Source organism: Pezoporus flaviventris, unplaced genomic scaffold (genome assembly GCF_033815535.1).
Source record: "Pezoporus flaviventris isolate CSIRO_AGI_PZ_B2104156 unplaced genomic scaffold, CSIRO_AGI_Pfla_v1 ptg000002l, whole genome shotgun sequence".
NCBI classification, from domain to species: domain Eukaryota; kingdom Metazoa; phylum Chordata; class Aves; order Psittaciformes; family Psittacidae; genus Pezoporus; species Pezoporus flaviventris.
The window spans coordinates 52,640,603-52,784,781 of NW_026892550.1; the positions used below are offsets into that span (position 1 = coordinate 52,640,603).

General features: G+C 42.7%; 1 protein-coding gene across 2 annotated transcripts; it reads right to left on the reverse strand.

The window, feature by feature from the left end:
• Nucleotides 1–28,624: 28,624 nt before the first annotated feature.
• Nucleotides 28,625–106,508, reverse strand: ELOVL6 (ELOVL fatty acid elongase 6). 2 transcript variants are annotated; one of them, XM_061478614.1, is made up of 4 exons: nt 106,171–106,488; nt 54,507–54,638; nt 33,081–33,232; nt 28,625–31,096 (listed from the first exon to the last, which is right to left on the reverse strand). In XM_061478614.1, exons 1-4 carry the CDS (start codon nt 106,257–106,259, stop codon nt 30,672–30,674), a joined length of 798 nt encoding a protein of 265 aa, XP_061334598.1. In that variant the 5' UTR covers nt 106,260–106,488; the 3' UTR covers nt 28,625–30,671. The 2 variants fall into 2 exon arrangements, with proteins under 2 accessions (XP_061334598.1, XP_061334607.1); XM_061478623.1 differs by lacking the exons at nt 28,625–31,096; nt 33,081–33,232; nt 54,507–54,638 and adding an exon at nt 103,725–105,673 and having other exon boundaries at nt 106,171–106,508.
• Between the last annotated feature and the right edge of the window lie 37,671 nt (nt 106,509–144,179).

Sequence of the window (144,179 nt, forward strand, 5' to 3'; positions counted from 1 at the left end):
CTCAGGAGTATCTTCACCTGTAAACTGAGTATGGGGTACTGGAGCAACAAAACCTCATCCTGCCCTACTTGCTGAGCCTGGTTTGCCAATGGACCCCATGAGGGTACTTAGCAGCAAGCTGCTATCTAGTTTTGCCCAGCACACATAGCGCTGCTTTGCAGCCTGGGTAGGGACAGCTTCTGGTAAGTGGTTGTGCGTGGAAAACCTTGCTAGAAAAGGTGGTCTTTGGCTTGACATAATACCACAGGCGGCAGGGTGGGCTCAAGGAAGCTGGCCAGCATATGCAAGGTCATACCATCCATCTTCCTCCTGGCACTGGGTCCTGGGCCATGTGGGCAGGCACAGAGCTGGCCAGTGCAAGGCAGCAAGAGAATCCCAAACAGCTGGGATTAATTGGGTAATTTGTGCTTGTTTCTTTGAATATGTGAGGAGGTACAAAATGCCAATTAATATTATGAAGTTTCTAACAGCCTCTTTTAACTGGTGCTGTTTTATTTAGCATGCATTTATAAAGGGCTTCTGGCACAAGGGACTGTTATTTTTAACATCCAGAAATGAAAATTTTGGGGTACATGTCCAATGCTGTCTTGGAAAAATTATATTGATAACTTGCCTGATTAAAACAAGACCAAAATTAATGGAGCAGGGCTTACATTAATGAAACAGAGCCAGCTCACAGCCTTCACTCTCTGAGCCCTTTTGAGGTTTCTGTAAGAAACCTTTATACGGCACTAAATGTCTTTCAGTGACATTTCTTAAAGAAATAGTATCTCCATGTGTAATATTATTTGCCTATATTTATAGAGAAAACACTTTCATCTGAACTCTTAAGTGCTTTACTGATGTTAATGAATCCTGGCTGGAGAGAAGAATTATTTATATTTATGAACAGTGCACCTCAGGCATGGAGAGAGTGAGTTATTTTCGTAAGTGCAGAAAGGCACTAACATCCACCCACCCAACATGCTCCTCTTTGTGGCTGCATTGACTAAAGCTGTATGGCTTCTAAAATGTGCTCATGGCTCAACAACACCCTCATGGATCATTTCAGCAGTAACCCTCCTCTGTCATCTTTTTGTCCTCCCTGCTTTCACACCTAAGGTAAAAATTCCAAACACATTCAAAGATCTTGCTGCTTCTGCAGAGTTCATGGTGCATTTTCATTGCTTTCAGTGGTTTCTGGTTGGGCTGGAGCTTCCACAAATAGATACGGGAGAAAGAAAGTCACTTGTGAAACCCAGATTTATGACTAAACTGGGATCACTTCCCCGCTCCTAGGCCTCCTGATTGCCTTGCCAAACCTGTCGCCATCGCTCAATGGGACTAGCACACGTCCATATTGCTGGCATCCTGGTTTCTGTGTGATGGAAACCTAACTGTGTATTTCATCAGGAGAGAAAGGAGCTGTGGCAGCCTCCACCAGGTCCCTGCATGGATCATCAGGGCAGTATGACCCAGGGCAATGCAAGTGGCACACATGCCAGGGAGCACAAGCATAGTAAGAGTCATTCAGCAACAACCCACTCAATCTAAGTGTGGTCTTACAGGCCTCCAACTCTTTTTCATCTCCTTGAAGCATATCAAAGGAAGCTCAAGGGAGCTGATAAGGAAGTCATGGCAGGATCACAGTCTCCAGGTGACTTCAGCAAGGGAATTGTACAGGCTCTCTTCCAGCAGATGGTTTTCCATGAACCCAGTGAATCAGAATGGAAATTATTTGTAAACCACTGTTATTGAGAAGGTGTCTATTTCTTTTCTATATCCTGTACCTGGTTCCTGGGTTACCACTCTAGTTTCTGCTTCTGTAACACAGCCCAAGCATGAGAAACATTGCTCTGAGGCAATAGCTGGATGAATCACCATAAAGATAATGGCTTTTCAGGTGATTTTCCCATTGGCTTTACACTACAAACTGTTTCCTTCCTTGTTTTTCCTTTCATTTTTCCTAAGCAATAAGTATTCCTGGTATTGACAACTAGCATGTCAAAGTGCAAAAATTCAGGTTGCAGAACCAGGGAACTTACTTTTCCTTTGAAGTTGTAAAATAAGTAGTATTAAAACCCAGCCTGTACTGCTGCCAGACCCTGCCATTGAACAGAGATGTGAACTAATTCATGTCACTTTAAAACCTATGCAGTGTTCCTCCCAAAGCTCACATCAAATCTTTTGGGGAGGTGTTGGGAGAATTTGTGTTATATTCTCCCCAGACTATAAATTGAGAAGAAATTTGATGAAGTGCACAAATGGGATAGAAACTAGAGCTATTGTTTTTAATGTGGCACGTATGAAGGTGAAGAGATATAAAACTGATCTTATTTCTCTACAGAAATGTGTACCCAGAGAAAAAGAGGATTTGAGTGGTTTACTTTAGAAAGAAGTTCTTTTTGCCTACAGGAATATTTGAAGTTTCTTGTTCAAAACATTAAAAAAAAAGGGTTTGGGCACAGCTAGTTCTTAATCCCGTGGGCTAATAGAAAATAAATTGGCTAAAGCGAAAAAAGGTAATACATACCATATAAAATGGGGCTAGCCAGAAGTTACATATACTGAAGATTTTGGTAGATAACAATAATGCAGTGTTGGCAGAATGTTGGCGACTGATGAAAATGCTGGGCTCTAAATGGTGGACAAAGGCTTTTTTGGGAAAGCAGGACCCCACTGAACCACAAATTAGATAATCTGTCCATGGACCACCAGGAGTTAACTGTAACTCTGTTAAAACTAGCTGATTAGTCTGCCAAAGGGTTCAGTGTCTCTCGATGTCAGTGTGAGCATCTTGCAGAGAGGCTAGGAAGTGGGTCTCTAAACTCCTTTGGAGGCATATCATACATATGCTGGGTTTTGGGCATTTGTACTGAGTGCTAACATCCCCTTTCATTTTACCGAGTATACCCTTTAGATGTGAGGTTTTACACAAATTAAATTAGGATGTAACACAGTTGTTTGGTCTTCCATTCAAAAGTACATTTAAAGGAAAGAAGCTGTAGCATTTAAAAAAGGAGAGCAATGAGTCTATACCCAGAGGAGCTGTCACTTCAGATAAGTGCAAAGGCAAGTTCTGTAGCACGCTAACATGGAGAGCTGGTTTCTTTATGTGTTGGTTTTCCTCACTACTTGATATAATCAGGAATCCAGGAGCCGTTTAACCTGACCCAGTATAATAAAAGCAATACTGAATTATAATGCTGATAGATATTCAGGATCTAATATATATCTCCTAATATATGGGGAAACTGACTCCATTCTGAATTCAGTACATAACAGTAAGCACGGATCAGGTTATTTAGCATGTTCTAAAAACATATATATCCAGTAAAAACATATATGCTTGCATGACTGGGTTAATCTTTTCACCAGATTTATGAATCTGTTAACAAGCCTTCCTATTCTCTCTGAAGGAGGCTAATATAAGCACTGTAATGTAATCATGAAGATTTTGACCTTAGCACTATCAATGAGAAGCTTTGTTGCTGGCTGAGGCTGTATAGCCATATGCTTGAAAGTGGGTATTGTAAAAATATGTTTGCTATGAATTAATATTTGAATGAATTTTTTCACCTTGTTTTATAGCTGGTTTTGTCTGTTCTCTGGTAAAAAATTGTGTTGGGAAAATATCTGAGAAGAGTTAAATTCAAGCTCTAATGCAAAAGTATTCAGTGAAACAGAAATGTACGTAAGCTACACAATTATTTTTGCTCTCTCAGCAAAGGGCTGGAACCAGTCCCAAGTGTGACCAATAATAGCTGAGCAAGCTTTAGTCTGGAACATTAAGTATTTGTTTACTCAGTAGATAATTACACATGTTCTTATTGAAATAACTGGTAAATTAAATGCTTGCGTAGATGTTTGCAGGATGCTGTTTACAACTGAAACATTATAGAACAAAACAATCCTTTTGGCAGCAGTAAAACAAAAAATACATTTTGGGATATTACAAGCGGTCTCAAATATTCTGCAGATGGAAAGAGATCCTTACATCATGGGATGCATTATTTGCTGAGAATGAGCTGTTCCAGCTCCAGTTGTGGGTGAAAGAATTTAAACCAATCAAAAATTACACAAAGCCATAACTGTGAGGTTTAAAATTCAAGTAGGTGAAAGCTCAGAGTGAAAAAGAGCTATTTCCATGTGGCTGAATCGAGATAATGACGTGGGATGAGATCCCTTTGACACATCCTTAGTCCAAGCAAAAAATTGCTCAGAGGGAATGAAAGAGCCCAATTTGTACAGTGCATAGGGAGAAGGAGAAGACAAAAGGGTAAAGTTGGCAGCAAATGGTTTGGAGGTCAAGAAGATGAATTTTGAAAGTCTTGGTCATAACCTTGCGCTGATTTTTCTTTTGTCTTCTGTTTCAAGGAATTTAAAGAAGGAACTTAGGAAATACCATGTTAGCTAACACTGCTGACCAAGACTTGTGAAGGTTTTTTGGTCAAAAAGACCAGCTTTAAAAGTGTGCTTTGAAGTGGGTTTTACTGATTTGATTGATTTCCACCTGGGTTCTCAGATCAGCGGCAGGGAGAGACAACGACTACAACAGCAAAGTGGAAAACAGTGGATCTTCTTTTGTCTCAGAGAGGTAGGATGTTCATTTTTGGAGCAGAAAGCCTGGTAAGAGTGCTCTGTATTCATCTCTTTCAGTATACTGCTGTACCTGAGCTCTCACAGTCTCAGAGTATTAATCTTTGCAAAGGTCAGATAAAGCAGGATTATTCTCATTTTAGAGGTGGTGGAGTCAGGAAGAGAATGTAACTTTTTCCCACTGTGACAGAAGTATATCTGAGGCAAAGAGTTGAGTCTTATCTCACAGTTTGTCCATGTGGAACACATGTTCCAGAAAACGAGTCATTTGAGTGCTCAGATTCATGCACTGATTTACAATGGGTTTGCCAAAGGAAAGGGACATTATTTATTTTCATTGCTTTCCAGGTGTGATGGTTCACAGCAAATAGGTTGGGAAGCTGTATGAACTGCTCCTCCTCCAACTCTGTGGTGCTTTTCCATGAAACTGTGCCATCTCATCCACACTGATCAGCCTCTCCTCTCCACATCTTGATGCCCTTCTGCCATTTTTACCTGCACTGAAAATGTTGGTGAAAATTCTTCCTCTATTAAACTTTCCATGTGCAAAACTTTATTTGTAAGCCTTTCCTTGAGTACCTTGCCTCACATTCCTTTCATCTAAGTTCTCACAAAATTAAGGGGCTCCTTTCTTCTCAATCATACGTTTCAGATGCTTTTCGCTCTCATCTTTCAATGGTTTGTGGACCTTTCCTCTACAACTCTTGCCTTTGTCTATTGGGAATGCACCTTCTTTTGTCTTAGAGAGATGCCATCACACAACTCCAGCAAGCCATGTGTATACAGATTTATTGCAAACTCACCCGAGTCCCCATATTTATGTTAGTTACTGTCGTGTTTAGTCTCTATCAAGTCAGAGTGAGTGGCTGCATCACTGGCTCACTTACAAGCTTGTATTAAATGTCATTTTCAGCATGTGTTCTAAAACCCTGCATGGTGAAAATAATCTATTTTGTCAGTTTTGAAACATGAAACTCTTTTCACCAGCCATCAGGAAGAACCTCACATAGGTTGTATAAATGACTTTGTTGGGGGCAGGCTAGATGCTGAACTCATAGATTCATTAACTGCTTAAGCAGAAGTGCCTGACAGGAAAATTCACACTGACAAGGTAGCATAACTTGGTTTACCACAAAGTCAGGGGGCAACAGCATCCAGTTTTGTCCAGAAAGCACCCACAAGTCTTTCCCTTCTTGCGTGTTAAAAGCTAGCCCTGCTGTAGAAAGCAGCTCATTGAAAACAGCTGTATTAACTGGAGTACCTGGACAGGAGTCATCTCTGGGTGTGCAGCTTAGATGCTGGATGAGCTTCCTAGCAAAGAGAAGGGAAGCTTTCCTTGAGTCAAGGTCTAGCTGAAAGAAGGCAACCTGTAATGATGGAGCTCATATAAAGAGTCAGATAGACATGGAGACTATCAAATGTAGCTGGGGTTGTGTTTTGGTTTCAGAGGCTGTTGGGTGAAGGGGATGCATGCAACACTGAGCTAAATGAGAGCAAGGAGGTTAGAGTGCTACAGATTTATTTCTCAGTATCTCTCTCTGAACAGAGTAGATGATTCTTTAACCTCATGTTTAGGGAAATAATCACCTTTACTTTTATTCTAAGTCTTTTCTGATACTGAGTGATTTCAAGGTGGCAGAGCTGTATGCTCAATTCGCTGGAACACGGTTTTATTCTCCCAGCTTCTGACATCTCACTCAGTTTAGATGTTCCTTGGTATATGGGGGATCACCTTCACAAAGATGAAAGTTTTGTCATACAAAATGTCTCTTGGGGAATGGCATCTCCTCTACTAGATCAGAACCTCCTTGGCATGAGGCTGGCCATTGGGAAACATCCTGAAACACAGGAGTCCTCCAAAAATTGGGGAAAAGGCCTTCTGCTCACCTCATGTGTGGGATAGTTGAGGTATGTGTTCATCAAAGCATGCTGCATTTTAGATAACCTGCCCACTTCTGTGACTTGTATTTCACCAGTCAGGAAAAGGGCTCCCTATAGAAGGGGCAGCTGATAGAGAATTGCTTCATTTTTGGGGGGAAGTGGGAGCCATCTGGTATTTTTACGTATTCCATGTCTGGCTGGTCCAGCAGAGGGGGCTTTTACACAGAGGAGAGACAGGTTTGTGCGCGCTGTTCTTAACACCCAGGTGGCTGAAGGAAACAGCAGTCTGACCGGAATTCACCTACAGCACTTAGTGTGTAAACACAGTGATGGGGTTATTAGATGAAATTCGTGATGCAGAAGGCATTTGGCATTTCTTATTTGTGCCTGGACAAGTCATCCCAAGATGACTGATGCAGTGTTATGTCTGATAACAAAATGTTCCCTGTTGTCACTCTGTTTTCCCAACCACAGGATGTTTCAGTAACTGCTATAAAATATGCTCATGCTGAAATGTAACAGTAGGGATAAGATCTTGAAGGAAGTAATAATCTAAAAACCTCAAAAGGTTTTAGAATTAAATTCATGACTGTCTTTAATACAGAATAGCTTTATTTATTGATCTGAAATGTCTTGTTTGATTTTTAAAGTTAGCTTCCTACACGTGATAAATTGAAGCTCCATGAAATGAAAACTGGTCATTTGTGCAAGCAGGCCCTCCATGGATAACGAGCTTATGACCTTGTTTTTGACCACTAACCCCCGCTGTGGGTACATTACCTTCTTCAGATTTCATTTATACATCCCAAAATCATGTGCCAGACCTTCAAATAACCATACACATGCTTTACAACTCCTGCCCTAGTCACCCAGTCTGTGCAACGCCATAGGCAAGCTCTTCCTTGCTCACGAGTGGCCTTCAGAAATTCACCCATTGATAACTTATTTAAAAAAAAATGTAAGCTACTTTATTTCATGCAGAGGCAGATTTGAGTTATGACCAAAACATTAGGATCTTTTCAGATATTCCCAGCGTGATTGAAGGTTTGGTATAGATCATTTTAGGTGCAGAGTGAGAAATGACAGTTCAGCTAAGGTGGCACCTACTGTGGAGTGACCCTGGGTACTGAAATCCAGATGTGACTCCTTCTGTCTTTGAATGTCCCTGTACAATGTATATTTTAATCCGCTGCTGCTTGTGAGCCATTCATCTTCTAAGGTTGTTATATACTGCTGCACATACAGTGATAAGTGTTCTGGGCAGATTTATCTTAACATCTTAATTGTGTTAATTTTTTTGTATTTACTGGTACTTGTGATTGTTTTTCTTGTTGTAAATGCAGCCTTTTCAGGTTTGCAACCTGCAGGTTTCTTGGCACTGCCCCCTCAAATAGGGTATCGGGGGTAGGGGAAAAGAAGGAGAAAGGTGTGAGGCTTTCCTTAAAGCAGTGCTGAAAGTGCTGTAGGAAGACCATGGCTGCTGCAATGGAAAACCTGATAGGAAGATGAAATCTGTGTTTCAGAAAAACCTCCCCTCCCAACTGATTTTCATACTGATAATTTTTCCTGAACATTTCTGTGTGTTGTATTTATTATCAGTTTGGCAAAAAATTTAATCATGAAATTCATACACTGACAGAAAAATCCAAGAAGCTATCTGAGACTTTGGACCCAGGATTCTGCAAGGCAAGGGATTTATACAAGGGAATAAAGGTGAAATAGGTGAAAGTTGTGAGCTGCTTCCACAATGGATAAAGGATACCATTCTGAACTGAGATGGAATGTGCTTGGTTGGGAAAAACGCTTGAGTGATTTGAATTTTTTGGCACCCCCTTCTCCCTGTTAAGTGTTTGACTCCCTGTGACAGAGTGGAATCTATGTTTGTATTAATTATAGTAGAGCCACAAAGAATAACAAGTTAGCACAGCATAGTTTATTCAAGTAATCCAAATCTGACAGTGCTTCTCTTGGCTCGTTTTTTCTGATTCAGTTTTTTCTTCCTAGTCAGGCACGCCCAATAGCAAGTAGCAAAACCCCAAATCTTCCTATGTATGTAAATAAGTAAATGAGCTTATTAAACATGTTGTTTTCTTATAGCAAGTTCTCAGTCATGCATAAAGACTATGCATTATAATTTGATACTGGAACCTATTCTTCAGGTGTAATCCTGTGCTATCTAAATTGTGGTAGTGGTTTAATTATTTGTCTCCATGCTGAAACTCAGTAGATAAAAGGAAGATACAAGATACCCCATTATGTTAAGAAAAAAAACTAAAAAATTAAAAATTGGCACAAATTTTATATTTAACACAGAATACATTAACACTGGCTATTGAAAATCTATATAAATTCTGACACCATTGCTGGCCTGGAGTGACAACTGGAAAAATACCGGTTGCTTTTTAGAGTGTTACAGTTTTTCTATTATAATTTGTTATTGATTGCATATATGACATACAGATTGATTATGCTTTTAATACCATTTTGCCTAGTAGCTGCCTAAGGTTTCTTTTGGCCATTTTCTGCAAGTACAGTACATGGTTTTTGTCATATCTGATCCTCTGGAATAAAACTCATCAGTTCACTTTTAGAAAGTGAACTTTTGCAGCATTATTACCAAGCATACAGCTTGGTAATCATGAATTTTATGTTTCTTAGCAAATGCTTTGCACAGATTTAGCTTGGAAAAAAATGCCAGAAAAACCCATTGAGGGTTGCAATAAAAATCATAGAAAGAGCACAGGGCTGAAAGGTAATTCAACAGTTTGCCTGGTTATTTCTGCTTCAGGATAAGGCAAATTACCCTTATAATAATATTGTATTCTGTTATCACATCTTTCTAATATGTTCTTCAATGCTTCCAATGATGGAAACACCACACCACAGCCTAGGCCTGCAATACACTGCAGTGATTCTCTCCTCTTGTCATTACCCTATGCCTATCTTTGAAACAGTGTGTTCGATAAATCCTTCACCCATTCTGTGGATGCTTTGAAATGTAATAGATGAGCCTGAAAAGGTCAAATCACCCGTCTGCTTCAAAACAATACTTTCTGAATGACCTTCCTTAAAATGGCACTTTTGAGAAACCAGCATCACTGAAACTGTGGAGCTTTCTGTTTTATGAATAATCAGGACTATAACCAAGAAACATGATTTTCTTTAGGTAAATGAAAATGTGACTGTGAGTAGTGAAAAATATCCCCAAAAGAAAAGGTTTTGTACATCCTATGAAATGAAAATGACACTGCAGCTTGCATATATGTGCATGTCTATGTTTGAAAACAGGATTAGTTTCATATTCATTTCTAGAGAAGGAGATGTGGTTTTGACAATTTAGGAGAAGCTCCATGAGTGATATTTTGCAAAGTTTCAAATTGATTCAACAGCACAGAACAGCACAGAACAAGATGCCCCACTGTGCTCAAAACTATTCTATGATTCTATGATTTCAACTGAAAGACACTGTAATATATTAAAAACTATAAAACCATTGCTGCCTCTTCAAAATTTACACCTATCCCCAAATGTGTTTATAAAGAATTAAGGTAAAGGAAGGAGATCACTGGGAAAAAAAAAAATAATCAAATCTCAGCTGATACATAATGTGTTAATGATTGAGTTGCTATCTCTAATTTAGGAATAGTGGCAAACCACTGATCCTTTTCTGTTCTTTATCACAGTGAATAGTTTCTGGTTTTGGATAAATGGCAGTAACTTTGCCAAGATTTCCTATAAGCTGTTTTTGTGGTTTGATGCTCTAAGGGGAAAATTATACCAAAGCAGATTAACAAAATAGCTCAGCCTGTGTTATGGTTTGGTACACTGACAAAGGGGGAAGATATATTCAAAACATACCTGCTATATGACTACCATCAAAATTTGATAAAAAAACAGACTGCCTACTTTTGAGCAGTGGACAACTAAGGACCTGAGCACTTCACAGCAAAGCCCAACTAGCCCTGCAGATGAGATGATGCTTGTAAATACTAATTCAACAGAGGCAGGCATTAAGGAAACATCTTCAGCACCTCAACGTTCTCTGGGTAGAGTGTGCCTAGGGCAGAAAGACCCTGCTGACTAAAACACCATCAGCCTGGCACTGAGAACAAAGAGGCTGGAGGAGGAAGAACTTCAACTGCCAAATACTTGCTCAGAGCCTCACTGAGTTTGTGCTACTGTGTGCCGCTGCTGTGGACGTACTGCCTGGCTGGATTATAACCAAGGAGAAACCCCTGCTACCACTGTTTCAGATTACCTACTAAATTCCTGCACCGGTATGCTGCAATATCCCATTTGCTAGGGGTATTAGCAGGTTCATAGGTAGGCCTAGGAGCCAGATCTCTTCCTCTTCCTCACTCTTTTTCTCTGGATTAAAAATCGAAAGGTAAGCAATGATGGTTTATTCCTGAAAAAGGTTTTTGGGCCAGGGACAAACAAACCACATCTAATTTGCTGTGGTTTACGCACAGATATCATAGTTAGTGCTATGAACTTAATTCTAGTGATGCTCTTTGATCTTGCTCCATTTGCAAGATCTTTACAGTTTTACCTGGAACTGAGTGATGTCTTAGAATAAGGACTCTTTTATAATTTTTTAGCATTGTCATCTGAAGTTATTTTTGGATCAATATTATGGCTTTTTTTTTCTTTTTTTTTTTTTAATGTAGCTGCTGAAATTCCATGTCATAACCAAGCTATTAGAAAAGATATATTTGCTTCAATATACTTCTTGTCAGATTCATGGAAAATAAATACCTGCATCATAAGAAAGAAAAATAGTGGTTTCTATTCCCAAACAAGAGTGTCTTGTTGAGACCTCTGAGCATCCACTTCACTTTGAGTACGTATGTTCGTTCTTTCTTTGATCACTTCATTAAAGATGGAGAAATGATTGATTTGTTCTGGTCTTAGCAACTTTGCAAGCTGTGCAATACAAAGACTCCTCAGAAAGGAAAAAAAAGGAAAATGGGAAGGAAAGAAAATGCTGAAAGGTCTCCTGGCACTGTGAATTGAAGCAGAGAAATTTGATTATGACAGTTCTTTTAGTGGCAGTGCATAGACCTGCAGAAACCAAGTGTTTAACTTCTCAGGAGGCTGGTCTCTTGGCTGATGTATTGCCTAACAGCAACACATGCCATTCATAATACTCTGCAGACACATTACCATGCTTGTTCAGGTCCTTTCTGGTGAGGGAAGAATCTAAGATTACTCCTTTGATTTAGAAAAAAAAATTACTGAATTCCGCTAAAATTCCTTACATCACTGCATAACTGCCCATCTTTGCCAACAGCACAATGTATGGTCTCTTCTATATTGAGGGAAACAGCTATAAGGAAGCAACCTGCCTCCTTTCCTCTTAGGCAGAATGAAAAATCTTACAATCCATTAGCCTGGAATAGATGAGTTCTGAACAAAAGGATTAATGAATAGCACAATTTCACAGCATTTGAGTAAAGTTCCCATAATATCTCTGCAGTCTAATTTCTGCAAAGAGCTTCTCATTGTCATAACAATGACAATGAGTCTTGACAGGCTCAGAAAGTTGGGGCTGTTCAGCCTGGAAATGAGGAGGCTGCATGGAAACCTCATAGCAGCCTTCCGGTATCTGAAGGGGGCCTATAGGAATGCTGGGAAGGGACTCTTCATTAGGGATTGTAGTGACAGGACAAGGGACAATGGGTTAAAACTTAAACAGGGGAAGTCTAGATTGGATATAAGGAGGAAGTTCTTTACTGTAAGGGTGGTGAGGCACTGGAATGGGTTGCCCAGGGAAGTTGTGAACGCTCCATCCCTGGCAATGTTCAAGGCCAGGTTGGACAGAGACTTGGGTGAGATGGTTTAGTGTGAGGTGTCCCTGCCCATGGCAGGGGGTTGGATCTTGATGATCCTTTGGAAAGGTCCTTTCCAACCCTAACTATTCTATGATTCTACGATTCTACAATTCTCAAACACATGCATGATTGTTGTTGGTTTTGTGTGTTTTGGGGTTTTTCTTCCGCAGTAGGTTTGAAAACCAAAACAAACCCCAAGACAAAATCCCCTCCTCCTCTTTTGGGAAGCTATGCTAGCAGTTTCCCACAGCTTCAGAAGGAAAAATGGAAGAAGACAGGAGAGATGTAATATGGAAAAGGATGTGGAGTGCTGGGTACCAATTTGTAGTATTTGGTCACATCTTGTGAGATGAACTCCTGATCACTTGAAAGCCAAGTTCCAGTTAGAGCCTCTATTTGCTCTTCAAGCCACCCTTCTCCACATTTAGTCCACTCTCAGTGCATCTGTCTTCACGCTGGGTGAGCAGCTCTTAGAGGACAAGCCCCACTTCTATCATCACCATTCCTGAAGGGTTAGTCTGTCCCTTTGGGCTGTTGTCTTTCTGAGTAGCTCCTTACTCCATGGACAAAGTTTCATGAGACATTATTAACAGCACTGTGTAATATAAATCTATGAAATAATAGATGTTTTGCTTGAAAAAACTTTTAAGAGAACAAGTGACACAGAAGCATTTAATCCCCAGTGAAGAAACTGGTCTAAGAACCCTTTTGCTTCAATGTAGTTTTCTGCATTTTCTTAAGGGGATGCTGTCATCTCTGCTGATTTATGTTGGGTGAGTAGCTCCCCACAGACTTCTTGGCTGTCCTGTGTTGTTTATGTAGCATGAGGAAAAAAATTGTCAGCCTTGCCTTCTCTCTTTTGGCTCAGTAGCTGGCCCTCGCCATAGGGATCAAGTCTATTGCTTTGATGCTATCAGCCAGTTGCACTGACTTGCTAAACTTCCAACTTATGTGAGCACCTCCTACTCTGTTATACGCCCCCCAAATCACAAAACCACCACAAAGTGGGGCTGCTAGGTGTGATGAAGCAGGGCATCAGCAGAAGCGAGACAGCATGGTTGTTGGGCAGGGCTTTCCCAGAGGTGTGGGAAATGCTGCTGCTAGACCCTACTCTGCTTGATTCATATCAGACTTGGTAAGAAAAGGCATTACTCACCAATCAGACAAACACCTGGGCCACTAATTGAAGAGAGAGTGAGCAGAGCAGATTTTCTTCACATCTTCTGCATGCACAGCCCTCCCTTTAATATACAGCATACATTTAAAGGACCAGGAATGTGAACTATGGTCATTTACACAGGAAAACCAGGTCCACCAGGCCATTGAGTGAGCTGCCCCACTGCAAACTCTTTCTGGTGTTCCAAGTAGCACATGACAATCCAGCATGAAACAGCTATTTAATGTGTGTAAAGAAGGATGGAACTCAAAGTGCTTAGAGAAGCCATGGGGCAAGCGGCACTGAGCCAGCACTTACTCAGTTTCTGTTCTCTGGATTTGTCATGTTTAGTGCCTGGCACCTTGTCCTGCTGTGTGAGGATTTAGGGAGGAAAATCAGTTTAGTGAAACTTTTTTCCAGCAGAATTTCTGAGAACTCCATTGAGAAAAGTCTGTAGGCAGGAGGAGAAATATGACTTCTTTTTAATTTGAAGGCTGTAAATTTTTATTCAAGGGACTGACGTTTCACCAGCTAGTGAAGTGGGCTGATTAGCAAATTCAGGAGTCTTGCTTTCATTCATGCAAAAGAGAAACAGGGCAGCTGTCACTTTCCAGACCCCACATTGCTTTTAGTAGGGTCTCTGCACTCAGGTTGGTGCCCCATGGAGCATCCAAGTTACTGTTGAGATTAGTTTTGCGTTTCTCATTATTACACAGGACAACTATATCATTGCAGTATTACACACGGCTATGAAAGAGCAGGGCTACAGCCCAGCTTCTTCCAGCAATTGGCTGTGCCGGCTGGCTCCATGGCAGGCTGTGTTTCCAGTGCAGGGCTGTGGCTGTGCTGCCTGTGAGCATTTATGTCGGTAGAGAGACCCACAGCTTAGATGTGTGCCTCCCACCTTCCTTCTGAAGGGGGAGCCTTCAGGTTCCCAGGGCGACTTCCTCCATGACTGCTTGCTTAACCCTTATTTCAAGGGATAATAGGAAAGCGATGGGCTTTTACTTATGCAACGACACAGGTATACAGTTCAAGCACTGCCTGCTCCCAGCCCTTTGCAGCCTGCGTTTGCCCACTCTGAGCTGCCTGGCAGGCAATGTAAGGGAGGAATGCAGAACTGCAACATGCAGCATACATTCATTTTCATTTTTAATTTCCACAGCAAGATAAAACATGGATTCCTTCCCTTTTAAAAAGTCTTCTGCTCTCCTCTTAACGACTATATACCTGGATGATTAAAGAAAGCCACAAAGACATTCACTTTCTTCTGATGACACATGTGTTGTCATGTGTATTTGTTATTCACTCATGTGCAGTCACTTCCTAGCCCCCACCTGATTTCAGCTCTTTTGTCTAGAAAGGAAGAATTTTTTTGGATGGGCGGTTTTTCCCCTTCATTAGATTGACTGCTAGAGTTGTCAAACAGGTATTTTTCCTCTGGAAGTGATGCAGCTTTTAGCAGTCAAGTATTCTCTCGGTCATTTTCTCTTCCAGCTTTTGCCTGTTACCTAAACGTAGGCTTTCCTCACGGATTACAGAGGGCCATACTCTTTGGTGGAAGCATGCTCAGAATTACACCTCATCCACAGCCTCCACTGTACAGGCTCATTATAACCGTGATCCTGATGGAAACTTGCTTCCTCTGCTTTCTTCAGATTCTGACCAGAAAATCTAAAATAGACTTATGTGTGAAGGAAGGAAAAGGAATATATAAGAAAACACTCCTTGCTCCCTGATGAATATTTGTGTGTTTCCTTCCATCAGGGCTAACTTTCCACATGAATATCCCTTTACACACTTGAAAGCTCATACAAATGCAAACATAAGACAGTTCCTTTCCAGAGCCTGAGGAAGCATAGCTTCCTTGGTCCTGTAACTGAGTATCATGAGAGAGTATGAAATGACATCACGGCAGGCAAATTAAAGCCCTTTTGATACTTACTCCAGAGGCTTGTGCACTGGCTTGCTTGGCCTCCTTTTGCAGGCTGGTCTGCCCAAGCTATTAATTTCCCCCTGCAGTAGCAACCCTGGGCCTCCAGCTTCTCCAAAATAGCTACCTCAGGACCTTGGCTGGGCTCCCAAGCTGCAATAGCAGAACTCTAGGCACGCTGTGATTTTAGGATCGGAGCCCTCTACTTTTAGCCAAGAGTTTAGTAACAAAATTTATTCTTAGGAAGACAAAATACTGGCTGCCTAAACTGAAGGCTGCTTTTCCAGCCCACAGCAGTCCTCACTGCTATGAGCTCCCCAGCTGCTACTGCCCCTGCTCCTGCTCCTCTTTGCTCAGGGACTCAGTGACACAGGCTCTGCTTGCAGGCAAAGGATGGTTCCCTGGCAGGCCCTGCCTTGGTAGCAAGAAGCAAGACATTTCAAACAGCAAGACATGCATTCATGTTGACTTGCTTGTCCCTGTGCTGCTGGCAGGGAATGGGAGGCTGGCAGTGAGGTTTCACCTTTATGCTCTGGGGCAAAAGGAAGGGGATTCTGGGAAGGGCATGGTATTTCTCAGTTGGAAAGCATCTCAGAAAAAGAGTCTTGAAGGCCAACTTTTTCCATGCACCTTGTGTCTGAAGACCTTTGTCAACAGGTCTGTCACCCCGCTTGCTAGCTTCTCACTCAGTCATGCTCTCTTTTGGCAGGGGCATCCTAGCAGCTACCTGATGACTTCCTCCATGGGAATGAAGCTTGTCCCAAGCAGGAATTGAGATTGTTTTCCCTTCAATCTTAAACAAAAATATTTTTTTCAAAGTTTCCTTTAAATCCTGGTGCCAGAGGGATGGGAAGAGGAGTTAGCACAAGAACAAAACTAAGCTTCCCTTACGGTTCAAGCCCAGAAAGTTGAAAACCAAGCAGTTTAGGATACAAGTTTGTGATGAAAGCTCTGAAGTATTTTTTCCTGAAATGGCACATTCCAGAAAGTTTTAAGAGGGGAAAAAAGTGCTTTTAGGGTTCCCAGGTCCAGCTGTCAGGAGGAAGTTAAACACCTTCTCTTTCCCCAAAATACCATCTCTGGAGAGAAGGAACTTGTGAAGAGCAGCAGTCACTGATCAGCAGGTGCACTATAGATGTAGGACTGCAGACCACTGCAGAGACCACGCTCCCTTTTTTTGCTCAGCACGTGACTGTGCAGATGTGACAAATAAAGTGCCTTTGCCTTGCAAATCCAGAGTTTTGGAAGGACTGGAAGCAACAGAGAAAGGCAGGTCAGTAGAAAGCCTGCATGTGGACTGTGTGTCTGTGGGGATTTTGCAATGCAGAACAGATACTGGCAATACCAGTATGGTCTCACAAAGCAGGAGAGGTTCTTTGAGCATTTCTTGTGCATGCCATCTAGCCAGCCTGCAAATGGAGAGGTGTCCAGCTAAGTGAGGACAACTGTGACCAAGTGACATGTGAGTTAAGTAATGAGCAGCAAGAACCTTGTTAGAAGAGGGTTCATGCTTAGAGAGTCGGTCATACAAACCCTGTAATTATGTGCTACCCTCTAATTATGATATCAAGATTTTCACTGTGCCTTTGAAAACAAGTTGAAGCAGTGCTGATGCAAAAGTTACTTCAGAGTTTAGGATTCATAAATAACTCCTGTAGGTGAAATACCTTTTTTTAAAGGAAAGCATTGTCTCCCATTCTACCATTTACATGACCGATGTAGAGCTTAGCTTTAGACAAAAGATCAAAATGTATTCTTCTGGGCCTTTCTATACACTGGCTTTGGAAGATTTCCAGTTAATAATAATTATAACGGTACTCAGCTCAAGCTCCAGCTGTGGAAGACAAAGAAAAAACTGATGAGTCATTCTGCAATGAACATTGCTTTCTAAAGTTAAAAGTTTTGTAGTTTAACTTGACTTTGTTATTCTGTTCCTCCCTCTATAGTTATTATCTCCTTAAGGTATATATTACTTAACAGTATAAACAGTCTCTATGATTTCAAGGACTGTTTGTATTATTCTTGCACAATTCATGACTACTGCCATGGACGTCAGTAAGTACAGGGAAGTGTGACTTGGAATAGCTCAACCAAACAGCAAGCGGGATTGGAAGTTTCACGCTTGCAGCTCTTATAAAGAATTACGAAAGTTGGTAGATAAAATTATCTTACTTTTTGGAACCAGTGAAGAGCATCTAAATGGAGCATGCCAACACAAGGAATAGACAATGATGATGAAATAAAGAGGTAGCTTGTAAATACCCAAGTAGAACTTTGAAGGAAAGTTATTTGAGGGAAAAGGAAGCCTACAGAGGGTGGAAACAAGGACAGGTAGCCTGGGAAGCATATAGAGAAATAGTCAGAAAAGCCAGGGATCAGGTAAGGAAAGCTAAAGCCCTGATGGAACAAAATCTGGACAGGGACATTAAGAGCAACAAGCTTCTGTAGGTACAAAAAAAAAGGAAGGCTCAGGGAATTACAGGCCTCTCAGTCTCAGCTTGGTGCCCAGCAAGATCATGAAGCAGACCCTTCTGGAAAATACGCTAGGGCTCAGGGGAAACATTATTGCAGCCTTTCAGTAATTTAAGGGGGCCTATGAGAAACCTGGAGAGGGACTTTTTACAAGGACATGTAGTGACAGGACAAGGGGGAATGGCTTCAAGCTGAAAGAGGACAGATTTAGATTGGATAGATACTAGGAAGAAATTCCTCACTGTGAGGGGGTGAGGCACTGGAACAGGTTTCCCAGAGAAGTTGTGGATGTCGTATCCCTGAAATCGATCCATGCCAGGTTGGAAGGGTCTTGGAGCAGCCTGGTCTGGTGGAAGGTGTCGCTGCCCATGACAGGGGGGCTGGAACTAGATGATCTTTAAGGCTCCTTCCAACCCAAACCATTCTATGATTCTGTTATTCTATGAAATAAATAGTTACAAATCTGGAGACCCACAGAATTACAACCACTGCCTTACTCAGATGGTGTCTGTCTTACCTAGACAATTTCAGTAAAAACTGGAAAGTCTGAAAAGTTTAACCTGTCTAATTAACACTGATTGTGAGAGTAATGATAACTGGGCTTGATAGACATAAATGGGGCCATCAATGTTGAGAGCTCTTCAGTAATTGCATATGAGCCTAGTGTTACCAGGAGAAAGAAAGGAAAGACTAATCTAGTAACAAACATATTGTGGCTAACAGTAGGTTCACAGCTGACCAGCTACAAGCACTTAGATGTATTTCACCAAGCAGTGAGAGTCATTAAGCCACGGATATAATCCTGCATCCAGAATTCAATAAGTGAACTGGTTCAGTGCATTGCAATATCAGCATCACAGCTCTGTAGGCTACAGCACATGCAAAGCCTTTCCTCTTAGTACTTCCATGTCTGTGTTTTGTTTGGGGACATGCCTCAGATTCCCTTTTCTTACCTCCCCACAGCAGAGAGGATAAAAGTGTCCAGCCAGCCTGGGCCTTTGGCAGTCCTAGCACCTGCTTTGAAGATGCAGATGCCCTGTTTCAGAACCCCCAGTGGTGATGAAGTGACATGAGCAGCCTCTGTACCTGCATCTTCTAGGACACCTGAAGAGAGTTCAGGTGACACTTCTATTATTTCATTGGGCAACATATGGGAAAAGAACTCATTTCTTTTACATCACTTCCCATTTTCTAGACTTGCCAGTGTGTTATAGAGGAACTAGACTGGGAGGAGTTTTTGCTCAAATAGACACAAAGCCAGATGTAACCTGTGTGCTTCATTCCTCTTCAGCAGGGGATGACTCAGGAACTCAAGCTGTGTGTAGAACTACAGTGCATGAGAATTTACAGAGGAAGGTCTATAGAAATACAGTACAATATTCTACAGATAAAAAATTACCATACAGTATTTGACAGAAATACAGTATTTTGACAGAATCACAACACACTAGCAGGCACCTGGAGTGCATACCATACTATAGAATTAAGCTTATCAGTAGCAGTGAGGAACAGTTTACTTGATCAATAGCCTCGATTGTTTCTTTTAAACTGCCATTATTGTTAAACTTTAAAAAAGCAAAAGCAACAGCTTCAAATAACCAAGCTGTTGATGTCTGATGAACACAGTTCACTCTGCAGGCACCTGAGCGGTTCTAACTTTGGGTTTTTAACTACTGAGCCCTTTCCCACTGGGAGAGTGAATTCATGGAGGAGTGACAAGTGCATGCTGCATGCAGAGTTATATGAGCCCTTCTCTGAAGGCAGCATCAGGAACAAAACCATACTTTGTAAACTTACTGTACACTTTGGCTGCCATTTCTCAGCTCTTACAACACCGCAAGTTCAGTTTGCGTAGGATACTCTCAAGCAGTGAGCCGCCATTCAAAATGGAGGTTATATGTTCCTTTAAAAACCTCCTGGGGTTAAGAACAAACTCAGTTGTTACCTTTGAAGGAAACAGCTCCATGCCAGCAGTCCCTGGTGGGCAGCAGCCCTGGGCAGCTGGAGAGCCCAGCACAGGCACTGCTCAGCCTCCCCCGGCGGCTCTGGCTGTACCAGCACACAGCACTGGAGCTGCTGCAGCATGTGAAACAAGGACTGTTGGGGTAATGATGACACCTTGTTTGCTCTCTTCCAAATACCAGCAACTTGGGTTTTTTTTCTATTTTGCATCTGAAGTGGTTTATTTTTTTCAGCACTTACTGCTTTTATTTCCCAGAGGCAGACCCTCAAGCTGATTAGCATTGCTCTGCTGAGGGACATGGAAGGGAAAGGAGACTTTTTCTTGCCCAGTGTTTGACAGCTCCTTCACTAGCTCCTCCCTGTGATGCTGTATGATGCTAGGAGACAGACATGTCTTTGTTTCTGAGGCTCTGATGCAGCATTTCCTTGCTGAGCTTTCTTTCTCTGAGCCATACCGTTTCATGAACGTGGCCTGGATCCCCTAACAGCACACAGGACCTGCCACCAGCATTCTTGCTGCTCTCCAGAACAGTACAGAGCTTGAACACAGCAGCCACCTCCTTCACTGCCACAAATGAATCACTTCTGCTCAAAGCCCTTTGAATGCCCTTTGCCTCTCTCACCAATGCACAGAGAGAAGTCACATCTTGAGGTTGCACAGCATGAGCAAGTAATACTTTCTCAAGGCAGTGCAAGAAGTGAGCAGCCTCTGGGTGCTAGAGTTGCCCACTTAAAACAGCAGGGATGAGTGAGTTAGCAAAGGAAGGCTGAAGCCGCTCTACAGCTGCAGGGAAGAAAGCAACCCAGTGCCAAGGCTGTGTGAGTCCTTCGTAGTTGTCTAACAAGGGATTTCTATTTGATCTGCTCACACTGAGCAAGCCAGGGGTTCCCAGCCTCTGTCTGCAAATCCATACAAGCTACCAATATTACACACCGCATGCAAGGATTCTGGCCAACTGCCAAATCTCATTTCTTGTGCTCTTCTTTTGTTCAAAGGAACAGGTTTTGCTTGATTTAATTCAAACGAGCCTAGGATCAGGGAGAGAAAATATCAGCACAAAGGTGTCTTCTTGAGGAGTCATATATTGCATAGCAGCAGATACTCTGGAAGTTTTTCCCCTGAGTGCAGTCATACTTAGAAATACTTAACTCACACAGTTTTTTTCTCCTGCCTCAGAAGATGTATTGCGCTGGATGGTTTTGTACTGACAAGGCTGGCTGCAGTAGCGGAAAGTGGGGTGGAAGCTCACAGAGGAGCTCAGCTTGAACCAAGACCTTAGACTGAGTCATTGTAGTTTTCCCAGTTTTCTTTTGAATGCCCATCAGCTAAAACCAGCAGGTGTTTCTGAGAAGCCAAGTTGCCTCCTTTTCTGTTTTAAATAAGCCCTGTGAAGAATAAGACTATCTGTGCTATCCTCAGCATCAGCAGCCACACACTCGAGTTGCATCTAACAGCTCCAGTCACTCTGCATGGGTAGGTCAAGGTCCTCTCCTGCCAACCTAAAAAATGCATGGAGTCAGCCCAGGGGCAGAATTCCCACCAACAGCACCCCTGGAGCACACCTCATGGTCAGTCCAATGGCCAAGAATGGCTAGGTCTTCTCCAGGCTCCCTGGGAGCAACTGAGTGCCCCACTATGGGGAGCTGCTGGCCACAGACAGGGGCAGAGACCCCCTGGGATGGGTATTTCTCACAGCTGGGGGGGCAGACCCAGCACATCTCCTGCAGACACACTCTCTCTAGCTTTTGTGTGTGGCTCCAGGTTCCATCCTTGCATCATGATGGTTGCCAGATGTGGGGCAGGTGAGGTGATGTTTACTTGGGGCTTGCAAAAGCTCTACCTGAAGAAACAATTTTATGAGTTATGCTTCAAGTGATGTAATGTCCTTCCAGCCTAAAACTCTTCAGGGATCAGTAGCTGTGAATTAAACTCTGAAATGGCACAGAGTTGCATTCATAAGATGCATAACCCTATTAAGTGATAACAGGCCTGAACTGCTTTTATGTCCCTATACCTAGCCTCTGTTACACAACAAAATAAATGTTCCCAAGCAAACAGCACTCCCCCAAACAGCTTTGACCTTACCTATTACAGATACCCTGAATGGCCATCAGCCTGCATGTGCTCTGTTTATCTTGTATAGATATAGCCATGTTAAAAGGAAAGCTTTAGTGAGAAAGCAGGAGAGGAGGACAGCAGAGTCTTTCTTAACTGTATTTAGCTGTCTGTCTAATGAATACTTGGAAAAAAGGATTTAAACGCCCTCAGCAGTTCCAGTGCCACCATTTGGGTGTAAGTAAGTGCCAGCATTGTACTGGCCTAATAAAAATACTGACCCAAAAAATCCTTTATGTGTGACCTTTAAAGGTTTTTTTTAGCAAAAATAAACTATCCTATATAACACATTCCAAAATTGATATTTTTTGTTACTGTTAGCTTTATTATAACTTCATCTGGTACTAGTTCTATGCTTAAATGAGTAAGATGTAAAATACACAAGAAGCCACGTGGCTCATTTTTAACAGGTAAAACTAAATTTGCACCAGCTGCAGCTGACACAGTTAAGTGCTGGTACTTCTCTAATAATTTTGCATGGAAACACAGTATTTCTACTAATGGTGAATTGTTGCATTAGCATCCCTAAGCATGATCTGAAAAGGTGACACCATGCTCTGAAATCTCATTCCTATTAGAGGTGCAAAATAAGACGTGGAGAAGCTTAGTGCAATTTTCTTCATCGTCTGCTCTATGGGTTGGTGCACTGGGTGCATTGCTGGGGCATGAAGAATTACAGTGAACTCAGTGGCAGAAAGGATTCAGGCAATGAACTGCAAATGTAATTTAGGGAACTGCAGCTGGCGATAGCTGGATGAGGACTGAAGCCAGTGCTCTTACAAATGGATGGAAAAGTCCTCCTTTGCAGCCAGCCCAGGGCAGCTCAGGAACAAGGACAAATCTGTTGACCAAAGCCATGGAGCTAAGCTTGGCATGGTCCTCGAAGCAGCAGGGCCTGGGGCTGTCTTTAGGCTCATTGTGTAGAGCAGGGAGGAAAGCTGAAGAGCAGTGTAGGTGAAAGGCAAGACAGAGCCCTTGCCCAGCAGAGTTCATCTGGCTTCACCTGTCTTCCCTGGATCAGTAATTAAGCAATGCAGCCTACTCCTTTTCTGTGAAAGACATAAGTAATTTCTTTTAAGCCTTCTCTGCTGAGCTGGTGATAGAGCAGCTGCAAGGGTTTGCTCCCTACCATGCCCTTAGGCCTCCAAAGGGCTAGAAGGTGGCAAATCCAGAGAAGGGATTTTGTGGGCACATCACTTTGAGTGAGCACAGAGGGCATGAAGCTGCTTGGAGAAGGATGGGCAAAGAATGTTTATTCAGCATTTTCACATTAAGTGATATGGCAAAGCCTGAAGAAACTCCTTGGCTAAGCCCAGCATTACTGTGAAATCTGTGTTTGCTTGCATGGACAGTCAGTTTTGTGAAACACTTCAGCTTTGTCTTTGAGGCAAACACTATGCATGAGGGGCAAAGTATAGCTGAAGGTAAGGCTGTGCTGTGCTCCATGACAAGCAGGCAGGAAAGCGGCAGCTACAGCCTCATGTCCCCTGCTCTGTGGCTGGGCTATTGCATGAGGTCAGCTTCTGTCATTCATGCCTGGCCATTCATCTGCTCTGGGCCAGAAAGCATTTCTTCTTGCCAGGACGGCAACTAACAGAGCACTGCTAGAGTCATGTGGTGAGATACCTGCCTGACCACACAGTGCTAAAGGACAAGCATGATGCAATTTCTTTTATTCCAATATCATCTTTCTGGGTAAGTGGCAGCCCACATTTGTTGGGATGTCACGATGACCAATTCTGGTGGGGACTTTCAGCACAGGGTCACTGCAAGTCATGGCATCTTGACAGAGGAAACTAGAAAGGAGAGCTCATTTCTGCTTGGGTGGAATGACCCTCCCTACCCACAGCCTTGACAAAGGTACTGGCAGAGTGTGTAGTACATCGACAAAAGCTGTACCCCTCTGTTTTCCACAGAACCTTAATGAAAGAAGGATTTACAGGCTTAATCTCTGCTCCTACCTCAAATACAGCTGTAACCCAACCTGGTCACAGGTAGCTGTCAGACGCATAGATAGGTAGGCAGTGGAGCCAAGAAAAAAAAAAACAGAAGTCTGAAAAAGTCCTATTTTTTCTCTCCCTAGTTATTGGTAAGAGTTCTTCCCAACAGCAGAGCTGCTGCCTACCTTGGAAATTCCCCTCTGCTTTGCTACATTGGCTCTTCCACACTCCCTCTGATAATACTGAAGATAATAGGCAGCACATCCCTGTCCACATGTCCAGTTCTCTCTTCTTGCTGCTTCACTTCCAGGCTGCTCTGTGGGCTAGTTCCCAAACCATTCCTCAGGTAGATCACCAGGGTCTCTCACAGCCCCATGCATGCCCATCCTGGGCTTCTCACTCTGCTTTACCCTCCTCCCTCTACCTCCAGCTCATGCTGCCTTTGCTCAGAAACCTGTTTCGGGGCTGGAAACCTTTCCATGGGGAAGGGGAGTGGTGGGGTTTCGGCTGGGATATGCTGCAGCCCAAATATTTACACTTTGGGTCCTGCCTCAGTTTTTGGTTAGTTCTGCGATAGATGTAAGTCACCTTATTGACTTGTGTATACAGGATAACAAAGCTTTTGTTTTCCTTTATAGACTGCTTTTGACTACAAAATATTAAGAGGAAAACAAGCCACAAAATGCTCTTGCTGTGCAGAGTGGGGTGGCTGTCCTGTGCCCACCATTCAGCATGGGTGCTTTCCTGCACAAGTTGCGCTGCAGGCAGGGGGATGGCTAAAAGTGGTGCTCAGGGAACAAAGGACAAATGACTGTTCAGAAAAAGGCTGGTGCAGAAGCGCTGAAAAGCAGACAGTGCCATCAGGAGGCATGTGACAGTGTTGGCTGGGCTCGCTGGCAAATGCTGCTGTGCTTGCACAGTCCCCCTGCTCAGAACATATCATGATAGATGGGGACTTAGTTTCTTATCAGAGATGCAGACATTAGGATTTCCTAGGTGTAGAAACAGGACATTCAAACACTGATTATCTGTATGTATCATACAGATGCATGTGTAAACATACATACCAAGCAAAAAACATATGTTTCTAAATGTGGTACACAAATGATAAACAGAGATTTGCCGGGAAGTGAAAGACACACTGTAGTCTCATAGCTGGAGAACCACTTCGCTTTTTCAACAGCTGGACTTGGTGTCAGTATAGAGAACAAAATGGATGTTACAGATTAGTAAAACACAGAGACAGGTTTTATTTTGAACCAAAAGTTAAAATTTTATTTTGGAATATCAACATACCCCAAAAAAATAAAAATAAAAACTTCCTTTTATGTAGTGAAATAGCCATTTGAAAATGGTAAAATAAAGATATTTCTCATACTATTCTCTCCTAGTTATTGTACACATATTTAAGGTTGCTTTTAATTCTGAATATAAATCTAGCTTGAGCTTTAAGGCTCCCAAAAGCCTCAAGCACGTAGTGGCTCTTTTGAGAAAGCAGGTAAGTCAATAAGAGCTGTTTTTTTTCCAGCAGACAGGCCTGCTTGAAGCTTTCCAGGACTGGACACAAGTGAGACTTCTCAGAAAGGTCACTCTTTCAAGGGAGTATTATTTTATACCCATTGGGGAATATGCTCTAACCCCACTTCATGCAGCATTTCATTGAGCTTTATGATGTGCTGGGAAGGGCCCTGGTTCCCCTCAGCTCTCGAGTTCTTGTGCAGATCTTATTTGTGTTGGTACACTTGGTTTAATTTCAGAAATCAAATCCTACCCTGTAGTATTTGCTCTGCTAGAAATTAAGTCTGTAACAAGGCACTGATCCTGCCTTTATGCCTGTAAGCAAAAGGTTTCTGTGCCCGCTCGTAGTTGCCCTGACTGCAACAGGACCTTTACGATAGCAGGATGAGGACTTGTCCTTTAGCTTGCTTCTCATAAAATACATGGAATGGAAAATATACTGAAATAAAACAGTAGAAACCAACCGACAATTCTGAGTTGTAAATCTTCCCTTTCAGAGGGCTCACCGATGCTAGGCTAGAAAATATGATTAAAGATCCCAGTCAGGGCCTGAGTGATGCCCCAAGTGGTTCATGTCACCACTAAATAAACAAGGGGATTTAGGTCTCGCATCACCCTCTGCAACTAGGCTGCAGCAGGCTGAAGCAAAGCTTGCTGAAGTCACTAGGCATCTCACCAACAATCTCGCTTTGAGCAGGCATTGGACCAAGTCCTGAACTTATGAATGGAATGGTCTGCAATTTGTTTTGATTTCTTCTTTGATCAAGGCCATTTTTATCATTTAAAGTATGTATTTATGATTTGTATATAAACAAATTATACTCCTGTTACTGGTTCTGAAATACAGGATAGACTACAACTACTAGAGATATTACTGCACTAATATATTGTATCTGGCACTGCTTACAAAGGCTGCTGTTTCACTTCTGCAGGAGGGACCCCTTCCTGCAAGCCGTACTCCACCAGCCAGCCTGTTCTGGGCACCTGCAACTGTGGAGCCCACCTTCCTCCTGCCTTGCCTTTCCTCATCTTGTGAAGGAGTGAGCGCTCAGCCTGGAAATACCTTCACCTAGGATTTGGAATGGGGCTTCTCCCTCCTTGCCTCTCCTGCAGCTTGTGCTCAATACTTTATTCCTACTACCCAGCCTGGCTTTTTCGAATGATTCCTCTTGCACACTTTGGCCCTTATCTTGTAAGTAAAAGCTTGTATTAGTTTACTGTGAGATTCTCATGAGAGGTCTCTTTTGGAGCCAGCTGCTCTTAGTTGAGTGTTATCAGTGAGCCCAGACATACATCATTTCTGACTCCAAGTTACAGAAGTTCTGTAAGCATAAGAGGTTTCCTTCTTGTCACAGGCACAATTTAAAGAGGCTCAGAATTACCCAAGTTTTTGTTCTTTCACTTAAATAGCTGAATATAGTTTCCTTGGAGTGTCCGCTACACAGCAGTAATGTTTAGGAAGAGCCAAATTCTGTTCACAGCTGCCTAAGTGTAAATCCATACCAACCGTTCTGGTTTTATTTCAGTACGCTGGATTAATGCATCAAAATATAAAAAACACTTTGACCCCGGCAGACTGACCTTATCACTAGTGTAACTCTTCTGACTTCAGTAGTGAATCCCATAACAGCATTTCCAGCATCTGTAATGGCTGTCACAAGTCCCATAATGCTTGGTAATTTACATAAAGTTTGAATTCCCCCATGTGTGTGAATGCAACAGAATTACAGTTTTATTTAAAATAATATAGGAAAAAAGGGGTTCTGGTAGTGGGCAGAAAAATTTGAAAGTGTGACCTCCAAGCAGGGGAAATAAATAGGACGCAATTAGCTCGTAGGTTGGAACAGCTGGGTTATTGTTGAGGTGTCATTACATTAGGGTTGACTGTCCCAGTATTTAAGTATGTGTGAGTGGGTTAAATGCAATGTCTAAATATCATGTGTGCACATTTCAGGAAGAAAAAAGAAGTGAGAAAAGCAGTGTAAGTTGATTTTTGTCTTATCTTCAAGTTCTTTAATGCCAGGTACCACTCCAGTGTAAAAGCTCAGAGTGCTATACTGGGGCTATAGGACCTGTGTAAATGCATGTGTGACACATCATCTGCTGAAGCAAATGGCAGTGTGACAGCCAATTTCCAGTGTGACAATAAATGTACCCTAATTTACCACTGTCCCTTGCGTGCTTGACCTTGCTGCCCCTTCCCTATACATATGCCTGCCTGCAGCCTAGTCACCTGCCAGGACATCCACTGAATTCAGTGCCTGCATGCCAGGGGTACACCTGCAATGCGTCTTGAGGAGGTCAATCCAGCTGGATTCTGTGCAGGAGCTGCAAAAAGGAAGGTGGCCATTGCCTGCCTGGCCCTGGCTGGTGGGGTGCTCGGCATGTGATGGAGCGGGCACTGGGAACCTCGCAATGGTGTCTGCAAGGGCTTTGGAAGGATGGGGTAAGAGTGGTGAAATCCCTGCTCTGCTGAAGTCAGTATCAGCATTGCCAGAATTGCCATCCAGCATGCACAGGTGTGTTTTTTCCTTTATGTAACTCAGGAAAAGAATGTACTAAATGTGGCAGGTTGTTTGCAACCCACCCTGTTTTCTGCCTGTGTTAAACTTGGGAGCAAGTGGTGTTGACTTGCTGTGGTGTTACTTCATATTGATAAAGTTTAGGGGGCTTTGAATCATTAGCCATAAGCTTCAAATTAGCCTGAGATGTGTTCGGTTCCTTCCTTCCTGCTTAGGTAAAGGCAGTCAGACACAGCGGCTCTGTTCACAGCAGAGCAAAATCTCCACTGACTTCACGGGGTCCAAAATTTCTGCTCCAGCTTCAGCTCCAGACGCCAGGACACTTCCAACCCCTCTTGCTTTATTTAAGAGACCTAAGACACACAGGACTGAGGGTCTAAATGGCACAATGGTGAGCTTCTACTAACACTTCTCATCTAATTGCAGTCAACTTTAATTTTGCCTTTTCCACTCTCAACTGGTCTTAAGCTGCTTCTTAGCCAGGGCAAAATTAAGCATGAGGAAAAAGGCTTATTCAGCATTATAATTATCTACTCCCAAGCTGTATAACAAAATGGTTTGCACATTTAAGGTTTTGTCTAATATTTCCACATATACAGTAGTCCTATTAATGAGTATCATAGCTTCATTACTGCATATCACATTTTGCTATTTGTTGTGTACCATAAAATAACGTCAGCACATCAATAACTTAAATAACACAAATGTAAACTCATCTTCTGCTTGTTACAGTTATGATTTTAGCCTGCAAAGGCTTTTTGATTTGTTAGACCATTCACATAACATGGAATGTAGCTTTATTTGTTTTTCTTTTGTATAGAATGAGACACCAAAAGCCCTTGTCATTTCTTAACAGGATACTAAAGCAGCTCTGTTTCATGAATGACAGCACAATTAAAGCTAAAAATCATAATAAAAAAAAAATCTTTGTACTGTACAATCTCAAATTAAAGCAAGAAAGATAATGACAATCTTTTGCATTAGCCAGGAAATGTGATTCTCTGCCACTGGGCTTTTTTTTCTTGTTGAAAATTCACAGAATGTGTATATGGGTGTAGTTATAGGTGTGTGTATATTCTATGCAGAACAGCAGTCCCTATTTTGTTGATCTAGTTCTTCTAATTGTTTAGTTAAACTACCTAACTGATACAATTTAGAATACTACATTAACACATTTAACATCAAGTTTACATACTTGTGTCTTTGAAATACTAGGAACTTTTACACATTTTATTTGGCTTTTTAAGGACTGGAATCTCACAGATAATGCAATCTACTTGTCTTTGACAGAAAATATGGCTGTTCTCAACTAACTCTCTAAGGTTCAGAGTGAAATACATTTCTCTTTACATCTGTAGCCGACTTCAGAGAAGAAAGAGCATCTTCTAAAGTGGTCAGTCTGATGTTATAGTACAGATTCTACAGAGAGATGTACTTAACGAAGGCTAATTCTCTCTGGACTTTAGAGTTAAGCTGTTGCAGCAAAATTACTCTGTTTAGACTATTTTTTTCTCTACACAAATCTCAAGAAAACCCTATTCCAAGTATGTTTTGTAGTAGTATCTCCACATGACCAGAGGAGGGCACTTTGAACATCTTTGCACTGCCCAGGAGGCAGATGCAGAAGCACAGTGTTTCCCAATGTCGCACAGTCCTGACACCTCTTCCCACCCAGGCAGGTATCCTTGTGTCCACAAAAATACAGAATCCGTATTGTACCACGGGGCATTGTTCTGAAAACAGTGGGCAGATACATCACTCTCTTCCCGCTAACTAGGATTTCTTCTGATTTCCCTCATTTAATTCAGTGTTGCTGTGGGTTAAATGGAAATTAACAGGTAATTTCTAAAAATCACAAGGACAGTTGCCTCCCTCTCCTTCCTGAACATCCCTCTGCCATTAGCCCCTGGTAATTTAGCAAATATTGGTTGACTTAACCCTCTATGACTTATCCTGCTGTAAAAACTCCTTGCTTTTAAGTGAAAAATGCACTTGGAAAATGCACTCTCTGAGATACGTATTGCAACAGTGCATCTTTTCACATTAAACTCTTGTACTGCTCCTTTCTGCCTTCTGAGGGAGGCAACTCTGCATGCCAGATCTGCTCCCCTGGCAGAGTACATAGTGGAGAAATCAATCTCTTCTCTTTTCCATACATGACCACAGCGTGGATTTCAGCCACCTTCCATGCAGAAAACAACCTTTTGGGTTTCATTTTGGCTAAAGGTATCAACCCTATATGGAAAATATTTTAATTCTGCAATTGCGCTGTTATCACAGGCAGATTTGTTTTTCTTTTTGTAACCTCTCTGCTTTGCTTTGTTCAAGTTTAATGCTGAAAAAATATTAGAAAGGATTTAGAAACTTTCTTTTAAGTAAGTCTTTCCTCCACCCTGGGGAAACACAATGCTTATTTAATGTAACCTTTTTCCCCTCATTTCTTTTCTCTTCTTTCTTTTCTTCCCTTTTTTCTTTTTTTTTTTTTTTTTTTATTCTTCTTTCTTTTCTCCTTTCTTTTCTAGAGCAGGCAGGTACAAGAAGGAAGTTGTCTTTCACCAGCAGTCCTTTGAGATAGAGTAGAATTCAGTGAGTTCTCACCATGATAGGATCATAAACTTACTGGGTTAAACCAAGCTAACTTTCCCTAAGCTGCCAAGATTTAGCTGCACCATACATATATGTGTTTCCTTGTGCCATTTTCTTTTCTTATAATTTTGTTTTTCTTGATGACCCTGAGCTATGGCTTCTCGTTTCTACCACTAGTCAACCTTCCTTTCTTTTCTGGTTTTGCCAATATAGGCCTCAAAGAAAAAATGGCAGAAGAGCACAAAGTAGCTGAGGTACATGAGAGAGGACAAGATGATGTTCTGCACGTGGGAATGGCACTGGCCATGCTGCATCCAGAAGAAGACCAGGTAATTGATCACGCAACCGATCAACATCTGAGTGATCTGCGACAAGGTGATGAACATGGCAAACTTGCGTGAAACTCTGAAGCCAGCAGCCCGCAAGGCATAGTAAGAGTACATAACAGCGTGTACTCCATAGTTCATGGTCATGAACCAGCCACCGCCAGCCACCATGTCCTTGTAGGAATACCAAGAATAAAGTAACACAGTAATGTGATGGTACCAGTGTAAGAAGATGAGCTTCTGTTTCCTAAGAATAATGAATATTGTGTCACCTGTAACAAAACACAAAAAAAAAAGGAAAAAAAAAAAAAGGAAGGAAATGAGAAACATATCGAACAATCCTGTAATTACCGCAGGGCTCTCTTCCTTTTGCTGATGTTGGAGTACACACTATTTTGGAGCCACCACCTCACCTCCAGATCTGAGATTAGATCTGTCTGACCTCAGATCTGTCTTATCTGAGCGCTAGCTTGGCTCCTAATCTCTATGCAATCTTCAGAAAACCAAAATATACACATTTTCCTGTGTGGATAACCCATTTGAAAACTCTATAGGTTTACTTGGTAGCACTTTACTTGTAGCTTCATCGTCTGTTGAAGTCTGAGGTGAGGCAGGTGGATGTACTTGTATTGATTCTGACTGGGAGATTGTCCATCAGATAGTGTGACTAGAAGAGAAATGTAGCTCAACAGAAAGCAGCACAGCACCTGAAGTCCTCAGATTCAAATGCCTACCTGCAAACTGAACCTAGTTAAATGCAGTAGATCTTTTTGATCTACTATGCAAAAAGCTATTTCATATGCAATCTACAGTACCAAAAGGTATGTAATTACCAGAAAAAATGCTTCTAGAAAGAAATTTGGTTTACGTTGAAATGCACATCCTTTTCTGCAAAATCATGCTGCTGTTGTAGAAAAGTAAACTTTATTCTTCATTCCTGCTTTTTCCTTCCTTCTGGTTCTCATTATTGCACTGAGCATCTCAATTAGATATGCATATATATATATATATATATGCTACTTGTTTTCTACTGTTGTAGACACAGTGTTTCCAAAAAGTTCCCTGAGATCTGAATCTGGAAACTTATTTCTACGTATATCCGTCCAGGAAATCCATGTAATGAATTCTAGTGATGGGTGGAACCAAAACTGCACTGTCTGCACAAGGTCAGTAATAAGCTGTAATGCTACTGTTTACTTCATTAGCTGCAAGATGTTGACTCATGTTTTAATAAATAATCATATGTTCAATTTACTGGTGTTGTGCAGTTCTAGCTGATGTTTTCCAGTTTTAACAAGTAGATTTCTGTGGTTTTGCAGTAATTTCAACAGCATGAAACCAAGAGATTCTGACACAGCAAGGCAAATAGCGTCTTGTCTCTCTCCAGATTTTATGCTCATTTATTGCTGTCCTTGTAATTTGCTGAATCAAATTCTCTGCTGAAAGGTAAAGACTTATTTTTGCTGTACACCTGAACACAGTGAGTACTACAGCCCTTTGAGGTTTCATAAGGGCATCCTCCAAAGTGAAAGCTGGGGACCAGCTAAATTGATGGCTCCTCCTTCCCAAAACAATCCTTTCTGATGCTAATAAGCCATGAGATGAGAACATATGCAGACTTCCTATTAAGTTGGCTTTGGCATGTGTATCCTAAGTATTCTTAAAAAAAGAAAAAAGCTGGAGAGACAGGAGTTTATAAGAATCAAGACTGGAAAAGCTAGGGATATTAAAGGAAATTGGTTTCTATTTGGAGGGAGCAGACAGCCACAGCTTTCAGTGTTTAGGGAGGAAGCACATTACTGTTCATAATTGTACGCCTCCATGTGTGTTTAAGGATGAATGCTGCATAACGGAGGCAGAACCTAACTCAAAGCTTCTTCCTGACACAGGTGCTGTTGCCCACCCTTCACTTCTGGGGTTAGTGACTGCCAATTATGCTACTTGGATCTGCCTGCAAGTAGCTGAGGAAAAAGTACAGACCAAATTGCTCCTACCTCTTGACTGCCCTGTTACGTATAATCACTGTAATTTATTCCTTGGCTGGGAATAGGCTTTTTCAACTGCACATTGCTCTAACTTCAGTCAAGCTTAATCTCTAGAGACTAAAACACGCAGAGTTTGGGGCTGGTTTTGTTGGCTCAATTTTGCTAAGACTAAGACAAGATTTTGACAACACTGAGACCCTTCCTGTGCTTCCTGCACAGCCATTTCTGCTTTAAATAAGAATAGCGAGAGAAAGGGAGAGAGGGTACTTACCCAGTTCGGGTGCTTTGCTTAGCACAAATGCATATGCCCAGAATTTGCTGACAGGTCCAATGTAAAAACTCTGATCACACACTGACTGCTTCAGGCCTTTGGTCATCAAAATGTACAGCATATAAGCACCAGTTCGAACAGCACCGAATATACTTCAAAATGAAAAGAGAAAATGAAGAAAATTGAGTGGACATTTGAAATCTACACACCATCACTTGAAATCATTATGAGAAAAAGGCTGAAATGTGCTGAAATAGTAAGTTTGAGAGAGCCTGATGCTGGAGCAACTCTGTTAGCTTCTAGGGAGTTATTCAGAGCTCAGATTTGTAAACTGGACTGCAGCTGTATTCCCTGGTGAAAGTCTGGAATGGTAATGTCAGTGTTTTTCATTTCATTACTACAGGAATGATCCTTCACTTTTCAGAGCGGTGGGAGACATCAACTTCAGCTGAAAACAGCATGCAGAGTTTTAATGCTGACAGCTGGGAGACTACAAGAAATGAGTTGATAAAGAGCTGTTATCAAGATAATCAGGACCAATTCCCTCTTCTGATTTCCTCAGCATTTTCTCTTGTCTTGCCTTGTGTTCTTTACACGCACAGGAGCTCTGAGCACAGACAAACCCAGGTAGGGTGCATAGATTTTGATGGTGGGTGTCAGTCAGGGCTGGTGTTTGGTGCATGTGCTACCTTCATCTCTTAACAGGTCACTGCTAACAGAGGAATTGACTAGCTGAATCGAGTTGTAAACAGCAGATTCACACACATCTCACCAAAGTGAGGTGTAAGGTAACAGTGTTCTGTAAATGAGAAACATCAAGAGATTTGCAATGGTATTAATTAGTGCAATCAAAGAGGAGATAGGTTCAGATAACAAAAGATATCCAGCTGATGTAAGGAACAAAGGCTTCTGTCTCAGCAGCTAGGAGCTCTGCAGAGGGAATTGCCTCACTGTTTTACAGCAAGGTCATGCTTGCCTATTGTCTACCATTGTCACTTGTTGGCCCTTCAGAATTTGATGAATACTGGGTGAAACAAGCAGCTTTCAGAAAAATGGAGCAAAGAAAGACCCAATCTCATTTGGGGTTGAGTATGTCTTATTTTATGCCTACATCATACATCCCTTTGCCACTACCCTGCTTGATCTTATCTCCCCTTTAACTTCTTTGTGGCCTTTTCCTACTCATGAATCCTCTGCTTCCTGCTCTGCCTTGGTGTCTTTTGTGACTATTACACAGCAGCAAGCAAATCAAGCCACCTAAAACTTATGTGTAGACACATATGGGCAATGCAAGCTACCACTTATGCAAAGTGTGTGAAATAAGGAACAGTTCATGGAAGTTACAGATTATCTGTTACTTGTCTTGTGAAGTCAGCATTCTTTTAAAAATGTGGTTTAGAATTATCAAGGCAGACTCAAAAAGTAAGTCTGTGGCAGTTCTCATGGCACTTGATCAGAGTTGATCGTGGTTTAAGTAAGCCTGCCAAGCATAAAAGCTGTTGATTTAAATTTATATATTTTTTTGCACAATGTAATTAGCTTTCCAAATCTGTGGCACTGATATACCCAGTCAAACCTGCCTGCTCCTAAGGAGCTATTACTTTGCTCTCTGCTGTCCACAGCACTCCTCAACCAAGTGGAGTACTGCATGGTGCTCTTAAGACTCTGTCAGACAGAGCTCAGATGGAGAGGTGTTACCAACCTGACTCCCACACCATTACATTTCAATGTCTGAGATTTCACTGTGCCATCAGGAAATTCAGACTACAGTGAGCACTTAAGAAGCTACCAGTATTATCTGCTACTTGTATCGTGATAGCTGCTTATGGTCTCTACTGCCAGATGAGTCCTCCTGTGCTATATTCAAATAAAAAAACATTCTGCTGTGGTATCAGAGTACTGAAGGAATTTAGCCAAGTCCAGCTTTCCCATTAGCACAGCCCAAAGCAATGCACATGTTCCCAGGCTTAGGCAAGATAGCTGTTGCAGTGTCTCAAGTTCATCCATGCCTGCATGCAAGAAAGTGCAGTATTCTCATCAAGTATGCAACCTGTAGTACATGCTCTCTGTGTAGGGTTGTTCACCCCCAGAGACGCTTTCTCAACATGCTTTTCTCATGTCTTTTGGAGATTGGTCCTTTTAACTCGGCAGAGAGTGCTGAAGCCAGCAGGAGGAGTTTTGAAATGAGGTGCAACTCCTTCTGTGTCTTCTCTCTAGTGTTTAACACATGCATTTGGTTTCTTTTTCTCAGGAGTTACATTTCTCATACCCAAGAAGAGAGGAGATCCTGACAGAGATGTGATCTGATCACTTCCTGAGGCAGTGAACTCCTCAAGCTAGTCAGGACAGGCTGCTGCTTGCTCCAGAGTTTGGGTGGTGGCAAAAACTGGGTGTAGGAAGATCACTCAGAATATCTAATGATACACTGGTTCCCCAATTAGCAAATAACTCCGACATTAAAGTGGGGGAAAAAAGGAAATTCTAAATTATGAAATCAAACAACTGCAAGAAATATAGCTTTCTCTGTACAGAAATTGTACTGCTTTTCTAAAATATCACTCGTTATTAAAGTTTTAAAACCAAAGAGAATTTTGTGCCATGAACAGAGATGAGAAGACTGCTTGTTTGAAAAACAGGCAAATGTTGACCTAACCATAAGTGACTGAGTATGGAAACTCAGGGATTTAATCCAGACTGATAACAGAGCAAAAGAGTATTTGCCCTGTGGGGATTACAGGGTTTCACTTTGCTGTCCTTGAGATTATACCAATGTTATTAATTCTTCCTGTCTTTCTGTTTAGCAGCTACTGCAGAGCTCTCCTTGGAGTGCACTCACACTCCCACACTTACTTTCTGTAATTACATAGGACGGTGGCTTCCTCTAGTTCCGTGACTCCAGAAGAAGTGACTCCAGCTATTGCTCTACATGGTGTGACTCAGAGTAATCCAAATTTTTTAATCAGTAAAAACCAAGTTTCAAATAATTCACAAGGGAAGGCTTCATAAGTAAGGGGGATGGCAAAATGATTCAATTACCTAAATAGATGCCATGAGCAGGTAGCTATTTATGAGATGCGCTGCATGCCAAAACACTACCTTGCCAACAAGCACACGCCATTGGAGACAGAAAAAGATCTAATGCATGCCTGCAAATGTTCCTTGGACCTGGACAGCCAGGACTGCTTTTTGTGCCTCTGCCACTAAATCTTGTTTGTTCTGTAAGGTAAGATCAACCAACAAATTTCTATCTTGCAAAGACATGATGTGCAGCAGTGATGACACTGCTTGCTCAGTATATCACTTCTGCTTCATTTTGTCCTTGCCCTGCTCTGTGCTGTAGCTTTTGTGAGCTATTGAAATGAACTGCTTACCAAAGCAGTCTGTCTGGTGGGAATCATTTGCAGTGATTTCAGAAATCAGGTAGCAGTAAATTACTGTACAATTACAGCCTTTTGCAACTACAGAGACTGATCAGAAATGAACTGTACCAGCTAATGCAGCTTTCTCATCTATTCAGACTCAAAATGCCCTACATTCTCCTCCCTTCAGGCAGTGACTTCTCTGGTAGATTAACAAATGCCCAATTGATATTTTACTACCCATAATATGGTCAAAATGTACCCATGAGTAAAATAAAAACTAATACTTTTCCCTCACAAATCTGTTTACAATTGAGGCTGTGGTAAGCTGACACTGGCTGGACACCAGGTGTCCACCAAAGCCACTCTATCACTCCCCTCCTCAACTGGACAGGGGCAAGGAAATACAACAACAGGCCTGTGGGTCAAGGTAAGGACAGGGACAATTACTGTCACGGGTGAAACAGACTCAACTTGAGGAGATTAGTTTGACTTATTATCAATCAAATCGGAGGATAATGAGAAATAAAAACTAAACCTTAAAACACCTTCCCCCAACCCCTCTCTTCTTCCCAGGCTTAACCTTACTCCCAAATTCTGTACCTCCTCCCCACCAGCAGCACAGGGGGACAGGACAGAGAATGGAGGTTGATGGTCACTCCATCACATGTTGTCTCTGCCACTCCTTCCTCCTCAGGGGAGGACTCCTCAGACTCTTCCCCTGTTCCAGCATGGGCTCCTCTCTCCACAGGGCCACAGGTCCTGCCAAGAGCCTGCTCCATCAGGGCCTTCCCACAGGGTCACAGCCTCCTTTGAGCATCCCCCTGCTCCTGTGTGGGATCTTCCACGGGCTGCAGGTGGGTACCTGCTCTACCATGGACCTCCATGTGCTGCAGGGGGACAATGCGTCACCATGGGCTGCACCATGGGCTGCATAGGAATCTCTGCTCGGGTGCCTTGATCACCTCCTGCCCTCCTTCCTCACTGATCTTGGTGTCTGCAGAGCTGCTTCTCCCACATGTTCTCACTCCTCTCTCTGGCTGCAGCTGTGCACAGCTTTTCCCCCCTTCTTAACTATGTTATCCCAGAGGCATTTACCACCATTGCTGATGGGCTTGGTCAGTGATGGGTCCATCTTGGAGCCAGCTGGCATTGGCTCTATCAGACATCAGGGAAGCTTCCAGCAGCTTCTCACAGAAGCCTTCCCTGTATCCCCACCGCTACCAGAACATTGCCAAGAAAAACTAACACAGAGGGCCTTAAAATTCATCCCATGCGTGGGTTAGGTGCAGCATTAAGGAGGGAAATTGATGGCTGGGGAGCTAGCTGATGGGAAGACAAAGCAGGTGTTAGTGGCCAAAGCCTATTAGAGCATTCTGTTTCCTCCATCCCACTTACCAGGAGGGACTGAGGCACTTCTTTCTCAAAAGCCTGACAGGGCAGCAGTTCAACCCCAGCTGCCACTGTAGCAGGCTCAGCTCCTTCTCACAGTAAGAAGGACAATGCCTGTTTTTGCTAGGGTGGTTTTCTGTGCAGACCCTTCACTGCACTTGTCTCCTGACACCTCTGGACATCCCAGCCCAGGACCAACACTGCAGAATTCACCAGGGAATGTGACTCCACACTAAAAAAAATAAAAAGTTCAGCACAGAACATAGCAACATTTCCTAAATTATTTTAGCGCTGTGATAATCACAGAGCCAAAATTCTCTGCTCTCATTTGTGTCTTAACAAAACAACTTCAACTAACCAAACACCCCATGAAAATTCTATCTGCAGAGCTAGGCAAAGATGGCATTGAAGGGGACAGAAGTCTTGACTAAGGTGAATGTCAAACATGTCAGCTACAAAGCTACATGTCGAAAGCGGAGTTACCTGGGCTCGAAAGCATGCCATCCTGCATACACAGCACCAGCAGAGAGCAGCAGGGAGCCCAGGGACAGCAAGACCCAGCTGCGCTGCACAAAATGAAGAGCTGGCAGGGACTTCAAGCAATGCCCTCCTTACCCAGACCCACATGCTGTTCAACACCCAGGCCCAACAGCCGGTCTCCGAGGTGTCAGACTATCCTCTGCCACGGGTGTGCTGGGCTAGCCAACAGTGGGCCAGCCGGGCACCCAGCCAGAGCTCCCACTGGGTCTGGGTCCAGCTCCCAGCCTGGGGCCTGGCTGGAGGTGAGAGGAAATCTCAATTCTGCCCCTACCTGCTTACATGGCAACTCACAGGAGTCCCAGCAGGTGAGTGTGTGCCCCGGGAGAGGTGGTGGAGAGCATGTGGTCCTCCTTGCCACACGGAACAGAGCAGCCAAGATCACCTTATACATGCAATCACAGCCCTCAGACTGCAGTCTGCTTGTACCATAACAGCAAGAAATAAATAGGAAGCAGGTTCTTTGGATGGGTTTTGTTGTGTTTTGGGGCTTTTTTTACAGAGGAACCAGTCTGAATTCAAGAGATGTTTAAAGGTCAGCAGGTGAAGAATGCAGAGCTTCTTACACCTTCCTTCGTGATAAATCAAACCACCTTCACCTTTCTGTTCTGTTGAGCAGCGCCCATATCAAGTTTTGCTTCTGCTGCTGAAGAGCTGGTTTCTTAACACAATAAAATGGCCTTTCTGTGCCCTTCTGATTTAAAACCTTTAAAAGTTCATAACAAAGCAATTTTGCAACACAATTGGTAGGTTTGCTTTCTAATTCTCTGGAAGTATTTATAGAGCTTTTCTTTACCTGATAAGGGTGAGCTTCTTTCAAATCACTCTTACCTTCTTCAGTCTCATGGAACATAGTCCCAGAGTACCAGTACATCAACGATATGCACCCAGAGGATGACACAGCAGGGACAGGGCTAGGTGACAGCTTTCTTAAGAAATTGATGGATTTTGCTGCTGGAAATTAAACTCTCTGTAGGAGATTTCTATCTGCCTCCTATAAAACCCCACTTCAGCCACTTTGGCTGACTCAAAAGACAGAAAGGCACCTCCAGAGGATGCAAGCATTGAGGGCCGCTTGCCTTGCAAACCAGCAAAGAGAATGTTTTTTCCCAGCTTAGTATAGAATTATTTTTTCCTAGATGATTTCAGATAAAGTTGGCAGACCAGCGTTGGGAACGTCCCCTTCCACTGAGGAAGAACATGAGGACAGGTCCTACCTAGCAGACAGGGGAGGAGTTCTGAGAACATGCATTTGTATGGCGACTGCATGCTATATACACAGCAGTATTATAAGAAGATATACATAAACTATTATCTGTATAGACAGGTGAAGTAGTCAGATCACAGCATGCTTGCTGCCTTGCTAATGCTGTGGTGATTATACTATCAAACCAGTGGGAAAGATGAAAGATTTAATGAATTGTTGGCCTGCTCCCAAACTAAAATCTGTGCTTATATTTTGTGGTGGCTTCAGGCCCCACAGCAGCAGAGTACTCTGGGAAATTGCTAACCTTTATGCCAAAAAGAGAAGACTGTCAAACAAAATTTTGTTAATAAGGAGATTTTATGGGAGTCTGCCCTCATAATCTGTAAAAAAAAAACAACAAACCCAATCATATGAAACTGGTAATTTCTTTTTAAAGTTGAGCCAAAATGAACGGGATTGTCCAGGTGAAAGTGGCCATCTGGGTGGTGTCAAATGAGGAAAGCATATTAGGGTATGGTTTGTGCTTACCAGAATTATGGACCAACAGCATACTGACTTTTATTGGTGCTTATTTAAAGCCTACTGAGTCAAAATCATTTTGTGGGTAGACATGCAGTGTGTTTCAAGGCTAGGAGAAGAATTAAAACCTCAAGAGTCTGCCTGACAGACACGACATTCATTCTTCCATGGGGAGCAGATTGGCAAGACCTTCTGTCACACACCAACCTTCCAGCATGTGGAAGCAAAGGGCAAGTGAGGAATACATTTCCTGGCTAATGAAGTACAAGGGCACATGCTCACAGAGTATCACAGAGAGCAAATGTGGATCCTGCGAGCAATTCGCAATTGCTTTGCTCTGCTTTCCAACACCCAAGCTGCTCTTGGGTGTCTGTGGACTGGCTAGATTTCTTAATTTATTGATTTATGTATTAATTGTTTAAATAAATCACCTCTTAACTCTTTTTGTGTTTTGTTTTTTTTTTGTTCCAGTGATGTGCACATTCACCCACATCTGGCCAGCTTTGCTGCGGAAGGGAGGAGCAGCACTACCTTCACTGGGCAATGTGCAATACGTGATGGTGCTATATTTAAAAAGTTGGGTTTTCCAGATGGATTAAATTCTCCAAAAGAGTAAAGGAATTAATTAAGCCTATGACAATTTTAATATACAGTTTCAATAAAAGATTGACAAACTACCTGTTATCTCAGATGTGCCTCTTGTCTTAGTTTGCCTTGACTGTATTCAAATGCAGTTCCATAAAACCATGGATCTTCTTGTATTTAAATAGGTGTAGAAACCATAAGGTTGCTTTAGGCTTATCTGTGATTGCAAAATCATAGTACTTTCACTGTACAGTGAGAAACCATGCATAAGAAACTGATCATTAAGTAGAAATGAAATGTGGGCAATGACTGAAAGAGATCATCTGGCTGTTGTTCAGTGACCTACATGGCATTAATGACTCTTATTTTGATCTCAAAGAGTTAATGAGAGCTGTGCCTAAATCAATGCAATATGACATGTCCTCTAATCTCACAGAAAAGCAGCCTAGAAAGGGATCTGGCACCATCATTCTAAATGGTCAATGTGACACAAAGACAGCCTATATGAAATACTCATAACTGATAACTGACCAGAAGAACCAGCTTTGTAAGTCTGCACCTGGTTATTAAAAATATTTTGTTAGGTTTGTGGAACTGAGGGTTTCATCGTCCAAAATAAATGAATCAGTCTCCTGGTTAGTGAAGCAACACAGTATTCATCTAAGTAAGTGATAAAAAAGTTCGAAAACGAATAGTAGTGACCATGGATTTGGTTTCTCTTAATTCTAAACGTAATGTTTCTGAGGTGTTTTACAAGCATTTAAAAGAGTGGACTTCTTAATAGTGAGTTACCTTGAAATCCTAGAGATGGTTCAAATTACAACTGATGAACTTAGCCCAACTCTTATTTTTCTAAGAAATGGCTAAGAAAATAATGTAATTATGTTGTTGTTTCATCATCTTTCAACATTTCTGAAGTGCTTTCAAGCAACATCAAGGTTAGTGATGGAGAGAAGACCCAATCCTGCAGAAAGACTGTTCTGATAAAACACTTGCAAAGCACTTCTCTATTTTACCTCCCACAACTGATCCAAGTACCTTCCCAGAAGACCCTGTCATCCAATCCACTTGTGATGAAAAGGGCATCTCCATTCTCTCTGCAGAGCAGACCTTCCTGTTGCCATACCAGAATTTTGGTCTTGTCTGCTTTCCAACAGCCAAGTGACACAGCAGCTCCAGCTTGGGCTGTCCCATAATTACCAACACCTCAACAATATTCAGGCCAGCAACTGCTTTAGGTCAGATGTCCCTGTGTGACAAACTGCTAAGTACAAAGCTATTCATAAGTTGGGGGTCTCTTTAAGTTCAGACCTAACTTCTTTCAGACTTCCTATGTCTGTGTTGGCATCTCCAAAACTCTTAGCATTGTATTCACCAACAGTGAATACACCAATAGTATGTTGACTACATACTGGATGTGTTCATCAAATAGTGAATATTCACCAACAGTGAATATTTCACAGTCCTTAATGGCCTTTACTCTTGTGACAGCCCAGTAAGGTGGCTAACAATAAGATCCATTTCAAAGACAGACAGGTGAGGCAAACTGAAATAAGTGTCCTGTCAAAAATCTGTGCCGGAGCCAGAATGAGAAATGATGTGCAACATCATGAGTTGCGATTCAGTGCCCTACCCATGCAGTCCATTTGAGGTAAGCAGAAAGAGATCTGACCTCACTGGGCATCAGTGAAAACAGTATTATTGAATTAACAATAAACACACTCCAGTAAGGACAAATTTTCTTCAGAGAGTCCTTCGACCTGCTATAGATTTTCTTTTCACTGTTGAAAGTTATTCTCTAAACTTTCAGGTCCCAAGCTCTCCATCTTAACTACCCAAGGTACGTCTACATCCTATATCCTTAAAGATAAATCATTTTTAGACATAAAAAGCTCTCAACATCACATTTTCATTGTCTGCACACCTGAGATTTTGGCAGCATGCTTTCAAGACCTAAAAATACAGTGATGCCCAGAGTTTACAAAGCTGTGCTGCCCTAGAAACACAAATAGCTGAAAACTTCCTGACCTAGCCAGAAGACCAGACGCACCTTACACAGACTCAGTCAAGACTACGCCTTTCCCTCTGTTTTCCCTTGACATATTAGGCAACTACCTCCCCCCAAAACCAGGGAGGATTTGGCCTGTCACAGCTGGACACAAGCCACAGAGAATGAGTTTCAGAATGAGTTTTAAGCGCACCCCTGCTTCTACCTCTCCCTCACTGTCCTTTCCCTTGAATTTGTGTAGGACCAGACCCCTGCAGCTGGCCTTGCCACAGGAGGAAATATTTGGATTCTTCTTCCTTAATAGGGAGAATTTTGCTGTTGTTCTAACTACTGCAGTTGTTTCGTATTAATGCTCCCTGCTGATCCACTTACTTGCACCAGTGAACTCCAGCAGAAAATCAGGTATGGATCAGAATCCACACTGGGGGTGCCTAACTCCTTGTAACATAGGCAGGTACAAAAACCATGGCTAGTGAGGTGGAAAATTCAATGCCAGTATTCTTTAAAACATCCTGTTTTTCTTCACTATTTCCCTCTGTTGATAGAACTACAAAAATGTAGGTTTTAATCCCATTCAGCAGCAGCAGATTCTGTAGGAAGTTCATCTTAAAAGGCTTCTATTTACCCTTTGTCTATGAAGGAAAGTCTGTGAAAGAAAAGCCTGAAGACATAACCAATGAGTCAACCACAGAGAAAAACAGAACACTGAACCATCACTGTAAAATGAAAAAATCTCATTATTTCAAAGTCAGTCTTGCAGAAGACTGCAGTGCTCACTTTTTGTGTGTTTGGGGCTTGAGACTATCATGCCATTACTGTGCACCTCAGCTGAACTCCTTTCTGCTCTATATTGTTTGCACTTTGCTGGGGGAAAAAAAAGTCACACTGGCAACCATTTTTTCCTCTAACAAAACTAACTTTGGGCACAGATGTGAAAACATGTTACCGATTCTCCTCTGATGCTGATGAACCACGGTAACTATTTACATGCTCATTCTGTCTATGGCAATTTTAGCGTAAATACAGATTTTAGTGTAGAACTGTAAAATCAGAGAAGGAGGTTTGTGCTACCGTATTTTGTCCCTTTGTAACTGTGTTTAGACAACCACGTGCTCATTTACCACAATTCAGTTGCTAACAGATAATCCAAAGCACAGTAACTCCCTTGTTCTTCAAGGCCTAGCCTATTGATAAAACCATTTGGGACCATTATTTATTTTCTTACAATGGGCAGAAGCAAGAAAAAAATATGAAAAACCCACCTTGGTCCCATGATACATCTTTTCCCTATGGTAACTGAACACCTTTAAAAGCACATTTTCAAAAATTAACAAAGTAGTTATTTAAGAGCATTTATTAATCTCATCCTTTAAAAACAACACAGAACTCTTCAGCCCATGTGTCTGAAAAGCCATAAGGTACCTGTATCCTTCATAATGACTGTGCTATTGTAATTAAGAGCACAATGTTCAGAAGTGTTTTAGATCAAAAGATGGTTTTAGCTTCCTAAACTCCCTAAAAGCTTGAAATGGCTAACACTGTAGTTCGCACCTGCAATCCTACTTCTCCAGCTGAGGGAATACATTGCTTGGTAATGTCCGTTTTCTTCAAGGAGCAGTATGCAATAACTGGTGGTGTGCACTCTCTTTGGCTCTTCCCTGCTTTGAGCTTCTTTGTCTATACTGAGTCATGTTTCTGCATGGGAGCTACTGCACGGCTCAGTCTACAGGCAGGCTGCTTGCCTCCACTTCCCCGCTGCCTGCCTGCCCAGTGATGCTGGTTTGGCTGGTTGCATGGCCATGCTGATTTAACTGGACTGGTGAATGACGCAACTACGACAGCCTCTCCTGTGCTTTTCTTTTTAATGACATGATTTCATTGCTCTCAATCACAGGAGGGAAAACAAAGACTGGGGAAGGCAGGAGTCCTTCCAGATAGCTTTAGAGCTACAGAGTTCAAAATGTGGCACCATACTCTGAGAAGCTACTCTGCTCTGGGAAGCCACTGAAAACGCATTTCAGATGCTGGATTGCATCTCTCTGCTGTATCTTGTTTACGATATGGTTCTTTTAGAGAGGGCCAGAAAATCCAAGGACTGACTCAAAAGCTTGGAAATACACTTAGGCTATAGTCAAGAATGCAGCAGGAACCGTATGAATGCTGTAGTAAGTACCATGCCTGTTATATATTCTCTCTACATAATCCACTGAATTACAGAATTGGGTGCCTCCAAAACATACTTCCACAAATAGTTACCATCTCTGCAAGGGCATTAAACCACCAAGAATTTAACAAGTAAGTCCCAACAGCAAAACATTTCTTCTAACATCTTGCTGCCCAGCTTCTCCTCAGCCTCTCCCCCTGCCCATCTTCTGAGTGGGAAGGAGAACACACAGGTCTTGCAGCTCACACACAAAGTCCTCCCTTGTTCTTCTTGAAGGTGATGGCGCCTCATTCAGGGAGGAGTCCAAGCCACAACATTGTTGAAAAAAAAGGGTAAGAAAAGTGGGAAATGAGGAATAACATATGTTTTCTTTTCAGTGTGGTGCTCACTCTAAAACCTGGTGGTCAGCAGTAGCAGAAGTGTTTGATAATGGGGAGCTCTAGCTCTCTGTGCCACTTGTCAGCAAAAGTTGCACTGATTTTCAGTTTTTATCACTCGTTTTGGCAGAAGACTTTACCTTGGATAAGTTCATTCTCACTTTGAGGTTTGGGTTCAGTCCTATCAAAATCCCAAAGCAAAATTTGACTGAATTCCCCTTCCATCTCTAAAAAAGACCCCCATCACTGAACCAAACACACAAGCCTTGCCTTTCAGACCTTCTACTGTATCTGATCCAGATGTCTTTTTAGTAGGCCTTTCAACACAAATCAAGTTTATTTTTTCTCCATTGGGACCAAAAACCTGAAGCCAGGCCAGCTCGGAGTGATTTTAAAATTGTACAAATATTTTACATGGCTCTAAGAAATAATATATCATTTGTGCAGGTTTATATATCCATAAGCATATGCATACACGGCTGGGCGGTTATTAGTTTCCCATGTGATAAATTCTGGAGAGGGAAATGAGATATTAAAGTGACAGCTCGCTCTGTGGCTTTCAAGTGAGAGCAGATACTGTGCTCCTTGCATGAGTCCTTTTTTTTAGTCCTCAGCAATAAATCATTCAATGTGGGGCCACTCCCTTCAGCCCTTCCCTCTTGTTGGCAGACTTCCTCGTCACAACTCACCTTGCTCCCAAAGCCACTTCTTTGTCCTTTTCATTGACAAAACTGGAAAGAAACCAGACTCAACTTATTTCCTTCCCTCTCCAGGGACCTCATTAAGCGTACCCAAACAGTGACATCTCTGCAGAGCTCTGGATCAATGGGCACTGTCATCTAGAGATTTTAATCACATTAACACCACAGCAGAATAAAATCCATCTGATTCTCCCTTGCTAAAGTGGTAAGCTCAACAATTCTGCCAATTGCTGCAACTACTACTCAGAAGGTTTATTTATATGTGTGGATAAAAACCAATCTAATCTACCACAGCTACTTACTGCCTTCCAGTCCCTCCTCATGGAGCCTGAATTCCCTCTCCAGGAAATGCAATTTGATCCCCCAGAGCTGCCTTCTTTCTGCTTGGGATTAGCTATATTCAGACAATCCAGAGGAGGAGAGTACAAAAATAATAAAGCAAAGCTCTGTGGTCCAGTGGAAGAACTTGCACTGCTTACAAAGCATAGCAGAAAAAAAAGTGCCAGGGCTACATTCGCCCAAGTGGTCTTTGCAACAGAGAAGAAGATAATTGGCGGAGGTAAAAAGGGTTATACTTGCAGAGAGTCCTACAGAGAGCACTCGGTGGCTAAACAAGGGCCACTGGGTTTTGGTAGAGATAAACAAGGAGCAGTGGTCAGGCTGAAGGGCAGCTGCACTCCATCATTACCCTAGGAACATGAGAATAGCATAAATTGCTTACAGGGACACCCATGTAACCATACACTGCTGAAAAACATGTCACTGTGTTCTTTCAATGAATAAAAAGTAATTTTTCAGCTCTACCTACGCCTCCCTGTGCTTCATCTGACTTCCAAAGAGAGAGTTACAAGCTAATCAATAGTAATTACCTATCATCCAGCTTAGCCCTCCTCAGTGTGCCATTACCTGATGCCGCTCCCTGATTATCTGACACATGGAGGGTGAGAACTTGCAGAAACAATATTTCTTGATGAAAGCTGTTACTTCTGAAGCTATAACTCACTCTTCCATCACTAAACAATAATTGGACCTTTGCTGCAGTGTAAGATCCTGGCACCCTGTGAAGGCTGTATACTCAAGTAAGATGTTTTTCTCCCATGAAACGGTTCCCAGTTCTTAGATATTTATTTCAGCAAGTTTGGACGTGGCTAAATTACTTAAAAGGATGGGAAAAAAATCAATTTTCAACTTCAGTCCTGTGTCTGGTGCAAAATCTCATGAGAATTAAGGAATCCATCTCAGGATTTCTAAAGTAGGCCATGCGGATTCATAAGAACAGTGTACCTCTTAAGCAATCCTTAATGAATGCTTCAGGGGCATTTGCACTTGTTCCTGTGTCATTACTGGAATTATTCTCAGTATCCAGCATTATCTCAGGAAAATTTTAGAACAACTGTAATTTATTGCAGTGATTTAAATGATAATCCAAAAAAAGAAGCACATCTATTTCTGTTGGATAAAGATACTTACAGGATCAAATGTATCAAGTTGGTATAGTAACTGTCATGTATAGAATTTAAATGTATGTATTCAGGAGTTTGAAATTATCCTAGGCAAACAAAGCCAAAAAGTAATAAAGTAAAAGATTTACCAGAGAATCAAGGCAACCGATGGCAATAGTCATCACTAAAGCTGTAAAGCAGGCAGATAACAAAGTAAGCAAAATCTAAGTTACAGGAAAAGGCTAGCATTTGACAGAATAAAGAAAGCTTAAAGAAGCTAAAAGTTATAATAAGTTGCTCAGATACACAAATTTAATGGCAATTACAGGCCTGGAGCCACTGATCTACCTTTTCACTTTGTCCTCACCAAGGCAGTAAGTACTCCTGCAAGTGCCTAGAGAAGTTCAGATCTCAGGGATTTGCCTACACTCAGTAAATAATAAATACGTATTTTATCTATTTAGCAACCCAGGGAAGATGCTGAATGGTAGAAGCATGAGGATGCATATTTGTTTAGAAAAAGTTAAACTTGTCACAAAATGGACACTCTGCTTGACACCCATGTGCAGCCCTGTATGTGAACACTGCTCTGTTAGGCAATGTTTGTTAACATGCTCGTCTGCAGGTGCAATGTTGGATTTGACTGGTCATGCAAGTTAACACCTCTCGGTGTTTTATTCCCACTGTCTCAAACAAGCACAAGCTGTTGCGGACTTACTCAGAAGAAAATACACGGAGATTTCTATTCCCCAGAGATTTCTGCATGGGGGAGAACCTTTTACCAGGCACATTAACCAAGTACCAAGGCTCAGTAAAATGCAGAAGTGCTGCCACAGCAGGACAGATGGGAGGTTTAATTTTTTTGGAATGAATTATCTACTTTCTCTCCAGTACAATTCCCTTCTTAAGCAACCAGACAGATGTTCCGTTTTCCTCAAATACACTTCTCAGTCTGCTCCCCATTTAAAATGGAGAGGGAAAGTCTCACTCTTGGGGGACTCTGCTCTGAGTACTACATTCATTCATGTTGCGTAGTGGTGGGTGAGGGCTCCTGATCTCATGAGAAAGATACAATTCAGACAAACTGACTTATCAACACTCATTGATTGTGAGTGTGAGGGCAAAACAAGCTCAACAGCTGCTTTCCAAAAAACATACTGCATTCACTTTGCTAAATTCAGTTTTCCAGCAATAAAGGCAAACAAGCAAGCAAGCAGAGAAAAATGTTTTTAAAGGAAAGAGGCCCATCTCAGCACTGAAAAAAAGAGATCCTATCCGGATCTCCTGTAGAGCAGCATTAGCCAGGCCTCACAGTGGATCCTTAGTTTACTTTTAAATAGGCCTGATTAGGTAAAAAGAGTAAAATCAGTTTACATTCAAAATTACTTTGATGGACACAACAGAGTCCACAGCAGTAGCAGCAGAGTAAATGAAGAGGTGAGATTTCACAATTGGACGGGCACAGCACTTTGTGGCATCAATTACAATTCCGGGAATAGAGGTATTTGTCATGGGATGATCTTCTTAGAATAAATAAAGCACATACTGGAGATACATCTTCTTTGCTGCTCTTGGTCTATATATTTTTATCACCCTTACACTGCTTTTTAATGCCAGCTAGCATTTGTTTTGTAAAGTATGAATACACCCAACATAGTACTGTTTGCATTTTCCTATTGGGATTACAGTACATCTTACAGAAAGTAGATTTTTCTTCTTAAACTGGTAAGACTCATCCAAGGGATTTTTGTCTTCTCAACAATCATTTTGAATGCCTACTGTTCACCCAACTTTCAACTCTTGCTCCAAACTGGTAATGAAAAGATCTTTCCAATATCTGTTATATAAGAAAATCATGTAAGTACATATGGACGAACATGGTAATATAGAGAAAAATTGTTAAGTTGGCATATATTAAGCATTTTACTAATTTGGATTCTGGGAAATGTTCTACTGAGGATATGCCTTAACACTTTACAAATTTAGGGACTATTTCACATGGAATACACTTGCTTTTAGATTTATAAGAGAAAATTATTAATTCACCTTAAATGCTGCTTATTAATTGTAATGTTATTTGGCAAATACCGTCCTTTTCAGTAATTAGTATTCTCTTCGAATCTACTGTCAGGACCTTTATAAAAGTTCAGAGTATTTCAGGATTTTCATGGGCTGCTCAGCAACATATGAAATTAAGTTGTGTTTTAATCTCCATGGCAAGTATATGTGAATGGCAGCTCTTGAGACAGACATAAATTTGAGGCATTTTTCATCAATTTTCCCACTTACAATCATGATAACTAGTATGCATTTCAGAGTCATACATCCAACCAATTGAAATCCTTTTTTTAAACTTATGTTTAGTCTTTTCTGTTCAGTTCAGCTTAGGACTGAGTGCCTCACATGAAGGTGTGCTTTGTACTGCCTTGTCAGGAATTGTCTGCGGAACAAGCACAAACCCTTCTATAAAATGCTGCTGTGCTTGCAGTATCAAATCAATCTCCTATCAGTCTCATAAAAGTAAAGTGAGTCACCTTCTTTCAGTGAGCCTGTTTGGTTTTGCATTTCAAATATAAGACCTGTTGGAATACTTTACTTTTGAGGCTCTGCTTAGCTTTGTGGCAGGCAGCTAGTGACCTTTTAGCTACATTTGATACCATTCCTATTACTCTGAGAGAAACTGTTTCCCAGGAAGACAGACATCTGGAAAGTCTGTATTGAGATAAACTGATTTCCTACACAGCATATTCAGCATAGCTGAATTTAGGTTAGAATCTATGTAATCTCAGGTGATAATAACAGCATTATGGCTGTGTGGTTTGGCTAGACAAAGAGAAATCCCTCCTCTGCTGCACCAGCCATAGTTTGGCTTAGCCTCTCTCTACAAATCATTGCATCACATTGGATGTTTTAGCGTCTTCAACTCCCCTATTGACATGACAGCTTTCCCTGGAGAAGACAACTTTTTGCTATTATTACTTAGTGCCTTGACCCTGAGACATCTGCTGGCAGCCTCTTAAGGATGGAGGGCAAGTGAAAACAGTGACACGCTGCTGTCTTGTATGAAGATGAGGTGATCAAATACATGTTTAAGCTCCTTGATAGTGATGATACCCATACAGAGACTCTACAGACTATAAAAGGAATTACAAAAATCCAGCTGAGATGTAATGAAAACATGAAGTAATGACTTTTTATCCTCCTGTGAGAATCCTGGTCTCAGCTTTGCTAATTCCTAGAGATGCCAGCATGACACTTTTGATACGCTCCCAGTAAAAAATTCAATGAATGACCCTAACGTTATGTTCAAAGTCGCATGAATATAAAAGCAGCAACTCAGATTCAATATGTTTTTGCAGATTTTTAACCCCCAGGAATTATTCAGGGCCAACTGTCTCTTTCATGTAGAGGTGAATCAGCAACAGTTTCCTTGGGGTCTTATGAGAATGAAAAATGAACTTTTATGTCAGCTTCGTAACAGCAGGTTTGCACTGACACAGAGCAGCAGAGAGCTGCTCCCTTGGGACCTCAGCAGATAACCAGGCTGGACAAAACCACTTAATTCAAGTGCAGAAAACAGAACAAAAGACTGAAAACATTTCAGGCAACAATAAGCTTTGAATGCTCGAAACAAGTCAACAAACTGCTAGGGAGAAAAGAACATCCAACCCAACAACCCAAGGAAAATATCCCAAACTAATTTCTCTGCCAAAGATTTCAGAAGATCATGTTTTCACGGTAGTTTCCAAGTGAAAAGAAAGATTTACTGTCATTGCTCCTACAGAAGTTTACACTGAGGAGTGGTAACCTTTTTCCAGAGACAAAATGTTCAAAACTTGTCAACGCTTCCAACAGGAAATAAAGCTGCTTTTCTGCCTCAGAAATCCTGCTGGCTGCTAGTGTTGACACAAAAGTCACTCCTGACCAAGATCCTGAATGCTCAACAAGCTCAGTAGGGTGGTGTAGTTGTTTTGTTTATTTATAAGTGTGGCAAGTTTCCTACTGTAGCTGCTACCACATTTAAATGATCTTGGCAAGAGCAAAGTGTAAAGGATACATTCTGAAGAGGGACCGTGTCATTGCCTGGCAGGCAATTTTCTTTGTTTTGTCTTTCTTTTAAACCCAAACCACATCTTTCCAGCCTCTGCAAAGTGTTACTATTTCTGACGATTTCTGAAGCAGGTATAATGGTAGGGAGATAAACAAGACTCCAGAAAAAAGCCTCACACTGACCTTGGGGCATAAAATTGAGAGCTCTCCATGCTGGCTTTTCTTCCTCAGCACAACCATTTAAGGGAGACCAATACACTTTGTGCAAGGTATTGTAAAAGTAATAGCATTTCAGCATCCCAGAAAGCCAAAGAGGAAGTCCTTTAAAAAGTTAAGGAACATTTTTCTGGATCCATAATAAGCCTACAGGCAGAACACTGCCATCTAAATCTACCTTCACCAACCTTAAGAGGAAGCAGAAACGTCCTTCAGGACAAGCATATGTAAATGAAACAGACAGTTATGCCAGGAGCCAGAAAAAAAAAAAGACTAAGTTACTTGGAATGTTTACAGCATTCAAAGTCTAGTGCAGCTTGCTCAGAGAATCAGTAAGGCTAGAAGTGACCGATGGCCCTAGAAAGGACACTGTGGTAAAATACCAGGAAATGAATGTTCTAAATAATACTTGTTATAAGAAGTCTTCACCTCAGGTTTTAATGAATATTCTGCATTTCCTCTGTTTTCTGGGCAAGAAGTCAAGAGGTTTTGTGTTTGGGTTGGTTTTGTACGGGATCACTAGATTATTTTTCCCTTCCCTACTTCACTTTGCTGCATACTACTCAGCACCTCAGAAGAGCAAAGCTTTCAAAGCATAGCCATGTAATTTTCATCATCAACTGGTCCCTGCTAGCAAATCCAGAAGTTTAAATGCTCAATGCTTCTGTGTACTCCAAACCTGTCATACTCTTGTTCATCCCTTCTTTCTCTACCCTGCTGCCTCATTTCCCAATGTGCAGAGGAAACAGTATGTTCCACAGTGCTTGAGGAACACTTGTCCCTGAATTGTGCTATTGGAGCTGATAGAGAAAGCAAACCCCGCAGTGGTGAACTCCTCTCAAACTGTGCCCTTCTGGCCACCGCTTCTTGTCTCCACAAATAGAGCTCACCTCAAATGCCTACACTGTGCGGCACAGCAAGAAGTGGTCTGTGTGGCAGGTTTAGTCTGGCAGCTTGTGGCTCCAAAAAACATGAGTCCACATGTTAGATTTCACCCAGCATCACTCAGCAGCTCATGCTGCCCATGCCTTAGCTATTTCATATGATGATGATGGGAAACTACAACTAGTAACTAATGAACACATCGATTTTGAAGTCCCTCTAGACAGCCATTTCACAATGTAGTGTGTATTCTTGCTAGGTTATGATTTCGGGAGGAACTTAATTAGAGAAATTGCTTACAAATCCAACATTGTGAATGTCAGCCACAGATCCATCTCAAAATAATGTGATTTTAAAACTCATCCTAGACACCTTCTGCAGAGGGCGGTTCTGAAATAATGCTTCTTCCTCTTGGAAGAATTAAACTACAATAGGTTTGTGTTAAATCAGCTATTTCTTAGCGTCTATATTCAGTAAGAAAGTGTTACTGGAATACACATTTTGGGATCCTGCTGGCTACAAATCACTTTACAAACTGATCCAGGAATGACATGCCATAATGACATGCCATCTAGAAACCAGTTCAACAGCTGCTAAAATTCAGCCATTTCTGGAACAAACGGCAACAATTGCTTACAGGATGCTAACAGCAAAACTGCATTAGACACACAGGCAGAAGTACAGCATCAAATGCAACCAGATGAAAATTATAAATCTTCAAAGCAGTTTCTGTCTGCACCAGGATGTATTTCTTTAAAGGTATTGATGACCTATTAAAATCAAGCCAACATACACTTCTGCTGTTAGCATGTCCCAGCTGGATGAGACAACTTAGAAATACAATTTATTTCCCGCTGCCAGAGTTTTAGAAAGTGTCAATGTGATAAACCAATTTTGGATGAAAAAAGGAAAAGCCACGAAAGAAAGCAAACTTCTCCATTCATGCTTAACTTTAATCTGTAGAAACTCAGCTCAAACTATTCCCATCCTGTGAAAAATTATGCCCCATTCACAGCTGTGCAGTAAGCAAACCTGTTTTATGCACTTTAGAACTAATATAATTGGCAATTGTTATATTGATATTTGAAAAAGATGCAGGTATCAGTGTTTGTTAATGGTTTGCAAACGGTTTCTATGCAGTTGAGTGAACTATAATTTATATTTCCAATGGGCACTGAAAAGAAAGATAATCCTCAGGTCTTCTGTGTACCGTTATTAGTAAATTGTACCACAAGTTCATGTGTTTTTAAGGGCTATTTTATGAGCATTTGTTCATTGCTCATTTATCTTCAGTCTCACTAAAAATTACCATATTAAGCAGATAAAGTGGAATTCAGTTTTACTCCTGACTTCAACAACTATCAAGAATCTGAACCTGACTTTCCCCATACTCGATGATAGGGTCAACACACAGCTAGAGATGTTCATCACTAAAAATTGCCTTTCGCCATGAAACCACCTTTCTGCTACATTCACAAGCTCTTTGTGATAGAATAACCAGAAGCCAGATTCTGAGTACAGTAGCCTAATTTACACGTCATCAAAGCAGTGACTTTAGGTTTACATCACTCTAATGGAGATTACAGTCTTGACTAAATATTCCATATATGCACCTATGTAAATGCAATAATAACTGGTAAGTGAAAAAAAGAGTAACATCTTAACATGCTTATTTTCCTTTGTAACTTTCATGGTAAATTTACTGCAATAATAAGTGCTTTTTCTTATGTCCTCACTTTATTGTCATCTTTGTTCTTCAAGAAGGTTATTGATTTCTCTCCTCTTCAAATGCTGTGTGATCTGGCAAGCCAGAGGGGATCATTTTAGTGATAGGAATAGATCAGGACATAACCCTGAACAGCAAAACTAAAGAAATGCTACTTCTGGGTGAGCTTGTTGTCACATTAGCAGTGCTGCTGTATGTGAAGAACCCCAAACCCTCATCACGGACTACTGTCAAAGGCAGTTGGTGTGAAGAAATGCCTACCTGAAGACGGCAAGGCTCAGGGACCAGAGCACTAATGGCTTCCTCAGTTCAAATTTTGCTCGTTTGTTCATTAGGTGCCGACCACCAAATATAAAGGCAGCATACAGAGCTGAAAATAGGAATGATTTCTTCCTGCAAAACAAAACCAAAAAACACCCGTCAAGTATTTAATTAGCATTAGATAGACAAGAGAGTTACATCTGGATATAACTGCCAAGGGCTTGTGGGTCTTCTTGAAAGGAAACTCTTTCAATGACCCTCCTGCAGCCCAGCTGAGGTTATTGTTAGTGTATGAACCTATATGCCTGCACACAGGGCAAGGTCCAAGTGCAGGCAAAACTGATGCTGGGGAAGCTCTGAAAAAAGACAAACAGTTTTGGCTCCCATTCTTCCCTGGTTTCTGAAGACTGAACTTCTGTGAGGAACATAACAGATATTGCAGAGCCGACACACTTCTGCAAGCACAACACAGCTGATACGTGAACCAGCTGATCACATTTTGCGGTTCATTTATCTTTTTCATATCAATTTCTGTTTCCTGCAGGATCCTTACTACCTGGAAATTTAATTTCCCATTGTTTCCTCCACGAAGGCACTTAACTGCACAACATGAAGAGCCCCATGAAAAGTGGAGAATCACAAGAAGTCAATAACCCCATTAAGCAGTGACGATGCTGGGTGGCACTGCCCTGCTGCACAAGCCCTGCCTGTGAGCACCAGTTCAGGAAACCCAGTGACTGTGCTGAAAGGCCAAGCATGGCTCTCTTAAGGAACTTCAATGATACTCTTAGAATTGCAAGTTTTATTTTTAAAACTGCCTGATAGCAGTCCAGCTCAGCAATAATCAGCAAACACTTGAACTCTGCTACTATAACTCATTGTAAAACAACCATTAAAAGTCAAAAATAGACTCAGATTAGGATTCCTTCCCACACAGCACAATAATACACTGACTAAGACCTAATGATCTACAACATTAATGGTGGCCTAACTGTATGGGTATACATTTAGGAATGGATTTTTCTCTAAAAAATCTATAATTATATTCACAAGTATCAGTGGACGATGGCTTTGCACCAAGAGATGCTGGTTCTTTTTGAACCCCCAAAAAGAAACATAAACACTCTCAATAAAGGTTTAACTATTTCATTAATATCCCAGACAAGGTGGCAGCAAGCCGCAAGATCTTATGTTCCTTATGACACTGGAACGCCAAGATGACGCAGCATCAGACCAACCTGTGATCAGGGCATGGCATGCTGCCCAGACTGCCTGTCAGGGCCGAGGTTCACTTGCATTGTATTCTGTATAGGATTTTCAGTTGGATGTTTCTACAAAAGTATGTTGCTTCGCCTCAAGATAAAGACAATGATGTGCTTGTGGTCCTGATAGTGCCAAGTAAGTGCCACCTCCAAGCTCTTCCATTATGATTAGCCAGCTGAGGGTAAGCCATGGTAAGGATTATGGACAGGACAGGATGGTCCTGAAGGCCAAGCAGTATGTGCAGTACAGTACAGCACAACACAGTGCATGCCTACACCTGTTCAAGGCAACCGGTGCATGAATCACAGGCTCCTCAGTGGACAAGGGTCCTCCCACGAGGTTCATGAAACCTAAGAAAAGATGTAAAAGCACATCTGATTGGAAGCATGAAGAAAGCACATGCAGCCTTCACTGGAAATAGTGACTTTATGTGAGTCTGAGAGCTAAGTAAAAGCAAAGTCCAAAGAGACAGAGGCATATCAGTATACATGCAGCAGCATGCCATTTTCTGTCTATTTAGAAACTCTTCTGTTTCTACTGACATGTTTATAGCTCTGTGTTGCAAAACATAGGTAACTGCATGAAAATCCGACTGCTCAGTGCTCTGCACTAAGAAATGAAGACCTAGTGCCTGTGGTCCCCTGGGTGACCTTTAGCATCCACGCTGGCTACAAGCCCCAGGGTAACTACCGAGTGAGTGCCCTCTCACCTTGTGCATTGAGATGGTCTAATTGCATGGCACTATTTATAACAACCATGTTTTGAAAATGATAAAGCATAGGCCCTTACTCATATCATAATAAAGAAAAAAACATTCATTTTCACCTCTATGTTCTTGATTTTCAGTCAGGGAAGGGGCAGAATTACCACATTTATCAAATCTGACTGAAGTTTAGCTTGGCTGGAAATCAGTAAATATTTGTTAACCAGTTTGGGTAGTGATGAAACAACTCAAACTTGCTCACACCAAGCTGCCTGTTAAGACAGGATTTATGGAATATGGGACAGGAACAAACTCTCAATGTGAAGTCGGACTGCCTTGCCACCTCCTTCCCTCTGCAGCCTCTTCAGCAGCAGCCTGCAGAGCAGCACACTGCCAACCCGGGCATGAGTGAAGGAGTGTGGTGGGCTGTACCACAGTCTGCAGTGCTGTCCTGGTTGCCCCAGGGCATCAGGAGAGACATCCACTCTGCATGTTCCTGCCCCTTCAGTCCCATGGAATCTGGGCTTACAGTGCTCAGTGCAGGCAGATGGCAATGCACACAACAAGGTATGGAGATACTCATACATGATATATACGTATGGCCATTCGAGCAAGGTCATGTGCAGGAACCCCAGAGGAGGGACCCTGCAGCCCCATGCCACAGGGTGGGTGCAAATCCCACACCTCACGGCACTGCAGTGGGAAACCCTCATGCCAGAGGCAGGGCAGGTCTGTGTTGCACTGGTCCATGAGTGGAGCTCCAAAGCAACCAAAAACACTGCAGGATGGTGCAGGGGAAAAGACTGCAACACAGTGCTGCCATGCAGCTGCCAACAGGATGTGAGTTGCGTAGGCTGGCACAGGAGGAGGTCAGGATTTAAGAACAGTAGCTAAAGGTTCTTTGTGGGAAGGCAGGCAGGTACGAAGCTGTTCAGTTCTGGATCAAATACAGCCAAGACTTCAAAGTAATGGTTTGACTTCAGTTCCAATTCAAGAAAAAAAGACCAGTCTGAATGAGTTAGCAGCTCAGGACTGTGCTCTGTTTGACTCCCTTCTTCCTGGGTAAGATACCCTACATCTTCCTGGGCAAGATACCCTTGCACCAAGTAACATTTTGTTTTGCTTCTTGTTATTGAAACTATTTCTCGTGAGTTCGGTCTATTGAGGTCAATAGTTCCATTATACTAATTAAAACAGATAGATTTTAGGTCAATTTTAACAGCTTTGTAATGAGTTCAGCAATATTTGCAATGATGATAAACGGTATTCCCTCAGCATACAGCTGTCTTGGTGGTGGCAGAGACAGGAAGATTTGACTGCACGCATGATGTGAACTGCAGAGAGCAGCTGTCAGCTGTTTCAGACAAGGAGGGACACAGTAGTATCATCTCCTATCAGAGGTAAGCACAATACTGAATTACTGAGTAGGCTGATTTTGAAATTATCACTCTGTTTTGACACTTGCTGACAACTTCCCATAACTTTCTGCATCCAAAAGACTTTGAATCTTCCCCTCTGCAGCATAATAATGGTTAAAAGAACTGGGTAGTCCAGGTGATGTAGTTACAAAGGGGTTGGAGAGCTATGGACTCTTAAGAAAATCTGTTTAACTGCATTAGACTGGTATTAACCAGCTTCTTACCAATGTTTTTACGATGGATTTTCCTGAAAGGTTCATGCCTACAGTCCGGTTTCTGGGCTGGTGATGCAAAGCAATGGCAATCTGACAGTATTCAGTTACATTTGATATGGTTTTAGCCAAAGGCAGCTAATACCCAATAAGCCTCTTTAAAGACAGAGTTTTGGAGTTGTTCTGAAGCACTGTAACTTTTCATTACTATTTTCTGAAGAGAAACTAAATAGAGCAGAATGATGACCAAAAAAAAAAAAATAACCTTGAAACTAAAAAAAAGAAGAAAAATCCCCCAAAGCAATTCAGTAGCAAGACTCGCATCCAGTAACTTCAATGTTAGCACATTCGTATGTTTGTCTTCAGTTCTGTTCTGCAGGATAACATGTAGACATAAAGACAGGGCTGCCAAATCCTCCACATTTTTTCTGGCATTTCTGTTTCTCACAGTTGTCTCCCACCTTCCTACATTTTCAGACTTCAGGAACTAAGTACTCTCTCTACTGAATACAACTCCATGTTTCCCTGTCAAAAGTTGCCAGCTCCTTCCCCCAAAAGGGAATTTTCTGGAGAACCTATAAATGCTCTGCTCTGGCTAGGGGTAACTACAGGAAATCAAGGCAAGAGTTTGGGCTACAGGATGAAGATATGAGGCAGATCTTCCAGGATGCTAGCACAGAGGTGGCTGTATCATGAGGCAATGGGACATGCAGAAGCTGCTGACATGATGAGAGAAACAGAAGAGAAAGGGTCAATGGTAAGGATGGAAGCCATTTAGAGTGGCTGGGGTCAAGAGGTGGATGTGAAGCTGGGACAGCATGGTAAAGGAGGCTCGTAGTCCCTTCACTGACGAAGCCCCTGGAGTAATGCTTCTTGCACCCATGTGCACACCAACAGGCTCAGGCTATCCACACTGAACACAAAGCTTTGGTCACTCTCCTGCAAAAATCCTGCAACAAGGGCAGGTAGTATTATCCCCTGGACCACAGCCTGTGGACTCTGCTTGTCCCTCTGCACTGTGTAAAGGCAGGTGATGTGTTTTATCAAGGATGGATGCAGGTTTGGGCACTCTCAGAACCTAAAATCCTTTACTAGATCTTCCTCATAGTAGAAGAGAGACAGGAAAGAAGAAAAGAAAATTGAGCAGAGGGAGGCAGAACCTGGGGCTGATAAAGGAACACAAAGGAAATCCACCGCACCAGGAACAAAGCTTCTCCTTGCTCATAGCCAGGGAGTCCTACCCAGGAAAGCCCTCTCAGGCACCAAGGAGTGACATGCAGAGATCAACCATCCAGCCTCAGGCAGGAAAACACAGCATAGAAAAGAATAGCAACAGTAAGCAGACAGCTAAGGAATAAGAAATCCTGACTCCCCCAGAAGTACGTTATTTATAAAATGCTTCAAGTGTAAGAATTACCACAGCATTCAAACTAAGGGGCCAAAGCCTCAGGGTGAGCCTCAGGTGCAGTAGCATGAGACATACCAGTGTCTCTGATGCAAAGTGAAAGAGCCTTGAATATTGCAGTGCTGCTGAAGGAGGTGGCTTCAGCCCAGACGCACTGTTGTAATTTTTTTTCCCTGAAAATAGAAGCCTGAGTCATTATTGTAGAGTTCTCTGATGTTAATGAGCAAACTGAAACAGAGATATGTGCTAATAAATGTAATATTTCCATAGGATTTTCTTTAATCACTAAGGAAAACCTCTGCAGAAATGCACAAAGGACAACCTTATCATGCATCTTTTAACTATCCTCTAACACGTAATACAGGATTATCCTCATAACAGCATTCGTTAGGGGAGTAGTAAAGTGAATCGGTGTTAGCCCCCTCTATTTAGGGGGCTATATCCCTATAGGGATTTTAAATGATTTTTTTTTTTCATCAAGATGCATTTACTTTGCACAGGCAGAGCTTGTTCTTAAGCTCATTACCACTTCTTCATATGCTGGAAAGGGAGCACAAGAGGCAAAAAAAAAAACCTAAACCACTGCAGTTGCCAGAGCAGAGTGCTTCTGGCAAGTAAACAGGCAATTTCAGGCTCCCAGTGTTTTCTTTTGGCCTTCTTCATGATCATTTTATTGACTTAAGAAAACAGACTTTACTGTGGGGAAAAAAAAAGAAAAAAGGATGGTCAGTAAGATGAAAGATAAGGGACTTTTCTTACCAGTTTCTCTCAGCTTTCAACAGAAAACAACAGCAACCACTTATGTTTATAATTAAAACTCCTAACCTGAGAGTCTAATTAAAGTGGGTTAACCTGACCAGTATAAATCACACAGCATACCCATGTCCATACCTTACAAGCAGTGACTGATAGCCTTGGCAAAGTTACTTTCTCTCTGGTGCTTATTTAAAAATCACATACTCTGCATGTATAAAAAAGGGTGTGAAAACGCTTCTCAGTCTCTCAGTGTTTCTATCTCTGAAATACTGTCAAAACAAACCTTTCTCTCACTCTTCCCAGATATAATTTTGACAGAACCAGCAAAAAGAGATCTAATGTGTGGCTACCCCAGATCTGCATATGAAAATATAACCTGCACTCCTAGCTTTGAGTTTCTGCAGCTGTTTCCTGTTGACCATACCAGCCTTAATAACAGAGAGAGGACATGCATAAAAGGAAGACCTGTCTGATACACACAAGCCAATGCAGCCTGATTTATTCCTACAGCTCAGTATCCTTTGACATTTATATTTAGAGCAGTAACGGCGACAGTCACACACACGGGTGACTCACTGATGATGGTCTTTGACGTAACAGGCTATCGGAGAATAAACAGAGATGTACCTCATACCAATCTGATCCCTTGATTTCTAAAGCCTGCCTCCCAAAAGACCATTTTGGTCTCCTCATGACAGGTACTGTTGGATATGTAGGTCTGTGCTCCCCACAAGGCACCCTGGAGAAGGAGGTCAGGGCCCTGAGGGCACATCTCAGGCAGGGACTGCTATTCCCCCACACCTGCCTTTTCTCTGGGGTCCTGTTCTCATCACCCAATTCATGTCGTTACTGACAGACAGTACCTGTATCTGTATCTGTCCAACTCCTTAACCCACAGAAAGTAAGGAAACACAGCACTGGGAGGCTGCCAGAGGGACTGCTGCAGGAACTGTCCCAGGCTCAACTTGGCCAAAAAGGATTTTCACATGTTCCTCATGCCCCGTAAGTGCTAATAGCAGAGCTGAGGCATAGACGCTCAGGCCCCCTGTTGCACAGGTCAAAGCAGGAAAGGTGAGAGCTATCAAGCCAGATAACTCTGAAGAGCAGAGAAACTGCAGGTGTTTATGGTGTATCATGAGGTCACAGACTGGTGTGGTCCAGCTGGAGGTCCGGCTGGAAACGGCCCCAGTTCCCAACCAGCCAACCTGCATGGGCATCTTTCCCAGGGAGCAAGGGGCTTTGCCCAATCAAGCCTCCCCCCACATCACATTTAATCACACCCAGGAGCAGGAAAGCACTCCCAGGGCATGCCATTGGCAGGGCAGGTAACAGCCCTAAAATTACAGAGAAGAGAAACAAGGGCACAGCAGTGTGGAGGCACTGGGGAAGATGGCTCATGTCCTGCACCTCCCTGAGGGTTGCATTTGTTCTGTTGAAATGTGTTTGCCAGTAGTTTGTCATACTCATGCTTGTAGAATATACATGTTACAGAGTACCAGCTATAAACTAAAATGTGTGCAGCTAGGGATGAAAACAGCAGCAGCGAATTTTGCTTGCTTGTGCCTTTGCAATGGGAAAATGGAAGAGAAGCTTAAGGGTGAGAAACGGAAGTTAAAATTTAGGGACAATTTATTTTTATTTGTTCTATTCCACATGGAAGTGGCAAACTCCATTCTGAAGTATATGAAGTCCTTTGCTCTTTCTAAGCCTCATATTGCCTTAACTGAACAAACCATAAACTCTTAAAAATCCGTAAGCTACAATTCCAAATATACACAATGTCACAAGAGAAAATTACCCCTCAAATGGAAAGGGCTTCCAAAAAGAAACCAAAACAACCCCCAAAACTTTGGGACTTGGAAACCAGCTTTGCCAAGATTTTGTTATCACTGAAGGCAAATTAGCTTCCTCTCTAGCTCTGCCCCAGATTTCCTCTACTTTTAAGTTATGTTTTGAATGGTGACCCAATCAGTGCAGATGGCAGCTGACGCTGTATTCATGGTGATGACAGCCATCTTCCAGTTTCCACCTCACACGAAGCCCAGTGGGCTGGATTGCTGGATTGCTGGGGTGAGCCCCACTGTACCCTTCTACCCAGCTAACACCATTCAGCCTGTGCCAAAGCCTGCATCGGCCCATCCTCAATGCCTCCACTCCTCCCCAGGGATGGGCCAGCATCTGACCTACTGTTACTGACACTGATCATAAGTAACAACCGTTTTTGCACAAGCCCCCCAAGATTTATGTCGCCAGAGCTAAGAACTGACGGTGGCCCCAGAAGAATCAAGGAGCATACTGGCAAAACAGTGACCATTGCTGTCCCTGTTAGCAGTCTTCATAGCAGGTCAGTGTAGTCAAAGAAACTCCTCCTGTACTGAAAGCCTCTGCTATGTCCATCTGTATCACTCTGACAACATACCTAGTTCTTAATACATAGACTTGATGACAAAGCAGGGTGTCTCAGTGTCCCCTTGGGCCCACCATGGGTTTCCCCAGGGTTTGCTGGGTCCTTCAGGCAGTCAGTAAAGAGACAGCAGAGAGCAGGGAAACTAATGTAGGTCATGGGCACTGCAGTTCTGATGAAAAGCTACAGTACTTTCACTTTTAATTCCATCAATGTAAATTTAAACCTCCGGCCTCCACAGTAAAGACCCGGAGCTAGTAAACACAACTGCAAGTGAACTTGGGCCTACTAACCTACATGTCTACCAGTTGAAATCACTCTGTATGCACATCTCACCTAAAAGTGGTTAATGAAGATGCTAGTGGAGGTATGTCATAAGAGACATAGCATGAAAATAACTAGATCTCCATAATGCCTTACTCATTTGATGCGCTTTATCTGATCAAATCAATCAATGGTTATGACATCTAATAAGTTTACACTTACAACAATGTAAGACCTTCAGATCTGGAAAGATCCCTGAAGCAACTCACATATGTTATTTATATAGACAAATGCTGCTTTTCTCACTGATCAGGGGACAGACATTTATTTAACAGGACACAACACACACTACAAGTAACACATCAATACAAAAACATTATTAAAGCTACCTTTGCCCCTGACTCTGCAGGAAAGCCTATGCTCCACAGTGATTATGATCAGCTCTCTCCACCTTTGCAAATGCAACTTGTAAATAGTCTTGGAAATAATGTTTGTTGGACCTAATAAAATATTTCAGTAGGAAAAAAGCAGTAATTCAAAATAAAACACAGAAAAAGCAGGGATTACAAGCAGTGTGTTGTTTTTCTACCTATCCACCCTAAAAGACATTCCAGTGGACGTTGCTCCCTTCCAGCCTTCTGCAATATAACCTCAGAAAATGATGGTGCTACAACTGCCAGCAGATTGCATAACACGAACAAAAACCATTCTGATTTTCCTGAGAGCATTCCCAGCCAAAAAAGACATGCAAGATTCTCCTGTGGAGGAGAGCGCAACCTTAGAAACAGGGCAGCCAAAAGTAATGTACAAATAAGCCTTTACGGCTAGGGTTTGGTGACCACCTTATGGAAAGGATCATATAACTCTCTCAGTACTGGAAAATATTAAATTATCCTAGAGGAAACCAAACTAAGGGCATGGATGATTGAAAAGCATAATGAATTAGAATATACATTTACATTTCTGCTCCCCATCTAAAAACCTAAAACAATATGGACACATCAGCGCAAGCCAGCTATGCCATTCTGTGGCCTAGATCTGATTAAAAGGGGATATCGGTCCCAGTGACATTGCAGTAATGGAACTCTGGAATAAAATGTCTTGCTTTCAAACCCTGTAAAGGCTCACATGCCCTGTGGAAGAGAAGGGGGCAAATGGAGCTCATAAAAAGTGGCATTTTGGTAGAGAAGCAAATGGAAAAATATTTTTCAGCACTGCATGAAAAAAATCAGGTCATCTTAAGAGCAACTGCCTGCTCTGACTGGTCCTGCCGTACTTTTTGATACATGATGTCAATGACTGCTTGATGTACCAAATAAAACCTTCAAGGACATCTGACCCGTGCCTAGTGCTGAGAGATCAAGTGACAAAGGATGCTAATGGAAACACTGCCACTAACCTGGACCTAGCTCCTGACTGATAGGAAACTAGCAAAATCCAGGAGAAAAATGGGGCAATTTGGCCATAATCTTTTCAACCCCCTCTCTAAAACAAAGAGCCCTGATAAACAGCCATTTCCCTTCTTAGTCACCTGGGAAGCAGGTCAGGACAAACACAAAGGTGTTTCAGCAAGTGCTCGAAACTTGCTACAGGGAGCAATTCAGAGTAGCTAGAAGGCAGGTTTACATGCTGCTACCTCCTCAGAACAATGCTTTGCAGCTTGCCCAACACGTCCACCAGCAGAGAAGCCACCTATGCATTAGCTCGCTACCTTATCATTAGCAAATGGCATTCCATGAACTAAACCTTGCCACTGCTTATGTAAGGGTTTCATGATTAAATGCTATTTCCATGAACTGAACCTCGCCACTACCTATGGAAGATTTTTATGCTTTCCACTCCCAGTGGAGGCTTCAGTCCTCAAACTAATCTGCTAATAAATTTCCCAGTACTTTCAATCCATCATGATTCCCATGTTATTGACCATGATCTATAGCTTCTTCATTAAATCCAGAATCACTTTACTTGAAATCAGTGAAGGAAGTACCTTTAAAACAGACTCTTTCAAAGATAAAGGAAGAGGAAAGCTGGCCTGGATCCAATTAAAATTATTTGAGGAGAGAACATAAAACACCATGAGAAATACTGCAAGTGATAAAACAGTAAAAGGAATTTTCCAATTACTGAGGTTTCAGGATCTGATGCAGACAAAATTTAGAAGGCAGAATGACATTCCTAAACCCGCAATGGAAATGAAGATGGGCCAGAGGAACATAAGCAAACAGTCTACGATCACCAGCACCCATTCCTCAACTAAATTTCACAGGCCAGCTGTTTTTTCGGTGTTTCCTGCAGACATCCCACTGGCAGCCCTGAAACAACTGGAATAAGCCAGCAGGAGTGGCACAATGCAGTACAAAGTACACGGCACTAATATAGCTTATCTCTATATCCTGTCAGCAGTATGTTTCTGACAGCTTGTTCAGGCTTTCCACCTCTGCCTACACCTTCACACTTGGCACGGGCACCCTTGTCTCTCTCTCGAGGTGGCAGGACCGGCCAGCTCTTCCAACTAAAGAGTATGGATCTCTCTTTTTGCTTTCAGCTGTGAGGGCTTGGCTGACTGCATCCTGCCCTTAGCCACCCCCTCACCTAATTAGATGGTATACTAAACTGCTTAGCAGTATTTCACTTTCCATCGTGGTATAAAGAGTACAGGTTACTAAAGGATTAGCAAGTATAGCATTAAAGTGTTATATATACACAGAGAGTTTTCTGTTCTAGCTCCTGCTAAATCTTGATCACAGGGAATCTGTTAAAAGATAGCAGATGCCAAAAGGCAAGAAACCACAGACAAACAAGGTGATGAATCTAGACTACAGTAGCAGTGGTTGCATACATGACAGCGTGAGAAAGAAACGGAGCATTACCAGGACTGAGCAGTAATTGACATTCAGCATTTCTGGACAGGCAGACAAATGGAGCAAAGCAAGGGAATAGGAATATGTTTTTAAACAAATCAAATACAACAGTAGTCTGAATTTAATGGCCATGGCTGTCAAGGGCCAAAAGGGAGGACCAGATTACTGCAAATGAATAGGAAAGCCTGTTAGCATGTCAGTGATACTGTTTCAGATATGTTTTTTTAAAACAAAAAATTGCCACCCATGAAAGTAGAGAAATTAAATAAATGTCTGACCTTTGTTTTTTCCCAAAGGTCACATAACCAAAATTTGTTTAAACATCTTCAAACATATCCCTTTTGCTATTCTTTTTCTTAATTGAATTTCCTACCACTGATTACCTCCATAACTTGTGGATTCTGCTCAACCTTCTCTCCATGGCAGGTTTGCTAAGTTATGGCTGGCCTATAAAGAGGCCTTTCATTTGCAAAGGGAATAGAGGAGTCCTTTGGCACCTGTGTGCAGGATCTGATGTGCAACAGAGAAGGGGAAGAAAGTGATCTTCCCAAAGATACCATTTTCCCTGAGAATGCCCTGAGGTGCTTCAGAGCTTTGCAGTGCTCCCACCACAGCTCATGCCTGCAGCTGAACTAAAGTAACGCCTAGGCACCAGTCACCCTTGCTCCCTGGCACCAGCCAGCCCCATCACACAACTCACACACACTGAGAATAGGCATCTCAAAGCCTTCTTGCTAAACCAGTGGGATTCGAGCACCTACCAGAGACTCCATGGGCTGGGCACTCCAGTTTCTGTGCATCAAGTACACATTAACAACAGCCTGCTTTTACAAGCCTCTATTCTTGGGAAAGGCAAATGCTATCTCTTTGAGGTTGGCAATGATCAACACAACTGCATATTTGCCACCCAGCTAACCTAAGTGCTCAGAGAAAAAGTTGCAACTCTGTGTATTCAACAAGTTTTTCCACTTTCATGATACCCTAGAGCAAACGGCAGTTGGCTACTGCTCACTGCTTTCAGTTTTGGTTGTTGGCTTTTTTTCCCTTTAGCTGTAGCGTGCTTTAAGATTCATGAATGTAAGCACACTATAAATACATATCAGAGAGTTTCACAATTACACTGCATCTGAACTGACATTTCACTCCGGCAAAAGGCAGCCAGTGCTGGAATTCAAAACGCCCAGGGGAAAACGTTTACTCATGTTTTAAGGATCTATGCCAGTGAATCCCCTCCTGCCCAATAGACAGGTTTTTTCTACTTTATTTTAATTTCTCTAGCTCACTGGGACTCTGTCCCACTGAAAACAAAAATATTTTGGAGACCTTGACCTGCAGCAACAATGACTGAAAACACAGACAAGTGCCCCTGTGTTTGCTTGCATCCCAGACACAGCACTGCTGTGTTGGGACCAACTCATACCTGCACTGCGAGTCAGCAGTAATGGTTCTGGGCACCACTTCTGTTTTGGTCCTCTGGGGCCCTGAGCTGCTCTCTTCACATGGTCAGCACAGTGCAGGGCTGCAATGGCTCACATGGAAATTTCCAGCACAACCCTCCATTTTGCTCCTTCTCACTAGCCTGAATCACTGAGGAGACTGCGTGTACAGAGGGACAAGCAGCAGAAAATGCCTCTGATGAAAAGTATTCGAGTCCTCTGTCTTTACCAAGAAGGCACAAAGTCCATGTTCAAAGTGCCTTTTGGTTCAGCAGTTTCAGCCTCGTCAGCAGCACAACATCCTGAGGGGAAGAGGCCCTTCTGAGCGGGCAGAGCCCAGTGTGCCGCTCCAATGCCCCAACCAGCAATCCCAGCAGAGCTCCTGCATCCCTCACCCAAGCACAGGCTAGCAAGCATGATAGGTTGGGCCAAGCAAAAACACATTCAGTTTTGTGATTCATTGCAAATTATTTGTTTTCAGCCTGCAGTTTGTTTCAGACCCTCTAGCTACCTAGTGTATCAGCAAAAAGAATCAGCATCTCCCTGCCTTAGACGTTCAGCAATCTCACATGATACTGATGACTTGTTCAAAGTTGTATCAAACCTGCAGTTGCAAAAGTTTGCTCTTTTGTGGGCTGAATTCTTATAAATACAGCTTTGAGCTTCTGTCCACACTTTGAAAAATGCTGGATCCGTGCTACAGCCACCACTCCACCCATCCCGCCGCACCCCTGGCAGCTTTTACCCTAAATAAAACAAGGGTGTTACGTGACTACAAACCAGATGATGAACCTCACCAGTCTTCAGTCACAAGAGTACCAGTCCTTATTACTTAAATCAGCTTGTGCTTCTTTCTTCTTCTGTCTGTGCATTTAAATATTGTGCTGATATAAACCAAACTCCCTGTAGGACTGTAGGATATTTTATCCATGTCTTAGATGTGCTCTTGTTTGCTTGGATGGTGGGAAGAATAAATACCACTTCTGCTTCCCACTCACACCTGTTAAATAATACCAGTACTACAGATAAAACCCAAATAATACTGTTAATACTAATACCAGTAACATGCTAAATGGATCTCTTAAATAATAATTAAATTAAACAGGCTCACTCACCGAACAGGTAAGCAAGAATGACGCCCCATGTAATTGAACCTTAACCCAACTGCACTGATACATTTGCATTCACAGAAAGACTGTAACCTTTGAGTAAAACTATATTCAAGTGATTTGGCTAAATTTGGTGCTCACAGCCTGTGCTAGACTGACACCTTTCTGAGAAGGTGCAAGAAAATGCATTGGTTCTATTAGACTTCCTAAATCCTGTGGATGATGACAGGAGGTGTTAATAAGCAAGAGTTTGAGAGCTCCTGGAAACCAAGAAAAAGCTGCCCATCTGAATTTAGTGGATGCAGCTACCCAACTAAGCAATGGATGAATGTTCTCAAGCAGCTGCTTCTCTTTCTCACTGTGGTATGCTGAGGCATTTTAAATAACCACAGAGTGGCTTAAACCATAGGGGTGGCATATTAAGCAACCTTCTGGCACATGTCCTACAGCCAAAATTAAATTGTGAAGTCCTGGTAAGAAACTAAATCAAACTAATAAATCTAAAAAGTGGCACAATACAGTCTTCATGTCCTGAGAGATGCTGGCATGGCTTATTCCTGCATACTAGTTCATTTTGGACAGCATGAACAGTCCTACAAAACTCCCCGCATGTGGGGCTCCCTAAATCCAACAGTACTAGGGCTCCTCCATACATCGAGAGAGCCTTCACTGTTTAGTTGGTTCCCCAGCAAAACTCATGAGCTCTCTAAACAGCCTCTCTGGGGGCACAATTTTAGACCAAAAGCTGTAGCTCTTTCCTCACGCATGTCAAAGCCGCGTGAGATGTTTCAGCACCTTCACGTCAGCAAGGGCAACTTCCTCCAGCACTGCCTGAATGCTCCAACCTCCGCTGCCTCTTAATGTGTCTGGGAAAAAAAAAAAGAAAAGGAAGTCTCTCTCCTTCCACCAAATGAAACATTTTACAAACCAGTAAATTGACTGGGGAAATATATGGCTCTGGTGGGTCTGAGGAAGAGGATGGCAGCAAGAATGCTGGGATATTAAAGTCCCTGAAGCCAGCTGCCAGTAATGGGCACTGACCACTGCTCCCAGGACTGCAAGTGTATGTCACATGAAATAAGCCCGTACCTTACGCTTAAGTTTCTAAACCGTTGTTTTCATGGTGTGCCCAGAGGCAAAATACAGGGCTCTGCTGCCCTTCCTGAAGCTGTCAGGACTGGACTAAAGAAGTGGAGAAAAACAGAGAAATAAAAATCTGAAGGAAAATAAATCCAGGTCATGGCTGTGAGTTGGGTCAACCAGCTACACAGCGAAGGCAGATCCTTTTCTTTCTCTCTGCCCTTCAATGCCAGACTTGTTTAACTAGATTCTCCTTGGTGAATTTTCTTTTATAATTAACAAATGAAAAGGAAACATGCTTCTCTGCATTTAAAAAAATACCGCAGCTGCCTTATGCAAGCCAATTCCATTTTTAAAACTGGGTAAAGACTTTGCTGCCTCTGCTTACATACAGTCTTACCTTTCAGCCTTGTTAAATTTGGGATGGAGAGGGGGAACGAGGCAGTGTCTTAAATGATTGATGATTTCTGCATTCATATGAAATTATAAACTCTTAACAGAATAACAGTAAGAAACAGTCTCTCGCACGCAGGCTGGCTGGGGCAAATCTACGACAGCAACCACAGCGGGTGGTTGATCTCACAAGGTTTGAAAGGCCATCTTGATCCTCTGTGTGTGCTAGCCACACAAGCTTTAAATTAAAAGATCTGATGCCTTACCTAGGCTCACACAATTCTTCCCTGCTATGTCTGTTAAAAAAAACTGGCAGGTTGAGTTTGCTCTCATGCAAAGGGGAAGGTGAGGAATGTACATAATCTTTCCACTTTTCTTGGCACCAGAACAAACCTGCAGACACCAGCCACTGCTATGCGTAGGCAGGAAGATGACTCCCAGCCATTAGGATATCCAAACTCTGGGAGACTCTGCTTTCCAAGTGCAAAAAGGTTTGCCTGCATCAAAGATGAGGCTTAACAAGTTTTGGGGAAAAAAAACATTAAAGACACGTGAGGGGCTGCATGACCCTGCAGGTCCCTTACAGAACAGAACTGGGCTTGGGCAGCTCTGCCTGCACTCCATCACTTCCAGGATGACTGTACTGAAAGTGGTCACTGGGAACACAGACCCAGGAGAAGAAAGGCTCTATGGTGCTTTGTATGGCTGGGTGTGATGCAAGGAGGTGGCAGAGAAGTCTCACCTCTTGCATGCAAAGATGCATGCAAACCTGGCACCTTTAATTTGCAAAAGCTTCTCACTTTCACTCCCTTGCAGCGCCAACACAAACCTCCTGAGGCTGCAAGGCTGGGACTTGTTGAGCAAGATGTACACAGTGTACCTCAAATAAGGTCCCTGATGAGGCTGGAGCAGCTGCAGCGGCTCTGGCAATTGAGGCAGCAGGGATCCCAAAGTGGCCCCTGACAATCTACTAAGCCTGCCTCTAGCACAGTGCTCTACAGACCCAGGGGCTTTGGCTGCATGGTTAAATGCTGTTAGTTCAACCCAAACCAAATAAATTAAAATTAACATTCCTTTGGGGCTGACTCATAGAAGTGTAGTCTTTTCACTGGCTTGCACTTCCTTCCCTCCACGTGCTTGTCTCTCTCGCTGGCAGAACAAGGAAGCATTGCAGTTTACCAGAGACCATGTTCTCACACAGCCCCAAGACAGGTCCAACTTTGCTCAGCACTCTGCATCCCTGTAGCTACACACACAGTTTAAAGGGCTTTGATTCGAAAGGCAACCCAGAGCAAAATGTTTAAATACCTCACTCGGAAAACCTCACCAAGCTGTGCCCATGCATGGATTCTTCTTTATTTTCATTTATTTGGCTGAAATGTGTTGCTGCATCAATGCACCGATTCAGCTGTATTTTTGAGAACTAAACAGTAAACAATATGCTAGCCCATTTCTAGTAAACATGTCACTTGTAATAAGAGTGTGTTTTTCTTTGGCTTGGTTTGGATCAGTGGCATGAGTTCATTATGTATCATAGAGAGTAAGAAGAGGGTAAAGATTTCAGAGTTTGGTCCTAAATTGTGCACGCAGAAAGGAAAGAGAAAGGGAACCTGGTTCTTATAGATAACAGTATGTATCTGAGATGGAAGCCCTGGTAATTAGAAGTTTTTACCAGCTGATGCTGACAAGTCTTTAGTAGTCTCAACCCCCTTCCCAGGAGACTTCATAAAGGACAGCACTGCACTGATGGCACTTGGAAGCCTCAGCCATCGCTGCAGCAGCCACTAAAAGAGCTGAAGGGGAATTAACTGAGTCACACTCTCACTCCAGGTCAGGTCAGCCCAGGTCACGGCTGAGGTGGTACAGACAGACCTGCACAGATCAACCTTAAAGGGAAGGCAAAAGAGCTGCCAAGCTGGTGTTTGCTCCCAGTTGTAAAATTCACACACAAAAGCAGCACACTATGCTTTTCCATAGAATTCTCTAGCTGTGACCATACATGTATCATGAAAACAAGAAAGAATCATAAAATTATAAGATCATTAAGGTTGGAAAAGACCTTTAAGATCAAGTCTGATCATTAACTTGGCACTGCCAAATTTACCACCAAACAAAGTCCCTCAGCACCACATCTACATGTCTTTTAAATACTTCACTGGGAAGCTTGTTCCAATGCTTGACAACCCTCTCAATGAAGACATTTTTGCTAATATCCAATCTAAACCTCTCCTGGTGCAAATTCAGGCCGTTTCCTCTTGTCCTATCACTCGCTACTTGGGAGAAGAGACTGACACCTGGCTCACTACAACCTCCTTTCAGGTAGTTGTAGAGAGCTATAAGGTCTCTCTTCAGCCTTCTTTTCTCCAGGCTAAACATCCCCAGTTCTCTCAGCTCTTCCTTTTAAGATTTATGCTCCAGACTCTTCATCAGCTGCATTGCTCTTTTGGACATGCTCATAGGTTACTGCAACTTATTGGGCAGGGAGGGGAGGGAACAACCCTTGCTTAGGGCATGATCTGGGCAGAAAGCATCTATTTAGAGACCTGGGAAATATAGCTCAGCAACTCCAAGCCAAGCATAAATGCGGCAGGCAAAGCTTGTCTACTGCCTGTCAAATAACAAACATATTTGTATCCTGTCCTCTTTATCTGCACTGCCAGGGGGAAATAACACAACAAGAAGGCCTAACGCTGCTAAAATATGTGGTAAAACTGCACAGATGCTAGGCAAGACTGCATCTCTCTCTTACTGCCAGAGAAATGCTTAGGTCTGGTGTGGAGCTCAGGTACATTAATATAAAATTCTCTACAGTTTCCGAGCACTTTGGAAAAGTTGCATATTAGTTGGTAGATAATGTTTTTGTCATTTGCCATCCCTAACACAGACAGCAGAACTTGACAACTTTAACAATCTTACTTTATTCACTCCCACAAGTCCCTCATCCAATATTTTTTCTTGATTAATCACAGGATTTGGGTTGCAAAGCACCTTAAAGATCATCCAGTTCCAACACTCCTGCATAAGCAGGGACACCTTCCACTAGGCCAGGTTGCTCAAAACCATGTCCAACCTGGCACTGAACACTGCCAGGGATGGGGCAGCCAAAACTTGTTGATTAAACAACCTTTCTTACAGGACAGATCAGCTTTCAGTGATCTCTCCTTTTGTGTGACCTCTTCACGGGTAGAGGCACATTGAACATCTGTTCCACTTCCCTGGGGTTCCTTGCGGTACCTCTAAAGTGTTCAGTACTGTTCTTTGCTGACTCGGTTTTGAAAAAATTATTTGAAATAGCTATTCCCCATCCAAAAAATTCACATGGCACGGCTTCCCAAAGTGAGTTAAACAAAGGTATCTGAAGAGGTGAACTACATATCTGACCATGTTCCAGCTTTGGTCAACTGCCAGAGTCAATCCCAGCCATTTCCAACCTCTGTATTCTTAGCACAGTCAGCTGGAAGCAAGAAGGGGACAGATATCACTGCAGGCTTGCCTTCCTGCTTCCCGAAGATCATGCTACGTGACTCCTACTCACTGCATGGAGGAGGCATCACCCCTGGTCCCACTATGGCTTAGCTTCCTCTAGAGACGAGCTGAGAAGATCCCAGGGGGAACGTTCCACACAAAATTAAGAGCAAAGTGCTTTCTATTAAAGAAAAAAAACACGGTTTGTCTCTTTCTAATAATTTTTGGCCTGTCCCAACACAGCTGAACCCATTACAGTTCATTTCACTGGCATTTGTGGCAATACTTATAGACCATATTTGCACTGGTGCCAGGTTGTCTGTGTTGTGAGTCTGCACTAACTCCTTCATTGCAGTTACTCTAGAGAAGGTTTCTCTACAGTACAGTATTTCTGAAGAACAGAAATAAAACCAGAACTTACTAGGAGCAAAAGTAACTGAGCTTCATCTTTGGTTTACAACAGCTCAGTGGACAGAGTGTGTATGATACATATGTAAGTGCCACCTCCTTAACTTCACTGTAGGTCACTTTAAGTATCTTGATTTAGTTGCCCAGATATAAAACAAATACACAGTGATATTTTCAATGTCTGCATTGCCATCTTTAACTTTGGAGAGACTCCACCTCCTGTAATGTCTCCCTAACACAGCTGTGTTTGCTAGAGCCTTTAAACACTACAAAAATAATAGGTAGTAAAGCCAAGAGGGACATGCCTGTGCAGAATGCCACAGCACTGAGACTCATAAAGACATATTAATATGGATAGATTCACAGTCATAACTAGCAGTTACTTTTACTATATACTCATACAGTACTTTTCCTAACAGTGGGCTGTTTGTAAATGCAGCTGACTTCAGGCTGTAATTATGATACAAACTGGTTCACCTACCTTAAATACCTGCATAACCCTGTTATTGCTCACACTATTTGATGTTTTTACTTCTCTCCAGAAAAGCACACTACCATTTTACAGACAAGAGACTGTGGTACAAAAAAAATCTGGCCAAATTCGCATCTCTGCTTTTCAGTCCCTTCTGTAGGGGAACGCTCTTTGATGGCAAGAATTAGCAGAAACAGATTTATGACTTCTTGCCCTTTCTCCCTCCTTTGCTTACTCTCCTTCTCTCATTTGCTTACCCTAGAAGAGAGATAAACATATCTTAGACTATAGAGTAATTAATTTCTCATAGGGTCTAAGATTATAAATACCATGCTCTTGGATAATCCTTAGCAAAGAACTCCCTCTTTGTGGTCAATCCAGCCAACTCTCAATCTGTGACTGCAGGGGAACAGCTTAATGGTTTGGATACCCTTGAGACATGTCTACAAACCACTTTTAGCCTACACCTATTCCTGGGTCGCACATGGAGAGTCTCCCCCATCTACCTGCACATGTGGAGGAACAGGCTGTTTCAGTAGCCCCAGTGAACAACTCTTGGACCATAAATGACCACATACTGAGGACAATTTTGTTTTTCATTCTTAAAGGCAGCAGTTACTTCCAAGTGTGTGTCTTTGTGGTATCTGCAGAGCACATGCATGTTCAGGAAGACATGGGAAAGGAAGGATGACAGCAACAGCAAATAACAGTCCTATGTGTATTGGGCCCAGACCTGACCTGACATGCTATACTAGGTACAGGAACGATGTGGTGGGGAAATTCACACACTTAGCAAATTGGAGTCACTGCAGTGTTGGGCTTCTGGATTAATGCTCAGGAAACTAAAGCTGCTCTATCACAAACTTTCCTGTGATCATGAGCAAAGAAAATTTGATGATTGTCCTTAACCACAATCGGATGCCAAATTCCCATGGAAATCACTTGAATAGATGCTTTGAGGGCTCTGGTCAGATCTCCCCAGTATATCTAGGTTTCATTTTTACATATCCAAACTAATCTTGATACTGGGTTGAGTCTGATTTTATCCAAGTCAATGACAACCCTCCTGTCCCCCAATCTTTCCTCTCCTGCAGAATTTTTAGTGCCTACGGGAAGAAATGAAGTACAAATATTGCCCAAGACCCTTCCTCTACTCAAACACACTTTTGATTACTAATTTCATTAACTGATTGCACTAGGGAACTGCAGCACCAAGCATATCACATTTAGGACACATCTGCCTTCTCCTTTTTAATACCTCTTCATGATTTGCAATGTATTTCTCTCAGTTAGAGGCAGAATAACATTTCCTAACGTAGATGGAATTTATTCAGAAGCACAGAAGTCAGTTGCCTACTACTGACAGATGCACTTCAATGTAATTAGTTTCATGACTATTAATGAAATAACTCATTTGAACTTTCACCACTAAAATGTTAATGAGTAAGACTGGATAGTGGTTTGGTAATGGGATACAGGTCATTTTACAGTTTGCTTGTTTAGTTCAAATCTGGCCCATGTCCATCATGACCAAAGGTCATTACTACCTGAAGACTATTTGATAGCTGTGCAAGACAAGTTGGTAGCATTAAGCCCATGCTTAGCAAGAACTAGCAGAAAAGCAAAGTGGAGAAAGGTCGCTGCAGTGTGCTACTTTCACATAGCTGAGGTCAGAAAAGTTCAGTCGTTAGGACTGTTTACCCAGCACGTTTCACCAGCAGTGAATTCAATGAAGCCAAAAAAAGAAATAATTTGAGTTAGAAAAGTTGAGGATTTTTTTAGCTACAGTTAGCCTCTCTAACTTACTGCGCAGATTGTTTGCTTTTAACACAATTCTAAAGAGAACTGGAAAACCAAATAAATACTAAACCCATGAAAGATCATACTTACTATTTCTAAGTTTTAACCAGTCACTCATAAGATTCAAAAAAGCATGTAAGAGGTGAACCATGTTATTCCTGGTATACTGTACCCTATCACCACTCTAGCAAACCAAAAGCTTACACATAGAATCACAGAACAGTTAGGGTTGGAAAGGACCTTCAGATCATCTAGTTCCAACCCCTAACATGGGCAGGGACACCTTCCACTAGACCATGTTGCCCAAGGCTCTGTTCAACCTGGCCTTGAACACTGCTAGCGATGGAGCACTTACAACTTCTTTGGGCAACCTGTTCCAGTGCCTCCCCACCCTCAGAGTAAAGAACTTCTTCCTTATATCTAACCTGAACTTCCCCTGTTTAAGTTTAAACCCATTCCCCCTTGTCCTGTCACTACAGCCCCTAATGAAGAGTCTCTCTCCAGCATCCTTGTAGGCCCCCTTCAGATACTGGAAGGCTGCTATGAGGTCTCCATGCAGCCTTGTCTTCTCCAGGCTGAACAGCCCCAATTTTCTCAGCCTATCTTCATACAGGAGGTGCTCCAGTCCCCTGATCATCCTTACGGCCCTCCTCTGGACTTGCTCCAACAGCTCCATGTCCTTCTTCTGTTGAGAACACCAGAACCACACACAAGACCTTCAACAGTGGCCAATACATGATGCATCCGCCCTTTTAAAAAATGACGCTCTTCTGTTTTGGTAGTGATGTAATTCGGCCCATACAAAAGCATATCCCAAAATTAATAAATTCACCCTGACAGCCCACAAGTGCAAGCCTTACAAATTACTGCTACCTCTTCACAGACAGTAAAATGTGACATGCAACAAAATTATTTGCTCAAAGACTTAGAGGAACTGGAACTGATTGAGTTTTCACAGGGAACTTTCGGAAGCGTAGGCACAATGTAATTACTCAAGAAGAAATTCAAACACTGCACTCAGGCTGGCAATCCTTCTCTTATAATTCTACATTGGTCTGACCAAGGTTATGTGTCAATACCTCCAGCACCATATTCCTTCACACTGCCATCTGCTTCCCGCCATTATACTGAGTCACAACACAGCCATGTAACAAGCCTCCTCCTGAAGCACGTATTTTGAGACAAACAGGCAATATATGCAATAAATGCAATAAATATAGGCAAACATCTTGGTTTTCCCCTTCTTTAGTGTCCTAAGAATACAGTTTTATTTGGATTAGATTATCTTCTGCAAGAGTTCACCCATGGGAGATCTCACAAAACCTTCACCATTCTTCTTGGTCATGGAAAATGAAATTAGAACTGCGGAGTGTCACCCAGGCCTGTGCAGATATGATGCTATGATGGGAGCACTCTTTCAAATGTAATTATGGGTTATCAGTCACTCATCTAACTGGGCGGCTGTCATATATTTACGCACACATACAACATACATGACTGGACATCAGCAATTGACAATACAAGAAATAGCCAAGAATAATTTATTGAGCAGTGTTTCGTACTTCACAGGGGACAGTAATTGCACCTGCCTGTGGTTTTCAGATGGCAAGATCTTTGCTGCAAGTCTGGCTTTTAGAGCAGTGCTACTTGGCACATTTTGCAAACCAAATTCTCATAAGGTGTTTCTGACTAGGAACCTACTGGGGAGGTATTATAACCATTAGACACTTTGGAAATCTTGAGACAGCAGTAGATATGCAAAGTTGGGGGTTGGAACTAGATGATCTTAAGGTCCTTTCCAATCCTAACTATTCTATGATTCTAAGTTAAGCATTTCACTTCATGCACATTTCAAAGGGAAAATTTCACATTACGTCCTGTAGCCTTAATTCCATAGTTAGTGGCTCAGGCAGGAGCAGTCTTTTTCCTCCGCTTTAACACAAATACGTGTGACATTTATTACTCTGTTGCACATAAGATCCAAACAATTCATTAATCAGTTAAGAACCCTCCAAACTCCACACCAACAAAATCAAATGTGGTTTTCCCCACATGCACCCTTCAGTAACATCCCAGATGCTCCATGCTTTCACTAGACATCTCCAGTTGGGATACGGAGTCACCTTGCGGTCCTTGAGCAAACCCCTGATTGCACCCAGTCTGAGACAGCCTCTCTTGGTAAAACCCCCAATTTGAGCTAAAAAAGGCTCAAATCAAAAAACCCTTTGAATAACTACTGAAACTTGATGAGCGGCTAGTACTTTTATCTACAAAGCCACGCTGTCAGACAGTGTTTTCATCTTAGGTAGAACTGCATTCAAATTATTTGCTTACTGACTCTAATATTTAATCCAAACAGACTGGATTGCTGCTTCTGAAACATGTTGATATTACAAGGCAAAGGTGACAGAAGGATTATCAGCAAAACTGAATCTGTTTGAATTCAGAGACTCGACAGGGGAAAGTGCACTTTTAATAGCACTGCTTGAATATTACGCTTTGATTCTCGAGAAATGGGGCATTTTATTCTGTATTTATATTTTTCCTCAAACAGCAAGCTATGGCACTGTTTTCCTACTGACAGATCTTTTTACTGAGATGATTTCTTTTCTCTCTTTTTGTTTTCTTCAAAAGTGGGATCTTCTGTACTTCACAGTGGCATTCCTGAAATAACTTTGAAGAAATAATGACCCTCCCTTTACTTTACAGGTTCTCTAATACAACATAAGCAGCTTTACAAGGCTTAGCTAGTCTCTGCTGACCTAACGGCATACTTTACTCCTACAATAAACTAAAATAAGCAGCCTGCTTCCACAACAATTGACCAATTAACATAGTGATTTTGTTCTGTTTCTTACTAAAAAATAATCCTATACTTTCAAAAATCAGACATACCAAATAACAGTGGATGAGATTACTAGAAAGAGAGATGCAGACATCTTCTCAATAAGCAAATCAGTGTTGTGCTAAGGTTGTTGTGTGTCTGTTTTTTGTTTTGTTGGTTTTTTTTCAGTTCCCAGCAATTTAGGGTTGGTTCTTTTTTCTTGCCTCTGATTCACTTTCTCAAGTGCAGTCACTGTGTTCAAATCCCTGCTGGCTGCTGTGTTTGACCGCTTGCCAATCAGAACTACAGTGTTCATAGGGGATCTGTCTGCTACTGAGTCACTGCATCCCTGCAGAGAGCATGAGGTCACTTGCTGCTAGATCAGAGCACCAGCAAGGATAGCCCAGAGCTAAGCAGGACTGTGGAAACATCTTTTACATAAGAGGCTCCTCTCTTCTGCCTGCCATAAACTTTCCTGCTTTGCTTTTACTGAAAGACAAAAGATAAGCTTGTGGAATTTACTATCATCTGGACCATCTATGTGTTGCACTGTGTGAAAAGGAAACATACACTCTATGTATGTTGATATTAGGAAGTACTGGGGGAAGATGGCATTTAATTGGGAAAAAAACCAAATCTGTTTCCTCAGACTCAGCTCATCACTCCTCTGACTGCAGACAGGATTCAGATGTGATGCCCCCAGCCTACTTCTTTTGTGTTTGCCCACAAAGGAATCAGCAAAGATGCCTTTAAATTGCTATCATTAAACTTCAAAACTGGTGACGTATGGCAAAGAAACTCGCCAGCACTTAATTCAGTTCAAGCTACCAGGCAGAAAATTGCGTGTTGATGCAAACTTACTTCACAAGGGTTTAATCATTTTCTTTTCAAGGATCTAGTTCTATCTTAGCTGAAAATTTGGTTTCTGAAACCCAAGTGGCAGCTCTGATGAGCAATATTTGATCAAAACCATGTCATTTTTTTGCTTCACCCATTGCCAACACTATTTGCTTTCAGAAAAAAATAAACCATCTGTTATTCATAATCAAAGCTCAATTTTTTAATTCCTCATTTTCAGAGCTTCAGCTTCTGGCTGATCAACTTGGGCAAAGATTTAAGTAAATGATCACGACAATCCAGTGGGAAATGCAAGGTAATGTTATCCTTAAGTACTGCTACATACATAGTATGCAATAAAACTAAGTAGTTAACAGATTAAGCATACACTCAAACCGATCCTGTGAACAACAGTGAGCAAGGGCAAAGAAAGTGGCGCAGCTTTTCCCCAGCAGATGTTTACGTGGCAACGAGCCTTACCTCCCTCTCAGGGACATCACCATCGATGCTGATAACGCATGAAACACTTTGAATAAAAACCTGTATATGGCAGTTAGATTAATACATTTTTACCCTGTTTCACTCAAGAAATTCCAGAAACTCGACATGAAAGGCTTCTAGGTAGCAACTTAGAAGAATACAAGATTTTTCTGAAGATGTGATTGTCTCATGAACAACTGATAGGAAACACTTATGAAAAGGGCAAAATCTCCCAAGGTGCCAAAACATTTTACAGTGCTCTCATTCTATAGCTTTCCATGTGTTTACCAAACTGGTTGGTGTGTGTTTATATTAGTGTGATCGAAATAACACTTCAGGTTCAAAATTGGTCATTCATTCACACCTTATAGGCCAGAAAGGACCATCATCTAATTTGATGTTCTGAGTATCTCAAGTCCTCACATTTAATCTAGGAACTAATCACAATCACTCTGCATAGAACTTCACCTCTAAGGCACAGCCCATTGTTAGGCCACCCTTTTCAAGCTCTTCAGTGCTATGGATTTTCTTCCTTTCTTTCCTTTCCGGTGCTAACATGCTGATTTTGGATAAACGCTTGTATTTCTCTTCACAGGGCATCTTCAGTGGCCCTTAAATCATCTGCAAGTTCTTTCACAGCTTCTCCAATCCCCCCAGTGACATTCTCAATGCTGGAAACATGCATAATTTCTTTTGAATATACAAACTAATCTTTTGCCTTTCTTCCACGTTTGCCTCTTTGGACATCGATTTGAGCATGTTCTGTGGAAGGAAAACCTGACCTGCCTAAAATAGTAATAGTTGATGCACAGGCACATCCTCCAAAAAAGCTCTCTGAAATCACAGGACCTCCAAGGACCCTTGTATGTACCACTAAGGCCCATAAACACCGTGTGCTTGCTTTCTCTACAAAGCACTTTATCAAAAATGAAAAATGTCAAGAAAAGCTGTGGTTTCTTCTGCCTTGGCTATGAATAATACCAAAGCACTCACAGGCTGAGCAGCACCAGACAAACCGTGACATCGTTAAAACTACCACAAATGTTCGACTGGAGGTCATTCTCAGCCCTTGGGAAGAAATATCAAAGAAGAAAGACTTAGGATGGCTACAGCTAAAAGCACAACCTAAGGCTTTAATCATTGCCCCATTGGAAGCAAGCACCAAGGCTCACAAGGGCTCCAAATAAACTGCAGCTCAGCATCTGCTTAACACATCTTTTACGTATCCTTCTCAGGGTAGGATGGATAAGGAATCAAAGGAAATGCCATGCAAACAATTCACTACGCAATTCCGAGGTGAAATTTTAATTGCACAAAAATAAAGGCCTTTGGCTTTATCATTACAAAACCAATTTTATCTTTGTCCTCTTACATGTTTAAATTGTTCTTGATTGTGCAAGCGAAGACATCACCTGGTTGTGCAATCTCCAGCAAGGTGACATTTATTCAGCAAACGCAGGTAAGAAACTGAGCTTCTAAAATGTTAGATGCATAATGTAATTGTTTGCTTTCCTGCAATTATTCTAGGCTGTAATATAAATACCATCCCTTCAATACAGCTATGTAAAAAGATAAATTCTGCGCCACATACATAGATTTGAAAAGCATCTTTTTCTGTAGCAGTGAATCCAATCTCGTAAATTGCGTCAGGTTATCATAAAAACATGTTTTAATGAAAATTTATGGGCAGAAGCAAAGTGGCACTTCACATAGAAACTTCGAAACCCAATCACAGTATCTTCACACATGCATCTCAGTACTACTTAGAAGAACCACTTGCCAAAGAGTGCACGTATCACCAGCTACGGAAAAAGAAAAAAATATTTTGAGGTATTTACTTGAGTATTTATTTGTTCTTTCCCTTTCTGCGGCTTATAAAGCATTTTTTGGCAGTAAACCCTGTACCGTGTTATTTCTCTGTTTCTCCATAAAAATTGGCTTTCAGAAATGTAAAGTCATCCATCCATACATCACAGCTACCTACGCCAAATAATCCAAATGAATAATCCAGCAAGTATCACAAAAACCTATAGTTTTTAATTGCAGACTTTCAGGGGGACTTAGAGAACCAGGGAACATGGTTCCCTTAGCCCTCAGAGACACAGAGAATCACTGCCTTTGTCTTATTCTGAATTAGCACTACACAGTTCTAGAAAGATCTAAGTCCTCTTGGGCAATTCCAGAAGCTTTCTAGCTCCTGCATATGCAGTCAAATTCATCTGTCGATGCGTCAGAGTTAATGTATCTCTGAGGCCAAATGAAAGTAAGATATAATTCTGAGATCTTTCCCAATGGTAAAACTTACCAGTGGCATCATGAGTAGAGTTGGACAGCGTTTACACTTGCCTTTGGTCTCACTTCTTCTCAGTTAAGAAAATGGACATATCAAGCAGTTGCCAAAAGAAAGCTGTGACTGATGTTCACCTGCTGCTCTGCTTTGTTTACTGCTATTAATTATGTGCTAATTCCTTGAACTTTCAAGGGTTTATGGGTATCTTGATGTCCTAGCTTCATTTCGCTGGCATCTATTAAACTTTCAAAGAACCTGCCTGCCTCAGGTGGTCTTTTCTTCTGATTTGGAGCTACATCATTACTACTGCAACACTGCAACAAACAGGGAGCCCCAAGGCAAGCAGAGCAGCTCATCCCACAGAGCTCAGAGGATTACACACGATAATGTTTACTTGTGCCACACACACAACAACCTGTGAAATGAAAGGGCTGGGATGGGTAGCTCCAGTTCCCCAACCACGCAGCATAACTATCTGCAGCCAGCACAAGCTGTAATCTCACCGATGCTTCTCTGGGAATGCCTTCAAGGAGGACGGGGCTGAGGCCATACCGTGCCACCTCCCTCGTGCACATGGCAAGATGGGCACAATCTCTCTGCAACAACTCTTGTGTAACCAAGCAGTGAATCCAGCTCTCAGTATCTTCAGATTGCAAACTGAGCTGAAATACCCTCATTACATAAGGTGGGTTGCCTGAATCAGTTCCAAGCAGGTGGGGGAAGCGGGACATAATATAAAATCAGTCAACACACCTTACACAACCAAGGGTGCAATTAAGAGGAAAATTCCTGAATGGCTCAGCCCGCAGTTTTGCACAGGAAATGCAATGGAAATAGAGCACCACACTTCTTCTCTAATTGTTTCCTGTTTACATGAAACCCAACACTGAAGGGACCCTACAAAGGAAAACCCCATAGCTACATATAAAGGAAAACCCCAAGAGCTGCCCAGGTTAATGAGGCCTGCAAAGAGAGCTTCATACTGAGCCTTAAAGACTGTCCTCTTCTAGCCTTTTAAATTCTCTCTGTCCTGCACTCAGAGGAAAAGGTTTTCAATATACAAGGCCCTGTCCTATTAACCATTAAGCACGTTTAGGTTTAACTATCTTTATACTTGGGAGCAATGAAGAGTGATCCAGAAAGATTAGACAGAATACAGTGAATTCCTCCTGGCCTTGCAGGACATGGCAGCTTGAAATACCCTGCAAAGAAGATAATTTTCTAAGCCTTTGAGATGTTGACCAGCAGGGTCTGGTGATTTTTTTCCCCTGGACTCATTCTCCAGTCTTCTTGCTTATTTCCCAGGTATTTTAACTACCTAAACTATATTGAACTGAATTAAATCTAATGTAGAGTTATGTCATCATCCTAACAACTACAAGTACAGAGCCAGCCGATTCATCCATTATCATCTTGTAAAATGACTTTGAAATTTGCCTTTTGTGATAACAGTGATTGATCCTAAAAACATCACAAACCTGTGATTTTTCTCTCCCCACATAGACAAGGAAGTGCAGAAAGAACAGATGGATCTCTGCGCAGTTCTGCAAGCATGGTACTGTAGAAAGATCACCCAGTGTCTACGTGAGTTTGCAGCCAGGATTATCCATTGTTCTTCTACTGATAGATAGTAAAGAACAGTTATTGTAAGGTCTGTATTGGGTACTCCAGTGTGATCACACCAACTCGTGCAGGTTACTGCACTGCTTGTTGTAATTGAAATAGCTGGGATAGCTTATGTAAAAGCAAAGATACAATTTTATCACCTTCTAAAAGATTACCATTTAAATGCAGAGCTAAGTTTGTCTCCACACTTAATTCTCATGCAAAGTCCCATGCAGAGCATCTAGACTCCCACATGTTATGTGTTGATGTTTCAATGTCTATCTGATTTTACCTTATTTGATGTGCAGGAAAAACTTTGCTTTGGGAAAGGCTACTGTACCTATATTTACTCTGCTATGTCTATTGTTTGTTTAGGACAGCTACTCTGGTGGGCTCCATGGACAGCAATAAGAAGAAGGACTAAAAAAGAGAAGAAAGCCTAGTGTCTCAAATAAAATGATTATTTTGTAACTGAACAGTAACTGTATTAGAGATCAGCTCTAAGTAAAGAATGCACACACAGAATAACTTAACGACAACAGTGATCTTTCTTTGGAGAGTTTTTCCTGCAAGGTGAGAACATTTCAGATCTCATAAATACCTGAAATGGTCTTGTGCTTTCTGCATCTGGAAATCCGTACTTTATGCTTCACTTCCTACCTATTGATTCAAAACTTGGTCATGACTGAGGAAAAGGATTAAAGTGAAATGCTGAAATTTTTGCTACTATATTCCAGCCCACATCGTTATAATGGCACAAGTTTAAGAATTGCTTCAAGTCTCCCAAATTAACCTCATAGCATGGTTACCCAAGTGACACCAAAAAGGTACTCTTAACACATCGCTAGAGAAGTTACAGAAAAGAACAGTAATAGTGGTTGTTCTACATTTCACTTGGAAAGAGCAACCCTGAAAGGTTTGAAACCTTTGCTGAATTCAATGAAATGAATTTAACTGAACTTCAGAATGCACAGCATGTTGAGATTTTAGATCTAGTTCACATTCGCTGTAAGAGAAGAGTAAGAATCAAAATCAAAAGACCTTCAATATTCAAAAACTCTAATATAGCTAAAACCAGAGCCTGAATCTTTCACTTTGTGCATGCAGATTTGTTGGATCTTCATCCTGAGGTGAACTGCAAGCAGCTTCCAAACTCAAGAGAAATAGTACCACCTCACACATGACCATAGTCCAGGCTGGTATTAAATAAAATGTGATGCTGTAAAACAGAGTACACTCAATGCACAGCGAAGTGGAAATGGGGGTTTACCTATTACTGCAGTGGGTGCAGTAACCCTCCATAAAGTAATGCTTGTTACATTTGTTTTTGAGAAGTGCCATAAAATTGATACATGGCATGGTGCTACATGAGGATGGTACCATTTTCTACTCAAGCGTGTTAAAACAGTATTTGTCATTAGTGTGACTGCAGCCTATTTGATAACTTAACGCACTACCCTTTGGAGAGAAGTCAAAATACAAACATAGTTACTTACCTAACCAGGGTTAGAAATAGGATTACCATTTAAATACATTTCAAGGCCTACTGGAATAAGCTATTTCACAAAACAGTTAATGGCACACCTCTCTCCACAAAGCGTGGACACTTTACACAAGTGTTTACTGCCTTTGTTTATAAGTCAAAGATCAAAAGATATTTTAAGATAAACAGATCATAACCTGAAAAAGGTGAGGAGCAAGCCAAGAAAGTCAGATGGACAGAGGACCGACACCAGGAACCGAAGACTTCAGCTTTGGTTAGATGGCTTAGCCTTAACCACTGAATTGAACCAGTGAAAATGCTGTAGCCCTTTATGAACTACTAACCTGCCAGGAAGAATTTAGAGGCATACTAATTATGGTATACTAATAAAAAAACAAGATTGTGCTAATATTTGCAGAAGAACAGGTTTAAGTGCAACTTCTGCAAAATCTGCATCGAAAATACCCAAACCAGTGCTTTCACTTGGCACAAAAGTATTTTGTCATAGCTGGGGAGGAGCCAATGAACAGTATCTGTCATGTGCAAGTACCTGCAATATGACTGCAATACATCCGTGGCATATGCACATCAGCATCTCTCTACACTCAAGCAAATTTAAACAGAGACTGAGAGGTATTTACTCATAAATAAGCCAAATATCTAAATTCCAGGATGTGCACAAATTGCCTCAAGTTACTAGATGATGAAAGCTGAGCCAAGGAAGATCAGCAGGCATTAGTCTCAACGTACACTTAAGAAAATAAGAGACAGAAACACTTGACAAAATATTTAGGAAAATCATGTAAGGATTATCTCCATAAGAGAATCAGGTCTTTACCTGGCTTTGAATCTCCTCTTTTTAAGTTAGCATTTTTAACCAGCTGCTCACGGTAAAGAAAAAAACTTGTCCTATGGTATTAGTGGAAGCTTTGCCTCAGCAAAACATGGCAGAGCTAGGTTTGCTTCCTGAAACACAACAGCAAAATCGTAGCACCACAGATAGAGACTTAAAAGCTCCTTCTGTACACATTTCTGATACCAACCACAAAAGGTACCCCTCCAAAGTCAACTGGAACAGTCAATTGGAAGATGCTTTCTGATTGTTTAGCTGCAGTGATACACCTGAAATTCTGAATATACCAGAGTATCATGAATAATCTTTACTTCAAAAATGAAACACGGATTCTATTTTATAATTAATGTAGATGTACACGTAATGTGCATTTAGTTTAAAACCTGACTTACAAGATCAAAATGCCTGAATCCTGAAGTACCACCAAATCCTAGCTAGATTAATTTTTAATCACTGCAAATCAGGATATAAATTGCCAGCTAGTAGAGAGCAGATTAAAGGTTAATGTAGCCCAGAAATTTCATTGCTGGAGAAGCACTCCCATCCTAAAATCAAGTACATTCAAACAGCACAGAAAGAAATGGTGGCTCATACTTTTTCTGCTGTGCTGTAACCAGCAGGATGTTTCTCCCTGTGACTCCGAAGAGGCTGGAAGCATCCCTAACTAAGCTTCATTTCAGTGAACAAGGTCGTACGGTCTGTTGGGCAGCTTCTCAGACCTCCTTGGCTGGTACAATGTTTTATGCTTCATTTGAACCAAACCAAATCTGTTTCTCTCTCCATCAGCTTTCCACCCATTGCCTCTGCCTGGCAGACACATACAGGCACCCTTTTCAAAGCCCATGATGCTGCTTCCAACTACAGCATCAGGCTCCCTTCTGTAGAGGGTTTTAAATTTTAGTCCAAATGCAGAGCTGAAGTCTACATTGGTTAACAACAGCAGAAAGAAATTCATCCAAGTATCTGGGAAATACAAGTACTCTCTCAGCAAGCTGCCAAGTCTGAAGCTTTAAAACGTATCAACATACCGTGTAGGCCAATAAGTAGTACTAGATTAAACATAAATGCTAAAGGCCTATTAAAGTCATTAAAATTAACTTAACAACATCGACTTAATACCTCTAACTGCATTAAGATGCCTCAGCATGCTTGTAAAATAAACAGCTGGAAAATCTGGCCTAACTATCCATATAACTAATATAGGGATATTTCCTTGACTGTGCTGACAGCCCAAAGTCTCTTCCATAGGTACAAATCTCTTCCCTCATCTTAAACAAAAAGCCAAGTGGCCAGCTTTGGGCTGGGTAGGGGATATGGCACAAAGCTGTAGGGCCAGCAGTTCTGGGACCCAAGCAGGGTGGGAGAAGACTTACAGTTTCCAGCCTGTAAGCGTTCTCTAGTAACGCAACAAAGCCTCCTACTTGACTCTCAAAAGTCAGGTGCTGAAGTCCTGGTTCCCATTTTAAACTCTGCACAGAAGCAGCTATTCATCCCAAAAATTCATCATCCAGTTGCATAAGGGGACATAAATATGTTACCAGGAGTAGGTTCTGCAGTCTGGAGCTGGAAGAGAGTTTATTTTCTCCAGCATCACTGCCCACCCCATCCTGTGACAGAGTGCAATGCTGAAGTAAAGCTTATTGCTCACCTTAGGCAACAGAAATGAAGAAATATCTTAGTAGAGCAGATCCCAACAGAGTACACACTACCACTTACTGATAAGGCACCTTTTTAAAAGCTCTCGTATTATTGTCTGTTCTAGGACTGGTTTCTGTTTACGTGGGTAAAATAAATCTTAATTTATGATTTACAAATAGATGATGCCAGATGCTCTTTGCCATTAAATATAACACAAATTCAAAGAAGGCTGGGATAGAGAAGGATCAATTTAATCATAGAATGGTTTGGGTTGGTTTAAGGGACCTTAAAGCTCATATGCCACAGGCAGGGACACTGTCCACTAGACCAGGCTGCTCAAAACCCCATCCAACCTGTCCTTGAACACTTCCAGGGATGGGGTAGCTACAGCTTCTCTGGGCAACCTTTGCCACTGCCTCACCACCCTCACAGTAAAGAATTTCTTCTCAGCATCTCATCTAAATCTACCCCCTTTCAGCTTAAAGCCATTCCCCTTGTCCTGTCACTACACACCCTTCCAACAAGCCCCTCTCCATTTCCATTTTCTTTAGGTACTAGAAGGCTGCTATAAGGAAGCCTTCTCTTCTCCAGGCTGAACAAGCCCAGCTCTCTCAGCCTGTCTTCATAGGAGAGGTGCTCCAGCCCTCAGAGCATCTTCATGGTCCTCTTGTGGACTTGCTTGAGCAGGTCCATATCCCTCTTGTGTTGGGGGCCCCAGAGCTGAATGCAGTACTGCAGGTGGGGTCTCACAAGAGCAGAGGGGGAGAATCACCTCCCTTGACCTGCTGGTCACAATACTTTTGATGCAGCCCAGGATACGGTTCGTTTCTGGGCTGCAAGCACACACTGAAGCTGGCTCATGTTGACCTTCTCATCAACCAACATCGCCAGGTCCTTTTCTGCAGGCCTGTTCTCACTCCATTCCCTGCCCAGCCTGTAGCTGTGCCTGGGATTGCTCCAACCCAGGTGCAGGACCTTGCATTTGGCCTTGAATTTATGAGGCTGGCAACTGCCCACCTCTCAAGAACATCAGGGTCTCTCTGGATGGCATCCCTTCCCTCCAGTGTGTCAACCATACCACACAGCTTGGTGTCATCAGCAAACTTCCTGAGAGTGCACTCAATCCCACTGGCCATGTTGCTGACAAAGATGTTAAATGTAAAACAACAGCTCTTCTCATCATTTAATTCTCACTGCATGGGACCAAGGTGCTAGGCACTGCTTTTGAGAATCAGTAAAAGTAAGTGCGAGAGTGCAAGCACACACCCTCCTGATATTGTTTGCTTATGTATTTGGTCCAATATGTATTCAGAATCAATGACAAAAATGTAAATCCAAAAGTGAGTAAAGCTGGTCACACAGTTCCTTAGCTTTGCCATCAAAATGCCTGGAGGCTTTCCAGGGGTTGGTTCAAGAAACTGACAGTGATTTCCACCATGAAGAAACAGCTAACAGAAGACACCACAGAAGCTGCATGTTTAATGGCCTCCAGCACTTACAAAAGTCACAATCAAAAGTGCCAAGATTTTCAAACTTAGAATTTCTGTTTATAAATGCTAAATATCACTGATCTCACTGAACCTGGAATACTGAAACCTGCAATAAGAAATGCCATAAATAGTTTGGCTTGAGAAAAGCAATCACGCCTAAAAAGAACCAGAAATGCAGCCCTTTCCAAGTTGAAGTTCCTTAAAGCAAAACTACCATGCCTGAGCACTCAGAAGTGTGCCTCTGTTCAGCTGCTGCTATGCAGAACCAGAACACAGTGGCTGTAGCTTCAATGCAGAGAGGGTTTTGAAGGCACTGTCAGTGCTAGATTCTGCTTCGTGACATTGGGGAGTGCCATCTGCTCTCAGTCTGACACAAAACTGATGAGCAGGAACCAGCACACTGGGAAAAAGCACGTTTCATTCGCAGCAATGCAGCTGCAAGGTGATGCTGTGTGGTACGATCTCCTGGGAATGCACAGATAATGCTCTTTGAACCATAAGGGAAGAAGCTGTTTGCCAATTAGTTCCCTGGTAATTGGCCATGCAATGTCACTCTTTGCATGAGGACTGCTGGGAAAAACATTGGACATCATCTGATTAAAACAAGAGAAAAGAGCATTATGTGATGGCAACTTAATGAGATGGGATTCAAGCTAGCCCTCAGCAAGCTGGACAGGAGAAATAAATGGTGGCCTGTTCAGAAGAGATTAAGAAGACAGGATAGTTGAAACCATCTGGGATACTCATAGACAAAGCCTAGGAACCTAGTCTGTAAAGGGAAAAACCCTGAAGCTGTCATTTTCCTTGTATGCTAACCTGGATCCTCAAACATTTTAGGAGTGTCGTTTAAGACCACTGGTATTTGAGAAGACATGCAGGAAATGAGCCGTACCTCCAGAAGTACATAGGCATTGCACATTAAGAACAGCCATCCTTTGAAGTGGCAAGAGACACGGACATTTGATGGCCCCGGGTGAAAGATCAAAGCAGGAAAGCAAGCAGGGCTCTGACGATGAAGGGCTGCTGCAGCTCACCCAGACAGGAGCCAGATGAAGCTCTTCCAGGAACACCCTATGTCCAGGGTGGGTGCTGAGCAGGAGCTTTGATCACCCACATGCCTCCAGGAAAAGCAGGGCAGTGGGGAACCAGCAGCTCTGAAGCAGTTATCAACCATGGCCATGTACGGCTCCCACCCTGAAAGGACTTTCAGACACAGGCTGCCTGTATTAGTGTCCTCTACAAGTGAAAGCATAGGCTGAATTTAATAGGTCAAAACACTGCTGGGGAGCAGGACCTGAAGAGCAGTTAACACCGAATGGAGCAAAGTCCCAGGCAGCGATGCTGGGGGTGGCTCTGCCCCAAGAGCTGCATTTCACAGCCTTCCCACCCATGCTGGGGCAGGGGGGGGTCAGGCCCCTGTATTCTGTTGCTATTATTCACTTACGGGTGAATTATATTAACATTTGTATCCAAATGTAGATGCCTCCTACCTCCACAGAAGCCAAACACAAACACGCTTATTATACAGTGTCTGGGACACAGCCCTAGTAACAGAGATAAAAATCAAGGCATCCAGGGAACAAGAAAGAAAAGGCAGTGCAAGAGTGAGTCAGCAAATGTAAGCAATATGTTAGTCAGGCAAGCATTTCTGAATGCACCGCAAGGTTGTTCTCACTGCAAAGCTACATCCCAGATAACCTGGACAACACACGACCCCCATGTGAGGCCCCCCTCCCTTTTGCCAAGGGGCCTCTGCATTTTCATACTGGTATGGCAATGGCTTTTAATGCAGATTTCTTCCATTGCCCTCCCCCCATTCTCAGGTCTGGGAAGTGAAAAAATCTGTGCCATGTTTAGAAAGATGGAGACGCGATCATGGGAATCTGGTAAAGCAAAGGAGGCTGGTTGTGCTGCTGCCTCAGGTGTCACAATAAAGGCTGCAGGATTAGCCTGGTCATTTTGCAGGCCACGAAATGCTCCGCTGAGCCTGTCTACAAATTAGCCTGTGGCCTGGCTCATCGTCCTGCCAGCCCACAGTTCTCTGTAAAACAAGTGACTTAGTGCCACAGTGACCACCACAACCTGCCCTATCAGCGGGTGGACCTGCCCCTCTGCAGTGAGCCATCGGACAGCAGGTCTGAACCTCTCCTCTCTCGAGTCATACACATCACAAACGACCACACCACGTTCAATGGATACAGCTGCAGAAAGCCGTGAGTGGGAAGAAAAAGCAGGTATGAGGCCAGGAAGTTTTACAAAAGCCACTGGATTTTAAGTCACCATCAAAATTTTTTGCAATTTTTCTGATCTAAATTCTGTTTTTCTACCACTTTGAAAATGCAGACTAATTAACTCATATCCTTATACACTCTGGTGCTCTGAAGAGGATACCTGCTTTTGTAAATGATATTTCTAAAGCAAAAGCTATTTAATACCTGCCTAACATATACCCATAACCTTCAAAATGTCCCTTGTGAGTCAACACACCCTGACTTGAACAGACATTTCTTTACCCCTTCTGTTCTGCAAGGCATTCTCCAGCATAGAGTCACTACCCCAGAGCACAGCAGAAAGCAGCCTAAGCCCCTGCTTGCATTAACTGGTTCAACACTGGAGACGGGTAGTTTTATTCTGGAAGAGGAGCAATTGCACAGGGAGGACTGGACATAAGCCAGTCAGGGAAACAAGCCCTTTTCAGTTTAATCTTCATGCTTTCTAGTGATCCCCCACATACTAAAATTGATTCCACAGCCACATCCTGCATTTACATACATACATAGGTATTACTGCAGGATGGCAGCTTATTCTGACTTCAGCAACACTCATATCTCTCTCTGAATCAAAGCTACAGCTAATGCCAGAGCCACCTTATGTACTCATGCACAGAAATTTGTATCCTCTTCCCATTCAAGTCACAGGCATGTCTCTCACTGACCTGGATGACTCCCAGACCCCAGTCGTAATAGTGAAAGCCACTAGTCCCTGAAAGCCTGTAGTTCTCTGGATGGATGCCTTACCCACTCTTTGAGTGAAGCAGGTTGAGCAGGCTAGTCTAGAGACCAGATCGCAGGGTGTTATCATGGCAGACTTTGAGATCCAGCCTGAGAGGGATGTTTTTCTTATTCATAATTTAGAGTATTTGTCCTCACTTATGCAGCTAGAAGGAAACCACTCAGACTGCATGCAACCTTTTGGGCACATGAGCCATGAACATCTCACTATACATGCTGTCATGGGCTCTAAATATCAAAGGATACATCATTCCCATGCCATGGTGTCTCTGGGACTACTTTCAGGAAGGGCATGCAGGTAGCCTCCAGGCAAGGCAGCTGGAACAGTTTGGCACAGGCAGTCAATTCACCTAACTGTAGCACTGGTTGCATCTGCATGGCATGGGGAAAAGTTACTCTGGGAAGCTACTCCAACACCAGTAAACCCAAGGCAACCCACCTTGACATCACCCCATCATGCAATCTCGGTGGCAGGGAGGCTGTCCCTGTTGCCTCACAGGCTGGCTGACATTCAAGGGGCAGAATTTCATCCAGCAGTCAGGGAAAACACATGATGGTACCATCGTGTACCATCATGTTTGATGTGCTTTGTTTACTGTACGTGCAATGGGACTCTCTCAAAAGTGCTGGGAACCAAAGTCTTGCTTTCTTTTAATGTCATATAGTATCTGGGAGCTAAGAGGAGACAACTCGGATGAAAGTTAGTGGAATTGGTCATTCTAATCTGGCAAGACTTCTGCTGCTGAAAACTGTTCCAGCAGTGGTTTTGGGCAGCTCTCAGAGCAGCCCTGGAGGCTGTGCAGATCCACCACTTCCAAGACATCCCTCCTGTTGTTAGAAATGTTACATTATAGAGCTTTCTGACATTAAAGTATCTAACTTACCAAGAATGTGACTGTGATATTCAGTAGAGACCTTAGATGCTAAAATACTATAACCCTCCATGGTAATACACTGAACGCAACTGTCCCTCTTTCCAGATACACAGCTATTTTAATAACACAAGAGCTATTTGAAATCCCACCAAGTCAAGACTCATTCTTGAAATTTTAAACAAGGCAAATGGGTTAAAGATGTCTGAAGCCAAATTCTCTTCCCCTGTAAACAGATACAATACGATCTAATTTAATGGAAAGCGCCGTGATTGCCAGCAATAAATACGGATCGTAACTAAGGTCATCAGGACACAGCCTATGAAGACAAAATGCTGGAATTTAATTGTAAAAGTGTAGGGAAGGTACTTGTGGTCTGTCAAAAGCCTCTCCCAATCATATAAGCCATTTTAATTGATGCAAGTCAAAACTGCTCACCGTACTTGCAGGACTTCATCGAGATATACCAAAGGACCACTCTTGATATCTTACATACTTTGCATGACTATCCTGAGGCCACCAGCGTTTCATTGAGGAATATGCTCCATGACATCACAGCAGCATCACAGGGACTACTAAGGCAAGAATAGCATTTGGAAAGGCTGAGATCAAAATCTGCATTCCCAGCTTTAGTGCCATTACAGGATAGATACTAACAGATCCTTTTTTTGTTATCCTAGCCCATTTTTCATCCCAATCAAGAGCATGCTACTACAGAAAGCACAGGGAGGAGCTCTGCTTGATCACCACACAATAAAAAGCTGTGATAGCTCTTATCATTACTATTTCTCTCTAATCTCTGGATTGCCCATATTATCAGCCTGGTGTGTATTTTTTCCTAAATGTAGACACAACCTCTTCATCTTCATACTCTTCTAGCATCCCTTCCAATTATTCCATTTACAGCAATGACCATTTCAAAATATGCAAGCTGTCATAATCATTCTACGTACCAGATGATACATTACATTCAGCCAACATATACAAGCTTAGGAACTAAATCTCTTTCATTGAAGCAAACAGAAGTTTTATTATAGACTTTATTTAGGGTTTTTCCAGCTAGTGACTGGAAAGTGGCTTTTAAAAGAGGCTCCTTTTATACCAGGATATGACAGGGGCTGAGGAAAGCTACATGTAAGCACTCTTCTTTTGTTACTGCCCTATTCCAGAAATCAAGTACCAAGTGACTTCCATCAGAAGATGGTAGCGGACTACCCCAATGCAGTATTTCTTGCTGTTCATACAAAGACAACTCAGGGCCAGGTCTGCACTGCCCAGCTCCATCAGCGCAGCTCCAAAACCCACACCAGTAGTTTGGCACTGCGTGGGCTATTTTGTGTGAGCACAGAGGGCTTCTCCAGCCACCCGGTTTGACTGTTCCTAAAAAGATGTACAGAAAATGAAAGAGAGAGGGGGAAAGGGTGATGTAAAGGAAAAAATTAAGTAGATAGCTGGAAAAGAAGAAAATGCATGGTGGGAGAGAAAGGAAGAAGGATGTTTGGAAATGGCTGTGGTCCAGTTAGCTCCTAGGAGTCTCTTCACATTCAGTGCAGAGAAGGGAATGGTTTTAGGATGCAACTTATTTCTCTTAGCTCCCTATTTCAGGATGAGATGACTCAGGCACTTCATGCAGCAGGTGACTATGTGTGGTCAGACAAATCCCATCACCGGTGCCTGCAGGGTGCTCAAATGACTGAATGAGTGAACAGTAATACAAACTGCCTGTAATCATCAAATATCAGGATCTCAGATGTGCAAACCTCTTGAGCAGGATCAAAAGACGTATGTGGAGGAACCTGGGAAAGGCATGCACTGTAACTACCATCTTTATACAGGGCTACCATTACACAAAGACCACCTCTCATGAACATCTTGGGCCAGGTGTTCAAAATGTTTCTTTCAGTAAAACATTTTCTCTCATTTCCTAACAAGCATGAGCATCCTGCATACAACAGCCTTGCGACAATCTGGCTCTAAATGTTGCAACAGGAACACCTGTGTTGATCCTATCTTCCAAACTAAATTTTGAAATTCGTCCATGACGTGAGCGCTGATGCAGGAGGAGAGCTCTTGGAAAATGCTGGAAAGCTTATGGGAAATTCTTAAAAATAAACCAAAAAAACCAACCCTGAACCCATCACATGTGATACTAAAAGTTAGTGAACAGGGACACATTAACTGAGGACTCCAAGGACTCCTCTCAGAGCTATAACATTATTTTTACCCATGGTGTAGGCTGTTTGGAGCTGTCCTCACTCCAATGGGATATCTGCAAAACTACCCACATTACAGAGGCGGTGGCAAGGTAGCTGCACAGATCTGGCTCTGACAGCTCAAGCAATAAGTTATCTGAACCTTTTAAAAAATAATTAGTTTTGTCTGCCTGGGGTACTACTAGTCTTAAGCTAACCCCCCAAGCTGCTAGGGGTAAGACAAGGGTTTTTCATAGCATCCTTGGCCAGTGCCTTGCACAGGAGAAATCTCTGCCCAGCATCAGATCCCCAGAAATGCTGCAATATGTTAGATCATTGGGCATTTTCAGCATGAAGTGCCAATCCAAGTAAGATTTAACTCCGCAATATTTACAGAGTTCTGAAACAACAGATAATGATTTAACAAAATAAACTGATGGTCTGTGTACACAGAGCCACTGCAAGAGGGAATGCCACTTCCACACAGTTCTGTTGTGACTGATACCAAAAATAGTATTTTCTTTATCAGACATGTGATCAAGAAAGGGTACTAAAGCACACAGGAGTGATCAGGTCAGATCAAAGGTTGAATCAGATCAGTATCTTGTTTCAGACAGTGGCCAACAGTAGCATCTTACGAAAAAATGCAATGGGGAAACGCCCTCACAAAATAATGTAAAGACAACATTATGCATCTCAAAATACTTCTACCTGTTAAACAAACTGTTTCATCGGGGTCTGCAATCAATGCTATGCTTTCTTTTCATCCATTCCACTTAGCCCAACCTCGTTGCTTCTCTTTTTACCTAGGAAACGCACTGAAATCACCAGCAGGTTTTGCCGGGTTTGGGTCAGTCACCCAAAGCATGGTGATGCCTGCGCACAAGGGCCAGGTCCCCATTCACACCCTGAAGAGGGGTTGAGGTCTAACTTGGGCCCTGGAAGCCATCGGCCTCAGAGCTACCATGTCGACAGAGAATAAGTCTTTGTAAAAGTGAAGGCAGCTAATGAAGACAAGAGGATCATCATGGTGTATGAAATAGCTTGGAGATTTCTGCTCGGCTGTCAAGCCAAGAAGGATGAAGAAACAAGAAGTAAGGAACTGAAATGTTAGATGTCCACAGAATTTGCTGCTAACAACCAACATTTCTCTTGGTTGCGACCTCCAAACACATGAGAAAGGAGCTGGAGAGCCAGCCCCTCCAGAGAGAACAAAAAGGAAGAAAACCCAGGACTTACAGCTGCATGGACATTTGTGTAATGGAAACCACAAAATTCCCATTACTGTTTACAGAGGACCTGCATTCAACAGATGCACAACAGGAGACCTAGAGGGAAAACTCCCATTAGAAGCTAAAAGCATAATTACATTAGGAAAAAGCCAGACTTTGAAAACAGTTGTTGATAAACCCTCTGTGTGAATGGGAGAGTGCAACAACTCTGGCATCCTGCTTTTGCTTATACTTGGGGGATTTTACTATTACTTAAGTACCTCTTAAGGGTTCTAAATAAAAAGAATAAAATAAGAAAAAAGAAAGAAAAATAAAAAGGAAAAATTAAAAAAAAAAAAATCAGACTATTTCATTAGCCAGAAGATCATACTCCTCAGTGATATCATTCTGGTGTTTATACAGGGCAAATGCTTGTCCTTAATAATGCTCTTGACTGACCTTAACTTTTATGTCTAGGGATAACTGAAGCCATCAGATAGCAAAACCAACACATTCAATTTGAGGAGCTCATAATCAATCATAGATGATGTCCAATTCATTTTTCACTCCCTTTGCAGGCTTCATATGCTGAAACTAACTGCAAACAAATTTTAAATATTCTATTTTAAAGTTATGGTCAGAAGATGTTGAACAGTCTGAAGTTTTATTAAACTATATGAAGGACAGCTCCTTCCACAAATTTACAATTAAGAATGGTCTGGACTTTTGCAGTTTAATCTCATGACACCAACAATAAACTGCCTTGCCTCAAATATTACAGCAGCTCTTTCGAGTCCTCAGTTACCACAATCAAGGAGACAAATTTCGCACAACATCCTTGACAAGAATAAAGCATTCTTCAGTGCTAGTACAAGTGTAGAGCTGCACAGTAATGCTGTTCTCTGTACTGTTTTAATGTAATTACTCATACAGGTCTTACAACCTCAGGATCACCTTTGTGACATGGTGAAAAAACAATTTTGAATATCCCCAGGAAGGAATTGTTTCCCATTTTACACCTTCGGAAGTGAAGCACAATCAGTGATTTCCAGAGATGGCACAGGTCCTGGGTTTCTATTGAAACTGTGGGACTTGGGTACCTTTTGAAGAACTGCGTCTGATCGACTGATGCCTAACTTGTACACAGTGGCTACAGCTGCATTCAGTTATCTGAAATGTACTGATCATCATTCCCCTGCATGCCTCACAGTGCATAAACCACTCTATGTACTCTGCAAAGCACCAGGTCCCCTGGCATGAGGTAAATCTTTGACTTTCATCACACCCTCTTCTTCCCAACTCTGAATACCAGCTCTACCCAACAGAGGTCAAGGACTGTTCAGCAGATGCAAGATCTGCCCATTTCATCATTTCATGGCATGTCAGCTCTGCAGGATCTGGGTCCCTTCTCTAACTAAACCAAGGTCATGATGGCTTTGGAGTCCTTCCACGTTGCTCCCAGTCCTTAAATAAGTCAGGGACAGTACATTGCTGTGCCACGTGCTCTGTAGCCATAGAGTAAATACACAACCCTTCCACTCCAACCTGAGACAAGGTTCAAGAGGGCTGACAAAACAGCTTGCAAGAAAAAAAGTACTGGGTAGCAGTATGCAGATAACGTGGTTATACAAATAGCTCACACCTTGATAGAATCTGAGACAGTGGAAAGTTTATTTTACATTCTAGCTGACACTAATTTACATTTTAAAATAATGTTTTAACCTCTGCCCATTTCCATTAAAAGAAGAAAGCATCTAAACTCTCTCTTGATTAGGCTTTCCAAAAAGTGTTCTACATCATCTTGCCTTCTACAGTCCCAATGGACCCTGTACCACAAAATCATTTTCAAAACTGTGGAAAGCTCCACAAACTCCCTTAAAGCAAATAAAGAAACCCCAGCTCTACACCCTCCAATGTCTCCAGCTCTGTACTGATAATGCCTTTGCAGAGAAGGGTCTCTGCATTCCCCACCCATTTGTCCCACCTCCCTGGACCCCAGCACGCCAGGGTACCAGCCTGCCAGTGCTAACAGTCACAAAGACAGAAATACTACAGCCTTTTCCTTACAAATTTTTCCACTTTTTTATCTCTATATTGGTCACTAAGAGTCAGCAGATCAAAGTCAGCTGAAAAGGGCTTGGGATAGACTCTTGAGCAAGGGGCAGAGACTGCGCAATGACATAAAGGAGGAAAAAAGTACAAAACATCCTTTTATTCCCAGTACCACTATAGATGGCTGTGGAGAAGAGACCAATGGCAAACACAGCACATAAATTTGAGAGTTAAATACTCTGCCAGACCTTTCTCTGCTGAGACCAATGGGAACATGACCATGTTTGACTCTTTAAGGAGCAGTAGGTGTACTGAACATGAATGCTCACTGCGTTTTCAGCAAGGAGGTCATGGAAAAGGCCACTTATGTTAGGCATTGCAGAAAATGGAGTAATCGAGACCCCTAATCACACAATGAGTTACATGAAGTGATCTCCTGGTTACCCTGAGTCCCATTAACAAGCAACATCTACCAGCACGGAGTTCATTAAAAGACCAGGATCTAACAAATCATTGTAGCCTGTCTAGAGTGCTACTCTTACCAGATTAGGGACAACCAGACTGTGCCCGTCTGAGGGAGGAAGAGAAAATGGATGTTCCCATGTAAATTTTACTCACTGCTTTTGGACAGTTTTTAATATTTCTACGTTGCAAGGGATATGCACATAACAGTGTCTGCCTCAGAAAAACTAACAGGAAGACAAAATGCATCAAGGTAAAAAACAGTGGCTCCTCATCAAGGTTATGATTAAAAACTGGCATTCAGGAAAGTGATACCACTGTGGTGACTAGGAGGAGCCCAGAAACATATGTGACCTGACAGCAAAACAGCCAACAGCAATTCATGTGCCATCATAAAAACTGCTGTCCTCTCGACATGGGGCAATGACCTTGGCCAAGGATGCTCTTTGCGCTCAGGCTGCCTTCGCCTGTGGTGCAAAAGAGCCTGTGGAGGTTGACTGCAGGTTGTACTTTTGTCAGGACTGATGAAGCAGGGATGCTACCATGTAACAGAAAGGACAGCTGCCTGGTGCCACTCCAACGCCCCTAACACCACATCCCTGTGAAGCTACAGCTTGGCAGGCTAGAAAGCTGGACCAGCACTCGGGGTGCCTTCTGCCACCGATTTCACATGGATTTAACCAGCAAAGGAATCTGTCTCTCTCTGCAAGGGTGCCTGCATCCATAAGCTAGCAGAAACAGCCCCAGAGGTGAAAAGACTGTCTGCCAGGGGAAAAACTCCCTGTGGTTCAGGGTCAGGCCATTTAGAGGAGAAAGGAGATACCTGGGCACCCTGCACCCTAGTCCCAGGGCAAATCGGCTTCTCCCCATCACTCCTTTGCCCGTCCACATAAAGCACCCTGAATCTAGGGATTTGTGCCACCACTTGCTACGCAGCCCATGCCTGCACAAACACCGTTGGGCTTTCACAGTGTATGCCTACTTGACGATATGAGTTACTTTCTCAAAAGTGCCAAGACGTAGCACGCCACATCTCATCCCAAACCAAAACACTCCTGAATGCTCTTCTTCACTTGTGGAAATGGCAAGCTCCTGAATTACTTCTTGCTCCATTCTTACAAGTTCATTATTCCCACAGGCACATGGTGTTTGACAAAGTGGAAGAGATGTTTTCACTCTCAGAGGCTTAAAAATTAGTGAAGTAACATGATGACAGATGTGTTCACACTCTAGGGATAGAGTAAGCATAAGGCCAATGCCTACGTTTCAGTGGTAGGCTGAACCCAGAAGACACCCATGTATTTATCTTCTGGATGACATTTCTCTGCCACAGTCTTTTTCCTTCTTTTTTTTTTCCCCCACACATAGACAGAAAATACATGAACTCTGAAATGACATGTACTGTTATTCCCCATAGACTCTGTCCTTGCATTTTCAAGGAGCCAAAGCCCTGTTATACACCATTGTATCAGCCTTTTGCTCAGAAAGGCCTGAGGGATGGAGGAAAGGCAAAGAAGCGGTATCCTCTAATCTCTGCAGCTCCAAAGCTACCGTGCGCTGATTGTCCTTTCAACTTTATGGACAGTTTGCACGAGAGAACAGAAAAAAGCCCCTCTGGGGATGAAATGTGGAGGTAGGCTCAGTTCTTGCGCTGGCTGAATTTTGTTCAAGCACAACAGTCTTGCTGTGGTAAAGAGCAACTCGTACACTTTCCCTTTGAGTCCTTGCTGCAGCACAGAGAGAAGGGCAGGGCGACTCTTGTGTCCCCTCCACATCCTTCTCTGGCATTTAGCAAGAGCTCAGGAGAGGGTAAAAAAAAAAAAAGAAGTAATTTACATCAGTTTTTGGCTGCCACACACGTATGCCTGGAGAGATACGTGCACAGCCTCTCACTCTTGATTTCTGCATGAGGTAAGAGTAGCTTAAGTGGATGAGGGAAGCTTGCTCTGCATTTAGGAAACAAATCTGTCTAGGATGATGGTGCTTCTGTGAATTATTAAAAGGCAAGTGTGTTTCAAATCCAAATTAGTTGACCCTCTGCTCCGCAACATCTATCTCCAGTTTTGACTGGAAAGAAAATCACACCAAAGGATAAATTTCTCTCAGCATTGGCTGTACTTTCTGCCCCTCACCACATTAACATTTTTGCTAACAAAAGGCTAAAAATAACTCCCTGCACCTGGATGTTTGTTTTCAATACACAAACATTTACACTCATCTAAGGTTCACACAGTCAATTTCAGAGTCAAGTTTGGGTTACCACAGCCCTTTAAAACTAAAAAATGCCTGGCTGCATTTACACAGTGCTTCTCTCTTTACTGGAAGCCCATAGACAAAAACAGCCGGTTTCTGCAGCAGAGCCCCACAGCATCTTTAGGGAATAACCAGCTCCGCTGCCATCCTGCTCATTCTCCTCTGCTCCAGCTCAGCTCCTGCTGCTACCTGTGAGCATGCTACTGGCTGCCAAGGGTTAAACCTTGGCTTTTCAAGGAGAAAAACAGGCTTGGAAAAAGCCAGGAGGGGCACACAAAAGGAGGAGGGGGGGAGCCTTCGGAGGGCAGGAGGGGAGGGCAGGAGAGCAGGGATGCCCGGAGCCCTGCAGCAGCAGCTGAGCAGCAGCAGAGGAAAAGTTTCTGTGATTTTAGGCAAGCCCTGCCCTGACGTCATCTCGCCCAGATAATCTCGGCGCAGTCAGCACAGGCCTCCTGCCTCCCCATTGGCGAGCCCCTCGTCAGCAGACATCTGAAGATAATTATTATTGGCCAGACAATTATAACAGGAACAACTGTCACTTCGTGCTGATGCCCGAACCTGGCGCTCTGTGGCACGATGGGAAGGACCTCGGCGCTCACTGCTCCATTCGTGCGTTGCTGTCGCTATCTGCTTTTCCAAGCACCAGCCAGTTTTTGCTGCCTCGCTGCCTGCAGCCGGAATCGGGATTCCAGTGCCGCAGCCCTCTTTGCTGCATGTCTGACTGAACTATGAATGTTCTGCACAAATACGGATGCATTTATGCACAAGAGATAAAGGACTAGAGCTACATTAATTCTCACGCTGCAGTTTAAGGCAGAGGGAAATCCCCTGCAGATTATTTATTTCATCCCCCTCCCCTCTCTGAAGAAGTTTGTGAGGAGGTGCTGGGAGAGTTTGATTTAAGAAATCTTTGTAAGTAATCATCTTAATAAACATTCGACTTATTCCTGATTATACTGAAATCAAGCCTCCCATGGTCTGAGTACAGTAAGATAGTGGATCACATTTTAAAAGCTACCTGGTGGCACCATATGTAAAGGTACATCCACAACAGCTTTCCCACAGTATGGGAAAGTTTAACTGATTTCATGAGACTAAATGAACCCCTTAGTTCTTCAACCTCCTGAAAACCCACCATCGCTTGTTTAGGGAAGACAACTGATTGGGTGGCTCTCACTCTCAGACCAGCAGTGTGCAGGTCTGCCTTTGCAGCCTGCAACCCTGCTCTGCCCTTCACGTCTCTCTTCAGGAGAACCAGGCAATTTGGGGGCTGTACCGTAAGGGTACATAAGCATATATACACATAAGCTATGCATTGAGGAGGGCATCAAACATATCAGCTTCTAAGTGTCAGGGAACAGACAATTCATTTTTCTTCTGTGTCAAAACAGTAGCCTCTTTACAGCACTACTAACTGAGACCCAGGCTCTAAAGAGGTCCCCCCGCAATGCACACTGCAGGATGGGGCCTCTCTAAAGTGAAGCAGGAACATCTGGAATGAAGCAAGAAGGACCTTGTTCACTGCCATTAGACCAATTCACTGTCAGACAGGCTCCGTTCATGTCAGCCTCAGAGGACAGATCTCCAGGGGCAGATGCAGTGAGGAAATAAACAGTAGGATGGGGCTGTGCTGAAGAAAAACCTGGGTGCCAGCGACCAGTGGGTGCAGAGGACGTGCACTTGCTCCAGGGAGCAATGGACTTTGGGACAGGCTTGGAGGACAGAGGCAAAGGAGGCACAAGCTTTGGCCAAACAGAACCAGCCACCATGATCCATCCAGACCAATCAAGCCAGCACGCAGGGGTATGCTGCTACCCCTAGGCTTTGCGTTCAAGCTTTTCCAGGTTTAGGCTTGCACAGTTATAATTAAAAGGGCTTGTCAGTGCTTTAACCAGCTCAGAACCCAGAGGGTATGCAAAGGTATCCACGTCCTTCCTCAAACTGGCCTACATCTTCATATGTGACCCAGTCAGAATCCAAGGACTTTTCTTAAAATCCAAAAGACACGGTCAACTCTTTAAAGCACCCTCACCCCCCAGCACCTCACAGCCCAGGGGTTTTTATGGCCTTGGATAGGATCAAGAAAGATTTCTAAAGTTAAGCAAAACAACAAATGCCACACCTACAGAATGTGTTTACCTCCATGTTAGACATGGTAATAGCATGGCATCCTAATTTAAATGGAGATTATGGTATAAAATCCTACTAGCTTTTCCTGAAGCAAGTCCACTTAGTCCACCTTCCTCCCCAAAGAATGCACAACTGTGTTCATCCCTAGAAACTACTACTCATCAACCTCATCTTAGAATGCTCTTACGTTAATGATGCGTATGTTAAGGCTACACCTACAAAGTCAAGAAGCCACGTACTGCCATCAGTGTCTGCACAAACAAACCTACGGTGTCACCCTGATATGAAGAACAAAACCTTCTTGTATGGACCTTAGCTGATGCATTTTACCAATTAAGTTCCCCCACAAAATTCAAGTGCTGGTACAGCAGCTTTCTTTAAGCAAGTGAATAACCTGAAGATAAAGCCACACAATTTAACCTAAAACTCCAAAGGGTCTTCAGCGGCATTTTGATGACAAGTCTGCCACGACAGTGGGCACAGCTCCATTTCACTTCCAGAAACAATCCCAGGCCACAAGCAGATTGCTCTCCTTTACTTTCATGTGAATCAAAGGTAATAATTCATCAGTTCCCTTACAGAAGGCAAAACTAGACTGAAAAGCATGTGCACACAGACCATTTTGCCTCTTTAGCTGTACAGCAGCAACATAAAACTGATGGTCTCTTCCTTTGAAGCTGGGAAGAGAAAGCCTGGCATTACAAGAGTCCCAGCTGGAGACTCTGCAGCACTTGAGACTGCCAGGGAAATTTTAACAACACTGCTTAGCATTTATATAGTACCTGACATCTTCAAGTCACTCGGCAAACATTACCGAAGTCATCAAAGCACCTCATGAGAGCATTTCAGCATTATTACTCCCTACCCCCCTGGTCTTTCCCTGCTGGAGAAACTGAGGCCTAGGAGAGGTTATGTAATAATGTTCCCAAGGTCATGCCATGAAGTACAGCAGAGCCAAGAAGATGACACAGGAATACTGGCTCCTAGTTATGTTCTTTAATCTAAACCACATCTCTCCTGAGTTATTTGGCTACAAAATACATTTGGGTATTCTCCCCCCCCTCCTTTTACCAGTTTGTCCTCTTCTGATGCCAATTTTTTCTGGAACATGGACAAAATGGGAAGTATCTAACACTCCCAGCCCAAGAGTGTCTATGTGGTCTCCTTTTTCTGGAAACATGAGTGACACTAGGTAACCCCCAAAGAGCTAATGAGTTCACCTGCAAGGGAATGGAGACACACACACTTAAAGGGTCATTTTAATTATACTGCATTTAGAAGCCCTGAGAAGAGTCATTGGAGGATTCTAGCAAGTCCGTGGCTGAGATCCACCTAGGATCTGGGCCCATTCTACCTTGCAAACATAGGCACCAAAGCTTGGACCCAGAGACAGTCTTACCCTGCCATCGTCAACTGAGGGTAGCACCGGGAAGCTCCTCACTTGGGAGATTCAGGGATTGAAGGAACCTGAGAGGGCAGGTGGCACTGCTGAGGGAGGACATGTGGGCAATGGGAAAGGACGGGGCAAGCTGGGGGGAGACACCACGGAGCAGCAGACAGGGTGAGACTGGACACCAGGTCAGGATGGCTGGGGACAATGCAGCAGCAAAGCACGAGTGAGCACAGGCAAGGTGTGAACACAAGACCCGTACAGACAGCCAACGCCAGAAGCAAGGTGCTGGGCACGTGTGATGGAGTGGGAGATCCCGGCCCAAGGACGGCCGCTGGGTACGACGCAGGAGAGGGCAGTGGCAGCCGGGGCGCTACCTCCACGTTGCCAGCCGAGGCCCGGGTAGCAGCGTGGACCGCGCCCGGGACCAGGGCTGCCGCCGGGGCAGTGCGGGGCACGAAGCAGGCTACCGGCACAGCGTTCCCGTTGGGCGGGCAAGGCTGTGTGCGTGCATATGTCCGTTTGCGTGTGTCTGTGCGCGTGTGTCCGTGCGGCTCCATCTCGTCGCAGCCCGGGCAACCCCGCGGATCTCTGCGCAGCGACCAGCACGGCGGATCCCGCCGCGGTTCAGCTCGCCCCAGCTCCCTGCACACGCCGGGAAAGTTAATAGCCGCATGGCTCCAAATGAAGTTTTATTAGGAGCTGGGGGAGGGGAGCGGGAAGGAAAGGGGCTCCGCGGGGAGCACTGGCAAACGCGCAACTTGTTTTAACGAGCGGGGAGCGGGAGGGACGGGCAGGGATGGAGGCACGGGAGGCCGAGGGCAGAGCCTGGGGCACGTGTGCGGCTCTGCACCGCCGGGCCACCCGGAGGCCGGGGCACGGCAGGAGGCGGCGGCGGGAGGTCGGGGCCCGCACCGCAGCACACCGAGCAGCACCGCACCGCCGGCGGGATGCCCTGGCCTTGCGTAACCCGGCGGGGCGGCCCCGCGCACGGGCGCGCAGGTAGCGCCGACAGTAGCGCCCGCCCGTGTGCCCGCGCACGGCGGCGAGGAGCCGCACCGCGCTGCCGGGCGCACACAGCGCGCACCCGGATGGGCTCAGCGCCTCTCCGCCGATCGGCGGGGCCGGGGGGCGGCACTCACCAGTTCTCCTGCATCCACTGGATGGCCGCATGCTCGTTGAACTGCTTCTCGAATTCGTATTCCTGCAAAGTCAACACTGACATGTTCATTGGCTCGGTGGCTGCGGAGCCGCTCTCCGCGCCGAAATGCTGCCTGCCGCCGCCTCGGGAGCCGGGCCCCTGCGCGCCCGATGCCGGAGAGCCCCCGCCTGTGGCCTGGCCCGCCCCGCCTCAGCGGTATCCCGGGTTTAACATAGCTCCGCTCCCCTCCGCGCCTCTCCTCCCGGGCCCGCCGGTCTCCTCCTCTTCTGCGGCCGCCGCGCAGCGCCCGGGGGCGGTGCGGTCTTAGTGCCCGCCCGCCGCCGCCGCCGCCGCCGCCCGGGACACCCGCCCACTCTCGCGTACCCGCCGCCGTTGCCCGGCGGACGACGCCGGTTGGTACCGGGGCTGCGCTCCTGCAGGGCGCGGAGGGTACCCCACACACATACACCCCTCCAGGCCCTCCAAAATAACTATAGAAATCGGAAGCCCCCACCTCTGTATTGAACCGCTCCCGCAGCGCCCTGCGCGCCCTCCTTGGCCAGCCGGGAAGTAAAGAGGCACAAGCTGAGGTTTAGCCAGAAAAGCAAACGCGTACACTGCCCCCAGATAGCCTACACCCCGCGCCCTGTTTGCTTTTGAATTCAATATGCCCCTGCTGTGACTGCCGCGCTCCGCGGCGCTGGGCTGTCTTGCCCCCTGCCCAGCCAGGCCCGAGGTGCTGCAGGGAAGGGGGTGCTGGTGAGTGTCCCCAAGCTGTCACTGTCTTGCAGAGCCCCAGGCTCCCCGCTGTGTACAGACACGTTTGGGATGTTGCCCCGTGGCTGGGGCAGCATGGGGCAGGGACCCCGGGTGTAACGATCATCTGCTCAGCTCTCCTGGCAGCTAAGGTACACGGTGTTTATGGATCCTTAATTTTCCCTTCCCGTCTCATCTACCACATGCTGATGTCTCCAGCTGAGTTCCTCCGGCTCCGGCAGCACCCGGGACGTGCTTTACAGTGCGAGCTGGGCTAAAACAGCCGTCCCAGCCCCCACCGAACTTGCAGTCTGAAGGCAGGAGAACAGCTTTTGTGTCAAGAAAGCCAGCAGATGTTAAGAAAATGAGCAGATCCAGCATGGGTCAGCATGCTCTTGTCCCTTGTGGACTTCAGTTCTCATTAACATGGAAGTGTTCAATGTCATTAAACCCAAGCACTAGGGAGGAGAAAGAGAAGCAAAGAGAGAGCCCTCACGTTGTGGGATGTCAACAGCCAACTAGTCAGATGCTCCTGCTTGCGTTTGACTAGTGTGACTTCAGAGTCATGTTCTTCCTTTTTCTCTCCTTTTTTCCTGACAATTAGAACTTTTCTTTTTCCCTATCGAGGGCTGAGTTTCTCACATTGTCACCTGACAGGGGGTTTTAAGCAAACAGAACCTCAAGCTGCTCACACTGAAACTGCAAGGTCATGCTAAATTATTATTTATTACTATCATACCCAAAGGCCTTCAACAGATCAAGGTCCTTCAGTCCTTTTCTCAAAATGATTACTGTCAGTACAGGCAGGATGAAGGGGAAGAGCAATAGCGCTAGCTTTGCTTTCCAGATGAGAGGCTCTGAGAGCTGCAGGGATTTTCAAAACTGCCTCGCATCAGCTTTCAGTGGCTACTGAACTTGCTGGTGGAGTGGTGTTTGGGAAAGCTGACTTCACATGCCCTCCTGCTCCAAAGGATGTGCCCCTAAAAGTCCAAATCTCCACTGGCAGGCAGTTTTTGTGGATGGGGACCAGAAGGCAGATGGGTGAAGACATCTGGAGAGATCTCCAGCACCACCACACGTGACATTGGGTGGCTGGATGAAGCACAGGGTAAAGGGCTCCTCACAGCTACAGAGCTCTAGGTCTGCTAGAGCCATGGGACTTCTCCTTGCCATCATGCTGGAGGTTAAATGCTGCCCATGGCAGATATTGGCCCACATCACCTGCTCCTCTGCTAGATATAATTCCTGTAGGATTAAACTTGGATGTGTCAGCTCCAGATGTCCTCACCACAGTGTGCATCAGCACTTGCTCCATTAAAAGCTTCAGGTGATACTGCTCATCCATCTGAGCGATACCTTTGTTACAAAGAGATGGAGAAATTAATGTGTGATACAACAATGCTGTTGTATGTCAATGCTCTTTGCTTGAAAATGACTAGAAAATAAGGAAATTTGGGCTCCAATTTTGTGAGAATATTTGTTGTGTCTGGTTATATTTACACCCATGAGTGGCAAAATATTTTTTTTCTGTCTTAAAAGTGGAGTTGTTACAGAGAGACCATTACCAGAATTCTCCATTTTGGGGGGGGAAATATCAGTATCCCTTTTTCTGCAACTCCAACCTATTTTGGATTAGAAACGTGTGCCTTAAAGGCTTATTGCATCTGATTATTTCATGAGTATCTGGTGCGTTGAAGTTTATGGTCTGGGAGTTTCCTTCTGAACAGATGTTCAGAACAGAACTGCCCCAAATGCAGTTTCCAGAGTGTGTGGATGGACTTTAGAAATCCTGAAGTGACAGATTAGCCAGAAGGCCTGAGACCTGCTCCCTTACAGTGGCAGCTTCCTAAAATCAGTGCCAGAGCTGGTGCAGTGCACAGGATGGAGCTGAAGGTTATGAGATGCTATGGCAAGGGCTCCTCTAGGGTTTGGATGGCCACAGAGCTTCAGATAAGGTTGACTATTGCCACCAGGGTTTCTGTTTGGAAATACCTGTCTTGGGACTCAGCTGCCATCCAGATTCGAAGCATCTGTGTGGCACTGGGTGCTCATTCAGGAGTGCTGACTCTGCAAGGCATCATGTAGAAGCAAGTCCCAGCAATGCTTGAAAATCAGCTGTAACAGTTTTGGGAAATATATTAACAGCTTCAAAATGCTAAGCCTGACTGGGGTTCACATGCATCTCAAAAGCTCACCAGGAACTTCTCCAGTTTTTCGATAGCTTTCGATGACTTCTGCATAGGTTAAGCAATCGGCAGTGAATACTTCTTTTCGTCCTGTCCTGGCCTCATGAGGGCTACCTGAAAATTCACCCTAGCATGTGACTATCTATCTGCAAGTTAATACCAAAGCTCAGGGTCACTTACAAAATCTGTGTGGACAATGGAAGAATGCATAAAATCTTCTGGGCCTTGAGTAGTTTCTAAGCCCTGCTTCTGGTTGCTTATATCAACTGCAGTCAAGAGCAGTCAACAACAACAAAAAAATATAGTCTATTTTAAGGGGAAATAACTTTTACGTAATCATTCTTGAAGTAATGTATTTAATTCTCACATAAAAGCAGGAACTTGAAGTGAAAGTTGTAGATACCTTTCATGAGGAAGGATGTGGGGAGAATGATGTGGTTTCAAGAGACAGGGAATACAACCTAAGTCCCTCTGCACACATAACATGTGCATACGTTTCTTTTTCCTACGGGGTGCCCATCTCAGTCAGTAAATAGGTAGTTATTGAGCAATACTTTTATTCCCCTCATTTAGTATGTCTTCTAAAGCTATATAGAAGACATAGCAACTAAATCATTTCCTGTCAGATACATGTTAATGCCATTTCCGTTTTACCCAGGACGCTTTGGCTGAGTAATGCAAGCAGTTTCTTTCAGGATTTACAAAGAACTGTCTAATCAGGTTAGGCACCTTACCATTATCATTCCTGTTACTAAGCAAATACTTTTTCTTCCCTGTCACAGTGTTAATTTATTGCAAAACTCATTAGGTTTCTATTGCTGTAAGGAGTAATTTTGAATAGTTTGTTGTACTGGTGTATAGCTAAGTCTTGACTAAACTCTTAGCAGCTGCTGGGAAATGGGATGCTATGTTGCTGACAAGTCAACATAAGATATAGTAAGTGGCAATGAGCTGACACTGTGGTTTAAACAACATCAATTACTAAAACAAACAGAACTTGAAGGAGGCCCGTGTGCTTGAAAGGTGGGGGTTTTTTGAGCTATATCAATTAATGCATTAAAGGATTCAATCTCTCTGTCTTCAATTTTGCCATATTTGAAAGCAGAGCAACATACAAATAATGGAAGCCATGAAAAACTGGCTTCTCCTATACGCCCCGTAATAGGAAAACAATTAGGTGGTGCCATTGGATAAGAAAATGGGAGTTGATATCAAGAATTAATAAAGGACCTCCTTAAGATTACTAGCTGGTCCTGATTGGTCCTAACAAAAATAAAAGTTTCAGAAAGTGCCAAGGAATAAACAAAAGACGGCCAAGGGATGCTTATGGACAGCCCAAGTTTACCTGGCAAGCAAATTGGGTTAGTCTGTGCTGCTGCATTATTCCTGGACTCAACCACAGACAGCTGGTAAGCTGCTTGGATGAATGCCGTGCTAAGCCTAAACAAACCCTATGAACAAACCGTCTTACGAAGTGTCAGCTCATAATAAAGCAACAGTAAGCATTAATCAACATCAAAATGTTATAAAGAAATTTAAAGCACAATTATTGTGTCCTCTCTCAGGTCTGTAAAATAACCTATGGCTCAACATACTCCCATTCATTTGTGCTATAGTACCCAGCTTGATCATGTACTTAAACCACCCCTGTGCTCTGTAACCACCTAGATCTAAGCTGTTCTGCAATATTTTTAATGCAGCTCATGCCAGTTACAACAGAAAAGATGATGGGCAGGAGCAATCTGCAGAGCACACCGCAGGGGCCAGGCAGTAACTCTAGCATGCAGCCCTTGTGGGTAGCTTGGACAGCAATCTGCTCCTTCTCATTGTCAGTGCTATGGCTTAGATTGGCCAGATAAAAGCTCAGTGTGGTTGTAAGTGGGGTAATTATATCTTTGTCTTCACATGGTTCACGTCCTCAGCCCCTCTCAGTATTTTCTTCACAGCCATAAGAAGCAGGAGCATTTTTCAATTCATGCTGAAGCTCTAGGCCATGGTTTGTGGCAAGAAGTGGAAAATCTCTGCGGTTTCAAAGCACATGAAGTCTTGTGCATAAAATGCAATCCAACAGCCAGACCTGCCTCATTATAGCCATTTCCATATAAATCACAGAATTTGAATTTCCCATCTTTGCGTTCACTAGTAGCAGTTCTAAGCATATCCCAGATGGTACTCATTCATAAGCAAAAGACACAAGGTTTTTTCTACATTATCTGCCAGTACATCTGCAGACCTATAGATTGCTTCACCCCTACAAGCCAGGGAGATCATGACACCGACAGTGTACTTACTTCCCTACAACTGTGGGTTAAACAATATCAGTAAACCTGAGAGAAAATAATTTGACTTTCATTGCTGAGAGGTCAGCAAAAATAATCTGTTTTGTAAGGGAAGGAGGTGAGATGAGGAAGTGAAAGGCAAAAAGTTCAAACATGAACATGTGAATTTGGAGCTGGATGACTACACTGAACCACCTAAGTTTGCATGCTGAGGTCATGCTAAATATCTGTCTTAGAGGTTTTTGATGTTCATCCATATATTTGCTTGATTTTCCTACATACTACTTTTTATTTGAATTAAAAATTGAAAATGTGGTTGAAATAATGGAGTCTGTGCAATCACATTCTAAAGACTATTTAATTTTATGGTGCCATACAAAAGAGCCACAGGAGGAGAAAGCACTGCTTCAAGTGATTAGTGATGTTATTATAGGTGCCTATTTATGCGTGGGTATGTGTATATTTTCACTGACAAGTGGAGCGATACAAAGATAACGACAAGTGTGTGAACTTCAACCTTAACTTTCCATAATTTTTCATACGTTGATGTTTTTTTAAAGCCTGTTTCTGAATATTTCACAATCTTGGAAATAAGCAAAAAGCTGACGGGCACTTTGATGAAGTAGCTGCAGAGCAAAATACTGGGCACCCTGAAAATCCTGTGGTGAGGCTTTTCTCTTCGCAGTTTCAGCCTCTAGCAGGAAGCTTGCTTGCCAGCTGCAATTAGGAAAGTGTCATTAAGCAGGCCTGGACTTTTCACATGTTTCTGCTCTGTGCAGGTTTAGCTGCTCCCAGAACCAGCACAACTGATAGTGTTCATTCACTCCCTTCCTTAAAAAAAAACCTGATAATGCAACAGTGATATTGCCAAATGGCTCTCAGGCTCTATCCCAACTGTCACAGCTTGCAGTACATACAGATCATGATTCTGCTACAGGGTTCAAGTGCCCTGGAAACTCCTGGTGACCTCAGCAGGGACAAGATGTGGTGGCACGCTTGCTGTCTGAGGCAATGGAGCCTCGAGTGGGATTTGGAAATAGTGCTCAGCCCACTCACTGCCCATTGGAAGATGAACATCATCACTTGGTCTCCTTTAGCAGGAAAGCAATAACAGAATTAATTCCTGTTAATTATTGCTTATTTAGTCCAGTTAAGATTATTATTACTACTTACCACTGTAATGTGCTACAGAAATCCCATGCAGAGGTTACTAAAATGAAGGACAGGACTCAGTCATCAGTTATGCTGCCTAACCTCATGCTGCTGCTGAGATCATACAGGTATGCACAAAGGTTAAATGATTTCAAAGGGGGAAAAGAAGGTCTCATTCTTCCATGTAATATTGTGACATTTAATTCTACAAATATTGGTTGTATATGTTTTAAGGAATTACCAAAAAAAAAAATCACTGCAAACAAACAAACAAACAAAAAAAAGATGCCTAAACTGATTCTTCAAAAGTGAAAATGGGAAAATATTCCTCTTGGGTTTTTTTTTCAATTAATCAGATGGGCTAATCCTGCAGTCAGTAATGAAGGGGGTACAAAAGCTGGGAAAATCTTTATAGTCACCTCCTCTAAAATCTTTTGCTTTACATAGCAAAGTCACTTGCTCTGTGCCATCTGGAATCTGAAAAAATAGTCCATAGAATAACTTTACTTTGCAATTTAGAGTTGCATGCACTTTAGAGTACAAGAAAGAAAAGTCGTACATAAAAGTGGTTGCACAGTTGTGCAGAGAATCTGTTTCTAAAAGGCTGCCTTTAATTTTTAAACATTTTTTTGAACATCTTTGGGACTGCACAGATATTTTCTGGCCTCAGAAGTGCTTTTTGTTGGCATGAAAAAGTGCTCTATGTTTGTATTAGATTGAATCCATGAAGAAATATGATTTTTGTAGGAAGTCAATAGGGTCAAGGGAGAGCTTTTGTACTGTATCTTCAGCCTGCTGTTGCTATTTCAGAGGTATGGGGAAGTCTGTGGGCAGGCTCTGCCACTGCTACTCAAGCCTCTACTCGAGCTACTCAAGGAGTACCCCTTCTCCCAGGCAGTGTTCTATCAGTGTAGTTGGAGATATGTTTTGGCACTGATGAGGAGTCTAATGTCAGTGACTTCAATCTCAGTGCATTTTCAGGGAGACAGGTGCCTGGTACTGCCATTTGAGGTGTCCTCCAGTATTCTTTCTGGCGTCCAGCAGCTATTCCCATAAATCCCATGTCCTATCTGCTAGCCCAAAGGGTGTTCTGGATACCCTAGCCCACCCACCTGTGGAAGCAGACACCTTCAGTTGGGTACATGACCATGCCTGTGTGCCACAAGCTGTTTGCATTCCAAGAGACAAGCCACAGGAATGACTCTTTTGGCGTCTTCCAGTCATTTGGAGGATGAGTGCTATTTGGGGAGTGTTCCAAAATAACAAGTCATCCTGCTCTCTGCACTCCAACTGATTGCCACACTATCAGGCAGAGACTGCCTGGGTGGAAGGGTTGAGCTAGCTGGTTGCCACAGAGGGGGAGTTTCTGCTCCCTGCTCTCCTGTTGGTCATGCGCTCCTCCTGCTTCTCCAGCCCTGGCAATCCCCTCACCCCTCTACCAGCTGATTCAGCTCACTACAGTGGGTGGGTACATGACCTAAAGAAAGCCCCAAAGAAACAAAAAATCAGAAAGAAAATGAATATCTTGTGCAGTGAATTGCGTTGGCTCCTTGAAGGGTCAGGTCTGTCTTGTGGAAGGGGAAAGTAGTGAGGCTCGTGGTGGAGCTGGACTTGGGATGTCACCTTGTGCCCTCTCAAAGGGGCAAAATGAGCCAGACTGCTTGGCCCAGAGGCTGTAGGATGGGCAGTGGAAGAAAAACCACCTGCTACGTGTGGCAAGGGTGCTAAAATGTGAAGTGCTAATTCTCTTTGGGTTTATGTATTCCTGAGCAGACAGACTGTGTCTCATTTTTGGCTATCTGGTTGTTTTTATCTTGTCTTACTGCTCCAGTGGTCACCTATCTACCAGTCTGTAAATTGGGAAATGTGTGTTGCTACAGCCAGGTGTTGATCAAGGGTAAGCCTGTAGCAGGGAAAGCCTATAGCAGGAACTACTTCTCACTAATAGGAGCAGAGTGCTTGAAACAGATTAGCCCTAGGCTGACTATTTTGAGCAGAATGAGGCAAGTTCTGGTTTGCTCAGCTTGGCTAACCTGCACTCGATGTGGGAGAGGGCTCCATTTGAAATGATTCTGATTTGGAAATTGGGGGATTCAGAGTTCTGGTATTAGGGGTTAAGCCATAAGTTGTCTCATGGACATAAGGTAGTATGTGAATATATCTGTTTAAGTATTACTCAATGTGAAAAAAGGGGTGATAAAATATGAAGCTATGAGTTTCTTCAGCATTTTTAAAGGTCAGATATCAGGAAAGATCTTTCTAAGGATAAGAATTGCCTTTCCATAGGAAGAAACAGAAATATTCCCCTGTCTTTGATCCCATACTTCTTTTTACAGTCATTTCAGTCTCCCTTTTCCAGGATAATCCTGAGAAGAGGGGTGAGTTTTCTGGCATGCCCATATGGTTATCAAAGGTTTGAATATATGAAGGTCACATATGACCACTGGTCACTATGTGGACCCAACCAACTGAAGATTCTTTGCATTTCCATCCAGGCCTCTTCACTAGCTTCCTTCAGAAGGACAGTGAATTAATGCATTGCTTATCTGAGAACCTCATCTGTTCAAACCAACACCCAGAAGACAGGAAATTTCATCACTTGCTCTGTATGTGTATAACTTGTGTCACCAGAAACTCATGTCTTGGGCTCTAAAGGTCAAAGTGACTATTCTTAATTACAGGAGTCAGCAGAATATTTATTAGATGTCAGTCAGGCCCCACAAACAGACATACACAAATACCATTCACAATTACACCCCGAAACTGTGAACTTAAAGATTTTTATTCATTTAGCCTAAATGGGTCAATGGGAGTTTCCAAGATACTTCTGACAAGTCCCTTCTCTGCTTCAGTTTTAATCTGGAGCAAAACTGAGAACTCTTCCATCACAGCAGATACAGCCAGACTAAATTCACTATTGAGTGTTAAAAATTTGGGGAGACTTAGAAGGAAAGTGTCATTTTACATACAAAGCACAATTACTATGTTGCTTATCTGCTACATACATTGTTCACAAAATTAAAATGTGCCCTATTCTTACTGTTAGTAGTAGAAATGCTTGTCTTTGACTTGTGGTCATCAGTTAAGAAAGACCTAGATGCCACAGAGCTGTAGCTAGGTGTTAATTACTGGCATGTTGTATAATACAACGCTTGTGCTTGCCATGATGATCTACTGAGACAAATAGAGAAAACTCAAGTGTGCTTTTAATAACTCCACAGAGGGAGAGCCCTAATGAGATAATGCAGCTCTAAAGTGAGCATTGGGAGGCATCATAGAAGCTTTGAGCTCTTCCTTGCTCAAGGAGGGTGCATCTCCTGATTTATACCTCCTTGAAGGGTGTGTTATCAGTTTCCCTGCACATGCTGGCTCAAAAGAAAGAGGGATGCCCTCCCTCTTCTTTGTCCCCTTAGAAATGCTGCACAGGCTAATGGAGGGCACAGAGGTGCCCTGGGTCAGAGAGGAAAGGTCTTCCTACCCCCCTCTCAGCTCCACAGCTCACAGGTAGACTAGGCACAGCCGCTACAAAAAAAAATTATCATCTTACAAGTTAGAGCTTGTGGGTTTTTTTCTGTTTCTTCCAACACAAGAAAATTAATCATTGAAGCACACTGGTCACTGGGTAACTATTGGATAAGTGGAAGGCTTTTGCAAATAAAGAACAAGGGTCAAATTCTGATCTGAGTCATAAATCATGACCTCTCATCAGCTACCCCAGGTTCTAGTACTGTATCAGTGGCAAGAAATGGTAACCCTTAGTTGCTACCTCAGGAAGCCTGCCTGGTGCACATATACAAAATAAGGTCAAAAGTAAGTAAAAATCACTGAAAAAAAAAAAAAAAAAAAAGTGATGTTCTGGCTGTGCTATCTTCCTTTCACTTGCCCTGCCCAGGTGATCGATCATGTGCTCTGATGCCAAAAGCAGATGCTGGGCCACTTTTGAAAGTAGCAGGGGCAGTGTGTTTTTAAACAAAAAACCCAGTTCCTTTTAGAATGCAGCTGGGATTGGCAGGAGCCAGCCCTTCGAGCTATTGGGGTACCTCTGCTCCCAGGAGCATCCTCCTGATGCTGCTGCCTCCGCTGCTGCCCCAGCTCCCCACTCCTGCTGGGTGGCTGTGCCCTCTGGTGGAGCCTGTATTTTGGAAATTGCTGGGTAAGGACCAGCCCCAAAACCAGGCTTGGGCAAAGTTGCCAGCAGGTGCTAAAGTCCAAGTAAGCCACCCACAGCCCACTTCCCCTCCCACCAGTGTCTGTGCCTGAGCGTCGGGTAGACTGTGACTCCCCAGGCTGCTGCTTCAGGGATGGGTCCGGTCGCAGCTCTACCAGGCAGGATTTAAGTCCCTGTTGGTTGCAACAGTTTCACAGAATAAAGCCCTCAGCAGCCCTAGGGGAGAGCACCCAAGCTCTGGCACCCTCTCTCAGGTGGATTTTAGGCACAGAGTGCAGAAACACTCTCTGTTGCTCCCTCTCTGTTCCAGTGGGGTTTAATTAATTCCTGCAGTCTGTACAGCAGTTTCCAGCATGCTTTCTTCCCTAGTGCCCACTCCAAATCAATCCTGTGCTAAATAGAAGGAAAGCAAGTGCAAGTCTTGGGAGTGGGAAACCCCAACCCCAACAAGTTGGTCCTGCTGCCAAGCTAGCTCCTAGAGTTGCTTCCCCCTCAATTTGGCAGGAAGAATCAAGGCTGTTGCACCAAGATATAATTTGGAGTTTGGCTCTGTGGGAGAGCAGGCTGCGGGAGGCTTTTGTCAAGGCTTCATTGGGTGTTTGAGCTGTGCTGGGTTCGTTACTCAGTACCATCTTTTGTACTGTCCTGAATATTGTTAGGTACTTGCAAGCTATTTCTTTTTGTGCAGGGAAACACAGCTCTTACAGAGTTAAACAAAGCAGATAGAGCAAATACAATGCTCTGCCTAGGCAACTTATTATTTATAAACCTCAGGGGAATGAACCTAGTGAAATTAATTGTACCGAAGGATGTCCTGCTCTGGAAAATGGTTAGATAGGAAGAGGGGCGTAAGATGGATAAAGGTACTTCATGAAACTCATTTGCTAATAAAAGACAGATTTGGGTAAGAGCCAGAATTACTGGGTCAGATTTTTACTGAGGGTCAACCACTTCAGCTGTGTCAAAGTCAGTGGAGGTCGGGCAATTTACATCAGCTGGTCCAAGTCTGTTATGAACTCCATCACAGCTTTTTCCTCTGCTGACAGCAATGTAGGGGAGGACTCTATTTCACCTTTGCATCCAGTGCAAGCATCTCAAATCATGTTTTCATTAAACGGTTTTATGAAGACCTCCTAGAGACTAAAATGAATAAGATGTGTCACTGACTTATTCTCACTGAGATGCATTTATTGATGCACGTGATCTGCATTTTGGGTATAGTTTCTGCTCTTACACACAAGAAGGGGTGTGGGATCACCTTGAATTTACTATAGAACAGCGAAGCATTCCCAAGGGGAGACTCCTCGGTAGGGAAACTGGGCTCCATGATAATTAATATTCATGCACACAATTCCTATGGTCTACATGTAGTGAGGGGAGAGATTTCGATCCACTTGCAGAGTGATACTAGAAAATCCTCCTGTAATAATAGCATTCTGGCATCTACAAATTAAAGCTTCTAGACTGGCTTGCCATGGGCAGTCTGCAGTGTTCCCCCAGGAGCCCTGAAGCCGGTGCTGTATGTGTCCATGCTGTGGCTAGTACCTAGATAAACAGATCTTGTAGCATATCAGACCCACAGTTTATGTAGGTCACAGTCACTGATTCACTCAAATAAATAGGAAACACAGATATATTCTTTCCATATTTGTTCTTCAGCCCTCTTATAATAGCAGTCTTTTAGGGTTTTTTCCTGGTGCTTTTCTTCTACAGACTTTCCAGTTTCATTTCATTTCCCAATGTACATGTTACCTCTCAATCCACCCAAAACTAGTAAGCCTTGATTTTTGAATAGTTGAGGGAATAAAGATGACAAACAGAATAGAAATAGTATAGGATAAATTATTACTCCATAAATCTAACAAAATAAAAAGCCAAATATCAAACAAAGCAGAAAGGAATCACATCTTTCTACCCATATGCACACACATGCCCCGGAACCTTTCAACCATGCTTGACATTTCGTACTTCTACACCACAAATTTTTCTCAGTACATTGGCCTAAATACATCCTTGCTGTAACTCCAGTGACATTAATGACTGGCTTTCACAAGAGCTACATTTAACCTTAGCAGCCCGACGCACTTGTTGGAATCAGCCCCGCTCAGAGGAAATCATCATTTTCGGTCTCAGGCAAAGTGGTCATACTGACTGTGAGACTGTACTTTTGATTTGTACCGCTTGGCAAGACCCTTGGAAATTTCCTGTGAAACTGCACCTGAGTGCATTTAGAATAAAGCCCTGAATTTCCATAAAAGCCCCTAGATTTTTCCTTGCAGCCCTTACTCTTGTGTTGTGATGGCCAGGAAGATGATCTGGAGTCAAATCAAGCTCCTTTTGAAAGCAATAGCAAACTTTTCTCATCTGTGTTTTTCCTCAGAAGAGTTTATGCTCTGAAGTAGAATGCAAAGAGCAGGGACAAAACCTATTGAGGGTCTGTGGAGGGAGGAGAGAAAGGAAACCAAAGGAAACCAAAGGAAAAGGGAAACCATCCTTGGGAGAGTATTAAACAACTGTATTAATTCAACTTTGTCACCACTAATATTTTGCCAAGAAATACTTTATGAAAAAATAAACTTCTTTTCTATGCCTGTTTTAAACAACCATAAACCTTACTTTACCTTATTAAAGATAAACAACATTTACCTTTAATGTCAAATATCTACTAGGTACTTTGTAAAATACATGACATGTGTTAAAGCAGTATTTTGTATATTGTAAACTGTTCATAATACTGAAATGAAGTAAGACCAGAGATCAATTCAGTGCTGTATGTTATGTATATCATGACTGTCATAGACATGCCTTCTATTTTTGACAGCTGAAACTAAGGGCAGTTTCCCTACTGCCTTTGGAAAAGCATTCATCTACAATTTCAGCCTGGAAGGTCACTATCTTCTTTTTCTAACAAGAGAAACCATCTCTTCAAAAAGCTGTGTGGTAGCTCAAACTGCAGGGACAGCTCAGCCAGTCTTCTGCTGCTGAAGACGGAAATGCAGGTTTTGGTCTTCTGTAGCGTATCTGTAGCCCCTGTCCTTCTGCTAGCTGTAATGAATGCCTTGCTCCAGCATCTGTTTCTTCACTCTCCTCACTTCATTTTCAGAGCCAGCTGACAAATGGCAACCTCAGTCAGATGTTAGGGAACTGAGGCCATCATCTGTTGGTTAATATCTCATTTATTCAAATAATTCATAAATAGAACTGGCATAAAGACCTAACTGCAGAAGACAAATCAAGTGCAAATTTATGAGAAGTAATGTTAGAGCCTGGCATAGACGTGTAGGATCTATCTAGATTACAGCATGATCACAGCTGTATCATAATCTTTAATTACTGAAAAGCAACAAGAACAAAAAAGAACAAGGCTGGATGAAATTTTGTTAGCAAACACAGCAAAGTCTAGTAGAGAATTCTGTCTCAGATGTTCACACATGAATTCAGCTGATTAGGTTGGATCTGCACTCCCCTCTGTCCCTAAGTAACATGTCTTAGGATAATCCAGACTTTCATCCAACACCTTTGAAACGTACAGGTTTTAAAAGACCATTGTAGACCAGCTTCTGTTCCCAGAGTCTCTCTGGCCCCACATGCCTGCCCTGAGCTCCCCCCAGCACACTGCACTTCTCTCTGGCCTGCCCCATCCCCGCTACATGTCTCAGGCCTCTGCTACTACTGTGGATCTTTCAGCCTGCACTGCAGATATGATAATGGGAAGCACTGACCAGCTTTAACTGTAGGTTTCCTTTCCAGTTTTGTTTTTTTTTTTTTCTCATTCTTGTGAAAAGGAGTCCTTTTACTCTTTCTTTCCACGTCAGAGTGCTGGGAATAGGTACTGCCAGAGCCAGCACTGAAATGCTTCAGCTCCCTTGTATGCGAACGTACCTAATTAAACCCACATGCAGGTACAGCTGTAATTTGTGAGGTGTGCACTGAAGCATGCAGGCAATGATCTCGGCATCGTACTTGACAAGCAGAACAATAAGGTTCTCTCCTGTGCAGCTCAGCTGCCGACAACTTTCTCAGCCCTGCCAGAAAGGCAGCAACCCAGATTTTACAAAGTAGGGGGTTGCTGGTGAAGGTGCCAGGCTTTTAAGAGCTACGTGAAAGCACCTGGGTACTGGTGGAGTTGGTACTGATATATTCCTACTGCATTATTATGGGGTATTCAGTTTGTAAGGGTTATGGTTATAAAGAGCCATAAATTCAAAAGGTCACGGGGAAAAACATGTTTTTCCCCACTGAAGATAGCAGTTGAAGCAAGTAATAGCTTCAATGGGCACTTAAATTCTTCTTAAGTTCTGAGGGAAGCAAATATATTTTCCATTTCATTCAATAACAGGTGGATCCTGTGGAATTGCTCAGTATTGTGTGAATTTCCACTTTTAAGATAAAATGCCAATTGGCATTTGAATTTTGGCACAGAAAGTGTGTTTTCACTCATTCCACAAAGGTCTGTGGGTATTATTTTTTCATAGCCAGATTTCTTGCACACTTGCAAATGAATTGGATTCCTGTTGCACTGGCAATTCCCCTTCAGCAAGGCAATAAGGAGTCCTTGAGAGCCTTGGGCTTCAGGACTGAAGGCAAATCATCTTTCTCCAAAAAAGAAATAGCAAAAGCAGCATGCATGATCATACTGGCCTCCAGAAGCTGAAAGGCAGATCAGTTTCCAGCTATGACTCTTCTTTGCAAGTGAAGGTGAAGCCAGTCATCTCTGGGATCAGGAAGTTCATCTCATCAGAGCCAGGCTGCCAGCGTCAACCATATGTGCCAGCAGGCTGCTGTCAGTGATGTGTTCTGGTCACTAGCAACTGCTATTATATTTAAACCAACAACCTATAACTGAAAGATTTTTCCCTTCTGCTGATCCCTAAAATGACCTGAGAAACCTGAAGTTATTAAGGCTCATCAATGATGAAGTTGAGAAAAGCACCTTCAGTAATTAGCTTTTTATTCCTTAATGGAATCTGATTAGTGTCCTAAACCCTCCCTCCTCCTGTGCTTTGCACTGTGTGCTAATTGTTGTGTGTGACTTTGTGAGGGACAATCAGCGTGCTGCTGAAATGCTCATTTTGTTTATAATTTCATTAAAGTATTCTGGAAACATTTCCAATCCATTTTCTGTATCTGTTATCTTTGCATTCCCAGGTAATTTAGTTACAGCAACGTCACTGAGAAGAAAAAGATCAACCCTTTGATCTCAGTTTCTTTTATCAGACTCAGAAATACATATGCTTTCTACTCTATGTCTAAGCACAAAATAGTAACAATTAAAGACCTAGGTAGAAGTCACAATCTGAAACATCCTCTGTCCCACCTTCTGCCCAGTGGGAAAGGAGGAGGTCTGCAAACCACAGTTGCTATTTCAGCACCATTCACACTGCTACTTACTGGTTTTAGCCACAGAAACAAAACAAAAAGCACAGAATTCCTATTATAAAATACAGTATCCACATAACTGGTGCTAAAATGATCAAGCCTAGCATATACTCCTTATACTAATTGCGGCTGATCCCTTATAAATAACCTAAGTTGAAGTCTGCTGCGTCATAGGTATAGGAGATTCTCCTTCTGAGGGAGAATTTTGTACTCTTTAACATACCAAAGTCTCAACATGTGAGTGACTACTATATCTACCTGACTGTGCAAGAAAGAAATTGGGTCTGCACTTTTAGGCAAAACCAGGATTTTGTTTCTTCCTGAATTCAGTCTGTCCCAGGTCTAGTAAACAGCTGAATGGAAAAATGATTGGCAAAGGAGGATATCCACCAAGAAACGTGGAGGACAGAATCATTGTTAGGATTGTAAAAGTCCACGTTCTAGTATCAGTATCGCTGAATTTGCACAGCCTCCTCACTTGTGCCTTTATTATTACACTTAAAAAGCAAGCTAACAAGATGCATTGAGCAATGGTAGCTGTAATTGTGCAGGCACGATTTATGCGCTTACGCATTTGCAAAACCTTTCAGTGACTCTGACAGGAGAACAGGCGCTTCGGTTCTGTAATGAGGTGGTGGCTGACGAATACTTATTTTTCCTTTGGTACCTATCTTGTCTGCCTTAATTGGCTGCTTGGGAATGCACTTGGAATCCTGGCAGCAGGCACTGACACGCCATCTCCTTCACCGCGGCACTCTGAAGTGCGGGTGGATGCCATCAAAAACATTTTCTTTTTAAACTTGAGTGGCAGTGAGGGAATGTTGGAAGCTGTCCGTTAAGGACTGATAAGGCCAATACATATGATCCTATGCAAGAACTTCAATTTCTCTTCCTCTCCTTTCTCTGCCTTTGTCTGCCTGCAATCTACCTTCTTTGAGGTAGGGAGTACTTCTTCTTAGGTTGTATATTACCTGCCATAGTGAGACTGCCATACAGAATTAAGGGAAATAATAATAATAATAATAATAGTTATTATTATTAACAACAATTACAACACAAGACTGTCCTAGAAAAAAACACTGACCTCTAGGGAACCTGAGTTCTTCTGCAATACGTTTGTTTCCTCCAGAACTGAATTTGGCCTATTTTGGAAGATACTGAAACAGAAAAATAACCTAATTTCTTGGAGTATGAACATTCCAGTGGGAAAGTTTGCAGTCACTACCTTTTAAAAATTAGGCTATGAATTTTTCTCTTTGACGTTTTCCAATGAAAGCTGATAATCAGTAATTTTAGCCATCTTCTGGTAAGTTTAGAACCCCTGGGGGCAGGGCAGAACAGAGAGGACTCTCTTTTCATTACATGTTGCTGAATTAACTGAACCTGAAATGCTTTGCAAATGTGTACCCATGCCAGTGAAATTTAGAAAGCAAGCAAGCAAAATCTCTTCAGCAGGTTTCTTGCGTGTCCCATTTCCTAGTCACTTGGCAGCGGTCTTCCCTGGGGAAAAGATGCCAGGGAAGCTAATCTGCCTGGCATACAGATCCCCGGCAGGCAAAAATTTTGGGGACTTCCGTGACTGAAGGCTCTAGCAGAGTCTGCTAAGCAGATGACACTAGTCAAAGCTAAGAATGCCTTCAGTGCTGTCATGGGGGACTCAAAATGATTTTGTTTTCCACTTGAATTAGGGCAAAATTGGACTGAAATCTCCAAATCCTCAAAGGTATAGAATTACATTTTTCTGCATAGATTTTTAGTTTTGAACAAGTCAGTTGTTACATTAATAAGGTTTTTCTGAATGACGGTCAGAAAGGCAATTAGAAATATTCTCCACTGGTAAAAGCTTGGCTTTCACTATGAAAGGGGTCCCTGCCTGTCAGCAAATCCCAACATTCAGCACATTGTATTTAAAAACATAGGGTGCTTCTATAGGCCTGATTTCCACCTCCCTCCCTTCGCCTTTAAAGGTTAATCGACCATAGCAAAACAGAATTTCACCTCCATAACAAAGGCAACAAGATGAAAAAATAATTTAATTTTCCCTTATTTTCTTCCAGTGGCAAAGCTCCTAGCGCTGCCTGGACAATAAAATACCAGGATTTATTAACCTAATACTAACAAAACCTAGTAGTTGCAGGAAAATTGCCGAATGAGTAGCAAGACTATGCAAATATGGTCCTAATGGAATATTTTAGTTGCTACAGAATTTAAGAAAATAGAGGTATGATTGCTTTATACTGCCTCTGGGCAACTGCTAATTGCACACTGTAGTTATGTCTCCTTAGCTATTACAGAGGGTAGGTATGAAATGAGAGTGAATCATAATGTTAACTCAGTGCAACAAGTATGCCACATCTTTTTATTACAAGGAGACTTACGACTTGCAGGTGTCCAGTCGATAGATGCATAAAGGGTCTGCTACTAATCCAGAATCAGTGCAGATGCATCCACCTGCTTCAGCTGCCGCAAGCAATCTAGGGGCATCACAGAGGCCTGTGTAGCTATGGATATTGCCATGCTATGGCTGAATCCATGAATAATAGATACTGCTTTTCCTTCCCCTGTATAATATAATTCTTTTTAACTGTTAAACATTGTGGATAATTTGAAAATATCTACTTCATTTGTTTTTCAAAGCACCTGCTGCATTTTCTCACATATATTAGACAGGCATTAGGTGGCAGTATGGACAGGAGACTTTAGCATGGGGCAATGGGCAAGATAATTTGTATTACTTATTCAGTTGTAACATGAAAAGATGCTCTAAACATTCTTTTCTGTCTGAAAAATGGAGATATAAGTAATGATTCACTGACATCCTGTGAGGATTAATTAGCTGGTCTAGATGGGGTTCTGTGAATGAAAAATGCATTCCATGCGTAGAGAAATGGTCAAGTAGAGAATTTTTCTATGACATCAGTTTAGTGTCACAGATTTTGTCCTTGGTTCCTGCAGTGACACATTTGATCCATAATTCAGCCCATACATTCTCAACTATTCTATTTTTAGATTTCTGAGAGACTGAGATTGGGATTTATATCTGAATCTAACTTCCCAAAACACAGGCTGACAGGACTGATCAGAGCTAAGTGCACAAGTTAGTAAAGAGCTGACAAAGGACTTTCATAAAGTCATTCCAAGTTAAAGATGGAAAAAAGTCTAGTGGGTTGTCTAATTCATCTCCCTGACTCCAGAAGGTTTTTCTTTATTGCACAATTTTGCTTGTGCTGTGTATAAGCTGGCAAAAATGCTGTTAGAATTTTTCTAGGGAAACTCCCTGTCTGACAACCAGGGAAGGCGCAGATTTCCAGATCAGTTTAAGCCTCATTTTCAGCCCATAACTTTCAGCAACATGCCTTAACTCGATCCACATCACTTTTCAATGTGCAAAGGGGTGTTTGGCTAAAACCAGTAAAATATCAAAATACTCCAGCTAAATTCTAATTCGAATGTATTTCAACCCGCATCTGGGTCCTACTTGAACTCATTTCAATGACTCTAAAATTGCCATGTATTACTGATATTTCAGCTTGCAGAAGGGTATTTCTGTTCCCAGGGAACCAAAACATTAACAGGTCAACTTCACCTGATGCTGCACCTGGGAACTTGCAGCAGACTTCCTACAGGAGAAAGCCTGTAGGAGCTTAGACTCTAAGCTTGTGTTTTTACACCTGAAATACAGAGCTAATGCCATCTTTTATGCCAACATATCACACTGCAGACTCATTTCACTGGCTCTGTGCTCCCATCTTTGCATATTTCTTATCTTTCTGCATAGCTGGTCTGTACAACTTTTCCTTCCTTTGAATTATTTCCATCTTTTCCTCTGCCTGAAGGATTTAATTTGCATATTTTCACCCCAAATCTCACACTGTTATTCTATGTCTGTGTTGTTATCATATGCAGCTCTTTTTATGTCGCTTCTTTTCTATTTCCTCTAGGGCACTTATACTTTCATATCATCTGCAGTTTCCCTTACTCTTACATTAATGAGGACACTTGCATAGAAAGGGAACCTAACACAAATCCCTACCTTATCCATTTTCCTTTTAGGATTCATTTCACCCTCATGTGTTTGCATTAAATACCACTCTTCCCAGAGCTCCTTGCATGGCAGAAAGTTACTCGGCTTCTCTGCTACTATTATTGCTCCATGCCTTACCCAAGTTATTTGCCCCGCCAACCCTTTTCACTTCCAATATTGGATTCCTTTCCAGTTTAGCCTCAAACACTGGAATGTTCCTGTATCTCTCATGAGAGCCGGTGTGCTGCAAGATGCCTGTTTTCTATGTACATGTGACCAGGCTAGAACAATTTTCTTAACATTCAAAGCCATGTAAAGAACTGATCTAGACCCTGACCCCATGCTTGTATTTATGAGTGTGCAATTTTAACTCAAATGTTTTGTTTGAGATACTGTCACTAGTTTTCTCAGATTCATAGCTCTCAAGGCCAACAGGGGTGACTCTTGAGCAGCAACCCCCATGTTAACTCTCATGTAGGTGTAGCTGTAAAGAAAAAAACAACTAAAAATAAAGTTTTGAAAATTGTTACCATAAATTTTAATGACAGCCTCACTGTTAAACCATGTGTCTTATTTCTAGTCCCATTTTTCTGGCTTCAAGACTCCAGAGAGCCATCACCAAAACTTTGCAATTGTAAACTCTTACGGATTGCAAATAAGTCACTCTTTAACTTTCTTTTATAATAGATGCTACCTCCTAGATCCAGGATTTTCTGCCCATAATAAATATTTTCCAGCTTCCTAACTGTGTTCATAACTCTTCTCTGGCAATATCCTTCTTGAATTGTGAATGACAGAACTGGTCACAGTATTCCATTAGTGCTCTCTCCACTGCCAAACACATATATCATTGCTTCATTGCTACTTGAGCTACCTCTGTTTATACATCTAAGGACTGCATTAGACACTGCCCAGTCAAAGAGAAGCTTATTACTTAAGCAGCTCAAATTACTCTTCCAATCCTTTACAGAGATGTTGCTTTCTGGGTTGCAGGAATCTTTCTTCCCCTCATCTTTATTATAAATTGCACCCATATCATGTATTTGTATGATAAACTTCAGGTTAAGACCTACATTGTTTAGTTTCTTCTCAATTTATCCAGACAACCATGTCATTCTGTGTGCCTTTTAAGCTCCATGTTGCTGTCATTCTATTGAGTACTGGCAGTTAGTCAGTGGCCAAGAAGCAGTTATCAGCTGACCACTCTAGGAGCTCATGGTTACCTGCTTGTAGCCGTGACTGAAGGCCTGTCTTCTATCTTGCCTTTAAGATGTCATCTGATAATTCTGTAGCATTCTTATTTATTATTCAAAAATTATATAAGATCTAGAAAAATTCTTAACAGATGTTTCAGTACATTATATACCAATGCCATATAAATTTATCTTATCTTTATGTAACAATCTAGTTCAAATATGAAAGTACCCATTTAAGTTCTTTAATAAATAGTAGTAAGTATTAATTATAAACTCATTCATTCTCCCTTTATTTTCTTCTTGTATCCTGTTTAAAATATTTCACCCAGAATCAGTGTCAGAATGAGAAATAGCAGTTGAAAGCATCTGGGTCACGCCATCTTCTGATTGTAAACATTGGCATAGTGCTGGAGCTTCCTCTTCGTCTGAAAAGCTAATTAAAATTCATCCTAGAAATACTGAGGTTCTCAACCAGCTCATTTAAAACTCCTGGGTGTTGAGAAAGCAAAATAGTGCCTTTCTCTCATTTTCATGGAGATTTTGTAACAAAGTTTTTACTAAGAAATGTCAGACTTGTTTGGGAGCGCAATGAAATTGTCTAACAAAACTGTCAGTGGTGGCTGTATGTTTCAGGTAGGTGCTCCTCCCAGCTGCCACCTACCCCTGGAAGCAGTAGTATCTGCATTGCTTCTGTACTTCCCTTTCTGGGACTAAGCTCCTCTGAACAGACTGGTACTTTTGCTTCTGTATCATACTTGCAAAACAGCTCTCCCAGGTGTCCTCTGAATGAACACGCCAAGCATCTCCCAATAGCCTCTTTAGTCTGGGCCTTGCACAAAGCCCTCCATATGTCCTTTCTAGGGAGGTGCCCAGGCAAAGGCACACACTGTTGGAGCTTTTAAGTTTGATTTGGTGAGACAGGAGCTAGTTGTGATCCTTATCTCTGGGGGATGTTCTTACTTGAAGTGTTCCAACTGGATTCCCACCAGCCTAGATTTAAAATGAAGTGAAATCTTCAAGCCACACTCCCTAAAGCATCTATCCCCACAGCTGAGGCCAAGGCCAAGCAAGGACTTCCCACTGCTTATGGCTCAGTTCTCTGTGTGATCATGGATGCTTGGGGCCTTGTGGTCAGCATTTCCAGGCACATCCATAAAACCCCTCCTGGGAATTCAGCCTCAGGGAGGGCACATTTCCCTACCTGAACTGCCTCAAATACTGTTTCCTGATGGGAAGCACAGGAAAGAATGAAAGAGATATATAAGACTTTAAAGTTTATTTAAGATTAAAGTAAAAGTAAAAATAGAAATAAAGGTTCAAATTTTGTTCATACATGACCTCGCCTCTGGCTTTATTCAGCAACTTCTGTGTCAAGAAAATGAGCAACAGCCAGCGGAAGGGGAGAAGAGGGTGAGGAGCTTAAAGCTTCTCTTACAGAAAGGGTGGATGAGAATAAATTATATAAAAATAATCCACCTAAAAAATAAGCAGAAAAATAATGCTAATCCTATTTAGATGTGGTAATTCTCACTATATGTTTTATTTATGGAACTATAATCCTATAACAGTAAATAGTGCTATTTACCCTCCCATGAAGATAATGTGGTAGAAAGAAAGTTATGCAGCATGAGAAAAAATGTACACTAAAGGATGAAATTGATCATGTAATTAAAAGAGATTTTTCATGGAGCTTAATAAAGTTTTCAAACAGCCTTACATAATGGAGATTTATAAGGGTTTGCTTTCACAAAATGCATAGTACACTAAAACTGAGGAAAAAATTACCCATACATGTTATGTTTCAACTATCGACATTGCACAAACAGCCTTTGTCAACTGTAAAACCAGATGGTTTCATCTGAGACTTGTTAACAGGAGCAACTGCAGCTACTCAATTGATATAGGCCTGCCTATGCCTCTGTGAACATGAGCCACACAAACTCATTTGCTGCTCAACTCTTTCTGCACTAGTTCCAAAGGACTATTTAGCAGTCCTGGTGGCCCTGAAAGCCCCCTGTAGTTTCCACATTCAGCTAAATATTGTCCTGTGGGGTCCAAGTCTCTGCCCATGACATGCTAACTGAAATTTGGCTTGGGGAAGGAAAAGAAATGAGGAGAACTGTGGCTGGGATAGAAATCAAAGGTAAAAATTCCTAGCTGGCCAAAGGTCTGAATGAGCTATGTCCTGATTTTGTGCCAAAACAGAGCTCTAAGTTAAGCTATAAGAAAACATAAATACCTACTATGGTTTTGATCTGTCACCCAGCAAAATGCATGTGATTGTTTTACACAGTAAAAAGACCCTGTTCTTGGCTTTATTCACCCAAAGCTTGATCGCACCCTACAGGGCAACAATTAGACACAATTAGATACAGAATTAAGCAGATCTGACCTATGAATTCAGCCATTGCAATAGCTCCTGCTCAGGACTCACACTTTTATTAATTTAATAGTTGTGATTTGGGTTTGACATCTCAATATGTGTGATAAAGAATACTATAAAAACACCATTTCTCATGAGATATACCACAACCCTCTCCTTTGTTATGATGGGGGCATTCTGGGAGCAGAACACACAGATTTCTTACTCTCCTCGTTCTTCAGAAGACCACTGGTGGCTCCTCCATAGCCCTCTGTCCCCATTTTCTTTGGGAGGTATATTCAATGAAATCATCACCCAAGACTGCCTTTCTGGACCATGACTTGTAGCTTTCTGCATGCACATAAACCCCACTGCTCACTGGATCTACAACTGCCTGAAGTCCTGTGTCAAAGGTATAATGCTTTAATCTATTCCTGCACCTGCAAAATTGAAATTCCTCCCTCCCATGGAATGGCAAATCTCCCCAGTCAGGATGCTGTGGGAAACAGCTCTGCTTTAGCTTGGTCCCTATGGCTTGATAATTTAATTTTCTGAATCTTGAGTAGTTTCCACAGCTATCACAAATGCCAGCTAATTCTGAGCAAAGCATTTAATGCTTTTGTTATTCATTTTCTAAAGTATATTAAGGAATTCAGCAAAGCAGTGTATAATTTAGAAAACAGCATTATTGCAGTCTATCAAGATCAAAAATGCAGGACTGAAAAGGCACAGAAGTGTGTAACAATGCAGAAATAGATATGCATTGATGCGAACATATGCACATGTTCATGAGTAGTGCTACTCATTCGCGCTTTGTGTGAAGTGGAATATTTCTAGCAAGAAATGTGGTGATTTACTTCAATGAAAGATATGAACCATGGTTATAGGACATGCAAGAGCATTTTACAAGTCTCTGTTGATGGTGAAAGGCAAAATCCATTAGTATTTTGGTCTGACTTTTGCTTGAATCTGGAAGAGAAGCTGAAGACTATTCTTGCCATCGAATTTTAAGCTGATAATGGGATCTAATTTATTAGTGTTTTTTCATGTCTGCCCTTTGCTGTGAATCTCTGAAGGCTTTAAGGTAACTGCTAACTCATCTGCACCGAGAAAAAAGACAGAGAAGGACAGTTCTGGGTACTCCAAGTATCCTTCTCTTTTCACCGCATCTGCTGAATGAGCACAACCAGAAATGCCATGTCTCTTCCCAGCAGCACAATGTGTGACACAAACACTGAGTTGCAAGCATCCTTTGCCTCACCTAGAATAAAGAAGAAAGAACTAGCCCTTCAGCACATGGAAAGATGAAATAGCACACCTATTCATGCAGGGTACCTGGCACTGCTATGGGAGGCAGTACTGCACACTCATGCAGACTGATGGCCTTGAGCTGCAGCAGAGGCAAAAGTGAGATGGGAGCAGAGAAGGATTTAGGATTCTGAGGGGGCTTGTGGGCAGAGGAGTACTAGGCTTGTGCCAGTCTGGTGCAGGAAGGGCAATTTCTAATCGGGTCTTCTAACCACCTGGAAATGCTTTTCAGCATCCAGTTCCCAGACACAACTCCTTCCAGTGCAATCCTGCTGTGTACATTCCACACACAGCAGAGGTGAAGGCTGAGCTGTAGCATCATTATCACTGCCAATGCTGAAAGCTGCACAGCTCAGTGATTAGTTTCCTGATAGAGACTTAGACGAGCTAGGGTTTATGCCTTTTGGGCTGGCACCAGTGCCACAACAACAGAATAGTGCAGATGTACCTGAGTTAGAAACTCTTCAGGTGAGCTAGTGCTGCTAGTGCTGTAGCAGTTTTATCACTGCAGCATAAAACTAAATGTGGAAGCAACCACTCTGCTACTCATTCAGCTTCTCCAACCTGTTTTGCAGCACATTCAGCACTTCATGATGTTGTGAGTACAGCACACAGATGTTATCCACTCTGTTGCAAATTAAGCCCTCCTGAGCCAGCTGGAGACACCACTACCCTGCAGTGTCTGTTGGGAGTGAATGGAGAACCTGTGTGCCTAACAATTCACATCTCTAGTCTGCTTCTGTGCAAGAAGGATACTGAGAATTGTTGCTTACCTTTGTAGTGCTTTGAGGATAATAACATAAGCAATTTTCTACCCATCAATTACATTGTGCCTTAGGAAATCGGTTAGTGCACAGTGAATCTGATTATGCAGGACTGGAAACAGTGTCTAGCCACAAATCAGAAATAAAAATCTTGACCTTATCTTCTTGCTTCTGCAAAGGCCATCTGGTGGTCAGCTGGGTGTTGGTTATGCAAGTGATGTGCACACACCACAGAGAGGCTTTACAGAAGAGCACAGCACTGCAGCAGAGCTCCTCCAGCCCCTGCTTCACAGCTTCCAAAAGAATGGAGGAGAAGTCTGCTCTCCAGACAGCAGTCAAGTGGACACTTGGCAGTATTTACAAACCAGCACTATTTTCTCAGTGCCCTTGCACAAATACATGTGAACTTTTGCCGGCCATTTTCCAAAATTATCTGTTCTATTACTTTAAAAATACTGCCAGCAGTCATTAAGAATGACTGCGAGCAGAAAGGGGAAGGACTGAGATTTGCTCCTAGACTGGCCATGGCATACCTGATGCTTGAAGAGAGGGGGGTGTCCAAATTAAAAGCAGAAAACCTCTTGGCTTTTGGGTGGGTTTTGTTTGGGTTTTTTTTTAGAATATAATTGAAAAAACCTCTGTTCTTGAATTCCAAGCAATCCTAGTTACCATGCAATTATACCTTACTGCAACCAGCCATTTATATGCAGCATAACAATCTGCAAACAGCACTGAACTATCAGAGAAATTTTGATATTCCTGAGTAACATGGAAAAATTAGGCTGCTGTTCAGTTTTCAGTCTTAAAAGAAAAACAGTAATCCATCCTGCACTACAGGAATTTAGACTGCATGAGGCACGTGCTGGCTACTTTTGAACTACTGCACATTTCACTGTAGAAGCCCCGTCAGCACTTTACTTAGTGGGATGCCTGGCTAAGATTAATTCCTGAATTAGATGGCTCTCTCTCATATGATTACATGGCAATCAACTCCTCTGCTCATGGCCAGTGATGACACCAGTATCAGTCCCTGCCAATAAAACCTCTTCTTCCCTTTCTGCACACTGGCCTGTAGCTCCTGGCTGGAACTCTGCACTGCAGAACAGACACTAAAAATCATTTTGCTGGAAACTTGGTGGCTCAGGGAAATGTCAATGAGTGTCTGCCTTTGCTTTTCAAGCACTAGCAAGACTCCAGCTGGTCCCTTCATCTCCTGGTTAAAGGAAACTGAAAGCAGCTACCATCTGCTTGCAAAATGTACCTCTCTGAAGACTTGGTATTACCAGTCACTCATAAACGCCTGTGTCTGTACAGACTACGTATTTCATTTTCAGCAGGCAGTTTAAGCAATCTAAGGGGCACAAAGATACCTGAGTTACAGATTTAGTCTATGGATAAGACACGATTTTGCCTTGTCGTTACCTGTATGAAAAACATCATACTGCGAGTTATACAACATAATGTTAACAGCACTCCAGCTCCTGTGTAAGTAGACAGGAAGAGATAACTGTTGTCTAGGCAGAAGATGGCATGTACCACCAAGCTGAGTTTATCCTTTTGGCCATCTAGGCACAAGGAGAATAATACTTTGAATGTACCAAGGACTTGTCCTGTCTTTCTAACAGAGCAAGGAAACTGAGTCATGGAGCCCCCCATCTATGCCTTGCCAAGAACAGCATGCCAGAGGAGATCCCAGCCCCTTCTTACCTGCTCTTGAGATAGTAACTTGTAAGCACATGTCATTAGCTATTTAGAAATTTATATTCCCAGCATATTACACTTCCTTTCACAACAACTTCTTAAACAAAAAAGAAACCTGATTTTTGCTGTTATTGGCTCAGTTCCATTCCCATTTCCAGAAAAAAAAATGAAGTGAACATCGCAGGGTAGATATTCTGCTCCAACCTGTACTCGAAAATAAGCTTTTTTTCACAGTTAAAGCAGACAGCTGAATGGAACAGTCAGAACTGGGGCTGCAACTGCATTAATTGTTCTTGTAGGACAGTGTCCATTGCTGTCCCTGAAAGCAGTAGTACAGATCACCCCTGGGTGATCCCAAATAAGTAGTGGTTGGAACTCACATTTCTGCTAATTACAGATAAGCATTTTAATAGACTAGAATCATAGAACTGTTAAGGTTGGAAAAGATATATAACATCATCAAGTCTGACTATTAACCCCGCACTGACAACTCCACCACTAAACCATGTCCCTAAGCACCAAATCTTCAGAATCCTTTTGTGAAGACATTTTTCCTAATATCCAATCAAACCTCCCCTGGTGCAATTTGAGGCCATTTCCTCTTGTCCTATCTCTTGTTACCTGGGATAAGAGACCTATCCCCACCTCATTACAACCTCCTTTCAAATAGTTGTAGAGAACGAGAAGGTCTCCCTCCCCTGAGCATCATTTTCTCCAGATTAAACAATCACAGGTCCCTCAGCTATTCCTCATCACACTTGTGCTCCAGGCCCTTCACCAGCACCACTGCCCTTCCCTGGACCCACTCCAGCACTTCAATGTCCCTCTTGTAGTGAAGGGCCCGGAACAGAACACAGGATTTGAGGTGCAGCCTCACCAGTGCTGAGTGCATGGGGATGATCACTGCCTTGACCCTACTGGCCACACTATTTCTCATACAGACTAGGATGCTGTTGGCCTTCTTGGCTGCCTGGGCACAAGCTGGCTCATATTCAGCTGGCTGTTGATCAACGTCCCCAAGTCTTTGCCCACCAGGCAGCTTTCCAGGCACTTTTCCCCAAGCCTGTAGCATTAAATGGGGTTGTTATGACCCAAGTGCAGGACCCAGCACTGAGATTTGTTAAATCTTGTGCAACTGCCCTCAAAACATCATTCCAGCCTGTCCAGATCCCTCTACCCTCCAGCAGATCAACACCCATCTTAGTGTTATCTGAAAACTCACTTGATCCCCTTGTACAAGTAGTTGATAAAGAGATTAAACAGAACTGGTGGCAGTACTGAGCTCTGGGGAACACCACTTGTGACCAGCTGCCAACTGGATTTAATTCCATTCACCACCACTCTTTGTGCCCAACCATCCAGCCAGATTTTTAGAGTCATAGAATAGTTTGGGTTGTAAGGGACCTTCAAAGGTCATCTACTCCAACCTTCCTGCAGTGAGCAGAGACACCTTCAACTAGATCAGGCTGCCCAGAACCACATCCAACCTGGACTTGAGTGTCTCCAGGGATGGCACATCTACCACCTCTCTGAGCAGCCTTTTACTGTTTACCTTTAATGCTGTATTGTATCTCCAGGAGACATCTAGATATTTTGGAGATGAACCCAACACTTGCTTGTGTGTTTAAGACAGAATAGGATAGCAACTGAAGAAAAATATGAAAAGATCAAGTAATGAAAGCAAAATTACATTTCTGGAATTGCTGCCTAGTTTTCTCCTCACAAATTGCACACTGAAATTAAAAAAGCCCCAACAACTGAACATACAGCTGGATACTATATACAGCTGAAGGGTATTATATTAGATCACTGTATTCTAGGTACAGCTAAATGCTGTGTCATTCCAGTATCTCCTACAGTGTTTTAAGTGGAATATAATTGTTAACTATTGGTTAGTTAAATAGTTTAGCTGAAACTAAATCAATGACACTTTCCTTCTCTTTCCAGAGTGAACATGCTCTGCAGTATGAATGAGTACCTTCTTTGCTTTAGGCCAATCGGATATTTACATCTTGCTTCAAGTGTGCGAAGATCCCTTTTGCTGCCATCACTCCTACTGCACTGTCCTGACAAAACCACGTCCTGACTCCTATTATATAGTCCCAGTGGGGAAGGTGGATTTTGCCCATGTGCATGGTACTGTCAATGAAGGAATAAACTAGCAATAATTTGGAAATTATGGTGTCTCCTACTTCCACTGCAGAACTTGGCATCAAAGCTGGTCTGGCTCAGCAAGCTTTCTCCATTTAAAAGCTCACTATTAATCCTATCCTTCTTAAAAAAAAAAAAATAAATTAAGAGATGCTTATCATACCATTTTATCCATAATCAGTAAGAAGGTGCGTTTTCTTTTTTCCAGGACATAAAGATATTTGTGGCTAAGCAACTTCCAGGTTTTATTACACAAAAAAAGCCTACAAAGTATGATGGACATTTGAACCAGGGTTAATTCCTTGCACACTTCCATCAGTGTGAATGACAGGAAGCCTGGGAGGTCAATGACCTCAAACAAATGCAAGCCTCTCATGTCTTCCCCTTGGTATGGCTGCTTGTTTCAAAAGCTTATCTAAGAAGCAATCACTTCTGCAGTGGCAGAAATTAATGGCATTAAAAATAAAATCGAATTAATTTTGTGTCCAAAGATCCTTGACCAGCAGTCTGAGAGAGTCACTAGAAATACACAAACTTCCTCCCACTGTTCCCCATAAATATTCCTCAACACTGTGACAGACGGCATTAGTAAATGGTGGATTTGTGACCTTGAATATCTCAGCTTTAAATCAGTGCCTAGCAGTACTACCAAGCTTGGGTTATATAATCAGATAACAATAGATGGCAAATTCTGTTTACTATCAGACAACTAAGTGCAAAAGGTATGAAGAGTTACATCTGATCTACTCTGATTCCTTGAACAGGTTTATAGGACTGGCTAAATGCAGGGCATTTATAGCAATGTACTATAGCAAACCTATGGAGACCTATTAAAAAGCAATGAAAAATACTGTAGCAAAATATTTGGCTTTGTTTCTTTTTGCCTTGCTTGCATCTCTGCTAGCACAAAACCACAGCCCTCCCTTGTGACCAAAATTGGGCCACTGTCTGGATGGAAGCACAATCTAAATTGAAAGATTGTTTTCTGATCAAAACTTCAGGGCTGTGTTTGGAATATTTAAATTGTGGGAATTACATTTCTTCACAGCAGCATCTCATGACTACTAACTAACGTACTGCTTTGTCCAATTGCTGAAGCTTCTCATGAGATATTGTCTCTCACTGGAAAACCCAACTTAAAACAGAAAGGTACTACCTTGCTGCTAAAAATGGAAATAGAGAAGTAGCAAAGACCTGGTACAATCACTGGGAAAAATATGCACGAGCGGACTGAAATGTATGAGTTTATTTGAGTGTCACAGGAAGGTAGCATAAGGAACCTGTGGAAGCATTGTCATTCCAGGCTCTGCAATCTTGCTGAACATTTCAAAACCAACTTGGCAATTTCTTCTATTGTACTCACCTGACAGACATGCTGCCTTTCTGACAATTCAGTGGAAGGAGGAGGATAGCATTTACGATACCACTGTCTGCATGCAATTCTGGCATCCAGGAGACAGAGAAAAAATGGAATGACCTAAAATAAACCATTTTCTCCAGTGAATCAACTTAATAAAAAAGGGACTAGTAATAAGCTGTCTCTAGGCTTTTTTTGTCTGTATTTCTTTAGACTTTTTTCCTACAGCCTGCCTATAAACCTTGCCAGAATATCTGGATTCCCTTTTTATGTGGCAACAGATAAGGCAGAGAGGCCCTTACATCTAATATAGCTTAGAGATAAGAGGTGATAATGCATTTAAATGAAAGTGCTGTAGCTGAAGTTTGCTTAGCTGCCCTGACTCCCTCCAAATCTCCAGATGTTTCTAACAGTCCCATGGTGTGGGACACCAGGAGCAGATGACAAGGGACACCCACTGCTGCAGAGCAGGCAGGACAGGGTGGGTGGGAGGAGCGGGAGCTGACTGACCTGCTCTAGGAAGACCCCAGAGCTGGCCAGCAGGAGCTGCTCTGGTCACCTCCTTTCCCACCAGCATCTGACAGGCTATGCCTGCCTCTGCGGAGCATACAAAAGATCCTGATATGTGTTTTGATTATCTGCTGTCTGGCACTTGCCTTGAATTTTTGATGCTAACACTTGAAAAATAGCTGCAAGTCTGCTAAAAAAAGTAATGTTTTGACAGTGCTGAAATTCAAACCATACGCTATTAACTTTTACTACTACTTTGTAAATAAGAAGAAAGCTCTGAGAATGACAAATCTGATCACATACTGCAGCACCAGCTCTTCTCTTGGATGCTTTTTGAAAACTCAGAGAGTATTGGTATCCAAAAATAGTGAGTGTCTCAGTTCTGTCCAGGGACAGATGACGAGCAAGTTGAGAGTCTGTGGGTGAGAATTAAGGGGCAGGCTGGCAGGGGGGAATACTGTTGTGGGTGTCTGTTACAGACCACCAGATCAGGGTGAGGAAGTTGACGAGGCCTTCTACAGGCAGCTGAGAGCGGCCTCACAGTCACAGGCTGTGGTCATCGTGGGGGATTTTAACTTCCCTGATGTTTGCTGGAAGGACCACTCGGCAACCCAGCCACAGTCCAGGAGGTTCCTCCAGTGTATGGAGGATAACTTCCTCCTGCAAATGGTGGATGAGCCGACCAGGAGAGGAGCGCTGCTGGATCTCACCCTCACTAACAAGGAGGGTCTGGTCGAAGCAGTAAGGGTTGAGGGCTGCCTTGGTTGCAGCGCCCACGAGATGGTGGAATTCAGGATCTTGTGTGGTAGGACCAGTAGAATAGCAAGTAGGATTGCAACCCTGGACTTTAGCAGGGCAAACTTTGGCCTTTTCAAGCAATTGCTAGGGGAAATCCCATGGGCAAGGCTGCTTGAAGGTAAAGGGGCCCAAGATAGTTGGTTGGCATTCAAGGATTGCTTTTTCCGAGCTCAAGATCGGAGCATCCTGACACGTAGGAAGTCAAGGAAGAGGGCCAGGAGACCTGCGTGGCTAAATAGGGAATTGCTGGGTATGCTCAAGTGGAAGAGGAGAGTTTACAGGTCATGGAAGGAGGGGCTGGCCATTTGGGAGGAATATAAGGCTGCTGCTAGAGGATGTAGGAAGGCAGCTAGGATGACTAAGGCCTCCTTAGAATTAAACCTGGCGAGAAGGTTCAAGGACAGCAAAAAGAGCTTTTTCAAATACATGGCAGACAAAACTAACACCAGAGGCAATGTAGGCCCACTGATGAACGGGATGGGTGCCCTGGTGACAGAAGATACAGAGATGGCAGAGTTACTGAATGCCTTCTTTGTCTCTGTCTACTCTGCTGCAGGCAGTCCTGAAGAGCCCTATAGACCAGTCAGCCTCACCTCCATCCCTGGGAAAGTGATGGAACACCTTATCCTTGGTGCCATCTTAAGGCATATCAAGAATAAGAGGGTTATGAGGGGCAGTCAACATGGCTTCACCAAGGGGAAATCATGTTTGACCAATCTCTTAGCCTTTTATGAGGAAATAACACGGTGGATGGATGATGGCAGAGCGGTGGATGTGGTCTACCTTGACTTCAGCAAAGCATTTGACACAGTCTCCCACAGCAGCCTCACAGCTAAATTGAGGAAGTGTGGACTGGATGATCAGGTAGTGAGGTGGACTGTGAACTGGCTGAAGGAGAGAAGCCAGAGAGTTGTAGTCTATGGGGCGGAGTCTAGTTGGAGGCCTGTAACTAGTGGAGTGCTTCAAGGGTCAGTACTGGGACCGGTATTATTTAATATATTCATCAACGATTTAGATGAGGGAATTGAGTGTACTATCAGCAAGTTTGCTGATGACACTAAGCTGGGAGGAGTGGCTGACATGCCAGAAGGCTGTGCTGCCATCCAGCGAGACCTGGACAGGCTGGAGAGTTGGGCAGGGAATAACTTGATGAAATCTAACAAGGGAAAGTGTAGAGTCCTGCATCTGGGCAGGAACAATCCCAGGTTCCAGTATAGGTTGGGAAACGACCTGTTAGAGAGCAGTGTAGGGGAGAGGGACCTGGGGGTCCCAGTGGACGACAGGATGACCATGAGCCAACACTGTGCCCTTGTGGCCAAGAAGGCCAATGTCATCCTGGGGTGTATTAGAAGAGGGGTGGTTAGTAGGTCGAGAGAGGTCCTCCTTCCCCTCTACTCTGCCCTGGTGAGACCGCATCTGGAATATTGTGTCCAGTTCTGCGCCCCTCAGTTCAAGAAGGACAGGGAGCTGCTGGAGAGAGTCCAGCGCAGGGCAATGAAGATGATTAAGGGAGTGGAGCATCTCCCTTATGAGGAAAGACTGAGGGAGCTGGGTCTCTATAGTTTAGAGAAGAGGAGACTGAGGGGTGACCTTATTAGTGTCTATAAATATATAAAGGGGGAGTGTCACGAGGAGGGAGCCAGGCTCTACTCAGTGGCAAACAATGATAGGACAAGGGGTAATGGGTACAAACTGTAACACAAGAGGTTCCACTTAAACTTGAGAAGAAACTTCTTCTCAGTGAGGGTGACGGAACACTGGAACAGGCTGCCCAGGGAGGTTGTGGAGTCTCCTTCTCTGGAGACATTCAAAACCTGCCTGGACACATTCCTGTGTAACATTATCTAGGTGTTCCTGCTCCGGCAGGGGGATTGGACTAGATGATCTTTTGAGGTCCCTTCCAATCTCTAGCATACTGTGATACTGTGATACTGTGAGTTGACATAATAGCTGTTTCCTGCAATGACCTATTTTTGCCGGAAGCTTAAAAACCCTAAGAACCAAACACAAACCCCCCAAAAAACTGAAAAAGCACCTGCATGAACCTGGTGAAAATCAGGAGAAAGTAACTTTGCACTCAGTGAAAGGGATGCACCTTTGTCCAGTGCACACAGGGTCACTCAGATGTCATTGCACAGGTCCTTTTGCCAGCCTTAAGCATGAAAGCAGCACCTCTTTGCCACTGGAGCAGCTGTCACTGCCAGCTGGGCTGTCCCAGCAGCAGGTGAGAATCAGTACTGTAAGGGATGATGCATGACAGCTTTTCTGCTTTCTCCCTTGTGTCTTTAAAGGCCGCTGATGATGCCAGTAGCAGGCTGCCTTTCACAGCTTGAACATATTTTTCTCAAGCTGCTCTAATAGTCAAGTGAATTGGTGGAAGCCTCTTTCCCTTCTTTTGCTGCTGCTTAACTCACTTTTCTCTCCTGTCTCCTTTCAACTTGACTGTTTTTTCCTCCAGCTTTCTGCTCCTATGTCACTTCCCTTTACCTTGCTGAGCCGTCTTAATAAGGAAACAATTTAAATAGTTGTAAATTTCAAAGATAGTCCAGAACATTATATAACCTTGTTAGATGCATTACAAATTTAAAGCTGTGGATTAATTAGTTAGCAATTAATAGGTTAGCAATTCCTTCTCTCTTTTATTAAAGTTTAATTCCTACTAGTTGTAAAAAAAAAAACACTGTTTTTCTAACTCAGCTTGTGTCCTCACAGTAAACCATATTTTCAAGTATAGTTTTAGTCTATGTGCAGAAATCCCAAATCTCTCTATCTTTGTCCAAAAGAATCCAGCTTAGAATGCAGCTTAAGTTCCTTTTGCAAATATGCACTACACTCTCATATTTTAAGACAAAAAGAACTGTTCTTTATGAACAAAAGCACAGTCAATATCTTTGGGGTACTTTAATGAGATCTATTCCCAGCTGAATAAAATAAAATTCAAGAGATAAAATTAAATTAAGACTCGTGACACCAGGCTCAGTGGTGTGCTTGACACGCCTGAAGAAAGGAAGGCCATCCCGAGGGACCTGGACAAGCTCAAGAAGTGGGCCCATGTGAACCTCATGAAGTTTAACAAGGCCAAGTGCAAGGTCCTGAACCTGGATTGGGCAGTCCCAAACACAACTACAGACTGGGGGATGAAGGGATTGAGACTAGCCCTAAGGAGAAGGATTCGGGGGTACTGGTGGATGAAATGCTGAACATGACTCAGCGCTCTTCATTCACAGTCCAGAAGGCCAACTGTACCCTAAATTGTATCTAAAGTGTGGCCAGCAGGTCAAGAGAGGTGATTCTGCCGCTCTATTCTGCTCTTGTGAGACCCCACCAGGAGTACTGCATCCGTTTCTGGAGTCTTCAATACAGCAAAGACATGGACCTGTTGGAGAAGATCCAGAGGAGGGCCACCTCCCTTGCAGGTGGGAGTCACATCATGTCCCATAAGCTCCCAGGTTCAGACACTCTGCAGGATCTGCCTACCCCATGGTACCATCTCAACTAACACATCCTAAAGAAAGTTTCACATGTGGGATCTGCAGAATGGGCAGCTATAGCGCAGACAGTGACATCTTAATTTTGGCTGACTTGTATTCCATTTAGAGAGGTTTTGAGTGATTGCTGAGGTCTTAGGGGGTCTTAGCCATGGGGACAACTGAGAGGGAGAAGGTCACTGCTCTTGTGCACAAGAACATAGTTTGAAATAGCCTCTCACGTGGCATGGCTTGTTCTCAGCTTCTTTTTCTTTGAAATTCCTTTTTTTGGTTTTTTTTGCCTGCTCCAGATAGATGACTAGAGCCAGAGGAGTGATCACACTGTGCAGATACTACAGAAAACACAGAATAAGTAATACTTAACACCTACACACAGCTTTTATCTGCCAATGCACATTGCAAAGCCTGACCTTTTGTTTTGCAGTGAGCCGCCCCTAGGCAAACCCCCACAAAACTGAAGAGAAGTTAATGCACGAAAGCAACTATCAACAAAATGTAGACGATCACTGTGCATTAGCTATTCCCAGAAACACAGCTATTCACAAAAGGGAAACACACATGGCTAAAGGAAGCAGTCTGAAACCCTGCCCCAATACTGCACATACAAAATGACTATGAGGTTGTATTTAACTCCCATTTATCTGACCTAGAGTTACTGTTTTAGCAAACAAATAGTACTGCTGAAAGATCTGCGCCTCGAGATACTGTAGTGGAAGTGACAATTAAGAGTAGATAGCACATTGCTCTCTTTATGATAAACACAATTATATAATGTTATTATGCAGTGATATTTTTCACAGCCTGCTTTTCCATATATGCCATTTTAGAAACACAAATAACTGGAGGTGTTCTTCCAGATAGATTGGACTGCCTGAGGTTATTCACATACCAGAGATTCAATGCTCAAAAAGCTTTAAATAAACTGAGCCCAAAGAAAGACATAGAAGTCAAATGTACCATTAAAGAAACACAAGAGGATTTATTTTCTCAAGATAGTACTCTATAGAAGTAAGCACAAAATAAAAACAGTGGCTTCCATGCTATATGGGAGCAGCTAACAGTGGGCTACGTGCAAATTGCTTTCCACCTGCTTCTCTTTCATTCACCAAGCAAAAAGGGGCAGGTTTTCTTATCAGTTCTCCTCAGTGTCACAATCCTTTTTCTTTTTTGTGCTAAGGACAGAAAAAAGGATAACAGAATGTAACATGTAATAATCACCTGCACTGAGTTTTTTCCCCTCAGCTGTGTTGTGCCATCTGATGGCAGAAAAACAAAGGGTGGAGGATACACTGAAAAGGGCAATTGTTTAGTTTTGATGTGGGAATAGGAAGAATAATTCTGACAACTATTAATGAAAGTCTCCTGCTTGATTTGTAAACTAAGGAAGGGACGAAAAGTCTTGAAAAGCTTGGAAAAGAACTCAGACTGCATAGGTCTAGCTAACTGTACTGAATCAAAACGAGTGTAGAACTTCACAGAGAAAGGGACGTATATGAGTATTGCCTTCAAAATAGACATTTACAGCCAGGATATTTCAGATAGATCCTGGAAATTTATTTTTTAACCTCCTTCAATAAATTCTTAGGCTCTTCATCTGTATGACTCTATTCTGAGAGTTTAGACCATGAACACCAACAGTTTTCAGGAAACTGAGTGCCATTTTTTATACAAGCTCTAAAGCAGTATTCCTCAAACCTTTTGCAGATGGATCTCTTTTTCTGGTGCCTTTCTTTCTAAATGTTTACATAAGCCAGGAGAAAAGCTGCTTTTAACTGCTGACAGGACATCTATCACACCAAGGTGGATATTAGACTCAATTGTAAAGATACCAGATTCCTCCTCTTTGATCCCCAGTGATCACAACACACTGTCTGAGACACGCTGACTTTGGAAATAAGAAGTTCAGTAGTGCAGTTTCTGGTTTTTTTCTGACATTCATAGGACAATATTGTCCACATGAAGTCCATCATTTCAAGATAGATATAAAGAAGATATACATCATAACTATGACCCTCCAGAAAGTCAAATATTTCTGGGACCACTGTGAACAAACTTGAAGCCCCAGACAGTTCTGCTGTTTAAAGAATTCTGTGAGAATTTGTGGAACCTTATTAGCAGGCAACAACTATCTTAGGTATTAGTGCCAGCCCAGACATGGTCATGTTTAGCAGAAAAGAGATTCTGTGACCTAGTGAAAAGTATTAGAGAAAACTCTCTAGAGCAGTAGAGCTTAGAGGGAAGACACTACAATGTTTAAAGGGTATTATTATACAGCTCACCCTGGACTGTAGATGAGATCTACAATTGAATACATCATAAATTGGAATTTTTAAAGCAAGAAGCAAAAGTTTACAAATTGGAAAAAAGTGTCACTGAACTTCAATATAGAGGCTGTTTAATGAGTTGGGCGAAAGGATTTTCAGCTTTATAC

What these genes read in the sequence shown, in the direction of transcription:
- ELOVL6 (XM_061478614.1), bottom strand. Translation starts at nt 106,259, where the DNA reads ATGAACATGTCAGTGTTGACTTTGCAGGAATACGAATTCGAGAAGCAG. An exon ending in CAGTGGATGCAGGAGAACTG is followed by an intron (nt 54,639 to 106,170) that starts GTGAGTGCCGCC and finishes TTTGTTTTGCAG; the next exon opens with GAAGAAATCATTCCTATTTT. An exon ending in CTGAGCCTTGCCGTCTTCAG is followed by an intron (nt 33,233 to 54,506) that starts GTAGGCATTTCT and finishes TTCATTTTGAAG; the next exon opens with TATATTCGGTGCTGTTCGAA.